At 38.9% G+C, this 144,179-nt stretch overlaps 1 protein-coding gene across 1 annotated transcript; it reads right to left on the bottom strand.

Moving 5' to 3' along the window:
* Positions 1 to 79,137: 79,137 nt before the first annotated feature.
* stpg2 (sperm-tail PG-rich repeat containing 2) lies at positions 79,138 to 143,835 on the bottom strand. The gene is made up of 14 exons (XM_063490490.1): positions 143,730 to 143,835; positions 143,301 to 143,404; positions 142,990 to 143,157; positions 141,828 to 141,986; positions 140,953 to 140,955; positions 137,834 to 137,946; positions 136,406 to 136,517; positions 131,128 to 131,232; positions 123,757 to 123,916; positions 122,172 to 122,335; positions 121,859 to 121,951; positions 92,429 to 92,594; positions 90,265 to 90,380; positions 79,138 to 79,868 (listed from the first exon to the last, which is right to left on the bottom strand). The coding sequence occupies exons 1-14, from the start codon at positions 143,833 to 143,835 to the stop codon at positions 79,701 to 79,703; spliced, it is 1,737 nt and encodes a 578-aa protein (XP_063346560.1). The 3' UTR covers positions 79,138 to 79,700.
* Positions 143,836 to 144,179: the final 344 nt, after the last annotated feature.

Here is a 144,179-nt window from a genome sequence, read left to right as displayed (position 1 = left end):
CAGTATCTGTAGCCAGTCTTGTTAATGATCTGGCTGAGGGGGTTCAGGTGTATGCAGAACAGCAGCGGGGACAGAACATCTCCTTGGTAAATCCCACCCTTGATGGCAACTTGTGCTATTGGCTTGGAGCGTGTTGTCCACGGCGTTCAATCAAATTCCTGTCAACTGGGCGACAAGAGACAGGTGAAAACAATCAGGGATAAAACGACAGGGGAAGTTAAACTCTAAAAAATGCACAGAAGAAACAGAGCTGCCAAAATGAAACAGTAAAGCACTCACTACACACAAAGACAAGACCCTAATAAGCTTGACACAGAGGGACATAAGATGGAAGGCTACGAAAAATAACAAGCAACTATAAAAAATAAACCCTACATCAACAGGAACTGAACCAAAGAACTAAAGTGAAAATCAAATGTAAACAAACAAACCATCAAATAAGAACTAAAAGTCCTAAAACTCTGGGTTTAGGGGCCAGGACCACAAGAGCAATTGCTCCTCTAAGATCATTGCTGATGCTTTTCTTCATTAGGAATGTTTTAACACACATCTGAGTGCACCAGACCAACAAATTTGTAAGACCTGATGACATAATTTAAAAACCTGCGGACAGATGATTTTTTTAATACATCCTGACATGTAAAACTTTAAAACCGGGTGTACCTTCCTTCTCATATGACTGTATCTCCACAAAAGTTCACATGATAATGTGACCTCACTAGTGATCCTGAGTGAGTCCCTTAGTTCTTAGAAGCTTTGCACACACAGACCCAGATTTTCTGTGCTGCCTAAATCCTGCCTAGGCTCTCAGTCTGTAGGTCTTAGCATTTCAAGGATCTGGCTGTGAAGCTCAAAAGCTGAGCTTACTGATGTGAATCAGCACCATCTGGATAATGTGGGTCACAGCATTTTCAGGAGACACAATGTTTCTCTAGTCGGTAATGTAGTCAGGTCAAATCTGACTGTGTCAAGTGTCAGTGTCTATGTAAATAAAACATTTACTTATGCATTTATGCTGCATGCACAAAAATTCCCTGAGCTACTTCCCATAATGTAGAGCAGAACATTTCCAAAAAAAATTACTTTCCACATTCACACTCTCCATCAAACACACACATACATTACTTAGGTTGCAATTTGCCCATACTGCTACTACCATTTTCAAGATAGTCATGGTTTTTATTCACAAGCTTTTTCAGGAGAGCGCAAAAATGATATAGTTGGGTTATTGACAGAAAGAGCTGAGAGGTCATTTAACCTCAGCGGATTTTCCCTCATTCTCAGCAACAATGACAGTTAGCAATGAGAGAAGGAAAAAAATGTCACCGCTACAACTAGAACCTGAAAAAAAGGAAAAGAGGTAAAAACATAGGGGTATATGCACAGCAGCAGAAAAATGAGCATTTGTATCATTGTTTGTGTCCTTTCTGCATTGGTCAACCTCCAGTCTTGAAGTCAGCTTAGTTTTGTTCAAAGAATAAAGACTCAAACTGTCAATCACTGGCCCACAGACTGAATAATATTACAGGTTCATAAAAGATGCAATAACTATTAGAAACACAGAATAATTAGAGGAGCAATTGTGTCAATCATTCAGCGAACTCTGTCTTGCGCCATCTCAAAGCTGTAAATGGCGCCATTTTCTTGATAACACCACTTAAAATGAAAGGGAACAGAAAGGTCAGCGTCATTTTCTGTGTCTTTCATCCATCCATCCTTCTTTTCTCTTCTTGCTGCCTCATAAACAGAAAACGAGTCTAACACTTAAGTCTGAGATAAAAAAGGAGCTGAATAGAATACCAGTAAGTTTCTAAATACCACAAAGACAACTGATATGAGTAATGAGTGTGTTTTGTTTTGGGGTTTTTTAAGGGACAGTTTGCTCCAAAATCAAATTCTTTTTTTATTCTCCTGGTTTGTAGTTCTATTTATCAATTTGTGGTAACCTGACATGTCTGACTGATTTGGACTCAAAGGAATCAAAGTAACTAAAAACTACTGAGAAACAATCAGTGTCTTTTTCTAAAACTATGGCATGTGGTTACTCAAAAAAAAGAAAACACAGAAATACTGAATATCAGAAGCACATAATGTGGCGATTTTTACCCCAAATAAGGTAAAGTTGTTTCTGTTGACAAACAGATTTACGGCATCTCTCACTATTGTCTATATTTGAGGCACAGTTGATTACTTTTGCAATGGTCTGCTTGATTTTCTAAAGAATTATTTTCTGGTTTGTTTTGAAATCTCAACCACATCATATTCCCTTTGTTTTATTGAGACTTCCATTCGGAGGTCTGCTTCCTTACAAAACCCACTTTCAGAAGAAATAGTGGGTAAACACAGGTTATATGGATCACCATAATTAAGGCTCCCCATATAAATTCGAGCAGAAGCTTCCTTCATGTTGTTAGAAGACCAGGACATATGTCAGAATAGGCATTTGAGTCAGCTTTTGTTCAAGTTGCATGTTTTAGGATTAAGTGATGGTAAATGCAGTTATGAGAACAGGAAGTGTTTAAGTTTATAGACTTTGTAAACTGATTTGAAAAAAACCTGCACATAGGCATCATTTTCTTTTCTTCAGATCACTTCCTAACTGCAAAAATATGTCACCTGACATCAGTTCAGTGGTGTTTTTCAAAAGAAAAATTTAGTAAATGTTCTGTTTACACTGCAAATTAAAATTTTCACACATTAAAACTTTATTTCAAATCATTCTTAAATAAGCATTCCTGAAAATGCCATTTTTAGATTTTTAACACAGACTGTTGTGTTTAAAAAAACTATTATTCTATGTTATATTTATATTACATATCATGTCAAAGTATAACTCGGTTTAGACTTATTACAGGTTATGTGAGTGTGTGTTTTGTCCTCCAGAAAACTGTGATGTCAATGTGACGTCTCTTTTTAAACATTCGACACTGATGCTGAAATATATTAATCAATCATTTTAAATATACTCAATATATTAACTGATAATGAGATCATTATAGGCGTAGTTACTGCAAAAGTAGTTCAACTACTCCTCCACAATTTCGTTCATGTACTCTCAGTGTGCTAGTCTCCACTTTCAGGCCCAAAAGGGTTTCTCTCTCACACTTTTTTCCCTCTCTCATAGCTACTGTATAGATCACAATAATGTTAGTGGTGACACTCCCTTCCATGGTCATTCATCTGAAACAGAATTACATAAGCCATTTACCACCCGGTCTCCATGATGGATGGCAGGGCCTCCAGCCAAAGCACCCAGGCCTGATCGCTCCGCTTTTCTCAGTGACAAATGTCACGAAAAAGACATATGACACCTCTCGATTTCCTGCAGTTTTAAATGAGAATATGTTTGTGATAGGAAAAAGGATTTAAAAAAAAACAAACAAACAAAAAAAAGAACGCATGGGGTTTTGTCATACAAAGAATTGCAAGAAGCAATATAGCAGTATCTTTTGTTTTTTAGTTCCTATCTTATTCGTGGTCTGTGTTGAAGTAATTTTGCCAGTCCTCCAGAGATCTGTGCAATTATCACATTTTGATTGATTTATCATAGAGAGGCAGAGAGAGAGAGAATAAAGGCGAGTGCACAAATTGCATGAATCAAGTGCTTCTCGTATTTCAGCTTTTGCACACCCAGAAAAAAGTCAGCATGATGTCAATACAGTTGGTTTGTACAATACAGCTGCAAAGAGGACAAGCAGTTCAGCAGGTTCTCAGTCATCATGGCAGCTTAACCTGGCCGTTTTAAAAGCAAGTCCATAAGCATGCAATGTCTCTCCGTGGTCAAATGATTGTTTCTGTTTTTGCTTGTTTGTTTTTTTATAACCTCAGTGCCGATACACCAAGTTGCTAAGATTTTTTGAATATATGTCACAGTTTATGTATATGTGGAAATATTAAACATCCAGAGAAATATCATGTTGTATCAATTATTTTGTCATGACACACTTACATTTTCTGACATCCTCTCCCACAGTACTACCCAACCCGATATCACGGCCAAGTGTGTAATAGACACACTGGTCCACTGTGACCACTGGAAATGGACACACATGCAGAAATTGTATTATCAGAAAGGGGACATAATATAGTTAAAGCCAAGAAGTCAGTAGTTAGCAAAAAAGGTATGAATTACATCGCCAGAAACACTTAAGTTAATCTGCACATGTAATTGTGGTAAAAATGTCTGTTTAAACATTTTCCCATGATTACTTTCACATTGTATTGAACTAAAATATTATCGTCTGCTGTTACTGCAGCTTACTGCAACTTCTGCATGTGTGTCCATTTCACGCTCTGGAGAGGCAAAGCGTGAAATGGACACTGTGGATGGGCGTGTCTATTACACGTTTTACCGTGATAGTGGGTTGCATTACCATTTACACTGTAGGGTTGTAGCTACTGGAGGATTCAGTGACAGGAAAACATGAAGACCATAGAAGAAAATGTAGCTTGTAATATAAAATGGTTTGTTTGGATCAATATGACAAGGATGCAGAGACAAAAGGTACTTTTTCTTTTCTTATATAGCACTCACAAATTTTAACTATGATCAGCAAGAAATCAAGCTCATAGGGTGCTTTAATTCAGTGTCATGTCAGGAATCCATTGATAACTTGTCATAAAAAAAAGTTTACGTGGTGCAGCACATGTTCCAAAAGCCGCTTGCCTAAAAACGTGTTGACATTACATGAAAACTGATGAGAAGAATATTAGACTGTCTCCAATCAAAGCACCCAGTTTAGGTCTATAGGAGAATAAAACGCAATAAAAGAAACTGTAAAGCTGTGGGTGTACACAGTTTTTGTGCTGGGCACTACTGATTTACTATTTACTGCAGTGTTCTCTATTATGCACGTCACAACAACCCTCACCCCTCATAAAATCATAGAACAATGTAATAATTAAAACTCTCCTCCAAGACAAAGGAATGAGTAAACAAAAAAAAACAAAATAAAAAAGAATCCACACAATAGGCTATTGCTCATCTACAGATATTGATCACTGACAGACACCTCAAATCTTTATTTTCACTTTTGTTATTTTCTTACCAGATCCCTATTTTTGGCAAAATAACTATGATATTTGACAAACAGCAATGACTGTGTGCTATGTGTCACTTTTTTTGTGCAGTCACAAGTCAGCCTCTATCACAATTAAAATGTTATGCTTGGGGTGTTAAACAGATGATTGGTCAGAAGTGGTCCGGAGGGGTTTCAAGAGGAGAGAGAAGTTTTAATTATGTTCTGACATTTCATCAAACTCAGTGAAATATTTGTCCAAAGTGTCCTCAGGACAATCCCGAAGTTTTCAACATCCATGATGATTTTTAACTCCACAGTTGAAGACTGTGTAGAATACCAAGTTTCATCCCAGTAGTCTGTCCATAACATCCTAAACATTTATTTTGGTTGCTTTTATGGCATCCTGCGAAAGATTTAATGTCTACATCAATGTAACTGATGTTTGGGCTTTAATTAGTTAAAAAGAAGGGCCTCTGTGCCTCTACTGTTGGTGCTTAGAGTAAAAATACAATCTTCACTTCAATCATTAAGTCTGTTGGTTTCTTGTCAGTTAGATGTGTCTACTAGCTGAAGAATATGTACTTTTTAAACCCAAAACTACTGTTGAGTCTTATTTTTTGGTGCTACATGAAAGTAACAACAAAAAGAAGAATGAATATATTGCTGCTTCCCAGTACAATGGAAATCAAAAAAAAATACAGCAGTGTATGCCTCCAATGCCTCCAAGCACAACAGAAGAAAATGGTTAAGTCAAGTCATAAAAGGGAAATGAATGTGTGGCACGTTTTTGACCTGGTCAGGACAAGGCCCCATCATATAAAAATCTGTGAATCTTGTTATACCCCCTACTGTGCCAAATGCTTAACAGCCACTATTCTGCAGCTTTGTGCCTGCTTGAAAATGGAGCCCACAGTTTATGTGTTTATGAGAGGGAATTTGTCAGGTTAGTAGTTGCAGTATTGTAGGCAGATCCATCCATATATATAAATATATAAATATATATATATATATGCGAGTGTGTGTGTGTGTGTGTGGCTTTGGGGACAAATTTGAGTGCATGTATGGATGGCAGATAGAATTTAGACCAGTCTGACACATGATTTATAGGAGCAATTTTACCCAGCTGTCATTGCACTTTATTCAGTTTGACATGATGTTTGTGCAGTGTGTGTGTGCATGTGTGTGTGTGTGTGTGTGTTTGTGTGCACGAGCATGCGACCGTGCCAGAGTGCATGCGTGGACGCGCTTCCGTGCATGCATGTCACCTAAGCGAGCTAGCAGAAAACTGATATGAGCAGAAGAACATTTACTAAACTGATCACTGCTTTATTTTAATAGACAGAAACGACTTGTGTCACGTAGAGCAGATCTCTATTAAATCATACATCACACTTTATCCATTTTTCTTCCACACTGTGTAACCATTCTTGTCATGAAAATCTCATTCACCTCACTTAATGTGGTGCTGTTACGTACAATTTCAATTCTCATCACCCGTTTTTGCTTTCTCGCTAACTGTTAATGACCGTGAATAGACAGAGCCTGGAGACAGCAAAGTAAATTAGTAGGATAAATTAAATAAGGTCATTTATTAAATCATAAATCCTTGCTGGTTACGCATGTTTCCATAAAAATATACAGTTGCAACTGTTTTGTAAATATATTTGGAAAAATAAAAATGTAGTTATCCTAATGTAGAAATGTAAGTGCAACAAAGCTTCTGAAAAAGAGATGTCAAAGTAATGGAAAAATAACAAGAATAAAATAAAAGACACATTTCCTTATTTTAAAAGACAAAGAGATTAATGAGGTGCTGCCTCACTTTCACCATTTTAACATGAGAACCTTTTAGTGAAGGTGAAGCATTACTGCATGTTGTGATTCACCAACCAACAATACCACAATGCTCTCCTTCTTTACTGAACTGATCATGTCTTAAGCTTACTCTCAAACAAGAACCAGATACTAATGCTTTTGCTGAATATTTAAATACCTTTGAATTATTGAATCATATATTGCTGTTGGCATATACTCAACTGTTTCTCATCTTATTTTGTATTCACGTTACATATGTAGGCGGTATTTAACTATAATACACCAACTCTAGGTCTGTCTGTTTGTTTCTTTCTGTGCAAACTCTTCCTGCACAATCAAGAGTTGTGCAACCAAATGGCACAGGCAGACATCTTATCCGGTTGTTAAGAGATGGCTTATGAACCCTGCTTCCAGGTCCAAACTACTCTGCGTTTATTAAGGCTGCTTTGTTTTTAACATGTTTTAATGCTTTGTATCTTGTTCTATTTAATCTGAACAAGCCCCTAAAAACAGTCAGTGATCACTATCAGCCTCTATTGGTTTTTATTACCGCTATTCATCAGCAGCACGTTTTAAAGCTCAGTTTTAAAACCTTACGATGTAACTACAGCCCAGACCGTGCAGCAGTAAATTAATGACTAACCTCTTATTTTGAATGGATTATCTCAGTTGTTCTCCTGACTGAAGTTTGGTCCGTTTACAGCATCCTGCCATGCAATTGCATTTGTCCCCAACCATCGGGAACCCTCGTGTTAACTTTTATTGAATGGAAAAACGTTAGCATTCCTCTTCCAGCTTCACTGTGCTAACGTGTTTATATTATGCTAACCATAGCTGTGTAGCTAGCCACGACGTAGCACATCGTTATATACTAGCTAGTCCAACTTCAGTGACCCTACAAACATTACTACTGATTAGTTTTCTGTCTTCATTTATGTAGGAAGTGATGGAAGAGCTGTACGTTAAACTTAATTGTTACCCCTGGTAGAGCAGCCACACTGATCATTTTTTTAAAGATGAAAGAATTTAGACAGTTTGTAACTCTCAGTAATGCCACAGTGTTTGTTTGACTCTGGGACCTGAAGCGGAGTTTGGACATGGAATTAAATGACGTCAGACTTATAGACCGGATACCCCCTAAAGGTTTATATCTATATTAGATATTGTGTTGTCATCATGTTGCCTAGCAACCACCAAGGGCTAAAATGATACGTTTTAAACATTTATGCACCTATATCACCTTAACAAAAAAACATTATATAATGTTCAATACATGACAATAACATCTAATTTATGCTGATACAACTTTGGTAATAAAAGATATATTATAACATCATCAGGTTGCCTGGCAACCACCTAACAATGGGCTGAAATGACATGTTTTTTACCTTCACGGACCTAAACCACCTAATGTACCTACCGTTTCAATTTCACGACAGCAACATCTCATTTATATCCAAAAATGCTGAATTATATATGATATATTATGACATTATCATGTTGCCTAGCAACCACCTACCAAAAGACAAACAAGAGACGTTTTTGGCAATTATGAACCTACAACAATATATGAAAGCCATGTATCATTTTCATCCCTTGGCAACAATACTGTAAAATGCACACATATTAGTATGTAGAAATGTCACAGCACTCTTAGTGTTACACAGCAGTGCTGTGAGACTCCTGACTGTCACAGCACTCAAGAAATTGTGCAGTCGCCATCACTTACATAAAAAGCAAAGATTTATTAGTGCAAAATATGTGTTGTTTCACAGAATAACTGAGTTGTTCCACCTCACCATTTTCCACTGTAACCTAAAATTTACAGTTTATAACAAACTAAATTAATCCTGTTAATAAAGTACTCTGATTCTGATTATTCCAGTACTGACTAAGTAGATTATCTAAATAATAAGAATAAACTTTTTTTTCCTGTTAAGACTTATGTACACTGCATTTTGACCTGCACTTTCTGGTTTGTACACAGATGCTCTTACATCCACTCTGCACAATATTCACAGTTTTTCTGAAGTTACTCCTTCTTTTTCTTGGTAGTTTGCTTTGAACGTTGTCATGGTGAAATATAAACCTTCACCTCAGATGCTCCACAGGGAAGTATTCACCACAATAGGAGTATTCACTTCTATTGTACTTCTAGGTGCTGACTAATATTAGCCTTGTTCACTTCTTTAAGACAATGACTGTATGAGGTGGCAGCAGTGCTCGATCATCGAGTTGTGTAAGATTGTATTTTGCACTGTCTAAATCTTTAAAGACCGAGTGATGAAGAATAATCTACAGTTCTTTTCCTGGACAGAAAAGAGAAATAAAACAATAAACAACATAAAATAATAAATAAAAAACATCAGCATCAGCTATCAGCCAGACTCTTCTATTACACAGTAGTGGCTCAGAATATCAAGACACTGAAAATTCAACCCTATAGGTGCAACCTTTATCCAATAAAACTGAATACACGTGTCACCGGTGCAACAAAAGTCTGAACCTGAACAACTAAAAACTAGACACCATAAAGATCAAAGGGTACAAGAGTCTTAGTGAGCTTTCGAACATAAGCTGAAACATTTGGAGCAGTGTTGAGGATGCTCCAATGAGATACAATGCTAACAATTTAAATAAATAAATGGAACTAGAGATGTGGAGCTTGTTCATTTTGTATGTAAGAATGGGCAAATAAATGTCATCTTATTTTCTTTCAACCACTGGAGATTGTCATGGTTGCCTAGTTTGAACATTCCTTTGTACTAATCCCCATGGCCTTGTCATAACAGTCTTTTAATTTACAGAGAAACCCAAACACATCCAGTGAGCAGCAGTTCCTTAGACTGAATATCTTATTGGTGTGGAAGGTCAGGTGAGAAGGTTCAGGCTGGTTTAGAATGACTTCAATAGCCATTCTTTATAACTGTGTCGACCAGAAGAGCATCTCAGACTGAACAAAGTGCTGAATCAAAATTTGAGCTGAGGCATTCAGATGGCAGGCTCATTTGGTGTCAGGAGCATAAATAATAATAATAATGATAAGTCTAGGCTGGTGGTAGTGCAGTGTCACTAAGAATGTTTTCTTAGTGAACACTGGGCCATTTTTCAGTAACAATCGGAACAATACAGCCTAGATGACACCTTTCTTCTATCTTCTATTGGCTACGTCAAGCATAAGGACACACAATGTCTCAAAGCAAAAGTTATTCAATACAGTTTAAACTTCACGAGCAGAACTGCTGTATATTTGTCATATGTATATTATGTTTCAAGTCACTGCGGCTGCACATAAAATCAGAATTGTGGCAGATTTTCACAAGTTATTTTTGTTCTGTGTCTACAGTACCGGATGGTCAGTCTTTATCCTAAAGTACAGTGAAGCTTTGACAAAGCTTTGGCAAGAGCAAGGGCAACAATCCTCACAAGAGGTTTGAAAGCCTTGAAAAAAGGTCTTTGTTTACTTGAGTGTTTCTTGGTTTCTGCCTCTTTCTACAGGCAGACAGACCCGACCAACACCCCACACATACAAACACACAAATGTGCACTGCTATAGGACAGTAATCTCTGTGAAGCTCAGCTGGTGAAACTGATGTGGCTGTAGGCAAGGACATAAACACAAGGCTAGCAAATGGTGATGGGCAAGATCCCTTGTCGTGTGTGTGTGTGTGTGTGTGTGTGTGTGTGTGTGTGTGTGTGTGTGTGTGTGTGTGTGTGTGTGTGTGTGTGTGTGTGTGTGTGTGTAATCTACACTTGTAAGTTTGTGTATGTAAATGTAAATATTTATGGATCTCTCTCACAACATTAGCCTCTATTTAAAGCTAACAGTGTGCCTCATGTTATGATCATGTTACAGATTTTTTTTTGACTTGGGGTGTGTATGTCATGTGGTATACATTGCAGTTCTTTTTTTTCTTTTTTTTTTTGCAATTTATTTGAATTATTTGTTCAGTTTTACATTTGAAAAAGAACACGATGTCTCTCTAAACGAGATTGATAGATAGATAGATAGATAGATAGAGACCACCCTGAGAGTCATTCCACCTTCATTCACTGTTTCTTTACAGCAATGATCATGGAGCATCATACAATATAATATCAGCACACATGAATTAAATTCATTTGTGCATTAAAACATGTTTGTGAATACTCCACCAATGAAAATCATAATTGCACATGAATCAGCAAAACAGCTACATATATTTTTTTATACAGGGCTATAAATAGAGTCACAACATATTTGAGAAGTCCTAAAATAATTTTTAGGGCCTTGTGGTCCTTTTGACTGTTACTATCCATCTCTCTCTCAGCACAGGAAGATTCATCCTGAAGACTCACTGCATTGACCTCAAGATGTATCCACCTGAGTTTTTCAAGATGTGCCCACTTTCTTTATTTAATGATCAAAACATTTTTATCCATTGGTCTGGTCTTTTTTGTAAGAAGAAAAATTTGGTGCAAATTTTGGTGGAAATTTGGTGCATTTATTTGACTCCTTTGCATATTTATTGTTGTTTTTTAATCCATAGCTAAGATTTTTTTTCTTAAGCTCTCTGTACATGTACACTCCTTTTCTCTGTGTGATTGGAGCATCCCCATGCAGCACAGCACACAACAGAAGAGCCTGTGTACAAGAATAATAGTGAGGAAAGTACACAAACTGTGTGACATGTTATTGATTGTATTTGATTTTTCTGTCTTGACGTGTCATTTCACAACACATGATACACAGTAAGATGAGCTTTACTGCAACCTGCTAATGTGTTCTAAAGCCAGATTTCTCTAAATGCATGTAACACAGAAAGTGGACAATGGTAACATATTTATGTATTGAGCAATACATTTCCTAAGCAGGACACTCAACTCATGCTAATATGCTGTTAGCTGACAGCTTCACTATATTGTTAGTAACCCCACAGTCTCCTTCTGTCCTATCTGAAAGACTTCAAAATAATTTGTCATTAAGATTAGTGTCGGGTATCTTGGATTACTGAAATCACAATGAAGAAAAACAAGCTGAAATTAAATATTTACTCTATTTCTTCAAAATATACAAAGCAATTATTAAATAAGCATACAATTTTAAAAAACAAATTAGCCGCAGCAGCATGCTCTGACTTTGTAATATAAGGTTACAATGCGTCACGAAAGCAGGTAAGGCTTGCTAACATTTGCGGTTAACACAAATCCTTGAATGTTTTACTTATGAATATATATATATATATATATATATATATATATATATATATATATATATATATATATATATATATATATATATATATACAAAGATTAAACTACATACACTTCACTGTGGTTTAAATGCTTTTGTACATCAATGTAAATATTGAATATTAATTAGTTAAAACTAAAACAGAGCTCTGTCTGTCTATAGACACAATTACCCACTAAACACTTCTGGGAACAAGCTGAAGTATATATGAGCCAGGTGATGATGTCATATCCTGGACCGGTTGAGGGCTCTGGCCACTGCATACCTGTGTTACATTTGAGTGGGGTTATTTTGTTTGTTTGTTTTGTTTTTTTCTAAACATGCACAGTCTTTTCTGTCTTGACGTGTCATTTCACAATGGTGCGCTTTGCCTGAATCAGCAGCAAACCATTCATGCGCATTTCAGAGCACAGCAGTACCATTGTTCCATTCACTGTGAAGGGCCCTTCTGGTAGAATTCAAACAGTGTCTTGAGTGCAGTCAATCAACTCTAGCAGTTGTGTTGGAGTCACAAAACGATGTAGACGAACTGTATCTATTTAAGCCCTTAGAATTTCACTCTATTCTACTCCGGGTATCTGAACATATTGCTGTCTAGAATAAGATATTAAAAGTTTACATTCCAGCATGCCTTGTCTAGAGCGGTACAATGTACTTTATCGTAGCTGAAAACAAAATATTTAAGTTTAATGTCAGCTGCATAGGGATCTTCAACTTTACCTTTACTTGATTAACTCTGAAAACTATTACACCCACAAAGAAGAGTCGTGGCGATGATGCATCAGTTATTTATTTGAATGATACTTAAAGTTCACCAGCAGCTGCTGTTTTCTGTAAGAATGTTTTGGTGAAATGCCTCAAGCCCTTAAATAATTCTCCGTTTTCAGACAGCTTCAAAGAAACAAATTAGTTAACAGAATGAGTCTTTCGATTTGGGGTCTTGCAGGCAAAATTAGGGAGCCGAACCAATATGTCTTTACTTCTGCCTCTGTGTGTGGGGGGGTGTGTGTGTGTGTGGGTGTGTGTATGTGTGTGCATGCACATGTCTGAGAATGGATGTGCCCTTTGAGCTCGGCTCTGCTGGTTGAGTGGACATTGTCCAGGATGATGAATTGAAAGTTCAGAAAAATATCTGTTAGAATTTAAAAGCCATCAAAGTAGAAAATTGGCAATATTGTCTACGGCAGAATCCTCCACGCCCTCCATTTATCATTTAGAGATAAAAGGTTAGCTCGGTAGCTATGGCCTGTTTGTGTGTGCATGTGTGAGGCGGGTTACATTGGACGTGGACAGACATTTGCTCATATCAGGTTATTCTAGGGTAATTTTTATGCTTTGGCGGTGTGTGTGCATATACAGCCTACAGTGTGTTTGTGTGCTTCTAAATCAAAATGAAATGCACTGATGTGTCAGTCGGCACCAAAAACAGAAACATTGTGTTATTACCGATCACAGCGGGGACACTGAAAAGCGTTTGTTCTCCCGTTAGCCTTAGTTTATTTTGGGGGAAATTTGTGTTCAGCCTACTCTGCATGCATGTCAGGCTGTTTATGCAGACTGGGGTTTTCTATAGTGCGGAGGTCTTAAAATTCTCGCTGAGTATGAGTGTAATTTGTAGGGAGTGGGATTTGTGTGTGAGTGGGGAGACTGTTTGTACGTGTACAATATGAGTACACAGCATTTCTGGCCCACTTCATTCAGCGACATAGTCTCACAGCAGGTGGTTCATTACACGGCCTGTAATTAGGTGGACTTGACTTTCTTCTGCTCCTGATTACAGATACATATTGGTTCCAGTGGAGCATGGAAACACGACTTTTTAATTATTTTTATTTCAGTAAATTATTTGTTGCTTTAGTCTACTGGGGTGCGTTTGTGAGTTGAGTCTGCAGTGTTGTGTTTTGTATTAGTCTGCTGTGGTTATTGTTCACTGAGCCAGAGGTGTGTCAAAATATTATTTTAAAGTTTTTCTGAAATTTGTATGCTAATGCAGATATATGCAGAGTGCGCCTTTCTGTTCTGCTCCTTTTGTATTAAAGAAAAAAGTATATGCTTCCGAATGCCCCTTTTTTATTATGTGGTTTATGATTAGATCATTTAGAAACTGATTTAAGACAAATATCCCTGCTTCTCACTGCTGGACTGTAAAGTGTTCTCCTGTGTGTGTGTGTGTGTTAGCTTGCCACAAACAACAATATTAATTCTGTGTCAACTGTTATTAGCCTTAACAAGCTGTATATACTGTATTATTAAAGGCTCTGAAGAGTTTCTAAGTCTTATGTGGATTAACATTAGCCAGGAAATGTTGACATGATAAATGTGTCTTGCAACAGCCAAAGTAAAGAAAAAAGAGGGGTTTCCTTTCAGTTCGTCCATGATTCAGATTTTTATTTGCCTTTTGCGCATAGGACCAGCAGTCCATGCACATTGGAATTTCAGGTCAAGTTACATTTTTGAGAGGTAGAAAGACAAAGAAAAGTAAAGCAGAGAATGGAGCAATCTACTAATAATATTTACTATATGAAAACACTGTCCGGAGAGAGTTATATTACACTCTGGCAAGAATCTAAATGACATTCCAGGTATTGCACACATAGTATTGCACATTTCGACATTTAGAATATTGTACCTAATGTCTGCTTCGCAAATCTGTTTCAGTAAGCATATTGGACATTAAACAGACAGTGATCCACATATATGCTTTTCCATGTTTCTCAGTGAAAAGCCATGAAGAGTGAATTTAAATCATAACAGTTGATATAAAATTACTAAAATATTATGCATGCAGTAATGAACTAGTACATTTAAATGTGGCTTCTAACTGAAACTCCATCTGGCTCCTGAGTTTTCCAAATAAGTTAATATTTCTCTTGAGCATGACTTTCTCCCATCAGCTCTGATTTTTCCATGTGATGGGTTGAGGGGAATGAGGATGGTGATCAGGTAACCTTTCTCCTCTGGCAATCACAGTCACGAGGTGACTCACTAAGTGCCGCCTGACCTAGATACAGTTATAGGCAAGAGCAGCTGGAGACAGAACAGTGAAGCGGATTAAGGGTATTTTGTGGAGAAGCTACACAAACTAATTTAGTAATGTGTGTGTTTTACTAGTAGAAAACAGTATTGGATATACTCGTGCAAATTTCAAAAATACAAATAAAAATAGTTGAACCCACACTTTTGATTTGTGGCTGGAATTCATTTAAATCAATCAGCAGTGAAACTGGAAGCGTTCAGCACCTTGGACAGCGACATCACCCACCAACACCCACACGCTCAGACTGTTTCTCTCTAAGGACAGATAGAGTCCCTGGGACAATTGTACTCTCTGCCATTATCCTAGACTAGATCACTCGCCAAATATATGATTACACAACAGTTCTCTTTCACCCCATCACACCCCAAAATTTAAATTACCCAAACTTTAGTTCTATTACATTACATGCATCTATTACATTACATGTATCTCAGCTTTTGACTTAAACTGAGTGGTGTTTCAGGATTTGGTTGCTGAGTACAAGATGAAGAAACTGAGCTCTGAAGGAATCACACAGGGTTGTGCAAAACTCTTGAGCCACCCCTCACTTTTTAAAATATATTTTCTAGAAAAAGGAGTAATACATGATCTATTGAAATGTGCAAATATACATGGAAATACTTTATATAAGCTAAAAACAGTGTACAGTTCTAACAAGCTTTAAAGTCCATATTTAGTATGACCACCTTTAGTCTTCAACACAGTCTGAACTCTCTTAGACGAGCTTTCTTGTCATTTCTTTAAGTAGTCTCCAGGAATAGTTCTTCAGGCTTCTTGAAGGAAATTCAAAGGTCTTCTTTGGATATTGGCTGCCTTTTGTTCCATTCTCTGTCAAGATGATCCTACACTGATACAAGAATGTTGGGGTCTGGTCTCTGGGGAGGCCAATCTGACTGATAATTCTGTTCAGGTATGCTTTTATTGCATTTGCAGTGTGCTGTGTTTGAAGCTGTAGCCAATCAGACACTTTCCAGATGGTATTGCATGGTGGATTACCTTCCTGCATTTATAATTCCATCAATTTTGACAAGACCTGTGTCATGGTTTGAGGCTGTTGAAATAACCGGCACCATGTTTTTGGCTGAAGACACTCACTGTGTCACATGATCATATTTTTTAACTTCGATTTGAAGCAAAAATGCTAAATTTAGATCCATCACTCCATAAGACTTGTTGCCACTTTCAATGCAGTTCTTGTGTAATTTTACATACCCGAGCCTTCTCTTGGTGATTGTCTTCCTTAAAATGGGTTGATAGCCATTCTTCCACTGAGACCATTTCTGAGATCTGTGCCGGATCCTTGACAAATCTTTTCCAATTTCTTAAGGACATAATGTTCAGATACTGTTCATCTGCTGTAAATTGTTTTTCTAGACTTGCCTCTTCTTTTGTCCTCAGCTTGCCAGTTTCCCCAAATTAAAAACACTATGCTGGTCACTATGCGGAAATGCACATATTTTCAGCTAAAAGCTTTTTGGGAATCACCTTTTTAGTTCAGCATTACTATTTTAGCCTGTCACACTGTGTTATCTTTGGTATGTGTTGTAACTAAAGAAATGGGAACAAATGAAGTGTGTTAATAAAAAAAAGTGCCAAACATACGATTTAAAGTCATTTCTAAAGATCACTTTATCAGTTTAAAACATTACAACAAAATCTGACTCTTGGAAACAAAATATAAAGAACTGCGAGGAGGTTCAATACTTCTGCACAGTACAGTATCATTTTGATATCTAGTAGCTGTCTAATCCAAAAGAGTTTCAAGTCTCCAATCAGTTTTACCAAGCAAATGCTCAAGGTTTTGGAACAACAGAGACTAAGCTAAGGAGAAACATTGTTAAAATTCCATTTTAATTAAAAATAGTTTTGCTTTTTCATGTTTGAACCTTGCTACACAGAGAGATGTATGTGTGAAGTGTTACATTAGAATTGTTTTTGCAGTTGATGAAATGTGGAAAGTTGCTCTGCTCACCCAAAAAACAGAGCTTAAGTTTTTTCTGTGGGTAGGATTTATTTACATCCAGCTATAATTTGGAAGCCAGTCCTGATTTTATACATAAACTTTCTAAATGTGGAAACTTTAAGCAATCAAGAATGGTATTTTCAGCAAGAGTCATCTTTTGTTGAGTGGTAGAATTTTCAAAATTAAAGATTTTTGTATATTCAGAGTCTCGATTTTAAAGGTCACTTTAGGAATTTCAACAAGGTTTCAGAAACACATTGTTTCTGACTGTTTTATATGTTTTATACATTCTCTAATAGTGATGGTAAATTCGATTCTTTTTACTGAATCGAGTTTTAATGAGTCACTCACCAAAGTGAATCGGGTTTCTTCAGTCATTTGAGTCACTGAGTCAGTTGACCAGAGAGTGCAAAATATTTACATTTTCACTCAAACTTAATTTGTTTCTCTTTTCATGTAAATCCTACTGCTAAGATGAGTGATTGAAAAAGAAAAACAACTATTTTTATAGAGCAAAAAAAAAGATTTCTAAAGGGAACATTTATTTTATTTATTTTTATTTTATTTTATTAGTATTTTCCTCAAATGTGTCAAATATATATTTTCTCATCTAAATGTCCACTGAGCTGTGAGCCAGGGGGCAGTAATGCTCCTTAACATTGGTTGCCAGCCAAGAAGCAGAAGCTGTGAGCCAGGAGGGAGGGGGTGAGTGAGTGAGTGAGTGAGTGATTCGTTTATGCTACGATTCAGCACAGGAAGGTATGGTGTTATTTTTGTGCCACTATTCTGAGCGCACGTAAAAAAAATTTGAGCGCACCTAAAACAGATTTGCAGGTGCAAGTGTTGCATTTTGAGGAGAAATTTATTTTGAGCGAAGAAAAGCTAAATTTCAGTGAACAAAATTCATTGCTGCGTGCAAAAAATGTATTTCAGTGTTTGCTATTATCCATACACACTTGCGCTCTCAACATTTCTGCCCGTGCGTGTTCAACTCTTTCTGTACACCGTTAGATTTGTGCCACAAAACCAGCCAATCACAGACTTGGATGCAAAAAAATCTGATTGGCTGTTTTGGTCTCCAATCAGCTCGAAATGACGAAATGCAATATCCCAGAATCCATTTCGTCCAAAACTCAAACGAGACAGTGGCAGAGGTGCTGTGTAAACTTCAAATATCTGCTCGATTTATCAAGACATCACATATTTGCAAAAGTGCTCTAACGTTTTCGGAGATGCCTGTTACCCACCAGCTGACCGGGTGGTCACTCGGGTTAAACATAATATATAAGGCTGAACTGACAAAAAATCGGCCGACTACACCACCAGGTATTATAGGAAAAACCATAAAGCCTTTGAACTAAAACAAACGCTGATGTGACAGTGACGTACACTGTCTTGTTGGTATATATGCATGATTTGTATCACCTTCATGTTTCCCTCTCACCACATATCCAAACCGATATCATGAGCAGCAGCTTTTACAGCTGTGGCTCCAGCAAACAGCTGATACTAGAAAGTAATATTAAATAAATTCTAACAGCTTATCAAGCTTGAACGTGCTGCTGTTGTTTAGCGCGACATCCACTGGTTTCCTCTTTCTGGCGCAAAGTGGGCGATAAACAAACAAGAGAGACGGAACTTGTGGCAGAAAAGCCGATCAGCTGATCATTGATCAGTTTCATGATTGAAGTAGCAACAGGAGAGGGAGGGGAGAGAATGAGAGAAGAAGAGGCAGCTGACAGCATAAAGACAGAGAATAACTCCAGCTTTGTGTCTTTTTCATTCTAGCTGAAGTCCGGGACGAATCACGTTCCTTTTCCCCTCAATACGGATGTATTGTAATTGGTCCAGCCCAGAGTTGATCATGACCAATTGGCTAATCCACCACCTTTCATTGTTTATAACGTTACAAAAACAAACAGACAAACATAAAAATGAAAAATCACCATCGGCCCACCGGGCAAATGCCCAGTATGCCCAATGGCCAGTCCAGCTATGTGGTCAGCTGGTGGGTAACAGGCATCTCCGAAAATGTTAGAGCACTTTTGCAAATATGTGATGTCTTGATAAATCGAGCAGATAGTTGAAGTTTACACAGCACCATTCTCGCATGAAAAGATCTTAAAAGTTTATTTTGTGACCCAGAAAGAATAATATTTCAAACTCCGCCACTCTGTGTTCCTCTGCCACTGCCTCGTTTGAGTTTTGGACGAAATGGATTCTGGGATATTGCATTTCGTCATTTCGAGCTGATTGGAGACCAAAACAGCCAATCAGATTTTTTTGCATCCAAGTCTGTGATTGGCTGGTTTTGTGGCACAAATATAATGGTGTACAGAAAGAGTTGAACGCGCACGGGCAGAAATGTTGAGAGCGCAAGTGTGTATGGATAATAGCAAACACTGAAATACATTTTTTGCACGCAGCAATGAATTTTGTTCACTGAAATTTAGCTTTTCTTCGCTCAAAATAAATTTCTCCTCAAAATGCAACACTTGCGCCTGCAAATCTTTTTTACGTGCGCTCAAATTTTTTTTACGTGCGCTCAGAATAGTGGCACAAAAATAACACCATAGGAAGGGAGGGGGTGAGTGAGTCCTGAGTGATTCGTTCATGCTATGTTTCAGCACAGGAAGGGAGGGGGTGAGTAACTCAAATGCGCTGTTAGCATGTTAGCAGAGCGATGCTGCTGTGAACCGAGGAGCTATTGTCTTGATGTGAGCTTCTACTCAGGGTTTTTTCTTCCAGTGCAGAGCAGAAATGTTTTTGTTAAGAAACTGGCTGTTGTTTTTTTCTCCACAATTTTAATTATAAGCTAGATATATTTCTACTAATGAAATTAGTTTGCTAACAGCAACAGGGATGAGTCAGTGAGTCAGTTGGGCTTGTGAATCATGATTCACGAGTCAGTAAAGTGATTCTCGAGTATTGAACGATTCGTTCATGATTCGCACATCACTATCCTCTAACATACCAGGAGGGAATCTTAAAGTGGAAAGTGAGTTTTTATAACTTTATATAAAGGTATACTTGACACCAAGAATCTTACATGTTATTTCAAAAGAGAGTGGAAGGGTTTAGAAGAAAAATGCCACTGAAATTGTTAAAGCTGAATGACTGAGAAAACAGTGATGAAACAAGGCATAGCAGCATGGCAATATATTATATATATTTTTCTTTAGGGCTGATGTTACCTCTTGCTTGCTTTGGAGATTACTTCATTCAATTACGTGTAACTGATCAATTAACTGCTGCTGCTGTAAATATTTACATGACATACAAATATAAATACAAATGCAAATATAAAAATGAAAATCAATATGAATCCAGTTATTTAAAAGTTATTTAATATGGTATTTTGAAAAGTACTGAACAATTTTCACACTGATTTTAAAACATTATAGGTTACGCTTACTCCTATATGCACCAAAACAGCACCCTGTTCTCTTGAGGTTGCTGTTTTTCTGTGTGCCCATTTACTCTCACTGCAGTTTTTCCACAGTCTTGACATTTAAGGCATTAGGCACATAAGGCACATAAGGCTGATTATGTACTTGCAGCATTTTGCTTAAACCGTGGCCTTTAATGATTTTGTTTCCTCTTACCGGTCGATGAAGCTCAGAAAAAAGCAGGCATATTGTGGATTAGTGGCTAGACAGACAGACAGAGAGAGAGAGAGAGAGAGAGAGAGAGAGAGAGAGAGAGAGAGAGAGAGAAAAGGAGACAGTGGGTGAAATTGAGAAAATACGAGAGAGAGAGAGAGAGAGAGAGAGAGAGAGAGAGAGAGAGAATAAGGCAGACCAAAAAAAGATTGAGTGACAGAGAAAGGAGTGTGAGTCAGAAGCAGTGAATCAGGAATTTAATGATACCAGATAATGCTGGGATGAGATATTCTGGGAACCGTAGCATAGATACCCACGAGAAACATCCACATTATAACAGTGAGAAGGGAGAAAGTCTGATTTGGCCAAAAATATGCTCTAACAGAATGATAAAAACTTGTGATCTTTGTATGCAGTGAGTAAACTAGAATTAACTTGAATGAATTAAAAAAAAAAAAAACCTTTTCCTAATCTGTCGATCTATGTTTTTCCTCATTTACAAGGTGTAAGAACTAACTTTGTTACCATTTCTCAGAAAGACATCTAAACTGCTTTTTCTCCAAGTGTAACAAAAAGACGGCATTTCTGGATATTAGATTATATGCTTAATATGCAGTCTGGATAGTATTCAAAGTTCTTTTGTATTAAATTTTTAAAAATTTACAACCATTGCTCCCTACTTTGTTGAAGATCTTTTGGCAGCAATTACAGTCTCAAGTCTTTTGGAGTATGATGGTTTAAGCTTGGTACACCTATTTTCGGGCAGTTTCTCCCATTGTGTCTTGTGCTTTGTAACTTCTCAAGCCCCATCAAGTTGGATGGGAAGCGTCGGTACACGGTACAGATCTCTGCAGAGGTGTTCAGTTGGATTCAAGTCCGCACTATTGCTGGGCCACTTGAAGACAAATCAAATTCAGTCCTTCTTAATTTTGGCTGTGTGTTTAGGGTCATTGTCCTGTTGGAAGATGAACCTCTACCCCAGTCTAAGGTCCAGAGTGCTCTTGAGGAGGTTATCATCAAGGTACATTATGGATTTCATCTTTCCCTCAACCCTGACTACTCTCCCAGGTCCTGCTACTAAAAAACGTCCTCACAGCATGATACTACCACCATCATGGCACCCCTCGTTGCGGGCATTTCACATCGGGGACAAATGGTTAACTTAATTTTCAGTGAAAGCCTAACGAAAGCCTGTCAGGATTTCTCTTTACAGCCAAACTTATAATTCACGACGCTGGAATTTTAAACTATGAGTTACTCAGTGTGTCTGCTTCTCTTTCGGTCTCTTCTTCAAAAGCCTCCTGTCCCCTGAAAAGACACCAGCACTTACAAAAGGAAACACCTACGGACATGAAAAATGTTCCCCCTGAAAGTGAGAAACATAAAACCTGAATTTAAAGAAAAGGGAAGGAGATGAGGCCAGAGGAGGCATGTGAACACAAACACATGCACACATAAACATGCACGCAGGGGGGAGAAAGCAGAGATAGTGTTGCATGATATCACAGAGAATCATCCACTCGTATGCGTCTTTCCTATCTTCACTCTGACTATGCCACAACTCAAGCTGATTTTCATGGTGGACAGGATTTGATTTTCCCTAACCAATCACTGGAGACCAAAGTGTGTGCCTGAATCTAAATTACTTTTCAGATCAACACTGATGCTTAGCCATGCAAACATGATGGTTTTGCTGGGGATTTAGGAGCAGAGTAAAGTCAAAACAAGCTACAAGTTCAGGATACATAGTCAGGATACATCCCTACGCTAGGGTGACCATATTTTGATTTCCAAAGAAGAGGACTCTTGGCCCAGTCATGAAGAACTTTAATAATACTGTTTGCTTAAAGAAAATGTTAACATATTTAAACGATGCCTTCTCTGTGCGGTTAATTAATGGTGAAATAAAAAAATGTAATATAGGCTTTTACAAGTCAACAAGGCAAAAAAATAACTTAAAAACCTCTGGAATTAAATAATGGTACAGAAATAAGGCTTCATCTGTATAAGAAAAATTACCAGTACCAGGACGATACGAGGGACATTTTGTTTGCAGTTTGTCTGAAAAGCTGCAGTTGCGCTTTGGCATCTTTTAAACATCACTAGGCGCTGCTGCGCGCTGTCTGTCCCGTCTGTGAGCGCAGAACAGTCACTCACAAAGCAGCTGCTCGGGGATGAAGTCACACATATGGGTCCTCTGTAGGAAAATCCGGACATTTTCATTAATCTCGAAAATCCCCCCGGACGCCCCGGACAGAACGTGAAAAGTGGACATGTGTGGGGAAAAGAGGATGGTTGGTCACCCTACCCTACGCATATACTGTAGTCCACATTGTTTTTGCTCTTTTTTGATACCAACAAACAGCTTAACAACACTTGGAAACAGCTTGAAAGTGCTGTTAGTCCCACCCATCCTGCTCATTTGCTAATTATTAGGCCTCCTGTGGAGCTTATTGGACAGATTTCCAACAAAGACAGTGCTAGTTTATGTTTAGATGCCCCACAAATCAGTCACTGGATGGAGGGAATTGATTCAAAGGTCTGGCCCCGTGGCATGAGATGGTGGCTGTAAATGTGTCTTCCAGCATAAAATGCCACCAAATACAATGCTCTCTCTCTAGATGAGCAGTGTCAAAGGTTCCACTCCACTGAAGAAATGTACAATGCATTCAAAGCTTAGAACAGTATTCAACCTTTATCAAGACCCACAGCACAATATGAAGTCCGTATATCAGCACACCTCGTTAAGCTGTCATAAGCATGAGTTATAGCAGTGCAGCAGACATGACAGAGGTCGTAAAGCTGTCTGCTAGTATAACTAGTATGTCATAAACTGTACTAGCCACTTAAGCTTGGCCGCTTCAATAGTAACATACGTCAGGGTAGCTGTACCACAAAATGTCAAGTGTGGGTAATGACCTCCCTCACAGTATAAAACAGGATTTAGCCTTTAAAATTGGAAGAATCAGTCAGCAGTTTTCTGATTTGTTCTCTGTAGCAGCTAATATTAGATCCAAGATCCAAAATCACAATGCTTCATTTATATTTGTGTATAATTTGAACGATATTTGAATTTAAAAACTGAGGTTCTGTTTGTTTGTATAGATGCTGCGCCACGATTTGTTGAAAAGATCAGTGTAACAGTCTACGGATATCACACCAGACTAGCACACAGCAGAAATGTGTTGTTGGTTTTAATTGAATTTGCCTTCATTTTAATGACTCAGCAGATGTTTCACTGCAGGTGAAATAGACTGTGTTATGTTGATTTAGAGACACACTGTGACAGGCTAACCTGACAAGAGAATGCAATACACAGGGGAAAAAAACATGGCTTTTTCACAAAACATTGATTTTTTTTTTTTTCATTTTTTACATTCCAATGTCCTTGGAAAAGAATCAGTGTTAGTTTAAACTTTTTTTTTAAAGAGGTATAAAAAGTAATACCACAGATTTTTGGGAGGATTACCTGAAGTGATTTTGTCTTGTTCTTTAATTTTGCTGTTTGAAATTTGAAGTTTCTGACTGAGCTGATGTACTGAAAAACTTCAAAATTCATTCACTTTTTGAACTTCAAAATCTCAGTGTGAGTCCAGGGTACAATTACAGGTGATCAAATATCATTTTAATAATTAGCTTTAGTCAATACCTTTTTGATTGTTCATGCTCAAATGGCTTTTTTCTGGTTAAAGGTTAAGAGTGCACCAGTTTGACTTTGTATTGATATGCATGAGCTACTTAATGATAACAGTCCAGTTCAAACATGAGAGCCTACTTCTGCTCATTGAGACACCGTAGCAAAGTATGTGTTGTTCCTTGCTGCAGTCTTTTTCTAGTCTGCTTGAACTGCACCCGAATCTAGCCAGAGGTAGGCTAATGCATAATGTTTAAAAATGTCCAATTATTTTTGTCTGACTGTCACTGCATCAGCAACACTTCTCTGAGCAGAAAGACCCCCTCTAACAGCCAGCAGGAGGGTGTAAGTGACATACAGCAGCGTAGGGGGTCCAGTATCACTCATGGCCAAGATCATGATTTTTGCATTGAATCACAACATGAACACAACTGTTCAGAATGGCCTGTGTGTGAAGCATCTCATCATGTTCGCCTGCTATTGCTGGACTTGTGTGTAGAGTGACTTTCTACAGAGTAAAAACCTCCCAGTTGAAACTGTGAAAAGTTGTCTGTAATTGTGTTTCTGTAGTGATGGCTGGAAATATCACTCTTGGGCTTCTATTAAAAAACTGACACCGGCTGGTCATTTGGCAAGAGCTTCTGTTATTTTTACAGACCATGAGATGTCTCTGGATGTTTTCTAGCTCTGCTCTAATGCTAGTGCTGTTAAGTTGTTTGTTCAGTTTCCCCCTGCTTGCATTTGCAAACTCCTTGAAATCCCCTGCTGTGCCACTTTTTAAGATGTTTTATCAAACTGCTTGTTTTAACAGAGAGGGGTTTTTTTCTAATCCTCTTCACAACAATTAGCAGAGAAAGTTGATGAAATGGCAATTTCATAGTAACTTAACATATTTCTAAGCTGCTCTCATTGCTTCTCCCTCACATATGTGCTTAATTAATGAGGTCAGTGGTATGTTGGCTTGAGGTGGTATCTGTTGCAGAAGTATGTGAGTTAATTATTTATTTATCATAATTATATGCTCTGATATTTACCATAGCTTATCAGCATTCTATGTCTAAAAAAAATCTTTTTTCACAAATTAAAGTCCAGTAAGCTATAAGACAACAGACTTTTATTTCTGTTGATTTTCATAACAAATTCAAGTAGCAGTTCTAACAATTGATGCAATTCTGCTTTTGCTGATAGCAGAAACCCTAAGACTGTAAGACTAGTTTGGATATGAATCATTACATCATTTTATCATGTCTTACTTCATTAAGTAACAGTCACGTTTCAAAACAATTGGTGTTTATTGGATTCCAGCTGTTGCTAAGACACATCGAATGCAGAATTATGGTCTGTCTCCTCACCATTAACAGAGATTTCCATATGCTTGCTCCAGATGCCCAGTGTCTCTACTTCTCGCTCATTATCTGCTCTCTGTTTACAAGCTGGCAGAGAGGAAATCATATCTCATTCCAAGTGCAGCTGGAAACATTTTGATATTCAGCTGTCCATTTATTTTAAGTGTATGCTTTGCTCATTACAAACACCTCTTATTCTTTCATTATAGGTAATAAGATGTTATCAGATATTATCTGTGCAGAATACCAATGTACTCAATAAATGGATATCTGTTTCTCAGAGTACTTTAAAAATATTTCCACGTCAAACAGCAGCAATAATGAATAGGAAACAGGAATAATTTACACTTAAATCACACATCGGATCGGCTCGAACAAAATATTCAAGTTGTAAATCTTTACAGATATACACTGTGTAATTTATTGAAAGCAAAATGGCATAACAATAGTCACTGGAAACCAAAATCACCAAGCCTTTGAAGGCCGGATTGAAAAACACACCAAAAATCAAAGCTGAAAACAGAATACATTTCATAGTGTGGCTCAGTAATGTGTATGGCCTCCACTTGCACTTCCGACAGCATTTGGGCTTGCTCCTAATGTGATGGTGTCATGGAGGATCTCCTAGGCCCGGGTCAGTGCTAGGGATATTTCAATCTGATATTTGGATCAGCCATCAGTCAGATACTGACTCAAAAAGCTGCATTAAAGATAAATATGACAACAAGCCAATCCACAGTCTGACACGTTCTCTTTGGTTCTGTATACCTCTCGGTTTACTTTGAGCTGCACCAGCATCAACTGGCAGATGATCAGCTGATGCTAACAGCATGAAGCTAACAGCAATAATACAGCAGGGTGGGGGTATTTCAAACTGCTATATAAACAGCTTCTATTTGTATGTTTTTGTGCAGATTTTTTACTTAACTGCAACTTGTGGTCAAAGTGAGCCAACCAGAGTGAAAAGAACTGACGACAATGATGCTTTCTCTCACTCACCACCTTGCATTAGCACATTACTACAAACAAGTTTGATGAACAACACCAGTACATGTTTTATTTTTTAACTGCATTAATTCTTCCCGTTTTTCATATATTATTTAACAAATACATCTGAAAAAATTCATTAAATATAATCAATATATTTATTTGTTACATTTTATTTTGTAAGTTAGAAAAGTCATTTTAGGTGGAGTGTTAAGTTTCCTTACACATAAAATTATTAAATTAATAAATATAAAATTATTATTACTTGCGGCAACTAGTAAAAATTGGAATGGGATGTCCCTCGTTGGTGCTTCAGTGAGCTCCTGGACAGTCTGAACAATCAGCAGATGCACAAATCCATAACACAGCCGAGGTTATCAGGGTGGGTGAGTGCCATCAATATCTTTGTCATCTGGAAACTGCCAACAGACTTTGGCAACCCAGAACCCACTGCACCAGCAAGGTATGACAGTGGGTCTGAAGATTTCATCCCTATACCTAAAAGCATTCATGGTTTTACTAGCTAGCACATGGAGATCTGTGTGGCCTTGAAGGATATGCCCCCAAGGCCTTTGCTGACCCACTGCCAAACTGGCAATGTTGGTTGCTACAGTGTCTCAAGAGTCTTTCAGGACTGCATGCGTTCGGTCTGAACCTGCATTTATCTGTGGAAAGAACATGGGGCCAGTGGTAGACATGCCAGTTCTATGTTCTTGGACGAACACTGATCAAGCCATTCCTGGTGCTAGGCTGTGAGCACAGATTCCAATAAATGATCGGTTACTCACACCATACTCATGAAATCGATTTCTGATAGTCTGGTCAGAAACAGATACCATAAGTACTCTGCTTGAGGTCCTTTTGTAGGGTTCTGGTTGTGGCTGTTCTCCCTTGCACAAAGGAGCAGATAGTGTTCGTGTTGCAGGGTTCATGCCCTTCTGCTGGCCTGTATGTGTTGGCTAGTCATGTGATGACAGATAACTGCCTGCCAGTATTGACAAAGACCCCAACAAAAACCAAAACTAGAGAAAAATAAACTACTACCTCTTTTACACTATGTCCACACCTACATGGGTATTTTTGAAAACGCAGCTTTTTCTATAGGTTTGGACATTTCGTTCACACGTAAATGGCGTTTTGAATCACCGAAAACAGAGATTTTTTTTTAAACTCCTGTCAGGTTGGAGATTTTCGAAAACTCAGTTTACATGTGAACGAGGAATACAGTGTTCGTCACGCAACGTCAAAGGTATTTGCCTTTTTTCACGTCACACACATTATTGTTTACATGAGATGAATTGCAGAATGGGAGATAGAGACAAAATACTGTTAATCTTACTATCTGCAGTTTTTACACGCTTACATATACACACGCAGTTACTGTCCCTCCATTTAGAAAGGCAGAGGCGTCATGGTGTAATTATTTTACGTGTAGTTGTTTTTTCCTGTGTAATAATATTCAACAATGCTATCAATACATTTTTCAAAAAATGTCTCTCTGTGCAAAATGGGTTCAAAAACATAAACAAGTGTGGGATAATGTTTGTCCGTGACTTGGACAGGGGGAACAAAATGAGGCAGGATCAGCCTGATATTATTTGTATCCCACTGTAACTTTACTGTATAAAGAGCTTAACATCTCTAAAATGTCAGGAGTAGTTAGTCATTGTAAGAAGTGTTTGTGAACTAAAGATTAAGAATGTGGGCTACTGTTTGTCCGTGATTTTTTATTTATTTTTTTATTCCTACCACGCCCCGCTGCCGCCGCTAAAATTATGTGGTGTGAAATTTGCTGAAAATTTGTAGTTGGAGGAAAAGGCCTATCAAACCTGCGAGAACTGGAGCTGAAGTTTGGTCAAGAGCAGTAAGAATACCTGCAGAGGTGCAGCCATCCAATTTATACGTACCAAATGTGATAACAGTGGATTATGATTATTCCGATAACTACCTAGATTTAACTTATTCAAGAGACCTATTTTTCTGTCATGACAAACCTGTTGGTTCAGCCAACAAAGGTGTTGATTTATTGTGCATAGTGAAAAGAACATGGTTTACTGAGGAAGGCTAGTGCGTGCACACACACACGCACATGCAAAGGCAATTTTATCAATTCATTTGCAAGTTGAGGGGACTCTGACTAAAACATTTCATCAGATAATGATGGAACAACAATTAATATCTGCTGAATGTTTTTATTCTTTTCCCAAATTATTTTTTCCAATTACAGCCTGGAAACAGATTGGCATCTTTATCTACTTTAAAAAGTAACTGCGGAAAGTAAATTTATTAAAAGTTATGTTGTTGCTGAAGTTTAGATTTGTGATGAACAAATACAAATAAAATTAAAAAAATCAGCGGGCAATTTCAAAGGCTATCAAATTCTGGAGCTTCTCAGTTTTTTACCCTAAATAACCATGGACACAAAGCAACATTTATCAAACTGTTATTTTACAGTGACCTGCAATTTAATACATTTAAACCAAAGACAAAATATAATCATTGTGTTTTAAAATAAATTCATGACATTTCTACATGAATATTTTACAAATTTGTCATATTTGAAGCAATTGGACCTGTTTTTCATAATGGCTCCATTCTTCTTCTTTCTTGTAAAAAGCCTGCAAAGCCCATCATCAGTCCATTGCTTTTAAAGAGCATGTGACCAATAACAGGACTGTGCTCAATTAGAAGAGCTCTTTCTCCAAGCGAGGCGGATAAGTTTGACCCTGCTGTGAGAGAAATTAAAGGCCAGAGCTGTTAGTTTCCACTGCCTTCGCTTCTTCCTTGTATCCTTTGTTCGTGCATCCTTTTCTGCAGTAAAGAAAAGGATGCAGTATGCATTGCCTCGTTTCCCTCTATTTTTTATGCCTTCATCATTACTTTTTCCGCTCTTGTGCTTTATTTCATACTCTTCCATCCCTCCATCTCCCCTCCTCTTGCTTTTTTACCACTGCCTTTGTTTTGTTTTGCCTTTGAAATTTGCGCCTTACAGTGTGATAATAAGCTGTCTGTCTAGGGGTGCAATGGCACCCAAGAGTCACTTTCGGTGGTTGTGCGTCTGTATGTGTGAGCTTGGGTATGTGTGACAAAAAAAGACAGCTGAGTATTTGTACGAAAGTGCCACAGTCCCTTTCTGTATGTGTGTGTGTTTGTGTGAATGCAGACATATAATTGTCTGCAAATGTGTGTTGTGTGTGGACGTGAAGGAAAGTGACAGTGACAATCAGCAAGTGTGAGTGTGTGTTTGCGTGGCATCTGTCAGTTTCCCTCAGACTGTGAAGGCAACCCACAGAGCAGGAAGCAGGGAAAGGCGCCACACCCCCCGCTGGAGAAATAGAGAATGAGCAGGGCAGATAATGCCCTCTTATCTTCCCCACCAACCCCCTCACCTCCCTTTTCTCACTCTAACCCGCCTCCCCTGACTCCCCAATACAGACACACACAAACTCCCCCTTCCTCTCCCAGCACACTCTCAGCAGGGGGGGAAAGCTTTAAGTTGGATTTGGTAGTGGCAGCGGGGAGAGGAGGGGTACTCACGTTGCAAAGATGGCAACCTCATAACTCACACAAACAAGCATTCACTTTTTAGCCAATTTGCACAAAAAATAAACCCGAGTGTACAGAAACATGCACACTATCTCACTTTTTCACTTGTGATAAAAGTGCCTGTAGGAATCTTTATGTTTAATTTAAGCAAGCAACTTAATTAAGTGTAAAGACTGTGTTTGTGTGTGCGTTCAGTTTGCATTCACTCAGCATTCATTTGTGTCAGTCAGGATTGACAGAATCTGAGGAATGTGCAGAAATTTGTCAGGATGATAGCAGATGTGGCATGAGGATTCATTCACAGAATCTACGCGGGCAACACAAAAATCTGTAGGGATCTCGGTTGCATCTTCCACTAAATGAGCAACTTGTTACAGATTTGAGAATGTGTTTGTGCTCTTTAGAAAGTTTTTTGTTTTCTGCATCTGTGGTTGTCATGGTAACAGTATGTACATGGTAATAGCGCTAACCATGCCCAAATGATCAAACTTGAGTCTTATGCAACTGTAAGCAATCACTGACATTGGTTATATCAGATTTAAAGCCTGGGGTTGAAATTTTTTGTGTGTTTTAATTTTTTAAAAATTGATTAGATGATTGTTAGTGTCACAAAAGTTTATTTTCCTTTTGTGATACTCCTCCTTTCTTTTTATGTCACCCACACTGGCTGATGCACTCACGCTTGCCTTCTTTTACTTTGGGTTTCTATCTTAGACCTCCACTGGCTTTCAGATACCTAGACCCAGACCAAGTCATGTGGGATTCCACAATCCCCCATCTGCCCAACTACCAAAGCGTACCCTGGACTCTTGGCTGTACATCCAACGAAACCCACCCGTGAAGCATACCTTTACTCCCTCTCAGTCCAGGCAGTTATTATCGTGTCAACTTGCAACCACTTTCAAGTTTGTAGTGAAATCTTACATCTTTTCTCTGAGTTACACTGTAGGCTCTGTGGTTAAAAGCTACCCTGGTGATACATTTCTCTTCTTTAAAAAAAAATCTTTACCTTTACCTTCACTTTCAGATGATTTGTGACAGAAGTGTAGCAGCAAGAGTGAAAGGTAAAGGTGATAAGATGGTAGTTAGACCTGCTATGATGTATGGTTTGGAGATGGTTGCACTGACAAAAAGACAGGAGGTAGAGCTGGAGGAGATGGAGCTGAAGATGCTAAGACTTTCACTGAGAGTGATGAGGATGGACAAGATTTGAAATGAGTACATTAGAGGGACAGCTCAGGCTGGGCTGTTTGGAGACAGAGTTAGGTTGAGAAGATTTAGGCATGTGCGGAGGGCAGTGGATGTAGTGGACCAATGATATGAAAGCTGGAGTTACCAGGCAGGAGGAAAAGAGGAAGAGCACAGAGAAGGTTCATGGATGTAGTGAAGGAGGACATGTAGCTGGTGTGACAGAGGACAGGGTAAGGTGGAGGCATTTGATTTTCTATGGCGACCCCAAAAGGGAGCAGCCAAAAGAAACAGAAGAAGAATTGTTGGGTTGTATACATCTAGTATAATAGTTTCAATTTCCTGAATGATATGAATTATTCATATACAACCATACCTGTGCACAAGAAACGGATTCCTCCTCAATAGGCAGAGAGTGCCACGTCGAGACAGCACCCATTATACTTGTGTTACAGCAATAAACTTCTGCACAACAATTGATAAGACACAACCAACTGTGCTTCACAATGCAAACTCCATAGCATGCAAGCAGGAATAAATACATTTAGACAGTTAAATTGCAAAAGCCCATAGTGGGGACCACTAGTTAGCCAGTTAGCACAACAATCTGGGAGTAGACAGGAAAGGCTCTGCCACTACAGTATAGTTAACAATAGAAATGACGGAGGAGAAAAAAGAGAGGTCAAAGACACATCTAAAGAACCTGTGCAGGTCCTCCACACCCAGACAGGGGAGCACGCCATATTTAAGGCTAATAAGTGTTTTCCTTAGGGCTGCATATTTTCTGCCATGGGAACATTTTGAGTTTAACCCTGGAGTTTAACCATGAGGTCAAATTTGACCCCATGGTTTCCCTAGAAAACCAATGGGGTCGGCTCTAACCCCATGGGTTCTCCAGGGTTAAGCTGAGTGACATAAGATCCCATCAAGAGAATGAGCCACTAAGGTGACTTGGTTTAAAAACAGTGGCAATTTTTGCCATTTCAGTCAGAGTCTGGCAAAGTCAATAATTTTCCACTAAAATTTCTCCAGAAATGTCACTAGTTTATATAATTTAAGTACAGTTTGCTCTATTACTAAAGTCAGAGAACCCATTTTATTTAATGTTTTGGATATGTGGTTCTATTTTATCTCTGTTTTGTTTATTTCATTAAGAGGGAATCTGTATTTCATGTATTCCCATGCACCCAAGTAGAAAAGCCACCAGAATGTTTAAAAATATCACTGTTCAAATTTGTGGTGATGCCACCCAGCGCTAATAGATACTGAACACCTTATCTTATTGTGTGCACTCTCTAATCTTTGGTAAATCCTTTATTGTTCTAATTTAGCTTGAGAAAGTCACAGATGATATGATTCTGATTCAGTTTTTGTTCCTGGAGCTACTGGCCATGAAACGTACCACAGACTGGTTTATAGTTCATCTAAGGTGATTGTCATCCTTAGATGCAGACAAAAAGGCAAAGGCTTTTGATAATGTATCAAACTAATATCAGGCTTAATACAATCTCTCAGACATCAGTCACATACAATGGAACTGCACGGTATCAAATCAGGCAATCTGTGGATAAAATTAATAGCTTCAAGTCTGCTGATGATTGTAATCTTCTGATTGTATTATCTTCACAAGCCCCCAGTGGGAATCTACGTGTATTATAACAGTCATTATTATGTTTATAACTGTAGTTGGGGGAGAGGTGTGTGTGTGTGTGTGTGTGTGTGTGTGTGTGTGTGTGTGTGTGTGTGTGTGTGTGTGTGTGTGTGTGTGTGTGTGTGTGTGTGTGTGTGTATCTGCGTTTTTGCGTCTGTATCCCATTATCTCTGTCGTTAAGCACAATAATGGCACTCACTGTGGGCACCTCAGGCTATGTTTTGAAGATCTCTTGTGCACACACACCGAAGCTGTCTTCAGGCCTGCATCTCTGCCTAATTGGAAAGGGAATAGTTGCGGTGTGGGCGATCACACCAAAGCCCCTAGCTCATTGACACAAGGTTAAAGACCCATTAACTTGACCAGTAGAAAAATTGAGGAGAGGACAAAAGGGAGACCGGGCAGAAGAGAGATAGCAAAAAGGAGAAAGAAACACGCAGAGAATCTCCAAGGCGGGCCACTGCAAGCTCATTAATGTGAGCACCTGCAAGCCCGCCCAAAGCTTTGAAAACACCATCATGCCGCATGGAAGCCAGAGTAATGCTGTTTACAGGCCTGCTCATATTTGAGGTCTTTTCATAAAAGATCATGTTCAAGTTTTTGTCACAACACAATGCAGAACCGGGCCTGTGAAGAGGCAGTCTCCTAGTGTTTGTAATTACTATTAAAGAGGTTAGGTGCTACAGTTGCTAGAGTTTGGACGATTGCATTCATTATGTAACTAATAAGTAGTTTCCTTTAAAGAGAATCTGCAAAAGTCAAAAATACATATCACCTGGTTGCCAGAGCACTTTATTTGCAAAGGCAAAGAAGAAGCAGTAACCACATAATAAGTTCACCACACATCATTTATTGAGTAAAATGGGGACTGCAGTGATCTGTTGAGGTTTTTCACTTTGTGTGTGTCTTTGTTTTCATGTGCGTTTGTAAATCAGTGGGCACATAGGTGTGTGTGTGTGTGTGTGTGTGTGTGTGTGTGTGTGTGTGTGTGTGTGTGTGTGTGTGTGTGTGTGTGTGTGTGTGTGTGTGTGTGTGTGTGTGTGTTTGTGTGTTATCATTCAGAGCACCACATCAATCTAAAATCTACTCTACTCAGTCCACACCACACAAACTGGGCACACATTCTGCTCCCTGAGTGTCGAGAATGGAACATCCTCTTTCCTGTTTTTGATTTTCTGAGAAGCACCGTGCTGAAAGTAGTGAAGTCCAGAGGGTGAAGGGCTGGGCAAATCAATTCTTTTTGAGCTGAGCTTTTGTCTGAACTCTAACGCGTGTTTTGCTTCTGAAATCGAATGAGAAGGCTTGTAAAAGGAATATTCATGTAAAGAGAATAATTAAGAAGGAAAAACAGTTTCTGGAATCTTAATATGGCCTTGCCAGCGTGGTGCCTTGACTTGATACATGTAGAGGTCGGCTGATGTTGAGTCAGTTTGATTATTATCACAAAATATTTGCACACATTTTTACTGAAATCACATGCCCTGCAACCTAGCAAGTGGATAGAAAATCTAGGGGGCAAGTTAAACTTGCCCACTCAATTTCTGTTTTTCCTTTGTACTTCTCACCTCACAGGTCCTATTTTTCACGTTTGAATCTGCTATCTTTTATTCTTTTTGATAATCCTCCTCCTCGCTCATTTGTTTCTCTACTTTTTTCTTTCACTTTTTTCTTTGAAACTATTTTACTGTGCGCATCTCATTACAGTGTACTTTTTTTTAACCAAAAGCTTTTTTCATGTCTTGTGCATGTTGATGGAGCCTCATTACTTCTTCCCAGCCCCACCTACCCTAACCTAAAGCAAAGACTTGTCCTGATAATGAAAAAATTAGCAGTAAAACAGCACAGACAACACAGGAATAACACCTGTCCTGATCGTTTAGTCCTTATGTTGTCCTTGTAGAAAGTGGCATGTGTTGGTGTTTTGTCCCTGCACTCAGCACCGAGGTGCTAAACTCCCACTTAGCTCTCAAACACACAAGTCTTCCCTTCAGCTCATTTACATCATTTGAAGTGACAACATCCCATTGCAGCCATGCATACGGGCCAAAGTCTGTTGACCCAGCACACACCCTAATGTATGCAATCACAGATACACACACAAAACAATGAGTGCCAAGATACAGCAAGTGTATCTGACATAAATGTTCATAGTCTCTCGCCTCTTTCACAGGAAACAACTGTACCGCAACAGAGCGGTGACTCATAATACAAATAGCCTTCATGTATTGTAAAGCCTCAAAAAGACTATGACAGAAATAAAGAAAGAAATCAAGAACCTAAAAAAGGGAGAGGAAATGAGAACACGAAAGGAGATGAAGAGATTGACAATGAGTCTATGACTCTCTGCTCTGACACTTACTGCACACAGCATGTTGCACTGCCAAGCATTCTTTTATATGTAATGTGATTTTTCTTAGCCTGCTCTTCAGAAAAAAATTACCCGAGGTTGAAAAAAAAAAACCACAAAATTATTTCAGCTCAGTTTCATGGCACTGTGATAGTGTATACATACCAGGTGTGAATGTTTTGTCACAGTCAGAGTGACTTTAAAAGTAACATATTTTAGCTGAAAGCTGTTTAATTCCATCCATTCATTCATTAATTTCCAGCTGCTTACCTGAGTGTGTGTTGGGGGAGGAGCAGTCTAAGCAGAGACACCCAGACCTGCTTGTCATCAGCCTTGTCCTCCAGCACTTCCAGGCAGATACTGAAGCATTTCCAAGCCAGTCAAAGGATGCAATCTTTCCAGCCTGTCCTGGGTCTGCCCTGAGGCCTCCTTCCAGTAGACCATGCTTGAAACCCCTCACTTAGGAGGTGCCCAGGAGGCATCCTGGTCAGTTGCCCGAACCACCTTAACTGACACAGAGTTATGGTTCTACTCTGAGACCTTCCAAAATGGCCAAGGACCTTATCTTATCTGTATGGAAGAGTCCAGTCACAGTCAGGCTCATTTCCATCACTTGTATCCACAGTTTCATTCTTTTGGTTCCTATCCAGAGCTTGTGGCCATAGATGAGGGCAGGAATGTAGATTGACTGGTTAATCTGTCTTCACCACAACAGACCTGTACTGTATCCACATTACTGCAGGCGTTACATCAGTCTGTCTTTTAATCTCACTCTACCCTTAATACTTAAACATGCAACAACAACTTATCCCCAACCTGGAGTTCATATCACCTTGGACCCATGTCCTCAGATTTAGAGGCGCTAATTATCATTCCTCCTGCTTGACACTTGCCTATGAACTGCTCCAGTCCAAGATGGAGGCTGTGGACTGATGAAGCAAAAAGAACCGCATCATCTGCCAAAAAAAAAAAAAAAGCAGAAAGGTGATCCTGGAGTCACCAAACCAGAGACACTCTGCCACTTGAGAAATTTTGTCCAGAAAACTCATGAACAGAGTGGGTGACAAATGCTACACTACATATTTTTTGAGACTATATGTCAGAACTTGGTATCAAGGAAAACTAGAAATTTGATCAAATGTGATAAAAGACTGGAACTATGACTTTGTAAACCTTGCCATGTAGTTTTGTTGCACATACCTAAAAGAAGTGTAAAAAATAATACGAAGGAAAATAAAATAAAAGTGTTATTTCTAATGCTTCATTCAAAATCCAGTCTCCTCTGAAAGTCCACTGACTTATGCTCTGCCACTGCCTCCTTCCCTTTAAAGTGGATTTCGCAGCTTATTCAACCTGAAAGCTGCCAATTCATTCACGAACATGAATTGGAAGAAAGAAGTTTTCCATTAACTGCTAAAACGAACTAACTCATAATACATCATAGGAGAAAAACTAAAAGAGAGGTAGAGGGTGCCTAGCAGAACACAGAGTCTGCGTGTTAATGAAACACTCACAAAATTTCATCTACCATTCCTGGATGCAAATTTCATTTTCATTTTCATGAACATTTTTTTAATAGAAGGACTCACATGCATTGATTTTGTCCATATTTTAAAGGGACAAAAAAGTAAGAATTTGGATGTTGGAGAAGTCATTTCACCTTTTGTATCAGATACCACATTTTTCTTTTACTGTCATTTTCTCTCATTATCCAGTAAAGTTTAGAGCCAAAACTACTTGGTAATAGTCAGAAGAAGATGAAACTGAAACGACATAACAATCCTTTTCTTTATATTCTTTAAAAGATATTTTCTAAGGGTGTTACTAGTCACAAGGGGATGCCCATAATCAAAACGCAGAAGATAAGGCAAGCAGAAGAGCACAGCGAAAATAAGAGAGATATAATACTGTAAGATGTTAGGCAGAGTAAGAAATGCACTGAGCAGATGGTGGTGTGCTCTCAGGTGTATGAAGACCTGCAGAGAAAGATCTGTTGCACAGAGGGAAGGCGGTAGAGATGCAGAGATAGGTGAATAATGGGAGGTGCTGAACAGGAACGGAAGGTTGTGCGAAAGCTACAGAACATGGAAGTAAACTGAAAAAAATAGCTTAGAGGAACTGGATAACGGAGGCTGGCGTTCAAGATCGGAAGAGAGGATGAAGAGAACAGAAGCTGGGTGCAGTAAAGGCACGGATGGAGGCATGGTGAGCAGGTTAGAAGTTGAGGTGAGAGCCAGCAGGATATGAGGTGACCAAAGAGATGAAAGACAGGGTTAGAGGCAGTGAAAGTTAGAACAACTCAGATATGCTTCATAGGTGGAAAGAAGGGTGGATGAAGAGGAAGGAGAGTAATAAAGGATCAAAGAAAGATGTTTTACAGAGCAAATAGATGAAACAGGGCAAAGATGGAGGGATGGAGAGACAGACCAATAAAAGGAAGAACGTATGGATGAAAGGGAAATAGGTCACTTACAAAGTATATAATGGAGAGAAATGAAAAGGAGGGGCAGGCAGATAAACGGAGAGAAAAAAATCTGCAGATATAGACAGATCACTTATGGAAAAGATAACAAAAGGCAAAATTTGGCTGTAAGGATGGAGAAACAGCATTCAGAAAATGCCAAGATATCAAGCCCTTCCTACTCGATCTTACATATATTGTTTTCTAATGTTTTTAAGCTTAGGAGACGTTTTATTTTTGACTTCTTCCTCCCTCATCTCTTTAACTCAGCGCCCACTTTTCTTCTCATACTTTTCTTATTTCTGTCTCAACATGTTAACATCAAGGTTGACCCTTTTAATTAATGAGCTCTTGAGCTGCTGGAGAGGTTACCTTAGGACCGAGTAGGGCTTGATGTTCCCTTCTGCTCCCAGTCATTAAGGTTAAGTTAACTTAACCAGCTCTACTTCACACTTGCAATAAAGATATGTGAGTGGTTTAATTCCTCTCATTTGGCTTTTGGCAGGATAGCAATAAGAGTATGTTAAAGTATCCATCAAGCATGAGCTTTCCTTATCTTTAGCCAAGTGCTTTTCCTTGCCTTAAAGGAATAGCTAATAGTAGAAATATGCTTGCTTGCTTGCTTTTTGCCAAGATTGATTTCACATCTTCGTGTAAAAGATGAAGCCTAGCTGCCTGTAGCCTTAACAATCTGTCTGGAGGCAACACAATGCTGCTACCTTTGTTTCTTAGTAAACCACAGTGATTTTATGAGGTCGCTTTTTTTGTATTCTCAATTTCTTGGTGAAAACAAGACATCAGCGTTGCTCAACCTAACCAAAACTTCCATTTTACATGCCCTTGGTAATATATGCAAGAAATCTAGACTAATAATCTCCTCAAATGCCCAGAAAAATGCAAACCAAAACGTCTGACACACACACAAACACACCAGTTGCAGCTTGTACATCACGTCTCCACCTTTTGTTTCCTCTTCCTCATCTACTCTCTTTTTCCCCCTCTCTTTTCGTTTTATACACATGATGACCTTATCAATGCAGCTGTCATAAATCCCTTCTACATGCTTGTTTTGTGTGTCATCGAGATGAGGAAGAGTATGAGAGAGAAGGTTAGAGACGGACTGACAGAGAAATCCCATTCTGTGTTCAGCGTGAGTGCGCCTTTTATCTTGTTCCCTCTCATTTGTGAGGGTTTGATCAAAACATTTACCGACGTGGCGATTGGTACAAAGACTAATCAAATTCGCACATAAACATGTGTCATAAAACTGGACTTCACAGACTGATAAACGCACACTCAAACACCAAGCCTGTCCCGCATGAAGTCTGTCTTTGAGCGTGAGGACATGCTGATTGATTGGTGCCTTGGGGGAGCTGTCCCTTCCCATTAACATCTATGTGACTGTGGGATTGTGTGGATAGATAATTTTCTGCTAGCAGGGTCTGCGTGAGCATTTTTCTTTTGTGTTAGATGTTAGAATTTTAAAGGTTTTCCATTAACAGAAATATAAATCAAAGCAATGTCACCCCAAGATCCATTTAGTAGCTGTTCTGGAAATTTTAATCAGATAACATGATGATGATGTTTGCTGAGAAATTAATAGATCTGTAAACAGATATATAGTACTATATTTGCCTATCAAATACAATATACATTATATTAGTACATGTACGGTCTTTGTACACCCTCTTTCAGTTTTAAAATTTTATGTATCAGGAAAAAAAACATCCCTAGCTGGTTTTAAAATGAGGTAAATACAACCTCAGATGAACAATGTTACATGACATAATACATCGTCTCATTATATTTTTAACAAAAATTAAGCCAAAACACAGAAGTGGTATGCAGGAAAACTAAGTACAGCTTACTGCTTGCATTGGAATGAAGAGTGTAAGTAGAAGCCAGGTGCTGCTAATCAAATGCACTTGATTAAATGATCATCAGCAAGTGTGAGCACCTCTATTAAGGTGGCAGTGTTGGCAGTTTGCTGGTCTGGAGCATTTAGGTGAGGAGAGACATCAGTAATGATCTCAGAGAAAGAACTGTTGCTGCCCATCAGTCTGGGGAGGGTCATAAGGGCATTTCCAAATAATTTAAAGTCCATCATTCTACAGTAAAAAGGATTATTTACAAGTTGGAAACATTCAACAGTCGCCAGTCTTCCCGGGACTAGATGTTCCAACAAATTCACCCCAATGTCAGGCCATGCACTGCTCAGAGAAACTGCAAAAAAACCCAAGAGCTACATTTGAGATTCTACAGGCCTCAGCTGGCATGATAAATTTTAAGGTTCGTGACAGTACGTTTAGAAAAAGACTGAACAAGTATGGCTTGTTTGGAAGGTCTAGCACAGTGGTGCAGGGGTGATGATTTAGGCTTTTTTTCTTTTGTTTGAACAACCATTCTACAGAATGGCTAAAAAGAAAAGAATCCAGGTGTTGAACACTTTAACCTGACTAAAAGGCTCTGGTGGTAACTCAGCTGTGCATAAACATATGTCCACCAACCTCAGTGACCGAAAACAATGTTGTGAAAACAAATCTCTCTCTGATGAAAGCCATCTAGACAGACAGGCAGACAGACCAGGCTTTTTTTAGGCATTAATATTTGACCTTGGAAACAGTACTGTGCTTGATGAACAATTTCACTGAAAGGCTTCAGAACACCTCCTCCTACGTCAACTTTTTGGTTAAGTTGTTATGTCAACTTTTGTATCCGAGGTCAAGAATGAACTGAAATCATAATCGTGTACTGAGCCAGTTAGATAAATCATCCTCCACTAAAGTACACTTTTGGCTTGAGTTCAAATTTGGTGCCTTTCACCCATAAACAAACAAACAAAAAATCTGCCATGCTCTAAAAGTATTTTTAGCATACTCCTACAATCGTAAATTTATTACACATTTGACATGTGGAATTATTTTGAGCCTGATAGTTAATGATAAATGACTTGTGCTCATATATAAGCAGTTTATATCTAAGCAATTTGTCCTCAAAGCATTAGCTGCAGTTGCATTTTAGCATAGCGCTGCTTTCTTATTATAAATGGATCCCTTAGATATAATAAGATTACCTCATTCATTACTTTTGTTCTTCTCACCTCATCTTTCCTTTTCAGAGTTTGTATGCTACGTTGAATGCTAATTAAGTCTTCTGTGCTTACCTTTGTTTACAAATGAAATAATTACAGGGTATGGATTACAAATTCATGCAATCAAATTGCTAATTACTTTGTTCTATATTTAAGAACTAATATTTAGTAACAAACAGCATGTCTTCTACTTCTTCTTCTCTAAACATGCTATGATCAAAATAACTTTCCCCAGAAAGCAAGGCTCCATTACTTTCTAAGTAACATCCACCAAACTATACCAAATGTATATAGCTTGCTTTCACTATATGACAGAAAATACTGCACACAACACTCTGCCCTGTGTAATGTGCAGAACTGTAGGAAAGAACACCCACACCCCCAGAAGCTAAACAAGCCCTTCCAATCTACTTGTCAAAATTATATTGCTTTGACCTTTTCCCTTAGGTCTACCTATTTCCCAGCAGCTATATGCAGAGATTCACTGAACTGCTGATGTCTGCACCACCTTCCCTCTTTCTACACATTTGGATAAAAAGGTGATCTGGGGGGAGAAAATATCTACACCTGCAATTTCAGCTCTTAATTTATACAGACAGGACACACGAATGGCAAACTGAACTCCCTGGAGCGTTTTTCTTTACCACTCAACTGTTCCAGTAAACAAATGGAAAAATATATGTGCTTTGAAAATCGACTCGCTGGTTTTCTACGTGTGTGTGCTTACCATGTGGCTTTCCCCACATCAAGTAAATTTGTGTGAAGGACTTCAAAAAGGGCAGCTACAGAGAGCAGATACTTGTTTACCCTCTGTTATTATTTGTGAGGATGATGTTGTTGGTAGCAGGTCAAAGAAAATTACAGTTATCTAGCCGTGACCTTAAACAACATTGTACCAACGGTTCAAAGGTACCTTGTAAACAAGGTCAACAGATTTTAAGCTAAGTTGGTCATAACTTGTTTTTCAAAATGCAGTGTAATAATTGCACCGGTTTTACCATCTACACTTTGCCTTGCTGTTCATGATTGACATAACTCTTTTTACTGAAAAGCTGTGATTGGGTTTGCAGTACATAGTCAGCTGCTCAGTACCAGCACTTTCCACACAGACCAAACCAAAGCAGACGAATCTGCTTGTAAAACATCAATAATTACATGTATGCACTCTATATAATCTATATGTACCTTTCAAAATTATGCAAGCTGCCAATTCCATTTCTATGCACCCCTATACCATCAGAGTCCAGAAGATGCAGGGTCATTGTTTTTCAAAAATGTCAACTTGTCTGACCACGGATCAGTTTGGCCCAGAGAAAACAGATAAATTTCTCGATCATGTTCACATATATCTTCTTATTTGCATGACGGCGCTTTAGCCTGTATTTGAGGATAGCACCACAAACTGTGTTTACAGACAACGATTTCTAGAAGTGTTCCTGAGCTCATGCTGTGACTTTCACAATAGATTAATGCCTGTTTTTAATGCAGTGCTCCCTGAGGCCCTGAAGATGACGGGCATCTAATACTGATTTTTGCGTACAGAGATTTCACCAGATCTGATGTTTTGATGATATTATGCACTGTAGATGATAAGATATTCAAAGTCTTTGCAATTATCAATTAAGAATCATTATTCTGAAATTGTTATACAATTTATAGACACATTTGTCTGCTGATTAATTGCTGTGCCCATTGTTACTTCTGAGATGCTCTGCCACTCCTAGAAACTCTTTTTATTTGCAGAAGCGTTATTGACCTGCCACCAAATAATCTAATTAGTTTCACAATGTTCCAGCTGTTTCTTTTTAGTACCATGTACTTTCGCAGCCTTTTGTTGCCCTCATTCCAACTTTTTTGAGACAGGACCGCTGCCATGAAATTTAAAATGAGCAAATAATTTCTTTATGAAATTGAAAAATGTTGCAGGTTTTCTGTGTTCTGTTGTGAAGATAATATGGGTTTATGAGGTTTGCAAATCATTGTATTCTGTTTGGATTTACATTGTATACTTCATGATTGTAGCTCAGGGGTGGGCAACTCCAGGCCTTGAGGGCCGGTGTCCTGCTGGTTTTAGACGTGTCCTTGATCCAACACAACTGATTCAAATGGTTAAATTACCTCCTCAATGTGTCCTGAAGTTCTCCAGAGGCTTGGTAACGAACTAATCATGTGATTCAGGTGTGTTGACCCAGGGTAATACCTAAAACCTGCAGGACAGCGGCCCTCGAGGCCGGGAGTTGCCCACCCCTGTTGTAGTTGTATATTTTGTCCCTCCTGACGATGGGTTGTCACTACTTTACATTAGCCTTGCCAGTTGTGACCCAAGCAAATTTTTTTTCACCAGCAAGTTTTTTTTCACACTCTGAGCACTGTTAAAAGATCATCAGATACTTCAACTGTGAGCAGTGTAATGTTTGTGTATATGCGGCCTAAAATCCGAAGCAGTGTAACACAAAGGTTATCCATTGTGTCACTAATTCATTTAAAATGAAGAGGATGGAGAGCAGGGTTGTCTGAGTCAATCTATGTCATAGATGACTGTTTCCAGTGTCCTTTGATTCACTGTCCTCTTGTCACACCCTAAGGAACAAGTTAGCACTTTTATGTGTATGCATTTGTGTGTGCTTGAGTGTAACCCGAGGCAAGTGCCAGCTTCTACGACCAGATTCCCCCACCTCCAAGCGTGACACATTAGCTAGTGGCAGCTGAGGGCAAGGACATGATGTGAGGGTTAGATAAAGGTCTGAGTGTGTGTGTGTGTGTGTGTGTGTGTGTGTGTGTGTGTGTGTGTGTGTGTGTGTGTGTGTGTGTGTGTGTGTGTGTGTGTGTGTGTGTGTGTGTGTGTGTGTGTGTGTGTGTGTGTGTGTGCGCTCTTATTCCCTTGCACTACTGCATATGCACTTTTACCTCTGTGTGCAAACAGTATACATCAGTAGTACATGACATAAAATCATTGACCATGATTTTTAAAACTTCCCTCATGCTGGAGTGATCACTCAGGCTCTTGGGCAAACAGTCATATAGTATGATTGACTTCCACCAATGAAGCTTTTATTTAAATGTGAAAAATTTCAAGAAAATGTATAGCACGCCCCAGACTTGTTAGCCTTGATGATATCAAGTTGACATCACGTTACACAGGAATTTAGCACTCATGTTTACTGTAATAATTTAGTGTATTGACAAGAAAGTATTTTAATAACTTAGTGCTTGCCCAAATGTGTTCAAAAGCATGTCTTTCTTCTAGTCATAAAAAAAGTCTTTCTTCAAATCAGTGCATAAAAAGTCAGCATTATAAAGGTACAGTCTTCAGCTGACAGGTATTTATCATATTGGCATGTTTCAGCAAGATATAGATTCAGATAATATAAATCCATATCTTAGAACAACTTAAACATGGAAGGAAGACATTAACATATTTTTGAAGAAGCATTTAATAATACATAAAAGCTACACAAGTATTTTTTTTTACTCCAAGCCTTTCATGATGATACATGTGATTCACTAAACATGAGGAAATTTTTAGCCAAGCTAAATCTGTGCTGAACAGGGATCGCTTAAGCTGAAAAGGGGTCATTTGTTTGCCCTCTTTGGAGTACACTAAAGCCCACTCCACTTTACATTAATAATCCTCATTCCACCTGTTAAAAACTGCCGATCTGAATTTAAAGAGAGTGTTGGCTGACATTGACCACTGAGGACAAATACAGCCACTTTACCGGCTTTATTCACCTTCAAATAAGAGACCCCTGTGCTGCAAACACTTCAAGTTTGCCATTGGGCACAAAACACCAGAATAAAGACCGATCCCAGAGCAACACAATAAACACAGTCGGTTGTAGACAACCACTTAGATTTTAACCAGCCGATAACTCAGCGCCTATAAACACACAAGCACTAAGCTAAGGACACACTCAGATGTACACATGTTGGTTGTGTGTGAGTGTGAATCTTCCCTAGTATACTATAACCTTACCCTTCACAACTAAGTGCTGAAAGCTAGCCTAGTTCTAAATTATCGAACAACAAATGTCCTCACTGCGTGGGAAACAATTGATTTTATAAATCCACATAAACATAGAAAAAACAGGTGTGCATGAACACACACACACACACTCAAAGGTATAACAGTATATGTATTCCTGCCAGGTTTGACTCGTGCTTATATAGAAACTGCAATAGCTGCGAGTGTAAGTAGCATAAATGCTTGCTTGAAATGAAGAGATCAAAGTAAGTCGGTCTCAGCGATACCTATTCTGATCTATTGTTGTAATGAAACAACTTGCGAATACACGTTGAGGGCTGCTCAAAGACAAGCAAAGAGGAAACCGAAAAAATATCCACAGAAAAGCTGCTGGAAAAAAAGGAGTGAGGAGCGGAGAGAAGAGGATAAGGAAAGGGATATGCTGGGCAGGTTAAATGTGGTGTGGGGATACGGCGTAATAAAGACATCTTGCCTCGGAAGCTTTAGTGTTCTTGTGAGAGCTGCAGACACAAACAGCAGAGGGATTAAATACAGACCTTAGACCCTTCTTCTCCTCTCTGTTGTTGGTTTTATCACTTTACGGCTCTTTTCTTCAAATCCCTTGACACACACTTGATACATGCTGTTTTTAAACGCCTTCTTCAAAATACAACTAAGCTGTTATTTTTTGCCTCTAATTTGTGTTCTGGTATTATTTTTATTTATTTTTTTCATTTTTCTTTTTCCTTTAGTATCCTTATACAGCCATACTCACTCCACTGAAGTTGAAGAAATGGCCATAAACATGAATGATCTACAGTCATTACAAAGTTTTCATCATTCTAAAAATGAATTTAGCCTCACAGACCTTAACAGTCATGTGATTACGTACACAAGCATCAAGGTGCACTGGTCACTTGGTCCAGACCAAAACAACTACTGGGAGGAGCATTTACATTAGATTTATGATCTCTTACTCCTGAACCGCTCTGATGTTTGCAGATAAAGAGTTGATATGAAATTTAAGAAACTTCCCCTTCTGATGACTTGCAGTAAATGTCACACCATGTCACTCCTAAGACTACAGAGACTACAAAGTCGTGAATCTTTGTAGAGCTTACAACATTGTTTTGTTTTTGTTGTTGTCTTTTTCCTGTGTTTTACCACTTTTTTGTACTTTCCCTCACATCCACTCTGAGAGATTTTGCAGTCTCCCTACGGGAATTTGCCAACATGTGTCCTTATATTCTCAGTGATTATTATTCTCTCAAGTGAGTTTATCCTGAGTTTATCCAAGCACTTGATGTTGTCAAGTGCTTGCTCGTGGGAGTGGTTTAATTGTTGGAGTTTTCTCTGTATTATTGTAGGGTCTTTGCCTTACAATATAAAGCATGACACAAGGTAACTGTTGTTATGATTTGGCTGTATATAAATAAAACTGAATTGAATCGAACTGATAAATTCAAAACCTTTGATGACAAACTAGCCAGAAATGCACAGAAGGAATCAAGGGTACTGAACAGGCCAATCACAATAGTTGTGGGCTGCATCAATGCAACAAGTATTATATTATGATTCAGGGTTTAGGAGGGGTTCATACTTACAGCATAGATTTAACATAGAAGTATTAAGTCTGTGCTCAGTTAGTCTCAGTTATGTTTTGCTTGAGTAAAATTAGCAGTTGTTTCATTGTTTCATGCTAACGATAATATGATGAGAATCATAAAAGGTCCATTATACAACATAAAAAAACAGAAGTACAGAGTCTCATTATTAGCTGAAATATAACATGCACATAAATGTTTTTATTTCTTTGGATTTTTAATGGCACCAGCTCTAGACTGCTTCTCACCTTTTCAATGCAGTGTTAGATGTTGCTCTTTTGGTCTATTTATAAACATGGGGAGCTCTGTTTTGTTTCAAAGGTAGGGAAATACACAGTCTGAATGCACAGTCAGTGTGGCTTGAATAGAGAACCTTGGATTACCGCACATGCAGACACACACACACACACACACACACACAGGGATGAGCAAAGGACAATGTTACAACACAGTATCTGTACATGGCAAACTGATTTTTGCTCTAATCTTCATGATTATAGGAGATTTAAAAAGAAAGTTATGCAACTCTGCACATAAAAAAGTCAAGGCCACGGCTGATTTAAATTTGAACGCTTTCTTCTTTAAAGTAGTCTCCTTGTGCATCTCTGGACTGCTTCCAAAGTTGCTGTTGTGTGTATATCGATGGCATCAGCAAACTTAACTATAAAGGAAACATCAGTTTTGTGTCAAACTGACCCAGCCTTGACGTATAGGATCTTCACAGAAGCAAGCTAGCTCCAACCACAAACAGGTTTTCGGTGGAAGAAGAGTGACCAGGAGCTTACTCGACAATATTATTTCATTGAACAGAATGAATTTGTACCCCAGGATGAGTCTGACAAAACTGAATTCTACTAGAACATCCTGAGATGTCTGTAGCGCATACCATTTTGTGATCCAATTTTCACTCTACCCCAGCTCTGCTTGTCAGATCTGACTCCCTGCAGCAGCTTTGTCCTCTTCCCCAAAATGAAATCTAGCATGCATGGCAGCTGCAAGTTCAACTGGTCAGAACAACACTCTGGGGAGCAGTCTGAAAATAATAGAGGGACTGGAAGTGGTACAGTGGCACACAAGGAAATATAGCGAGCCAATTTAAATAAGGTGAGGATGGCTTTTAATGAGAAGAGTATCAGACAACAGCCTGTATATAGGTTGTGATCATCATGTAACTATTATGAGTACTAGAGGCCACGGTCATTTAATATGGTCAGCTTGTTAACAGTACAATGCAAAAATTGCAATTTCATTTCATTTTTAGGAAGCACTCATTTAAGAACACATTTAAGAACACATGCTTAGATGTAAAACTAACTGTAAGATATAGAGCATGCCAGCTTAATAATCAAAATGCCTCATTTTCCACTCATGTTGGTGTGCACTGCAAATCTGTCTCCCTCATTATATGTGGTGACAGCTGATAAAGATGACAGATACACTGTTCATATTACAGAAAGCTTTTGCTTTCTTTGTTAATCTAGTAATTCAATAAAAACTAGTCTTTTTTTCCCCCAGTCCCTGCCTAAAACATGAATTCATGAACCGCAAGAGACATAAATCATAACAAATTAGCAATCAAAATCAGTTTATTATACCTTACTCCAGGAAACCCCCTTAATTATCCACACTGTCCCATCATCCTCACACCTCAGCACCTGGATTCTGGAAGAAAAGAGGAAGCACGACTGCACAGCAGACAGGCATTAAGAGGAACTCCCAAAGTTAGCAAAGAAAGTTACTCCACTTTTCAACCAGATGGTTGATTAACAGGCTTACCTCAACCTGGAGTAGGCTTAATGTTCTGGTTTGAATTAGACAAGTATGATGTGTGTAATATGAGCAGCTCCATCATGCCCTGAAAAAAAAACGAACACAAAAATGCTTTAATATTGTCTCCACATGCCAGAAAGTCCAGCTTGATCATAAGACAGATCAAAACCATATCACATAACCTAGTCAGCACCGACACTTGAGCAGTTGTGACAGCTCTGTTGGCCAACATGTCACTATAGGGCAAATTTACTCATGAGTAACTTTCACCGATGGAAATGTCTGTCATTAGGAGTTTCTGCTCACTTACCAGGAAAAAAAAAAAGTAAAATGTAAACAATAAATAAAAAATAAACCTTGGACAAAAATGGTTCCACATGTCGCTCCTCCCTTATCTCAGACGGAGTAAAAATAAGACAGAGAAGCTACAACCTCTGAACCTTAGACTCTAATTTCGCTGGGACGTAGCAGGAGGGAAGTCACCTTCAGCACAACTCTTAGCGTGCGTCTTAGGACATGTTGGACACGCCTGTGGTCGCTTGGCTGCATTGCTGTCCCAGCATCACAGTGACTCCAGGAGGGGTTGGTTCATCAGATCAAACTTTATTGCCAGCCACATCATTACCCGAGGTTACAGATACCCTTAAACAGGGAGTGGAGGACACACCTCACACATCTTCAGTAATACTTTTTATGTGTCAAAACATAATCATCGGCTAAAGCTGCTGTTTCCAGAATGCCTGTAATTTTACGCTCACTCACATAAGTGGCAACCTGATGGTTCCCGCTTCTCTAGGCTTGACGCATAATGGGCATTTGGCCAGTGAGACACAGAAAACGAAGCGATTCGTGTGATAACACTCACACACACACACACACACACACACACACACACACACACACACACACACACACACACACACACTTTTTTTTTTTTTTTTTGATCAGAACAGCTTGTCTTAGTGACTAATACACAAGTCTTCACGGACCATTAACTTGCTCCAATTAAAACATGAAGCAATATGTTGTTTTCCTAGCGAGAGTTTTTAGATACTCCTTCATCAGCCCTCGGGGATGACACCTTGAGTCTATTTCTGCGTCTTATCCCTGTGGTCATTCACATATGGTTGTTTGAGGCTTCTGGGTACTTACAATATGGTCAAGGAAAAAGTGGTTACTTTGAAACATTTTTTTCTAGTGAGATACTTGTAGATACATAATACTAACTTGAGAAAGAACACTTTCTCCCAAATTTCTTTGCAGTGTCTAAGGATGAAAAAGGAACTTACCATATAGCTAACTGTGACAAAATAAGTCATTGCTGTTGGTTCAAATTCCTTTGGAAATCTCTTTTAGATCTTTTGTCAGGGGCTGGGTTTGTGACCCAACATTTTGAGTTCACTTTGTATTTTTTGATTTCTTATATGATATTGAATATATGCTTAGTTCTGGTGTTGCGATTATTAGTTAGGATTTAATTCAGTTTTATTCTACTTTAGGTTTCCATCTATGTGAGTCTGTTCTTGTCTTCTGTGCTAGTTGTCATGTCTATGTCTCTCAGTGTTTCCTGTTTTATTTTGAAAGTCTTGTTTCTATGTTCATTGTGCTTAATGTACCTTTCCCTGTGATGTCATGATGTTCATTTGTGTCAGCTGTTTTCCCCATAGTTTCCACTTCCCCTAATCACCTCTGTGTGTATTTAGTCTGTGTTTTCTTTTAGTCACCGTCAGGTCGTCAAGTTTCATGTATTCTGCTCAGGTTGTGTTCAGGTTTCATGTTCTTGTACATCATAGTTTCTCGCACGTCCCTGGTCAGGATAATGCTCATGTCGGTTATCATAGTTATCACAGTGTGGTCAACAACAAAGTAACAACTGGAACTTTAAGAGAAAGGAAAAACTACATTTATTTCTGTACCTACAGGGTACAGTAATGGTAAACACAGCTAAACTCCTACAATATTTTGCACTACCTCCTACGTAAATATGGTAGCATATAACATATTTCTCACACAGCATATAAAAAATAAAGTGCAAGTACAACTGCTTTAGCCTTGGCAGTTGTGACAGCCACTTTTACAGCTTTTGATTCAACTCAAATGTTCATTTTAGGTTCTAGTTTATGTTGCTGTATTAGAGTGAAAACTTATTTTTTTTCCCACTGCAACTTAGGTGTTTTTCCCCTGCAGACATAGCAGCTTTGATAACTATTACTATTTTAATTCTTTTGCAATATGAAATAACATGTGCATGGCAATAACGACAGTGCCCTACACCAGTACCTACCTCTTTATCGGAAATATTCATCTAGAAAATATAAATACTTAATCAGCCTTGGTGCATATTTGTGTGAACAAACAATCCTATAGCTATTTAACACAATGGATTCAAATTAAATTTCTCAAGCTGATTTGAGATAAATTTGGGAAATAAATTACAGCATGACCTCTTTGTATGTCAACTTTAAAATGACTAAAGCTGATCTAAAAGAGGTATTGGGGGAAAATAACAAATTAAACATTTTTAAACAATATAAATTAACTGAAATGTGAAACTTCACTCTTGTAACAAACTGACACTATACTGAACTTAAAATTTAAAAAAAAAAAAAATATATATATATATATATATATATATATATATATATATATATATATTATATATACACGAAACTATCATAACACTGACATCCTTGTGGGTAATTCTAGACTCAAAGCACAGGGTAGTTTCCATCTTTTCTATGTTGGGTGAAGTTTTATATTGTTTAAACTTATAACTGTTTATTTGAAAAACAAGTTTAATTTATTAATGACAGTTAATTCAGCAAAAGAAATTCATCTAAAATGTACAATTGTGTATAAGTGGTGATGCATTAAAACCTAGTCTACTTTGTTTTTTATTGCTTTTCTGTATGGCTGTTTGTTGCATTTTACAGCTCATTAGTCATTATTGAGGCAACATTAAATCCCTTAGCCAACGACTGACTTGGGAACAATGCGTGGGTGTGTGAGCGTGGCTCCTTAGCCACATTAGTCTGCTGTCTATCAGTGTGGGAATGCAGACAAGCTGAAGAGATTTAATGCATATACAGGAAACTCACTGCTGTCAGTGTGCATTAATTACTGTAATATTGAAGTTATGAGACAGATGAAGCCACCTAGGTACAGTTGTGTACTTATTAGATATGTTGCTAACTTTCAACTAGCACTTCTTCTTTCAGCTGCTTACTTTTAATTGGTTGTACCAGTGGATAACCTGCTTCCACCTCACCCACTCCCTTGCATGCTCCTCGGTCATCAACCCTCTACCTCTCCTCCTTCACTACATCCATAATTCTTCTCTATAGTCTTCCTCTTTTCCTCCTGCTTGCCTGCTCCATAATCAACATTTTTTTTTGTCCACCATATCCTCTATCCCTCCTCTGCATATGTCCAAAAAATTTCAGTCTTTGCTGTCCCATGATATAGTCACCTCTTACTGGACATCATTATAGGGTGACCACACAAAGCCCAGCTGGAATGAGGAGACATTCCTCATTTCATTTTATTTAATTACATATTTAAATGTTGATTTCAGTTCTGCTTGTTTAGGAAAAAATAGTTATAATTATTATTAATTTTTTTACAGCTCATTATATTTTAATAGCTGTATTACTTCAATGCAAAACTGTACATGCCATGGCCAGAAAAATAATTTTGTCTTATCAAATCAAATCTGAGATCTTTGTGACTCACCCAGGATGCCCCCTACCACGAAGTAAGCAAATGGCACACATTTAGTTCATTCTTCCTGCTCTCTTAGCTACAAGCCAGGTTAGCTTATCTCAGCTCTCTTCCATTTTTATTAACATCAGCTTTAACACTTTATGGCTGACTCAAGTAAGGTGACTACTGTTACTTTTCTGTCGTACTGGCAGCGCTGGTAGCTACTTCTCACACACCGGGGGAGACTCGCTGCCTACAACAAACCTGTTAAATTTGACTGAGTCATGCACACAGGTGCAGTTAAACAGTTGTTAGGCCGCTGAGTGAAGCACGGAAGATGAGGACTTAATTTAGCAACCTATTTGTTGTCTGCTCTCTGCTGCTCTGGGCACTGTGAACTCCTGCTGGAGTTCCCCGTTAAACTGCTCCACTGTACACTGTGCTGTGATTCTCAAATTTTTCTATAGTTTCTGCATAGCCTGTAAAACTGAGTCACTGCATCTTGGCTCTCTAATTTAGCTTTGTGAACGAGCTGAGTACCGCATGTATGACGTCTGTGGATGTGGTGTATTCTGGTTTAGCCGAGACATTTTTTTCCCCACTGAGCTGCTTTATTGGAAACACTGATGGAATAACAAGATATGCCTCTTTGGATGCACTCATTTCATTACATGGGTTTGTTTCATGTCTTGGGACTGAGTTTTGTCAGATGACAGTGCCTAAATGTTGCATAAATTTAAAAAAAAAAAAGGCGGTTTTCAGTTGTTCAAATAAAGAAACAATGAGCGATATGATGGCTATGACCTAAAAACATTGTTTTTGTTTGTACAATAAATGAATTGTCTCCCCAGCTCATCTGCATATGCAATGGGAATCATATGCATGGGCATTAAATGGCATGAATCTGCAAGGATGTTTAAAGAATATGGAACAGAGCACAGCATGTAGTCCAAAGCTGTGTGAGAGAGATCGAGAGAGAGAGAGATCGAGAGAGAGAGAGAGAGAGAGAGAGAGATCATGTGTAGCATAATCTGTTTGAGAGAGCCAGGTCTGGGGATTTATTCCACACGAAACTTAGCCCTGCAGGGGTTTAGAGGGTGTATAGACACACTCCCTGCAGCATCACTGGTCATGATGAAGGAGGCAATTTGAAGTTATGCTCTTATTTTCCTGTATAATAGCTCAATATACAGAGCAAAACTGGACAGTCTAAAATATGCATAAATTGGGGTGTTATAGAGGTGGAAAGAAAAATGGGAATAGCAAAGGAGAGATATAAATCTTACTTAAAATGTTTTTCTTTTTAAAAAAAAATGTCTCCTTCACCTCTCACACTTTAGTGGTTCACACAAAACTACTTCAAGACATTAAGCTCCACAAATTGTAAAATATTTCTCTCTGTAACTTCATCAAGCTACTTAATCATGGTAACCTTGCGTGGATGTTTTACTTCACATTACATTTTCAGAACAGCAGTGAACTGAAGTGACACTATTAGAGTCTTTGAGTGTCCTTATAGTGATATATATGGAAAAAAAGAGGAGCATAAAAGCCTCCCAGCCATTTCACAGTCGCATAATCTCCGGTAAAACAAATATAATATCACAGTCTTGCATATAGACAAACAAGCCAATGGGCAGGGAGCACATAGAGTAAGATACAGCTATATTAATATGGAGCTTATGTGACAGAGATTTATTTTTGTCCATCTTTAAGCCTGTGTTCACAAAGTGATCATAATTAGCAGAGCGGTTATTAGCTGAAGAAATGTAATGTAAATTTGAGGCACACCAAAAGGCATCCAGCATGAATAGCAGTGACGGTTGTAATTGTATATTGCCTTTAATTTCACAAAGCTGTAGGTTTGTTTATACTTACAGGTGTAAATGTAATAGGCTAAGGCAGGAAATGAAATTTTGAAACAGTACTGATAAGAGCAAAATTGGCTGCAGCTTTAGTAACGGAAAAAAACGTAGAGGTCACTGCACCAAACTATATCTGAAACAAAATATCGTTATATTAGGTCCATTTATCAAATGTCAGCTAAAGCCAACACTGCTCGTTATCGCTGTTTCGAAATGGTCTTATGTATCCGCCTCTGTCAGACCTAAGGAATGTGGTTTGTATGTGGTGTATGGTTTACAATGCCTCTCGTACCACAATCTGTGACACAGTAGTGTTGAAATAGTCATATGTCGAAGTGTCAAAGGGTCGCTTCCCCGGTCAGATCATTAAATTTCCAGGTGCCCGAAAACACCTGGCTGGGGTTGAACAATGGGTGGCCCCACATCAGCTATTATTATTGCAAATGCTGTGTTACAGCTGGTTGGTGTAGTAAAGGGCAGATCCCATATCAGATCATTAATGCCTCCTGCAGAGCTGAAACTGAGAGAGGAGGGAGAGGCTGAGGAAGAGAAACAGAAAGAGTTAGTGAGGCAGATAGATAAGATGATGCCTCATGAAAAGTATTATCTCTAATCTAATTTTTTCTCCTCAACTCCACAACATAGCTGCAAAAAACTTGTTACCTGTGTAGACATCAGACTAATTAAGAAGGACCACCATTCTGAGATCCTACACAAAGATGGACCCACTGCATAAAATTAGAGTCACAGTTGACAAGAAGACTGGAAAGAATATGTGAACCCAGCTTGTGAACAACCAGGTGGTATCCTTTGTGGTGTCCTCCTATTAAAACATTCTTATCAAGTGTTTATCTGTTTATTGACCGTACACAGCAGTGTCCAAATGAGAGTCCATTTACGATGGCATCTTTATGTTATCTAAAACTTGTGTTTCCACCGGTAAGAAACCTAATTTACATGCAAGACTGAAAACTGTTCAGCTGTACATCGTAGCTACATAATTTACATGCCTGCCTTCCTACCTGACTTGCGCTCAAGTGCAACTACAAAAAGCCCTTCCAGTGATCACTTGGGGTCAATGAGTGTCTGCGTGTGGAAGTGTGAAAGATGAAAATGCAGAGGGAAAATGAGAGAAAGAAAAGGGAGTTGTGAAAGAGAGAGACATCAATCTTCCCTGTGCCCCCTGTGGTCCAAGGTACCTGTCCTGTTTCTGACATCAACAAAGCCAAGCCTTCTGGGTAGTAATCAATCAGTCACACTCCGACAAGCTGGCGGAACTGAATGGTCTGTTAGTGCGAACGTGTGTGTGCGCGCGTGTGTGTTTGTGTGAGTATTCAAGTGTATGAATGAGTGAAGGGAGCACATTAGCCAGGCTAAAGATGTGTAGAAGGAGAGAGATAATGGAGTGTGGACGGTGTGGAGAGAGAAAAAACACAAGTGAGACCTGTGTGTGAAGGAAGAGCAATGAGGAAAAATTACAGTACAGAAAGCATGAATTTAACAAAATTATACAGAGAGTAAATGGCTGAGAAATGGAAAGGAATAAAGGGGGCTGGGCAGAACAAAAAGACTGAGACAAGCTATTTTTCATAAAATCACACAACCTTTCCTGTCTCTCACTATATGTAACTGGCCCACAAAATGATAATGGCTGCATAAGCATGCAACTGTCTCTAACACTATGTAACAAAAATAAAAAGTCCTCTGTGAGAAGTCTCTATTTCTGTTGCCACATATGGATGCTAGGGTCAAAATTTTGCAAAAACAACATGAAAGCATGGATCCATCCTTCCTTGTATCGATAATTTAGGCCCATGCGAGGTGATGTAACGGCATGGACATTAGTTTCTTGGTGTACTTTGGGCCCTTTAGTACCAACCAATGGTTGATTCCAGCAGTATAACACCATGTCACAAAGCTCACAGCATCTGTGTTTGTGAGCATGTGTGTGTAAGAAATAAAGGTAAGAAAACAGTGACTGCTGTTGGCTCTGATATGCTTGTGTTCCAATCAACCATGGCCAAGCATGCAAAATACCAGGATTCTGACACCAAAGCATCATCATTAATTTTATGATTTAAACCGTTTTCATGCTGTGATATGTCAAAATGTCTCCCATGGACCATGGTGGACTTGCAATTCCAAGCATGACTCCACTACAAAAGTAATAAACACCTGCTGACCACAAGAAATTCTCAGAATCTCAGTTTTAAGTTGAGAAGCATGGGCTTATCTTACCAGTGTTTTTTAAGACAGTATTTATAAATCTCTTATAGGTTTGTGAATAAAAAACATCCTTCACCTCTCACAAGACTAGTTCAAAACAATAAGCTCCATGCATTGTAAAATATTTATCTCTGTGACTTCATCAAGATGCTTAATCATGGTAACCTTCACATTATTTACTTCACAGAATTTAATTTAAATATATTTCTATTTGAAATTATTATTATGAAGTATCAGGTGATATATGATGCTAACTATATTCCATAATATTTCTTTTACTTTACAGCCAAAAGTATCCTTTGAAAAAAATGTCAATATAATTTCTAACACTGGCTTTCTTACTTATTCCAGTACCATTGGGAGAGTTGCACATGGCCATTGCTCACGGTCATTTGGTGGAAAACTAATTACAATGTACTGTACTAATCAACTCTACTGGAAAAAGAATAGAAAAGCATTTTTATTAGACAATAATTTTATTTTATTTGGGGTTTTTTTTCTTTCCTACAACCTTGTCCTTTTTACAGAATGTCTTCTGAATGTGATCAATGAGTCCCTGCTTTAAAAGTCCAATAAAAGAAAACTATAAATGTCACTGTAAAAGTTTGTTTAAAGTTAAAAAGATTTTTGAAGGTTGTCAGGGGATTTTTAAAGCCCCATTCTGCTGAAAGATGTCAGTTTACATGTTTTCTGAGATCTCCTTAATGCCCCTTAGTCATCTCGCAATGGGATGTCAGACCACCAATCCGGCACTACAATAAACTGGCCCTCGTAAATCACTAAGGATCTCTATTGAATTAGCCCTACAGCCAGATCAAATCTAGCATAATTGGTTAAATGCATTATGCTGATTAATTGGTTCTGCAAGCTGTAATAAAGTCACAAGCAGCTCATGGAGAGCAGATCTTTGTTTTGTCTTTTTTTTTTTTTTTCATCTTTTTTTCCTTCACTAAGAAATCTTTACGAATGACTAGGCAAATGAAAGTAAGTATCCTCCTCCTTTTTACTGTCAGTCTCCCACTCAATTCTCCTTTTTGATTGTTCTTCCATTCTGTATCTTAGGCTTCCAGTAAAAGCTCTTTTTGCCGCCACCCCCCTTCTATCTCGTTATCTTCCTCCCTATCTTCTGATGCATAGGCTTTTAGGAATGAAAAACTTTGCAAAGCAACAAAACTGCCCATTCTAACAAAGAAAATCCCATTCTTCTTCTCTCTAATCACAGCCCCTTCATCAGTAAAAGCCCGAAACATGCTGCCTGTATTTAAAGGACTGCTTTTGTGCTCTGAATAATGCTATAATTGCTGCACACATTTTGGAGAAAGAGCCACAAATCCAATAGATGTTCCAAGAGGAGAACTATTTACACTTATCAAGTACTTCTCCAGCAAAATCCAACTTCTCAGAAATTGACAAAACCCTGTCTTCTTTGCACTCATTAGGTGCTGAGCATAATCATCTGCATATTAAACCTATGTTTCATACAGAAATCCTCAAAACCTCTGCTAAGCTGCTGTGTTTTTGTAGTAAAGTGACTCAGTGTGCAATTATGGGGTGTAAAAGAGTAAAGTAGTAAAGGGAACCGCCTGATTTGCTCTATAATGTTATGCTGTTCATGCAAACCAAAATTTTCCTATTCTTGTTTCATATTAAAAGATTTCCACCTTTAATCTTCTGGAAGCCTTTGCCTGTGAAACACATGCAAAAACTCCTAATTGCTTCTTATAAAACTGAATCTCTAATACTTGGATAGCTTGGACTTTTAAGCCTAATCTGACTTTTATATATTGGAATAAATGAACACCAGCTTGAATTTTTAAACATCTCTCTTTTGGGTGTTTCCCCGGTAAAAATGATGGGAGTTAAGGATATTGAGTCCAGACCGGATAAGCTAATAGATGCAGGAACCATTACCAATGTGAATAGTCTAAGTTTAAGTCTAAGGTTCAGTCTTACAGCTTGAGATTGTTAAACAAAACTGGATAGATGGTTAGTCATGAGACAATCTGGGAGCCCATCTGTTACCCTGCTGTCTTAGTCTTTGGTATAAACAGCCAATATTTCAGGCTTTCTGCTAAAGCCAAGCTGAGGCATAAAATAAGGAGGCAAAAAAATTGATACATGACTATAGCTAGTGGATGGCATATGAGCACATGTGTTCCCTCCTTAGCTACCTGCTTATAATTTTACCAACAGCCAAAACCTGCTAAAATATAGCTGTTCATTGTAACTGCAAGTGGACTACAAATATAAACCAGAAGTCTTGTAGGACTAAAAATATTGGTTCTTGGCCTTTGTATTCTGTATATTTAGAAGCAAATATTGGTTTATCTAGATTAACTATATGAAAGCACATTCTGCCATGGTGAAACCATAAAACTGAGTATGCAGAGAAGCACAATGTTACCGACAGGTTTGTGTCTCTTTTTGAAGTTATGAGATAAGCATTTGTGATTTTGCCATCTTCGCGTTTTAAAACCAGATGTCATGATAAGGCGCAGATGTGACTGTGAAGCCACACGCTTATTGGCTTACAGCTTGTCTATCACAAGCAGAGGTGGAAAGTAACGAATTACATTTACTTGCGTTACTGTAATTGAGTAGTTTTTTTGTGTATTTGTACTTTTTAAAGTCATTTTTCAAGTCTGTAATTTTACTTTTACTTAAGTATATTTTTTAAAAAGTATTGTAGTTCGCTACGTTTTCAATCACACCCGTTACTGAGTAAATTAAAAAAAACAAAAACAAAAAAACATTGAGCTTCGGAAATACTGCAGGGAATGGTGGGTAGTAGAACAAATTGGCGCTAAGGTCACGTTAAAGATGGAGTCTGACATCGGTGTTACGGATCCAGTGAAAAAAGAAGCCCCGTCGAATTCTGCTGACCCTGAACTCGAAGAAACGGATGTGAACCCCTGGCCGTATTTAAGGGACCATTTCGGCTTCAAGTGCAAGAAAGGCAACAGCTTTATTATGCAGTGTAAGCTGTGTTTGCCCAGAGAGACCGAGTTAGCAGCTTTTAAAAATTCCACATCAAACCTGCGCAAGCATGTAGAGGTAAGTTAAATACAACTCGTACCGTTATGGTAGCAAAAAGGCTGTGCTCAAATTAATCACATTAAGTTAAGACATCTGTGAAGAACACAGCTAACGTTGGTTGGTACTAGCAACTTGCTGTAATCGGGCACGTTGTTGTCCACGCAACTTACATTTTTTTTACTGGGTTGGTAAATTGCCAAAAGAAAATGTGTTTACCTACGTTTTTCCTGTTTGTTAATAATAATAATTTATTTTAAAAAATAGTTAAATTAAAGACAGAAGCGGCTACTTTCTTACTTAACCCACATATGTTCACACTGCAGGCAAAAGAATAACAGAGCGCTCACTTACCTTAGATTAGTCAGACAGCTGACTTCTGTTACTTGTTAATTAGCACTTGCAACCTCCCATTAACTAGCCTGTTACTGTCCAATAAAAAACAAAACAAAACACGAGGTATAATGGTATAATTTACCAGCGGTAGCTATGTAATGCATTGTCGTCTTATTAGGGACGTCAAAAAACTTTCTCTCAAAATTAACACTGGCCTGCCTGCCTCAGCTGCCTTCGAGCGTCTCTTTAGCTGTGCTGGACTACTGTTCACTGCAAAGCGAGCAAGGATGAACTCTACTAACTTTGAAAATCAACTGCTCCTCAGAATTGACAGGAAGTTCAGAGAGTAACACTCTAGGATGGACACAAAGGAACTTTAATCTAGAGGTACAGTAGGGCAGGGCCAAGTTTAAAAAATCAAAAAACATTTTTAAAGCAGCTGCCGTTCAGTTCAGTACTTGTTCTCTTATTTGACAGTTTAGAACACATTCTCATGTGAAAGAATGATATGGTTTTGTATTGAAAACACTGTGATACCTGACAGTTTGGTTGATTGGTTTGGTGACCATTATCCATTTTCATGTATAGACTTGCAGTTTAACTGCCACTGCACTTTAATTTGTAAAGTTTTTCTTTTCACTAATAAAGAACTACTTTATATCCCACTGTCTTTTTTTGCACTACTCAGAAGTGGCTGTCCTCCTGATGACAGAAAAGTAACTATGTAACTTTTACTCTGAGTACATTTTAAATGAGCTACTTTTTACTTTTACTTGAGTAAATTTTTAGGCAGGTAATTTTACTTGTACTTGAGTAAAATTTCAGCAAAGTAATAGTACTTTTACTCGAGTAAAATATTTTAGTACTCTTTCCACCTCTGATCACAAGTCATTATCCAGTGACAACATCCTGGATAACTCTCCTTTCTGACACTTGTGTTTAATTTAGTGTCACCCAAAATGAGCGGCTGACATCATAAATGCAGCAGAAAAATGTTTAGCCCCCAGCAGAGGGCTGTTCTTGCAACAGACTTCTATCGAACTAGAACTCTTTTTGCAACCACAGGTATCGCCCCCTGGTGCCCTTTAAAAAGAATGCAGAAGTTTGAGTTGCGGAAACATTTGTAAAATATCTTTTGGGGTGTGGTTTCAATTTTTTTTGATATATGTACAATCACCATTTAGCGTGGTTAAGCGTATAAATGTTCATTAGGTTTTATTTACTGAAGCTACAGTGGCTTGCAAAAGTATTCGGCCCCCTTGAACTTTTCCAAATTTGTCACATTACAGCCACAAACATGAAGCAATTTTATTGGAATTCCACGTGAAAGACCAATACAAAGTGGTGTACACGTGAGAAGTGGAACGAAAATCATACATGATTCCAAACATTTTTTTAAAAATAAATAACTGAAAAGTGGGGTGTGCGTAATTATTCAGCCCCCTGAGTCAATACTTTGTAGAACCACCTTTTGCTGCAATTACAGCTGCCAGTCTTTTAGGGTATGTCTCTACCAGCTTTGCACATCTAGAGACTGAAATCCTTGCCCATTCTTCTTTGCAAAACAGCTCCAGCTCAGTCAGATTAGATGGACAGCGTTTGTGAACAGCAGTTTTCAGATCTTGCCACAGATTCTCGATTGGATTTAGATCTGGACTTTGACTGGGCCATTCTAACACATGGATATGTTTTGTTTTAAACCATTCCATTGTTGCCCTGGCTTTATGTTTAGGGTCGTTGTCCTGCTGGAAGGTGAACCTCCGCCCCAGTCTCAAGTCTTTTGGAGACTCCAAGAGGTTTTCTTCCAAGATTGCCCTGTATTTGGCTCCATCCATATTCCCATCAACTCTGACCAGCTTCCCTGTCCCTGCTGAAGAGAAGCACCCCCAGAGCATGATGCTGCCACCACCATATTTGACAGTGGGGATGGTGTGTTCAGAGTGATGGGCAGTGTTAGTTTTCCGCCACACATAGCGTTTTGCATTTTGGCTAAAAAGTTCCTATGGACAGATTCCCCCACCTGAGCTGTAGATCTCTGCAGCTCGTCCAGAGTCACCATGGGCCCCTTGGCTGCATTTCTGATCAGCGCTCTCCTTGTTCGGCCTGTGAGTTTAGGTGGACGGCCTTGTCTTGGTAGGTTTACAGTTGTGCCATACTCATTCCATTTCTGAATGATCGCTTGAACAGTGCTCCGTGGGATGTTCAAGGTTTGGGAAATCTTTTTGTAGCCTAAGCCCGCTTTAAATTTCTCAATAACTTTATCCCTGACCTGTCTGGTGTCTAAATCCAATCGAGAATCTGTGGCAAGATCTGAAAACTGCTGTTCACAAACACTGTCCATCTAATCTGACTGAGCTGGAGCTGTTTTGCAAAGAAGAATGGGCAAGGATTTCAGTCGCAAGATGTGCAAAGCTGGTAGAGATATACCCTAAAAGACTGGCAGCTGTAATTGCAGCAAAAGGTGGTTCTACAAAGTATTGACTCAGGGGGCTGAATAATTACGCACACCCCACTTTTCAGTTATTTATTTGTAAAAAATGTTTGGAATCATGTATGATTTTCGTTCCACTTCTCACGTGTACACCACTTTGTATTGGTCTTTCACGTGGAATTCCAATAAAATTGCTTCATGTTTGTGGCTGTAATGTGACAAAATGTGGAAAAGTTCAAGGGGGCCGAATACTTTTGCAAGCCACTGTATATTTACCCTATAACAATAACAGGCTACAGCTAATGTGACCTGATCTGTTGCCTCAAAAGTTTGCTGTACCATTCATATCATGAGAAATTAGAATAAATATTTATCACGTATGTGGAACATGTCCCTCGTCAACAGAGATATTACACAGTCTGTTCCTACAGCAATCTGGCCGCCAAGCATCAAGGCTATCATCCAACATCCATCCAAAATATCAATCTCTCAACTGACCCAGAGCTACAGCGTTATTCTAACGAGCATGTCATGCTTTGACACAACTATAAGAAGAAGGCCCTTCTCCGTCCACATCATCGCCCGGCAGTGATCCTGTTTGACAGATTAAGCTTTTACCAGAGTTCTCTGGCAAGATACCAGGAAGGATCTTTTCTGTGAATGAAAGCTTCTCATGTGTCCTTCTTCACTTGAGACCATATGCTGCTACTGAGTAAGGCTACATCCATTCTGTTCTCTTTGCTGCTTTTTGCTTTTCATTTTGCAAGAGAGTACAAAATGGGCTATTTTAATTAGTTGAGATGGAACATATTTGGGCCTCATGTGTTCTTAGTATAAAAGGTTTATCCCATTGTGTAGAAAAGAGTCTCTCTACACTATGTTTTTTTTTTTTTTTTTTAAATGTGCATCATACAAGGTTGAGAACTAAGGGAGACAGAGCTGTTGCAACAGTGGCCCCCAGACTCTGGAAGTGTCTCCCTCTGAGCCGGAGATCTGTGGACTCAGTGATCTCTTTTAGAAAACAGCTTAAAACTCATCCTTTAAAACTTGCTTTTGAGAAACTTTTGTTTTGATGTTCTAGCATTTTTTTGTGACGCATTTTGTGATATTTATCTCAAAAGGTACTATATAAAAATTTTCCTTCTTTACTTACTCATCTTAGATTGCTTCAGCAGTCAGAAAACGATTACAACATGAATGTCACTATCATGCGACGGTGCTGGTGCTCAACTGTAGATAGGAAAAGCTTTTCCACTGCATCACTCTATGAATGCAAGACTAATTACTGGTCATTTTTGATCGTTATTTGTGTTTTAAAATGTATTTGCTTTAAATCCTTCCTTTTTCCACTTGAAATATAAGAGAATTTATAGATTTTAACAGCTAAGGCATATCTATTTTCAGAGACTTTTTGCAAGTCTCTGAAAATAGATATGCCTAGAAACAATACAGATTCTTCTGTTAATACAACAACAACTAACGTGTTATGAGATTCCAAAAACTATCATCCTGAAAAATGTGTTTCATACAGGAAAAGAGTAATGCTTTTCACAGATTACAGTATGTGTGTGATTTATTAGCAATAAAAGCCACCATGGGGTTATATTCCTGCACCCACTGTCATTCTAAAGTTAAACAGGAGATTAGACAAAAGTTAGAGTTGTGTGCTCATCGGCCCTGGGTAAAAGTAATTTGCAAAGTAATTATCCACAACTGGAGTCTCTATTACCCAGGGACAGCATTAGTCGATGGAAACTGCACACAGTGTATCTTGTCATTTTACGCAGTTCTTTCATTCTTGCATGATCTTGTTGCTCCTCTGTCATAACACACACTGGATGCAAAGATAGCTACAGCGTACATTGCAAAACATAGTGCCTAGATAGTTATGCAATTATTCCTGTAAAAATTGTGTTTATATGGAAATCTCTTGGTGGGTTATGTTTGCACCTGTACACACTGTTTTTCAGGAGTGTTTAGTTTAATAAATCTCTACAGTGGAGATGGAAAATAGAAAATTCAGAGAGCTCGCACACCCACAGTAGCCAAGTGTGCACAGTGCACATTTTGCATTTTGGCATGTCTCCTTTTTCTAAGAATACAGCAGGACAGTGCACACCCCCACACACACATATACACACGCCTTGTGCCTGTCCACGATCCTAAGTCTTAAGGATTATATATGAGCTGTCAATACTCGATCAATACCTTGTCTTGTTAGCTAAATGAATGTTGTAGTCAGCCAAAACGGTGACTGCAGTTGTAATAAAAGCTGATCATTTCTAATCCATAAAGTCAAAAACAAGTTGTCTTTTAATTAAACCCTATTTAGTCATTACTCATAAAAAAAAACAAAAAAAACATTGCTTCTGTGTTTGTCTCAGCAGACAAACACTAGTGTGCCAAAATTTTAATTGACATCTGTTGTTTGTTTCTCTTTTAGGTTTATTCTCTCTTTTTTTGTGCGTCATTTCCCTTGATTATTCCTCTTCTTTTTTTATTTTATTTTAAACTGCTGTTTTTCTGCTAGATCAACTGATTACAACAGCAGCACAAACATTTAAACCAAAAACAAACTTTATAGTTTTAGTTTCAAGGCATCATTATTCAGTGTACTGGCTGATTTTACAAATTAAGCTAAAGTTAATTAAGTTGTATCTTGTGCGATCGCTAAACTGCAGAGCAGGTTTGTTTTACAGCCGCTGGAGCAGTGATCCTTTTCCTTGTGTGTCCCTCTTTAGAAGTGAGAAAAGTTAAAGCACTGCACCTCACAATTTTTATCAATGATTGACAAGAAAAAAAGGATCCGTGTTTGATTTTGGTTAAATGAAGGTCAGCATGATAGCTTCAGAAAACCCTTTTATGTTTTTCACAACAAAGTCATACTCATTCACTTTTATTTGCACCTCAACGAGTATTTCATATTATCACGTATCTTTATGTTATACCTTTGGATAATTAAAAACAAAACAAAACAATGCCGCTGTCAAGTAATATTGACACTGTTGTCTGTCACAGGGCAGTGTCACACACATGGACCGGGCTTGTTTATACTGTAATTGGTCTTTGCCAGATGTGGAGAAGACTGAATTAATAACATACAGAGAGCCGAATTGAAACCGATTATTAAAAACAATGAAAAGTGTCCACAGCTGCATTTCACCCATTTGTGGTGAAGGTCGTTGTCACTCCCTTTCCCGTTGTTTTTCAACCAGTTAGCATTAGACCTACGCTTTCATCATTCGGGTTGTGTAACATGCTGTAGGGTTTTTGGAGGACTGCAATGCAAGCATATTTGCATACGTTGGATACCCCTCTCCATAGCCTCTGCACAGACAAACAATTACCCAAACAGCAGAAGTGCTATGCCATAAATTAAACATCAAAGTTTGTTTGTTTGTTTGTTTTTACCAAAAAATGAGTTTAAGTCACAATTATCAGGTGACCACAAATCTTAAAAAATTGCTAACCTGTGTGAGCTGAATGCATTTCTGGGTTGAGCAGTCTAAGCAGACAAGTCCAGACCAACCTCTCTCTGGCTACTTCTTGCAGCTCATCCAGCAAGACACAGTGGTTTTTCCAATATGTCACAAAACTCTTCCCCCAGGAGGCATCCAGGAGAGATCCTGATCAGAAGGCAAGACCACTTGAACTTGTGCCAAGACCAATGTTAAGAAGAAGCAGCTCTACAATAGCCTCTTCTGAATGACTGAGCTCCTCACGATCTCTAAAGGATTGCCTTGCCACCTGTCGGGGGAAGCTCATTTCTTCCACTCCTATCTATAATCTCATTGTTTCGGTCACTATTCACCGAGCCGGTGGGATGAGGGTTAAAAGGTGACGTAAGTCTTCTCACAGTTTTCAGATTTGCCACATTGCTGCACTGCATAAAGCATATGCATGGCCTCTTTGTTATTAATGGAGCTTGCATACAGGTTCACTGAAAATATTAAGTTTCTGTCATGTTAACAAATGATGCAGCATGCTCATAATCAGGCAATCTAAAGAAGTGTGTATCTTTTTCTAAAGTGTAGCTGTGTTGCCATTAACAGAGAGAAAGGAGAAGTATGAATACACAAGCAAAGGTGGTAGCTCAGACAGCCCTGGTAGCTGGTCTGTTTTGCTGGGCCATCAGGTGGGCAAGCATGACTAAAAAACTCTAGTAATGTCCACAGGTCTTACAAAGACACAAATATATTACAAAAAATAGAGTTATAGGAATTCAACAAGAGGTTGGATCACAAAATCTGCATGAAACTTTGTCCCTGTTATTATTTAATGCTTTCATTATTTTATTTTGTTCAGTTCTATTCATTTATTTATTGGTTTAAGATGAAAGCCAACATTCATCTCATCCCCGGCACAACAGCGGCAGCCAAGAATCACTGGGTGGTGGAATATCAATTTTGGATACAGAGTGGAGGAAATGAAAAACATTTCAAACAGAAACACCATCTGCCAAAATTCAAGGTTTGGAGAGTGCATTGTTGTGACACTGATGTAAATTATGTAGCAGTTCATGTCAGTACTTCTGGCTTGATAATTACGGCCGCAAAGGCAGTGTTTATTTACTGTTAATCCTGAAATCAATGTCACATGATTGCACAAGCACATTCACAGATAAAATATAAGTGCAGCTGGGAGAGGGGGGGCTGATTGCTGACAGAAAAATTAAATAATCAGAAAGGTTGAAATGAAAATCACATCTTCCACATTGCTTGGATGTGAAATAACAAAATCCACTTGATGTTCAATCTGTTTGGTGCCTTCCAGCCCTTCATGCCATCTTTGTCCATCAATCTCACATGAGGAGAAAGATTGGATTAACTTCTTTTTTTTTTTCCAAGTAGTGTTGCTTTGCTTTTCTTTTTAAATTTAAAATTATTTGGCAATCTGCCTCCAGCTTCAGAAAATAGCAGTAACCTCGCTTTGGATGCAATATCACAACTAGATGAATATGCAGCTGGCAGTGGAATCATCCCTCCAAATAATGTCTTTCAAACCAGAAAGGCACTTTGAAATGCCATCCTCTGCAGATGTCACTGACCTACTTCATAGTTTAAAAGAAAGTGATTCTAACATATACTGAAAAATCCTTTCCTGGCCCGTGCACCACTTCTCCAAGTTTTATGAAATTCAGCTTGCGAGTTGCATGATCCTGCTGACAGACATCTAAACAGATAAGACAGCTAGTAATGATCGCATACCTCCACCTCGGCACACGCTCTGGCAAAGGAATAAATCTACGAGTTTTCTCTGCTGAATGTTTTCCTTTTGTCTTCACAGTTCACGCCTACAAAGCACACTTTTATTCACTGGCTCAATCCCATTATCTCAGAGGCTAAAAGAGTTGCTTTTCTTCCTATCCATCTACAGATTCAACTGACCTGACTTTGCAAATATTTCATGTTTTTTGTAATCCTTTGCCCTTGTGCATTTGCCCTCGATGTTCCTGCTAACGCCTACTCGCATTCATTTCCTTTCCATAAAAGTCTTCCTTGCCCTATGATCTGAAATCAAACAATGATTCAGATCCTTTTACTGATGAATACAGGCTATGCTGACACATGCTCACCTCTCTGCTGTTTATCATTAATTAATATGATTTGTTCTCCCACCATCGTTTTTATTATTCAGATACTTCTGAGCATCCTTCGGCGAACTTGCATGCCTGTTGTCTGTTCTTTTTACTCCAACTGTGAACTAAAATGAACTTTGATTCTCACTGAAGACTCCCATCTGTCATCAAAGCTGAAAGTCTAAAATGAGCTTTTTATCTGGATGGAGGATGGGAGTTGTCCTGAAAGGGAAATCAATATACCTTTAAAACATCAAAATGCACAGACATGTTTAAAAATGACTTCTCCCAGCATGTCCTAAAATAAAAGGCATGCTTACACAGGACAGGAGGGTGCAGCAAAACCGAAGGTATAGTGACAGCTCTTGTTTTTGTGGAGATTCTGGTACCAGTTTTTTTTTTTTTTAACACATTCAAAGCAACTGCTGATTGGGATATGCTAATCAGGATACTGTTTTTGCTCATCTTTGTGGCAACGCAACCCTGGTAAAAATCTGTTTGAAAAGGCGCTTTGATAATGATACTGAAATGAACACAGATGACTGTGCAAATGAAATCGGACCCCTATTCTTTAACCGGAGTCTCCTGATGAAGAAGGAGAGTGGAAAAACAAAAAAGCTCACATTGGAAAGCTAAGCAGCAACAAACATTGATTGAAATTAAAGTTAATCCCCAAGCGTAATATAAATGGGAGTGGAAAAAAAATGTCCGGCTCCAACATAAACAAAAAAGTCAGCTGAGACTGAAGAAGTCACTTGGATGAGTGACGAAACATTTCTCCCACTGAAAACGCTACATCCAGATGAACAGAATCAACTTTTGGAGATTTACTTACCTGGATGATTGAGAACGCATCAATACGAGATATCTTAAAGCACTTAAGGCACCTACTCTAGACTAAATCTAGGGTGGAAAAGGTTAAGAACACACATGTATCCTGTTTCAAAGTCAAATGACAACAACCCAAGAGTCCTTAATTTATTGCATTGGTCTTCGGTTGTTCATTTATCCATTAATCGTTTTTCGTTTGGTTAATTTTCTATGTCTTCTCTTTCTTTTTTTTAAACTATTTTAAAGGAGCCTATTGGTCTTTAGCAATAGTTCTGTAGACTTTCTGTAGGTCTTTCCATGTTTTTCCTTTGACATTGGTTGCTTTTTCAGTCCAGTCCTGCGTCTTTTCGGATGAATTTTTGTTTTTGTTTAAGTCACTATGAATCATTCAGTGCAAGCATAAAAAGGCATCTCTGTTGCTAGCAGCTAGTTGAAAAAAGAGAAAATTTATTTCCATTTCTTTACCAGAATCTATGAAAAATATTAAAAATAACACATTTTGATGGACATAAGACACCTTCGAGGTGTTTACAAAGACCTGGTAGCCAAGACCTTCCATCCTTGGCCACGGTGTGCCGTGTGTACTTAAGTAATAGGAAAAAAACAGTGACCTGACACAGGACCTGAGAGATCCATGTGGCCTTTCAGCTAATCTAGCTGTTATTTGCTGAGGCTTCATCAGTGTCTATGGAAGGGTGGCTGTGAACGAGCCATTTTTAAGGAAGAAAACCAACAAGGAAAGGGTGAGATATGCTAAATTTCACAAGGACTGAACTCAGAATTAGTCACAAGAGGTCTTATCCAATCCAACTTTTACATTTGTGTTCAAATTGTTATACGTGTGGAGGAAAGGGGTAAAATAGTGAATGTCAGCAACCATCACTAAATTATGGTGGAGGCTACATCATGGTTTGGGCCTGTATTTTAGCCAGTGGTGTTGGGGATTTTTCCATTGGTCCTGAATGCTGGTCACATCTTGACATTGGTCCCAAGTACAAAAGTTAGTGTTGCCCAAGAAACCATTTCCTAGTTTTCAACTCAGCTCCAGTGCAAACCATCTGGTGACACTGCTTATGTGTATCTTTCAATCCAGTCAATGTGAGTAGCATATGCAAGAAAAAGTTCACTGCACAAGAAACTACAAACAGATAAAATACAGATACTAAGCAAATTATTATAGTGAGAATAACTGCAAAAAACAACCGGGCGAAAGAACCGCCTCTTACAAATTGTATAAGAAACAAACTAGGGGTTAAGTAGTTAATTGGAGAACTAGAAAATATATACAAAGAATATTTTTCTGTCTCAATGCAGGTTGTCAAATGTAAGGATTTGCAGCTTTTCTTCATTTACATCTTTTGAAAGTGAGCCACTTTGGGTTACTACTGACGACGACTGGAAAGGAAAACTAAAGCAATCAAAGGCGCAACTGGAGATTAGAGAAGCTTTTTTCCCCCCACACTATAGACGATCATCCAACTCATAGAAATTTAATGAAGGGATTAATGAAAATGATCATTAGTTGCAGCATTAAAATGAAATATTATGTGAGACGTATATAATTAAAAGCAAAGTTTAACCTGCTTTTGGCACAGCAAACAGTTCTGGTAATCGGTTGGTATTTTTCAGGCATAAAAAATGTTCACCGGTTTCATCTTCTGTATTTTGGACTTGTCAGCACAACAAGTTAATTAAAGTTGTAAACTAAACCCTGGTAAGCAGCTTTTCTGTGTGTGTTTTCTTTCCACTTTCAGACAAAGAATTGGTTATTTTTAATGATAAAATCAATTGTAAAAATACTTGCAGCCCTGCTCAATTACGCTTTTCCTGTGCTTGCTTGCTTTCAGTTTCACTCAGTCTTTGCAAAAATTACTTGATCACTTACTTTTAACCAGGCTGTTAGGCACCATTTAACCAGTAAATAGCTTGTTTCTAATGAGACTGCATTTAGAAGATGCATGTCAAAGTCTACAGCACAGTCAGTTCAACAGACAAATGACAATGCAAAGGGAGTGAAATACTTGACAACATAGAACAGCTTATTGTATCATATATTCTAAAAAATAATACATAATGATGAGAAGAGCCGCGGTTTTAATAATCACGCAGATTTGTTTGTGTGCTGTTATATTTATGATTCTCTACTTTGCATGATTTGCCATGAGACAACGTTCCAAACAAATCTGTTCAAGAATGAGCCTTGATAATGGCACTGAGATGAACGCAGGAAAATGTGGAAATGAAATCAGACATCTATTCTTGAACTACAATGCCCTGATGGGGAGAGACAAAGGAGGAGGAGGGAAGGGCGTACAGGTAAATTAGATTGAAAAGGAGAGAGAAGGACCAGTCAGCCGAATGTCGAGGAAATGGAAATAAATCAAAAAGTCTGAAAAAGAAATGATATACTGTGGTAAGATGGAAAAGAAGAGAGTAGCAGGAGGGAGGAAAGAGAGAGCAATGTCAGTGAGGAACGCTGAGGAGGAAATCAGCTGCTTTCTAATGGGCGCTGATTGCATCTCCTCCTAAATGTCAAGTACATTTCCATTTAAAGTGCCCCGCTACTTAAAAAGGCATGATGAGAGGCACACCCAGACCACACACACACCCACACACACACACACATACGTACATGGGCTAATACACGCAGTCACACAGTTCACAGATTCACAAACACAAACAGGAAGGTAAACACATGTAAGCAAATGGCACAAAAATGCACACAAGAACATTTGTCATTTCTTCAAACATCTCTAAGTTCATGAATCATGCCAAAGTGACACATCAGCCAGAATACACTTCAGTCTCATCAATAAAATCCTCACACACTCACACACTTCTTTAGCCTTCATTTTCAACCCACCCTCAAATCTGCTCTGAACCAATGAGGCGTGTGCTCCCACCGGGGTTTGGTAATGAGTGCCAATCAGGATCACCGTAGCCAACAGCGAAGACCAGGAAGATAGATGAGTGGCCAACAGGCCCCACTGCGCTGGAGTGAACAGAGCTCAGGGATACATTCAATATGTCACAATAACACACACATGGTCTACCACCCCAACAGCCCCATACACACACACACACACACTGAAAAAGCTTGGTGCGTGACAAGAACACATTTTCCCAGCATCTGCCAACACGCAGAAACGGAGGCAGCCGTTCTTTATTATCTTCTCTGTCACATATGCACAACAAAGGAAGCTCACAGGCATTCATGAAGTAGTCACAAAAAGCTTGCACAAACACAATATGTGCGCATGCAATTTCACACTCTCGGTTTCTTTATTTTCAATCAGCTCAGCGACCGCAATTCTCACACCCAAGTGTTCTAATGCAAACAAAGCACTTACATATAACAACATCTCAGCATTACTTTCACAACTTCATGAAATGAACTAATGTAATAGGAAACTAAAGTCCACCTTGTAATAGTCTCACACTATCCACAACACCACTAAGTTTCTGAACCACACCAATATTCAAACTCACTGTGATGTTAAACACAGAGCGGAAAAGTGTTATGACTGAAAAAAACCCTGTCCGTAGACACATAAATGCCTGCCAAAACCTTCTGTGTGGTAGTCTCATCTACAGTCGATGACTTCTACTGCATTGTGCATTAATATGCTGGGCATAGCAGTAGGAGGTTACAGGAGATGGGGTACACCTGGGGTTCAGCTCAGGATGTGGCAAGGGTTAAATGGAGGGAACTTGTTGTGACCTTATATTCCACTCCAGGATGAAGAGGATAAGAAGAATAATAAACAACATGATTTTTATTTGTATGCTGTTCCTAGTAAGGTGCTCTGAGTTTTCCGTGCATCAAGAATGCTAAAAGCTTCTTTTTTAAGTGTATTGCAAGAGAGGACATAAGGTGTGACTTTTTGTACTTACACATCCTTATCCTATACTACACGAGTTTGTGTGGTGAATATTACACCATAGCGTGCGTGCACGTGTGTGTGTGTGTGTGTGTGTGTGTATGTGTGTGTGTGTGTGTGTGTGTGTGTGTGTGTGTGTGTGTGTGTGTGTGTGTGTGTGTGTGTGTGTGTGTGTGTGTGTGCGTCGACTCATCCAGATGTGGCAGAATTGGATATTAGCAGCATCAGTGCGCAGCTAACATGCACCGATCAGGTATAATATTATGACCACTTGTGTGATATTGTGTTGGTCCCCTTTTGCTGCCAAAACAGCCCTTACCCGTTGAGGCATGGACTATCTTAGACCCCTGAAGGTTTTCTGTAGTTTCTGGATCTCCATGGATCAGGCTTGTTTGTCCAGCAAATCCCACAGATGCTTGATTTGATTGAAATCTGGGAATTTGGAGGTCAAATCAACACCACAAACTCGTTGTTGTGCTAATCAAACCATTCTTGAACCATTTTTGCTTTGTGGCAGGGTGCATTGTCCTGCTGAAAGAGGCCACAGCCATCAGGGAATACCGTTTCCATGAAAGAGTGTACGTAGTCTGTAACAATGCTTGGGTAGGCGGTACCTGTCAAAGTAATATCCACATGGATGGCAGGACCCAAGGTTTCCCAGCAGAACGCTGGGTTACCACTGTTCCTTCCTTAGACCACTTTTGATAGATACTGACCACCACACCTTAATATACCACCACTAACAGGTGCCATGATAAAGAGATTATAAGTGTTATTCACTTCACCTGTCAGTGATCATAATGTTCTACCAGTTTGCTGTATCTGTAATCTGTAATTATGTATCCCTGAGAAGAGAAAGTGAGGCTGTTTGAGAGTCCTACCCAGTATTTAGCATGGTTTTATATAATGAGCAGTAAGTTAAATCAATATCTCTCTGACAGTCTCAGTAAAGACTGAAAGTTATCTTTGTAAAGATATAAATTATGAACAAGCTATTGCACTGATTGCATTAGAATTGCTATACACTTCATATATTCATTGCAAACATTCATACAAAAATATACTCTGCTACACAGCTCAGACTCTTAGGGTATGAATCAGTGCTCAAAGGCAAATCATACATCTAAATGCGAACATTAGAAAAATATCCACAAGTGTATTAAGAACATGCTAGCACACGCAGCCATATAATATACTCTTCAAACACAGATAACCTTTAAAGCCCACATACTGCACAGCTTGGAATCTTTCACAAGCAGCAAGTGGACCTGTGTAGTAACAGTGTTAACATACGTAGTCAATAACAGCTCAGCGACATGTGCTGTACAGAATATCAATAAGAATACTCTGAATTCATAGAAATTATCAGTCTTCAGAGATGTCTCACAGAACTAATCTGAACTGCATTATACCACTTACTCTCAGTCAAATGTTAACTAATGCTCCATACACATGCTAATGTGGCCAGAGAACTTAAAAGCTGTGCAACAGTGAATCAGTGCATGAGGAGAAGCAACCTAATGTAATACTGTTTTGATAATGATTAAAATAATTACACAGCTGGAGAAAAGGCTTAATGTAGTGTCACATCAACATAAGCTAATCTGACCCAACCTGCATATTGCAAAAAGAAATGGCTAACACTTTGATGTTATTCAAAAAAACAAAAATAAGGAAAATAACAGGAGAAGAAATAGCCATGCATTTAAATCCCACTTATTTTGTCATTAAATAAAATGATCTGTTGCATTTATGCCAACACCATAAATAGCCCAAATAATATTGTAGCATCAACATATACTAGTTTAACCCGCTGCTAGGTGGTTGCCAGGTGTCCAATGGTATCATAATACATTAAGTATAAATGAAGTTTTGTGGAGCTAAATTAGATTTTACTGCGGTGAAATAAAGCTGATATAATGCTTTTATAAGCTGTTATAGTTACATAAATGTTAAAAACTGGTCGTGTTAGCCCGTTGCTACAGGGTGATGATGATGACATCTTAATATCTGCTGTAGATAAGAATCTTCAGTCTCTTATGATGAACTTGTGTGTCAAGTTTGGCTGCTTAGCTCCTGATTATGTAGTTGGCATACAAATAAACAAAAAAGGCAGTTTTCAAGTATTACAGTTATTAAATAACTTCTGGAATCATCATTACAACAAAACTATGTAAACTATGTAAGGCTAGTTTCCTCTATTGTTTTTAAAAGCCTAAACATGTAAATAAGTGAAATAACCTTCGTCATGCAATCAACTAAAGCTAAGATTCTGAGTGTTTAGCAGCTGAGTTTAAATATGTTGTGTGTAAAGTGTACAGTTCTTTACATCAGTGAAGGAGTGGCCATATGTAAAGTCTCCTGAAGAAAACGTGCTAATGAAAAAGTACTGCTAATACACCAGGAACAAGCAGTCACTGATGCTGAGTGTATCAGTGTCAGTGGTGTAGATACAGTATAATAGTGTTAAAGTATGAGCAGCCAAGTGTTAAAAAAACAGAGTTGACAACTTCAGCAAATAAGGGAGACAGTTCTCAGACACAAATGTATTAATTAGTGATTTGCAAGTGATGAGACAGAGTGAGAGGCGCTGGAGAAGTTGATGGCATGACTCAGAAATTACGTCAGCATGAAGTACTGAGGAAAGGAGCTGCAGAGATTTGGGAAATATATTTTGATTGAAGCTGTTGATGTTTGGAGGGGTGGGGGGGCAGCTAGTTTTTAGTACTGTGTGAATCACATTTGCATGTTTTATTAATCTGAAGGAAGCTCCACGCACCTGCAAAAACACTGGGAGATCATGAGATTTTTTTATATTCAGTGGATGATGGCAAAGACAGAAAGAAACGCTAAAGGCATTAAAAAGCTTTACGGAGGCTAGTGTACCAGAATACTTATAGCCACAGAAGCGTAGTCAAGACCAAGACAGTATTTTCCATGTAATCCAAGTACAATAAGCAAGTTTTTACTCTTGAGAGAATTTAATTGTTTGGTAAACTTAATTTCTCAAGAAGCAGCATCAGCATCAAGCAGCTGCTTGACAGCTCATAAAAAATTAAAGAATAAAAAAATCAAATATCCATCATTTGCCAATTTGTGCTACTTTAAGGCAAGAATCACCCACAGCAGGTAGGTAGAAGGAAAGAGAGAGGGGTTCAGAAGTGATGACCACAGAACGTAACCCTGGCTCGTTCTTCTCACTGTATCTTAATAAAGCCTCACAGTCTATTCTGCCCTTGTCAGCGCTCGTTAACCTGCAGATTGATTCTTCTGGACTACTGTACATCTTCTTTAATTAAAGTCACCGGCTAATCTGGCTTTCCACCAAGCTGTGTAGCTGTCATTACACAACAGTTGCAGTTGAATATATCCCATTAGATTTGCATGCATTGAAAAAAGGAGAGGTAAAGTGATCTGATAATTGATAAAACCAGTTTAACTTCTGGCAAGTTTTTGTGACCTTAAAAAAATATTTTAACGTGCATCAAAAAGCATCAAAACAGAATGTAACCCTGTCTAGTTCTTCTCACTGTTCTTCTCACTGTATCACAATGGAGCCAGTACACTATACTTTCAATATAATTCAATATATAATTGTGTTAAAACCAGGTGACACATGTGGATGTGATGGAAAGCCCCTAAGATCATAAAAAATGTGTGTTTACATCAAAGCAATAAAATTTATAAGGATTTGTTAATTAACCTAAATGGCATTTAATGATATACAAAAGCTTACAAGCACTTAAACACATTGAAATAAACATTTTGTAAGTTACAATTAATAATATGGTGAATGCTAGTTTCACTATGAATAATCCAGTGAAATCCTTTTACTGGGAAAAACTTTATTTTCACCGTTACCCTGTGAAGAGAAAGAGAAAAACATATACTCAAACCATCACGATGATAGACTTATTTAGTAATTTGTGCAGTTTTGTCTTTTTTGAAACGTTGATATGCCTTCACTAAATAACAGTGTTTATCACACAATATGAATGTTAATTTTATGCTTGGTTTGGCCAAAAAATTATACATTTGCTAACATATTTGGACAACATATGCCCAAACAATTATTTCCCTGAAGCAGTTATTTTTGGGAAAGAAAGCTTTAGCAGCTGTTAGTTTTTTTGTGTCTTTTTTTCCACCCATGCATTTCATGTACAAAAGTAACCAGTAAAAGCACCCATTAACTTACCCCCATTTTACAATTATCAAGAGATCTGTCAGGGACAGTTTCAAGGTTTGGCAGAGTTAATTATATTTAATAAGGGCTCACAAGGAGAGACGGTGCTTTAGTAAATGAGGTAGTAAAAATGCATTTATCTCCCAAAGACAATAAATAGCCACCATCAGGACACAGCATAAGGACACAATACAATATTTCTTCATCCCACACAAGACATGTGTAAGTGACAGTGCTTGGTGCTGTGTGAGAGATGAGAACTGAAGAGAAAAAAGAACCCATTTGTGCATCGATCACTTTTATGCCCCTGGTCTGTTTGCATATTTTAGACCTATAAACAACATGAATGATGTGCCGTGTAATGCACCATAATCGAGATTTATTCGGAGGGTGTATGGGAAGGAGATGTTCATGATCTGAGAATCAGGAGGGGCAGTTGCAGCTGTGTGTGCGTGATTGTGTATGTGTGTGTGTGCGCGCGTGTGCTGTGATTTATTTGATTTAATTAGATCGCCGATGTAAAACAGCTCGCAGGGGGGAAAAAGGTAAAAACGAGTGCCGAGGGAGGCATAAATAACACCACGCTCTTTCCCCTTCCTCTCCGGCTTTTTTCTTCCTCTGGCGCTCCTTTTCTCTCTGATCTTCCCTCTGCCTGTATACAATCTCTCTTTTTTTCCCTTTTTTTTTTCCATGTTCCACTGGACTCCTTTTCTTCAACCCTATCCTCTTTTATGCTTCCCTCTGTCTTGGTTTTACTTTACATCTCACCTCCCTCTCTCTACCTTCTCCTCTCCCTCCCATTTCCTCCCCCACCTCCCTCTGCTCCGCTCCCAGCTGAATAATGATAGGGGGTAAACACCTCATTAGGCTAAAAGGCCCACAGGAACAATCAGAGACATGGTACTCAGTCCAACCTGTTACTCTGAATGTTCAGAGAAACATTTTGAACACAGCAGGGCAAAGAGACATCCCACACAGTAAAGGGGGAGTGGGTGGTTTGAGTCATTTGATGGAACGGTTTTTATTTTTGTTTTAAATAGATGGCCAAACTGCATCCTGGCAACAAGATGTGCACGCAAAGTGTCACCTGTGCTTCTACTGCAGGTTATTAAAACGCTTGTTGTTGTTAACTTTGTCTGAAAGTGAGGAAGAACTCACACAACCATGAGTAGCTGATTTATGCCGAGCAATCAGCGGAGGTAAGAGACATAAATCTACACTCTCCGGTAGTAACTGCCAGTAAAAGTAGTTCATCCAGCATCACAAACTTCTATCACCTCATCACATCCACCCATCTTACCTACACAAGGTCAGGAACTTTTGAGCAGGCTTGAATTTCCTAACACGTCGAGTGAAAAAACATCCTTGATTTGAGAAAGTATTTTCAGACTGCTGCTGAAGATTTCAGCAGTCTGAATCAGAAGACACTCCCAGCAGAGTGAAAAGTGGCCGGTCAGCTGAAGCCCCATATTTCACAGACATATGAAAGTCGTTCCATTCCCTCTGCAAACGCACAACGGCAAATAAGTGCTCTCCAGCAACATCAAACTATTTCTTTAAGGTTAACTATTTCTTTCTCTTTTTTTTCCCATCACGGTGCCACATAGCTTTACTATAAAACCTCGTCTCGACTCTTCAGCCCGTCTCCGCTTTTAGGTATATCAAAGCCCAACAGCGAGTACACTTAATATTTCATACCGCAGTCAAACCTCAGCTCTGTGCATGATTAGTAAAACTGAGTGTACAGCACCAGGTAATTCCACAGTAGATAAGCTGTAGCGTTGTTTTTACAAGGAGAATATAGTTCTACAGGCAGCTGCTGTTGGTTTAGATGTATATGTTGTGCAGCATGTCTATGTGTGCATCAATGCGAGGACATACAACACGTCTATGTGACTTCCACACTTGTTTCTTTGGCAGTCATTGCAAATATACATAATACTTGCTTCATGACTTATGCATGTTAAGCACTACTGTATGGCAACAAATTTATATGAATTCTAAAAATGTGCTGGTTTACTGGCATTAACTAAGGAGTAGCTTCTCATGACCTTAAGATGCATCATGTGTGAGTTCAAAGATTAATCATATATGAAGCAGTTTGCTCGCCAAGCACTTTAACTGTGGGTCAGCTTCTGGTTTAGTAGGCAACTCTCTTGTGTATTTCCCACACCATCGTACATCAGTCAGCAGTATCCTCCACTCCCATTGATTGCTACAATCACTCGCCTCAAAGTCCAGATTAGTTTTACTCAGGACCCGCCCACTTAGGGTCACCAACAGTTGCATTGACTGTCATCTACACAAGTCATTAGATTTTATTGGCGTTTCTCTAGCTGCTACATCGCCATTTGTCTCTTCCTGTGTGTACGCCCCATCAGGGGTGTGATCTGTGCTAGCATTCATCCAGCTTTACTGTTATTAACTATAACAAGAAAAAAAGTAAAGTAGCAAAACCTTCACAACATTTTTAATATTTGAGTCATTTATGCCAGATTGGATCTTTCGATGCTTGACTTAAGACAACATGCCCTATGGAATAATAACAAGTTAACAAATCATTTCAAGCATTATTCATATGAATGCCTTTATCAATGTTACTGATATACAAAGTGGTTTATACAGGGGGAAATAATCCACAACAGCCAACTTCAGATGAAATGTTCTTAGTAGGTATACAGTATCACTCTGTGACAATAATGCAAAGTCATCTTCTTCCAAAGTGCTGCCTAAAACATTAAGGAAAAACAAATATGTTAATCAGTCAGCATTATGCACTGTAAATTTGATGTTTAAAAAGATACTGGCTGTTATAATTAGCTTAAATGAACTGTAATTTACTCTGAGGGCAATTTCTAGCACTTGAAAAACTGAAACCTATTACCAGAACAACAGCTCTAGGGAACTTCTCTGTTATTTGATAGCCCATTCTGGGCTTAGACACACACTCAAACACAAATATCACACACAGTAAAACAAACAGCTTGGACAGATTGCAGACATAAGCTTTCAAAAAGTGGCTGGGAGTAAAAACTATGCCAAATGCATAATGAAATGCACTCATACAACATATAAAAATGTTACTGTCATTCTCACAATTAGTCTAAAAACCTCCTGAAGCCTGATATTGAATTACAATACATATTGTAATTGCACATTTCTGTTATTACATGAACAAACTTACCTTGTTTTCAGTTATTAAACTGTAACTTTACTCACTTGTTATCTGCTATATATTCAAACAGAATGAACATAACATCAATATTCATGAAAACTCAACTTTTCTCAGAATATGAATTTAAATGTAATGACCTGAGAACTGACCTTTTCCCCCCACTAACCTTTCATCTTTAAACTCTGACCCACAAAGAACTCTATGAACTGATGGTGGCGATAAAGGTGTTGGGTGTGCTTGCTTTAATGGCATTGTGGGCTGTTAAAGGCCCATCAGCCACACGGGGGGAGCAGCTGGGACTCAGAGGGTTGTTGAGCGTCACGTTGAAGGTGCCCTTCAGTAGTGTGTTCATAATACTTGGACTCAACTGCAGAGACATAAACAAAACAGAGATGAGGGACAATGAAGGATGATGAAAAGTTAAATGGGTGTTCTCAGCCACCCCTCATTTCTTCACATTTTGCTTGGAGCGTAGAAAATTTATTGAAACATATGCAAGCATACCTGGAAATACAGGTTATAAAGCAAAACGTTTGTATAATTCTAATGAGCTTGATGAAAGTCAATATTTGGTATGGCCACCATTATTCTCATAGCCTGATCTATCTATTACTTTTGCAAAAAAAGTAATTAGATTACTGTTACTTTCCCGTAAGCAGGTTCGTTCCTGCGTTACTAAACCGTGATTTTGTTTGTAAGAGTGTCTCATGAAAATGAGCAGTAACAGATGTGTGTAGATCAACAATGAATAATAGTGCGGGAGAGAGTACGACCATGTAGCGTTTAAAGGTTGGAAGTACTTACATTACTTTAAGTTGGATTCTGTAAAAAGTGACAAAAACATTAGCGTCCGCTGTACACTCTGCGTGGGAAGAAAACTTCTTTCTACAGTGAAAAATTAAAGTTCAAATCTTAGCAAGCAGCGAGCACGCTGCCACAGGAATGTGAAATTCAGAGAGAAAACCCCGGATCCCCCCACTGACATGAGCGCTGTGGCTACCACATCCAATTCCACTGGGCAAACTTCCACCGGCCCCACTCCTGCTAAACAGGTGAAAATAGACTTGAGAGCGACAGGACTCAGTGCTGCTGAACCTTTGTTTTTATTTATTTTTTGCTGTGTTTTACTTGCATCTATTTGAAAGAGTGAGTGTAAACACAAAAAATAATTTTATTTTATATGCTGGAATATGCAGAAAATAGGTTTAAATGTTAAACAAATTTCTTTATGTCAAAGACTGTTGCATATAATTTAATTTCTGCTTGATGCAATGTGCATAAAGTTAAAAGATTAAAACTAATAAAAAAATTTAAAAGGACACTTTTTCATTTAATTAAATTTTATATGATGGATTATGCATAAAAAATAGAATTGGGCTGAAAGGTCTATTGCTTTATTACGTATTCAGGTTGTGTATCATGTTTTTTTAAAAAGAAACTAAGTAATAAGGTAACTAATTACTTTTGAAAATAAGTAATCAGTAAAGTAACTGGATTACTTTCTTGGAGAAGTAATCAGTAATTAGTAACTAATTACTATTTTCAACTAACTTGACTAACACTGGTGGTGAAGATGCATGTCTCAGGTCCTGTGTCAGGTCTTTGTTGGATTCTTTTCAGATTCTTTCAGGCAATTTTCGTCTGCTATATATAGTTTTTTAGGTCTGTCACTTTTCACACTGACACCATTTTCAGATATGTCCTTTTATCCATTTGGCTAATGCCTCTTTAGGTAGAAATGGGAACTAACTATGTGTTTTTGCAAAAGGCTGCTATTAACAAAGTACCAAAAGATATAAATTAACATTGGTTCTTTGCTACATTTGTCTGTTATGTGTAGACACACCACTGGTTCACTTAAGTTAGGTGCCTTTTTATGCTTGAATGATTCATAGGTCAGTGTTAAGTGGCTTAACAAAGGAAAAAAAACATTCTTCCCAAAAGACACAGAACTGAACTAACATTGAGTGAAAACACAGCCAATGTGCAGTCTTGGTCGTTGTGTCCTTGGGCAAGACACTTCACCCGTTGCCTACTGGTGGTGGTCAGAGGGCCTGGTGGCGCCAGTGTCCGGCAGCCTCGCCTCTGTCAGTGCGCCCCAGGGTGGCTGTGGCTACAATGTAGCTTGCCATCACCAGTGTGTGAATGTGTGTATGAGTGGGTGGATGACAGGTTGTGTAAAGCGCTTTGGGGTCCTTAGGGACTAGTAAAGCGCTATACAAATACAGGCCATTTACCATTTACCAATGTCAAAAAATCTTTAAAAAGACCTTCAAGCCTAGGTTATTGCTGAAGATCACTTTAAAGTCTGGCTCTTTCCAAAAAAAATCGTAAAGAATGATATGTGGCTCAAGACTTTTGCACATTACTGTATATTTTTAAAAAGGGAAAGAGAAGAAATAGAAAATTAACAAAAAAAAAAACAAAACAATTAATGCATAAATGAATAACTGGAGGCCAATGCAGTAAATTCAGGACTCATGGGTGGTTGTCATTTGACTTTAAAACAGGAGTAATGAAGTGTTCTTAACATTTTCCACCAGGGATTTAATCTAGATAAACTTCAGTGAATTCACTCACAGTGTATGATCCTGCTGACAAAGGTTTTGTATTGTCTTTTAACACACATGGTCTGCACACTTACTAATTTCTTGACGAAGTTTAAGGAGTGTTTGAAGAAAATTTATACTAAATAACATATATTATATTATGGTCAAACATTTTGTTCAGTCCTACCATGGACTGGTAACAGATCCAATGATATAAGGCCCAAATAATTTACAATTAAATAATTATCTGAAGGGCTTAATTATTTCCAATATGCTTTTAGAGCGAGGGGTCATTAAGGTTAAAATCACAAACATGACTCAAAAAACCCTCACAAATACTGAGTCTGTTAGTCCCTGAGTCTTACAGAAGAAAAAACTAAACAAAACACCACGTTCACTTTAAAGTCTGCCCTTAAAATCACCTCCCAAAAAACCCACAGACATACACACATATATATGCTCTATGTACTCACACACTTCATCAACTGTCCTACTCAGGTACTGCCGAGCCTTTTCTGCAAAGCTCTATCTCCCTCTCTCTCACTCGCTCTCTCTCTCACCCCCCACTACCTCCATATAACCTCTGAGCACGTACGTGCACACACGGACACGCACACATCAGTATGCCAGAGGCGCTGCAGCAGGATTTGAGAACACTGGCGGCACGGCTCAGATCTCAGTATTGATCCTAATGGGAAAAGGGTTGCAGGTTCAACTCCAGGTCACCCTCGGGGTTACTGGGTAGGTCGAGGAGATAGGGGAAGAGCCTTTGGAAGTGACGACACCATTGGAATGGCAATGATGAGGGAGATTATGGGATGCTTCAGTAGGTCAAAGAGGGGAGAAGGTAAAGGGGAAAATTGCAGGTTGGTAATTGGTGGTGGTGATTATGTTACTTGGTATGTATGAAGACATATTCAACCGCGCCCATGAGCACAGACGAAGGAGTGCAGGATGCACAGTCGTTCCTATAACACACACACACACACAGCACCTGCCACACACAGTGAGGGAACGCAAGCATTTACTACCCACAATCCAGCAAAACAAGAGACGCAAGAGAATCAAATTACTTTTCATGAGCAGCTCGTATTTACCAGTACTTCAGTCGGCCAAAGAACAGATTATACACCTTTTGAGTCCGTCCGTCAGTTTGACACAAAGTGTAAATGGAACATCCACAAGGTCTGTGCATAACAACCCTGCGAGATCTATTCAGGAAAACTTTACAAGACTGAGAACAAAATGAATGCCAGGTACCAAAATAGATTCTGATCCAGCCAAAGAGTGAGACAAATATGGAGACAAGGACCCAAGACCATAATCAGGCTTTAGAAGTTTGTGAGCTCAACACTTTTTCTCTATTTAAGGCATAGCACTTGTGCTCCACTGACCAGTAGAAAAGGCTAGAGAAGGTCCTAGAGGTGCATGCCACCAAAACCAGGGATTTTGAAAACTATGAAGGACTTTATTTTGTACAGCTTGCTTCTTTTTTGCAGGAGCAACACTATATATAAAATATGGAAGATGAATGCTGTGTGTATAAACCACAACTTCACAGAATCCCTTTAGTCTTAAATAAATAAATAAATGAATAAAAACAAAATAAAACAACAAAGATCTAGTGTGTCACACACTGATTCATGCCATTTTTCTTGCCAAAACTCCAGACTTCATAGCTGGTTACAGCCATGCAAGGACCTTCCTTTTTAAATGTATTTGTAACTCCCACAGTGAAGTATATTCAACGGATTAACAGTCAATTAAACTGTACTGTAGTTTCCAGCTCTTTTAAAACATACATTTTCCAAAGTCAACAAGAATTAAAAGTAGGAACATGAAAACTCACACACAGTGAGAGCCCTTACAAGCCACAGGCATCACACTGAGAAGCATACCATAATATGTCAACTGTGTCAAGAAAACCTTATGTTCTAAATCATAATGACTAGGAGCCTGAGTAATAGTAGATTTTTATGAAGGGTGCCAATAAATACATACAGTATATATACTTGTACAGCAGAGTGATATTGAAATTTCAAATTTAAAGGGTTACCACTGTCTGGTGAGCTTTACTCGACTTCATGTGCTGCACAAAGTGCTGAGAGTATTGTCAAAAATATACTCTTTAATTATTAAACTACCACTTAAGTTTTTTCATTTGAAATAAAAAAGAAATAAGTTTCTTCTTTTCTTGCCTCAGTATGTGTTTTGTACTCATCTAGCATATAAATACCATTAAAGAGTACAGAATTTAATTAATATTTGTTTCTGCTCGACATCCGTTCCCCGAGTCTTTTTACATTTCCATATTCCATCCACACTTTTCTCTCTGTTAAATGAAGCTCAGCCACTAAGAACAGTGTTACTGTATGAGTGAGAAAGGTAATCAAGCCTACTCAAGCAGGTACCTCACATAGTGCATTTAATGGAAACTCTAAATGAACCTTCACAGTGGACAAATGCTGCTCAAGTAGATAGCTTTGTGACATTATGCACACGTATGGATGAATGATCATGCGCACACTTATGCTGAAATAGCTACTGTTCCATTACATGAAAAGTCTGCTTCAGATTTCAGACGCTCAGAACACATTTCCAGCTGTTGAATTTAACTACCCTCTTCAGCAGCTCAATTTTCTGCTTTCTGTCTCTCTGCTCCTCTTCCTCCACGCTTTTTCACCACCTTTTCAGCACCAACTCACCTCTACCGCCGTTTCCCCTTCTCTCTCACCCCTCCCTGCCTCCTTCTCATTACTACCATGCTACACTCTGCCTGCTCATCTTCTACAAGCACTTATTTATCTCCCTCTCTGCTCCACTTCATACTATATTTAACGCTGCATGGCCCGTGGTGTCATATAGAATCACAGTCACACAGCTAATTACTGAGCAGCGAGCTTAAACTTGCATTTCGCTATTAAAAAGGAACTTGACTTCCTCCAGCTAAATGGAGCCATATGATTATGTACAATGCAATAGAATAAGTCTATAACCCATGAGTGAAATCTTTTTTTTATGTTCTTGTATGGGGCCTTTACTTCATTATACATATGTATGAATACCAGATGGACATCTAAAATTATTTAGATCACAGGAAGGTTGAAAATAAAAAAGTATATGCAAAACAGTGTGCAGTGCTTCTGGTAAGAGGCATCATGAGTAATCTGAAATGCCAAATCTAGTTTACCAAATTGTATTAGCTCATCTTAGAAGTGACTGGCAGGTTTGCAACATATGTTCTTCTGCTGCTTAAGGTGGGATTGAGCCTCTAACACATTGCAAGAGAAAGCCATTTACACCTACAAAAAAAATTCCAACTGACCTATCATGCCTCCGCCAGAGGCATGCATGAGAAACTGGTGCACCCAAATGAAGTATATACTTGGACAGAAGAAAGATACAAATTATGCTGTAGGAGCTCTTGGGCAGCCAGTGGAGCAGAACTTAGGGCCTAATTTACTCATCTGCAGCTCACTTCTACAGAGAGCATTATTAGCTGATATTGAAGATCTAATCATGTAACTACACTGCTACAAAGTTTAGCAAAACCAATTTACTCTTACTTTGAGACAATTATCTACCATCTTTAAAGCTCTCTGTGATGGTTAAAGTAGCTGCAGACAAACACTCGATGTGGATCTCAGTTCAATACAACTTTTACCACCCAACCCCTTGGGGGAGAAAGGATGAAGATAGGACGGGTTGAGGTGGGAGCAGGATCATATCAGATTTTTCAACAGTTTTACTAGCTACAGTAGAAATTCCCACAGCTACACCTCCCTCTTATAAGAGAAAGAAATAAAGCAAAGAGAACGATTGTCATCGAGAGAGCAATGACAAAAACTCATCCAAAAAGATTACGATAGACCGACTTGAATGTCAAGGAAGGTGGTAGGTAGGCAGACTAACCAAACATTTTGAGCTCCCAGAGGAGAGAGGTGTATTTACAGCGTCCTCCATCTTGTGTGATACTTACAAATAAATTTAGAAAATGTATCAGCTCATAACAACCAAAAAGAAAAGGCACATAATCTTAACAATGCAACATCTAAATGACTATATAGTATGAATTTACACCCAGTTAGTGTAGCTAGTGCCAACAACTAGGGCTGGGTATCGTCACTGATTTCTAGAATCGATTCGATTTCGATTCACAAGGTCCTGAATCGATTTGATCCACGATTCGATTCAATCTGATTCGATTCGATTTGAATCGGGTAAATTTTGCCTCAGACAGTCAGAAATATTATAATTCTGATCACGTATCAGTACATTTCCATATTTTTATTTCTATAAAAGGAAAGCTGACACTTGCGAGACTTTATCAAAGGTGTAAGCATCACAGCAGATGCCTTTATGTCAAAGTAACTGAGGATAAAACAGAAAAACATGAAGGCGACTTTCCTGGCCTGGGATTTTATAGCAGATGACCTTAAAAATATTCTGCAGTAGATCAAAAACAAAAGAAAACCATTAATCAACACATGAACATTACCTGATGCTGCTGAAGTGAAGCAGAGCAAAGTTACAGAGGTTTTATTAGAGACACAGCTAAGCCTTTTGCAATTTTGCATAATTTTAAAAAGTTTACATTTGTTCAGTAGCCTATTGAACAGCAGAAATGAGGCTTTCTTTTCGGAAGTAAGTAAAAGGAAAAAAAACAGCGGCCGACAGCGCTGTAAACACTTGAGCAAGCGAATAATGCAGAAAACAGATTTTTAGATGGGAAACTGTTCTTGAAGTACAGAGAGAGAGAGAGAGAGAGAGAGAGAGCTGTGCATGAAGTGTGATTTTATCGTGGTGGAAGCAAAACAGCAAAAGTAAGAGGGAATTCATGACGATGTTTACGTGAAGCGAAGTTTGGATCTTCTCTTGCATCTGGTTCAGTCAATATTGTTTGGAGAGAGATAAAAACCTGCAGCTTCAGAATCTAGCGCAAAAAGGGCATAAACACAACGCGCGGACCCGAAACATCAGAATCAGCAAGCTTTCAGCCCCGACCGTGTCCGTGCCGTCAGGTGAGAAAGGCGACATCTCACTGATTCTGATCCGTCGGCGGGTCCACGCTGTGTTTACGTCTTTGTGCAGAATCCGTGTACCTGCTCTCATTTACTGTTTTAGCTGTTTGGTGGTTGTTGAAATTTTGTGAGGTTTAACCTGAGATTCTGGCATTTCGGGCAAAGTACATTTATATTTAAAAATCGATATCACGTTATCCAAGCCAGAATCGATTTTAATCGATAAATCGATAATCAAAACCCACCCCTACCAACAACCCAAGGCAGTAAAGTTACAGATGCGGACAAATTTGTTGGTACCATCCCACAAAAAATAAAAAATAAAAACTTTGTGGAATGGTACAACAATACAACCAGTTAGCAGTCAGTTGAGTCGAGTACTCTACTGCAAAGAAATGCATCGCCAACAAGTTGCACTCATCAGGGCAGACTGATTCAGTCTGAACATTCAGACTGAAAATAGAAGGCGATTATTTAACAACTTTTGCCCATCTCAGAGCAACCAAAGTCAATTTGAATTGGGCTAAAATTGTTTGGAGACTGGCCACTTTCTACCAGGCAGCCAGTGCAATTTCCTTGCAGTCAAAAGCGGCCACCACAACTACTTGTAATCGGTTGTCAAACGCAAAAAAAAACACAAACCCAAAACTTAGTCATAATGAGGTTGCCATCCTATTTTAACCCTAATATGACTGATCTATTATCAAGGCTTCTGACTCTGACCTAATTCTTCAGGAAAAAAATATTTTTTTAAAAAAAAGCACATTAATACATATCAAACCTTTGTACAACGTGCATGTTTAGAAATCCTGTGAGGAAACAGATTCTCACATGCCAAGACTGACTTACAAAAAGACACTTTGCTGAACTTGTGATGTAAACTGCACAGAGGAGGGGAGAAACTCTAATTATGCTGGAGACAAAGGAAAAACAGACTGAAGACTCTAGAGATACATCTGGTATATTAGAATACATAAGTAGAGTTGAGCCTCTATTGGTTATCTCTCTGTGCTGAACCCTGACTGAGCCCTGTGGTGTTATATCATAAACAAACTAAAGGTATGACTACAATAAGTATTGTTTATCAAATGCACTGTGACTACCCTGAGGTCTGACAAACATGGAATGATCGTCGTTTTTCATCAAGCATGTGCAAAGTATATTCTTTTGAAGTTTACACTCGCTTTGTTATCCATTGTTTACTTGGAACAAGTCTTCCCCTTGCTATTGCCGTTTCTGCTCTTCTGGCACATTACACAGTGTGCATTTACCAGTTACTTTTAATTTGTGTTTGTGTGTGCTGCCTGATTGGCATTATCAGTCAGGTGGATAAATTCACCAGTGCCAGTCATATTCAATTAGGCCTGCAATGCTGCTTTAATTATCTGAGACATCTCACCACTACTGTGCTGATACATTTATCACATTTTACTAATGTGCTAAAATTTGATGGTGTTAATTGAACTAAAATTGTGTCCGTGTCAGTGTCTCGAAACACCTTTTGAGGCAAATTTCCTATATGCTTTTGAAGGGCAAAGCTTCTGGAGAAAAAGTCTTCATATTACAGATACAGGTAAAACTAGAAAACAGGTAAAGCAGGGAGAGAAGAGACACAGACTGTAGACTACAGAAGAGAAGACAGTAGAAAGCTGAGAGATAAAACTACACAGAGGCAGCAGGCAGACTGGGACACAGGCAGACGGAGAAAAAAAAGAGCTCTGTGATAACATCGCACCCATGGACATGAACATGATGATGAACTGTGTAGTGAGATTTGAATCAAACCTCGGGTTTTGTCTTTGATGTTCGCCAGTCAAAATCAGCGGGGACTGGAAACAACATTAGCACTTTCTTCTCACTCACACACATTCACCATCAGTGGAAACCCGAAGCTGTAATCTCTATTAAAATGCACTAAAACAAAGCAGAGAAAGATTATGCTCTGGTTAAGTTTCATTACAGCTACATTATGCTTCAGCCATGAAGTGCATTTGTCTCTGTCAGTCCTCTGTGGTGGCTGCATTAAACGACATTACACTTAATAAAAGGCATCTATTTTTACCCAGTTTAATTCAACCAGGTAGGTCAATTAAGAATAAAGTGAAAACCTGCCTTGTGCAGAAAAGCACATCAGCCCAGGAAAGATATTGAAGTTTGGATTTGTTTTTCTTTTTTCTGTTAAGCAATCAATTTCTTCCGCACAGCTCAAGGTCACTGGGAGAAATGTGATAGATTCTCCGGGGATTACAACTCAAGTAGTGTCAGACGTTCTGGGTATTACATCTCAGGTGTACACGACACACACAAAGAGCAACCTCTGTGTCCATATATGCTAAAAACTCAGCGTGCATCTGCACACTTAAACTTAGGTCTGTAATGTGTCAGAAAAAAGAATCAGTTTTTGTTTGGTTGCTTCTGTACAAAACCATAGTGGATTTCAATATGTGATTCAGCTTTAATTCAAGGGCTTTTACAAAAATGTAGCATTTACTGTTTAGGACTTTAGACATTATTTAACACAGTCCCCCATTTTCAGAGGCTTAAAGTTATTTTAACAATTGACTGACAAGAAGTTTCACGGCTAGGTGAGCCTGGTTAACTTATGATTTCATGACAAATGAAGCAGATAGATAGATATTTGAAATTGATTCAACTGTGGAATTTGTATTTCAAAGATATGCTAGTGAGAGATGCCATTGTTAGGCTGAAAAACCAAAATAAATCAGAGAGAGCAAAATCTTTAGTCGTGGCTAAATTACCAGTCTGGTACAAAAGGAGTGCACCAACCAGCTCAGCAACACCAAAAGACCCAAAATACCACACAAATAAAGTGTATGAAGACAGAGTTATTTCCGGGGTTAAGAAAAACAACTTTACAACAAGTCAAGAACACTCTTAAGGAGGTAAGAGTATCACTGTCAAAGTCTACAATCAAGAGATGCCTTCATGGATTCATAAAATGTATAATGTGTATAAAATGTCTGTAATGTAACTTTGTTAAACCCTTGAACGTCAGTCATATAATTGTTTGATTGTAAATCCACTGTGGGGGTATACAGAGGCAAAACTATACAAACTGCATCAAATTGTAGACATAAATGTACTTTAGTTCAGTCAAGCGCACTGGGAGTATGGTACAAAGTGAGGATGTTTTACAAGGCTGAAACATTAATAGATCTTTTTGTACTGTTACCCAATAAGTGTCAGGTCCTGGGATGATGTTCTTGGGAACTTTGAATCGATCTTCTTTGGAGGACATCAGTGCCAACTTTGGAGCAGATTTTACATTTGGGTTGTACTGGCCGGGGCCTGATGAACAGAAACACACTTAAAATCCAGTAAACATACAAAGAACACTCTTTTTACCTTACCGGACTTAGTATAGTTTTGTATTTCCTGATTAGTTTTTATTTTTATTTAGTTTTTACGGTTTGGTTTTAATTTGATTGTAGTTATAGTTAGTTTCCTTTTCATTGTTTGAAAATGTTTATTTTTAGTCTAGTTTCTATTAGTTTTCATCTTAGTTCTAATCTTTATTAATTATTATTGTATGGCAGGCATGTGTCAGAGGCAACATTTAGCAAAATCACTACAAGTATTACAATAAAAACACAGAACTTTTTAAAAACAGCTGACTCACAGTCTTGTGGAAATCTAAAGTCTCAATAAATATTTCTATGAAAGCAAATTGTGATAACATTTTTTCCAAACTAACAAATACAATATTTTTATTTTATTTTCATTAGTGTTCCAAGTTCAAAAAATCATTTCAGTTAGTTTCAATTCTTTCTAAAAGTCTAGATTTAAATTTTATTTTACTTAACTAAAATCTTTTTTCACCTTTAGTTTTTCATTTAGTTTTAGTTAACTATAATAACCCGGCCACATACTATCACCTTCAGGCTAAGCAATCATAAGATCTGAGCCAAAAAAATCCCATCATAATCTTAAATTGTTAGTACAAATCTATATTTCTGTTGATTATCAAATTCTATATAAGTTTTAGCACAATTAAAACTAAAAGAAGTAACTGCCATGTGACTCTCTGGATAAAAGGTCTACAGCAAAGCTGTGGCAGATAAGAATTGTAATTGTTTTTTGTAATCTCTGGAAAATGATAGACCTGCATAATACTGATGTGAATCAGAGGATGGACAGAGGATGGACACAATCCAATAAAACTTCAAAGCTAAGGTTACAAGAATAATGCTAACACCCAACTTTTAAGGAGTTATGATAAGAACTTTTACAATTGATTTTTTAAATGGTTTACTGGACCCCCGGGCAAGATATTATATTCACTGCATTTAGAATTGTGATAAGGGGACAAAAAATATATAAAGAATTCATCATTGGTCTAACAGCTTTAAAGTAAGACAACAGTAGGTGCTATTCAGCCCCAGTGGCTAAATGCAATCAACTTATGACTACACACATGGTTAAAAACACCTTGAGCAACTGCTAATGTCACAGATCATTATGAGCACCACAGTCATTAATTTTTGCTCAGAAATAATGAATAGTTAAACGCTCGGTCCTACCATTATCAGAAATATGATCACGTTAGACCCAGCATGATAAGTAATATAATGTTCCATATATTATAGACCTATTCATAAATGCAAATTCAACTATGGAGGGAAAAAAGCATGCGCATATCAGTGTGCTTATTGTGTGTCTCTAAGTTCACGTTAAGTGTCCATATACGCGTGTCCACATAAGTGCTTCAGGGTGGAGATGTATAAGTGTGTGCGTGTTTGCGTTTTAAGCAGAAACAATTCTGCAAACAGTTCAAATCTATTTATATGCAAATTGGATTTTGGTTAAACGGTTTGAGGTTTCTCCTGGGTTGAGTCCCTTGGTGAAAGGGGGCTAGTCATAAATTATCCAAGTAAGTCATGAATCTATCAATTTTCTAACAACATTTTTCAATGGGGGTGTAACTCAGGTAAATATTAGGTTTGAGGCCCATAGAGATGAAGCTAATTGGACTGTATGATAGCAAAGGGAGGCACAGTACAGTTTGTGAATATTTAGCACTGAAAAGAAAGGAAGGACCGACCCACACATAGACCAAGCCGTTTCTCTTTACATAATGTCCTTGTGGGTCTTTATTATAATGTATTTTGAGGGGGCCCACTGAACCTGTGGAGCCCAACAACATAGAAGACCAAAATGCTGGATGCAACAAAGCTAACACTTGAAATTGGGTTTAACGCTTTGTTTAGTGTTTGATAGATTTAGGTCAGGGTTAGGTATTCAGTTAGGCATTCAGCTGTGGAAGTAAGGGTTATGGTATGGGGCAGGGAAATGCATTATTTTGATTGACAGACCAAACAAAAAATCGAGTGCTAGACCTGGCACGCTGGAGTTACTGTGTAGGAAGAAATCATTTCTCGGTGCAGCAGACAGGAAGCAGCTTTGCCGTTTCTTAGCGTCTTCACTTCGGGGTTCTAAGTAAGAGTGGCCATTAACCTTCTCAAATGTCTGACTCACATTGTATCTGCTGGGTGCAGGGGAATCCTACAAGAAGAGAAAAGCAGAGCATAGGAGAGTAATGATATATTAGAAAAAACTGACACCAACATTTATGCAACAAAATGAAATGCACAAATGTGCAGTTTCCACTTTTAACATTTCACAGCTGCAAGGTCAGCCATCTGTTATTAGAACACACTCACATGGTCCCATTTATTATAGTGTTACTCATGTATGCATGAATATTGGCGTGCAAATGCAAGGACATCCAAACAGTGTCAAATCATCTTCATCAGGGCTATTGTTTTTATCTAGAAATAAAACAAGCAGTGAAAAACTACTTTAGTTCATTGATGTCAAAATGCAAACTAGAATTTAAAAAACTGAACAATTTAACAAACTCAAACAATATTGTGAACTTACAAAACTAAAAACAAGTTGCTTAAAAGAAAAATGCACCAATAATGGTAAACACATGCACAGTGTCTTCAGTTGTAGTGTTCGTCATTTTGGTCAAATTGTCAACACATGTTTGTGAAGAATGAAATATCTGCATGACATTTACAGTTATGTTTAATATGGCTACTGGTTTTTAGGCGGATAGTGTGCAGTTTGAACTGCGATACCTGTGTGACCGCACATATTCCCCCCAGGGAGGCGTCTGGGGACATCACCTTGGGAAAAGGCACCCACCCTGTTGAGGGGCCCTAGTGTAGCACGCAACTCAGGCTCTCTTCAAGTACCTAACGGTTATCGCAAGTCTACTTCGGAAGTGACGTGATGCACACAGACATCATCTTTAAAAGCCTGAATGGCACAATGGCAATCATAAATGCCATCATGTCCAGTAATTGTAAAACGGTGTGAAAATGGAGTTGGCGTACAAAGTGAAATTCAGCAAAGCCACCCTGTGCTCTGACAGACATGCACAGCTGGAAACTGAGAATATTTCGAGCCTGAAAAATAAGATCTGCTGATTCAGAGTTCGCGTGCTTTTTTGTAAAAAAAAAAGTTTAGAGAGAAACTCAGAGTTTGAATGTGTGACAGAATGACCAGCAGCTAAATTGCCAACTGCTTTCTGCAGCCCAATCAACCAGGCAGGCTAAGATGCCCCGATATGTTTGGAGTTCATGGTGACAGAGTTCGCGGCATGGGCAGTACCTGCCTGAGCCAGTAAATTTGGTCCAGCTGAGAAGGAGAAAATTAGAAAATTTGTAGAAAATTTGCAGAGGTTAGACAGAAGAGCTGCGAGGGCAACCCACACCATGGTTGCCGGACAAGACTAGATAAGACATTGACATTGACGGCTCCACAGGTGGTGGATTAAGCAAGCCGGTATTTCCCGCCTTGTTCAGATCCAAATATAATTCATAGCTGTGCACGGTGATGCAAATAGACAGGGGTTGGCTCCATGTCGAGGTTAACTCGGATATCTGAAAACAGGGACAGGTGTTTCTTTTTTTTACCCTTGTCACCTCTGAGTGTATTAGGAACTGCACAGCTTTAAAGAACTTTCTCCTCAAACGTTAGCTCCGGGATACCTTTCAGGAACTTTGTTGTGCAAAAAAAGCTGCACCCCTGAGAAATTAAATTAGTTAAATTAGCACACCCCAGGCAATCTGCTCACCAAAGGGAGCACTACTAGCACCAACAGGAGGAGTTAAACTAATGTGAAACTGGCAGCTGACAACAAAGCCAACTAGTAATAGGTAACTGTGATGACAGAGCATTGTATGTACAGGAAGCGCCTCATATGTGATCACATCTATCTTCAAAACTGTGACTACAAGTGTCTTTAACCAGGACATGAAACTGCATGAAATCTATCTGTTGTACCAGCCAAATCAACTTAAACATGCACATACACTTAAAGTTTGTAGGTACTACACTCCTACAAAAAACAATGTCAGAAACATATGGCATCTCCAACATGTCACAAGTAATTTCTTGCACATAGACTACATATCAGATTATTATAACCTTAGACTTTATAATAAATATTAATACAGAGCTAATTCACAGAGGTACCCTTGGTGATACCAGTCATAGAATTTTAAATCTGAAATGGAGAATGGGTGAATCGTGGGTGAAACTCGCACTTCGACTGCTGCAGAGGAACCTCAGTTACTGGGGATTTGTCAGTGGGTCTCTGAATAATTGATGCTGAAGGCTGAATATAGCGGCACGATCCATTTATCCTAAACATAGGAAGGCTGTCATTTACCTCACGCTGTCATTTCCCAACTGCTGCTTTCTCCCTCCCCTCCTAGGTAGTCGTCCATCTTTAATCACTTCTAACCGCGGCCATTTAGCTTTTCATTATAGACACAGCAGGGGGACAAGGTGGCAAGCACAACATGTGTACGACAATATAACCGTACACAAAACATGGAAACATTCAATTTGAAGATGCACAATGTAAAAATGAAATTGAAAGAAGGTGAAGAAAACGGTGACACGGTCTCCTGTAGTTTGGCTGGTTTGGTTGGTGTCATGGTTGATTTAATACAACTGACACCTGTAGGCACATCTGTGGAGCCCTATGGTCTATAATTATACCGGAATATGGAACAAACCATGTTCCCAGTAGTAGTCATCAACTATTGACAGCACTCAGGTTGACTTTAATTACACACCCTTGACATTTAGACAGCTCAATACTTGCCTTCTACACACACACACACACACACACACACACACACACAGACACACACACACACACAAACATTTCTTAATGATTCTGTCACATTGCCCTTGTCTGTCTGAACGTGACTGAGTGAATATATACAGTAGATGCTAGATACATATTTGTGGCAGCCAATGGTACAGAACAACATAAATTAAATATTTTTATGTTGGTATTTTTATAATGCAAGTCTATCAGAAATTAACAAAATATAACTATAAGTATTAATAAGATATTAATTAAGTAATGGTATTTTTCTAATGCATGCTCTCACTGAAGAATTAAAAAATAACTACAAAAACTGAATATGTGTGCATCTCCACATCAGTTGTTAGACCTCACATTGCTGTGTCAAGAGGTTGGTGCTATTTGAAGAAAGAAAATCTCTTCTCAAGAGGGCTGCTGCACAATTTCACATTATAGTGAGGGTCTCTGTGGAGCATTCGGTTTATTCATGAAAAATGTTTGGAGCACACCTCTCAGAACTGTTACCTTGATCAAGAAAAATGAAGTTGTGGGAACAATTTTTCCTTGTACAAAATTTTATGTTTATTGCGGTTATTTCTAACTATTTCATTCAAAGTTTTACAATTTCAGCCATCATATACAGGTATATGTATAAATATTGGTTATTTTTTACTTTTTCATGCACATACGTAAAGTATCATTTCTACAAGAACAGCCAGAATACTATCCTTTAGCATTCTCACACATCCTCACTCACAGCTTTAGAAGAGTTTCACCATGGCTAAATCCAAACACAAAGTGAGATATTTCATATTATCTTTTTACAGTATAGCCTTTCTTCCGCACCATGTCCTCTCATACTAATGACTCAAGCACACTTGACAGTGGCTGTATTAATGATCTGGCAGTACGCGTAGTGACAGCTTTGACTAATGGTCAGGCATAACATATGAGGTGTATGTGTGTCTCTGTCCATGTGCACATCCACGTGTGTGTGTGTGTGTGTGTGTGTGTGTGTGTGTGTGTGTGTGAGAGAGAGAGAGAGAGAGAGAGAGAGAGCAAGGACTACATCCCATTCTTCATCATCTCATTACTCTTAAAGCCTTTCACTCTTCTTTCAGAGTGGAATGCTATTTTCAGACTTTCAGACTGTACTTCCATGCTGGATATAATATATTTTGACTTTCTCCTTCTTTCTTGCATATATGTGTGTGTATATATATATATATATATATATATATATATATATATATATATATACACACACACATCCAACTACCGACCAATAACCTGCCTCACATGGAAGCTCCTGTCAGGCATCATATCGGCTAAGATGAACAGGCACATGGATCAATACATGAGCGGGGCACAGAAAGGGATTGGCAAGAATACCAGAGGCGCAAAACACCAGCTACTGGTAGACAGAACAGTCAGCCGAGACTGCAAGACCAGACTGACCAACCTGTGCACAGCCTGGATTGATTACAAGAAGGCCTATGACTCAATTCCCCACAGCTGGATACTGGAATGCCTAGAATTGTACAAGATCAACAGGACCCTAAGAGCCTTCATCAGGAACTCAATGGGGGATGTGGCGTACAACACTAGAGGCCAACTCCAAGCCCATAGCACAAGTCACCATCAAGTGCGGGATCTACCAAGGAGATGCTCTGTCCCCACTGCTGTTCTGCATAGGCCTGAACCCCCTCAGTGAGATCATTAACAAGACTGGCTACGGATACCGACTACGAAACGGAGCGGTTGTCAGCCACCTCCTGTACATGGATGACATCAAGCTGTATGCCAAGAGTGAACGAGACATCGATTCACTGATCCACACTACCAGGCTATACAGCAATGACATTGGAATGTCGTTCGGACTGGAGAAGTGTAGTCGGATGGTAACAAAGAGAGGGAAGGTAGTCAGAACTGAGGGGATTGAACTACCAGAAGGCAACATTGCAGACATAGAGGACAGTTACAAGTACCTGGGGATCCCGCAGGCGAATGGGAACCATGAAGAGGCCGCTTGGAAAGCTGCAACCACCAAGTACCTGCAGAGGGTCAGGCAAGTCCTGCGGAGTCAGCTGAACGGTAAGAACAAGATCCGGGCCATCAACACCTATGCCCTGCCCGTGATCAGGTACCCTGCTGGGGTAATAGGCTGGCCAAAGGAGGAGATAGAAGCCACTGACATAGAGACAAGAAAGCTCCTGACCATGCATGGAGGGTTTCACCCCAAGTCCAGCACCCTGAGGCTGTACGCTAAGCGGAAGGAAGGAGGCCGGGGACTGGTGAGTGTCAGCACCACAGTCCAGGATGAGACAAGAAACATCCACGAATACATCACGAAGATGGCCCCAACTGACAGTGTGCTCAGTGAATACCACAGGCAGCAGAAACCCAAGAAAGAGGAGGAAGGCGAGGAACCATCATGGAAGGACAGGCCCCTGCACGGTATGTACCACCGGCAGATAGAGGAGGTGGCTGATATCCAGAAATCCTACCAGTGGCTGGACAAAGCTGGACTGAAAGACAGCACGGAGGCACGGAGGCACTAATCATGGCAGCACAGGAACAAGCACTGAGCACAAGATCCATAGAGGCTGGGGTCTATCACACCAGGCAAGACCCCAGGTGCAGGCTGGATGCCCCTGAGACAATCCAGCACATAACAGCAGGGTGCAAGATGCTAGCAGGCAGGGCATACATGGAACGCCATAACCAAGTGGCCGGCATAGTATACAGAAACATCTGTGCCGAGTATGGCCTGGAAGTTCCGAGGTCAAAATGGGAGACGCCCCCAAGGGTGGTGGAGAATGACCGGGCTAAGATCCTGTGGGACTTCCAGATACAGACGAACAAAATGGTGGTGACTAACCAACCGGACATAGTGGTGGTGGACAAACAGGAGAAGACAGCCGTAGTGATTGATGTAGCGGTTCCGAATGACAGCAACATCAGAAAGAAGGAACACGAGAAGCTGGAGAAATACCAAGGGCTCAGAGAAGAGCTCGAGAGGATGTGGAGGATGAAGGTAACGGTGGTCCCCGTGGTAATCGGAGCACTAGGTGCGGTGACTCCCAAGCTAGGCGAGTGGCTCCAGCAGATCCCGGGAACAACATCGGAGATCTCTGTCCAGAAGAGCGCAGTCCTGGGAACAGCTAAGACTGCGCAGGACCCTCAAGCTCCCAGGCCTCTGGTAGAGGACCCAAGCTTGAAGGATAAACCGCCCGCAGGGGCGAGATGGGTGTTTTTTTTGGTTATATATATATATATATATATATATATATATATATATATATATATATATATATATATATATATATATATATATATACACACAGTCTGTATGTGTCTTCGAAATAATATAACCTGTTTCCAGTGCAAAGACTTTCGAATATTTATATTCTCTGTTTAATTTGCTCTCAAGTGTAGGCAATTAAGACAGTTAAGACCATGCAACACTCTACTTACTTTTCAAAAGTGCTTAGACATCTGGGGCTGTGATCAACACCCAACAAGAGTACTGTTGGCCTAAATACTAAATAATTCTAGCAAAGAATTTTCCTTCAGCAAAGAAAGAACAGTGGGAGATTGTGTAGTTCACCCAGCTGCTATATAAAGGGTGTTACTGGTTGATTTAGAAGAAAAATAAATTAATGGATTGTAAATCTATAGACACAATAATATAATTTGTTTATATGACAAGCACTGCACCATTTTTTTTTTGTTTAATCAGCAGCATTTGTTTTATTTTCTTTTGTGTGTGTTGTTTTGCTTTGTGTAACAAAATGGAGTGATGACATTTAAATGAAAGGAGAACACCCAGAAAACACTGTCTATCAGTGTGTCATAGGCACAGCTGGTGTCTCATCACAGAGCCTGATAACCATCTGTCTGATTTTAGTAGTGGAGGTATGGTTGGTGTCGTAAGGCCTTAATGAGGTTTTAGACAGGTCTTCAATATAGATGCAATGACAGAAGGAAACCATATGGGTCCCATTTGCTTCCTACTCACACTTTATGGGCAGCAGTTATTCTAACAATTTGCTGACAGCTACAGTTTTCTGCTGTGTTTTGTAGTCTTGTAATCTTGCTTTCTCCTTAATTTATTTTTATCCTTGTCTTTCCTTGCATATTTACTATTATCTTATTGCCTTGCCTTTCTCTTTCTTACTTGAGTTTCTTTTTGTGCTGATTTTTGCTAGCTAGGTCTCCATCACTCATTCTTTTGCCAAAGTCCTCAACTCCCTGCTTTAACAAACTTAAATGTACACATCCATAGCTGGCTGGATTCTGAGGAACAATTGTATGGAAGTTTTAAATTTCTGTCTTGATGAACCACAGTGAACCGAGACCTAACGCGTTTTTCTTTTTTTCAGTCACATTTAGTGTTATAATCAGGGATGCTCATATTAAATATTGCCTGTAATCCTTGTAGGCCAAAGTTCAGGCTTCAGACAGCTTCCGACAGTGTTTTATAATGTCATTTGGAAGAAATATAGTCACCTCATTGATAAAAAGAATGCTTTTATGAATGGAGGGAGGAATTGGCTTCAGTAACTTCAGGGGCAGAACGGTGGTACAGTGGTTAGAACTGTATTGTTGCCTCAGAGCGAAAAAGTCCTGGGTTTGAATCCACCAACCACCCAGGGCTGAAGCAAATTAATGGATGTAACTTGTTTCAGACATGAACTGAGGCTCTGCACCAAGGCTGAGTAAAACCCAACAAAGTTCTTCTAGTGGAGTCCAAGAATACAAATCTGAAGCTCAAAATGTGAGCATAATAAGTTCCCTTTAAGTGACTCCTTCTGACTGATTTATGTAGCAATCACAGACCAATCTATAGAGTGGGGCAGGTTAATAATCCTGTATAAAGTCTGACACCCACAGCTGGGGCCTTGATGATCTATGATAGCTCCAGCAGTGTTCCAGAAGTGCCCAATTGAGTATAACACCCACGCCAGGCCTTACACCTTACTGGGCTTTACTTTTCCTGCTGTCCCCTGGCCGCCTGCCTAGATGACTGTGCACTTGGCTCCTAAAATCATCACCTCCTACTAAACAGCTGTCCATAGCCAAATACACACAAAACACACAGCTGCTGCATAAAACGGATACATGCCCACACCTACATATGGCAGCACACACACGCACTCAAAAAAAGGCACTAAACACACAGCTGCTGGCCACAGCTGGTGCCCATACTTTGGACAGAGAAATACACGTGTACATAGGCATGCACATACACAGAGTGGACACAGCTGCTTAACACATGCGTCTCCTTCATCAACTCGAAGAGTGAGACAAAGAGAGAGGAACATCGAGAAACCGATTAACCGTCAGAGAAAAAGGTAATGCGAGGGGAGAAAAATATCTAGAGATGGTCAAACCAAAAAATAAATGGTATACAAGCAAAAAGAAATCTGTAAAGATTAGAACAAACAACTGAAGCTGAGAAAACTGGCAGCATAAGTGAAATGCAGTCCTCTTAATAGACAAAGACAGGATCAAATTAAAGAACCAGGCCTGCTACATCTCACTTCTCCTAATCCAATCTACACGTGGAAAATAAGTTTTTAATTTGTTTAAATACTGATCTCTATTCTGGGCAGTGTCACAGGTCTGCAGGTATCTGCTGACGATTCCATTATTCTCAAATAAATAAATACAAATGGGACCCAATCTCTCGCTACTTTCAAAAGCAGGTCGATACAAATAAGATTTGACAGACAGAGCATCATCCTTACGCTAGACAGAAAAGATGCATCTGAAAGGCTTCATTTATCAAAATCGCAGCATTTTACATCTGGCTTTGTATTAATGCTGCTAGCTGACAATATTTCTTATTTGACTCACTCTAAGCAACTGATTTGAAAGAAACAGTGGACACATGAAAGGAATCATTATCTACTTTATTAAAGACTTTCCTCACCAGAAAGCAGACGGCAGACTGGTGGATGTTAAACTGAAATGTTGTTTCAGTGCTTGGCACCAAACTTTTCTTTTAATCCTAGAAAAGCAAGCTGACCAGAGAAACTTTTAATTACGTTTCTGAATATGCTTCTAAATGATGCTTAGATATTTTCTTTGCCAGGCAACATATTTTGGCATAGTACATGTTACAGTAATGGGTAAACTTTAACAAGTCAAGCAGATGACAGACAACTGTTTACTTTATTTAATTGGTAAAATAAACAGTGTCCTTTTAAGTAGCATTTTAGTGTAAGAAAGGTTGTTTACATTGATGATTCTGATCAAAATGCAATCGGTTTGTTATATGTCTTATAACACAGTGTAAAGATGTGAAATCAATGGAAAATATCTGCTAATTAATTAAGAAAATGTAAAACAAATGATTTTTTTTGTCTGTGCATGATACAGATATGAGTATTTAATGACAACAGCCCAAACACCATACCAGCAATGCATATGATGGGTGTGGCCTCTGCAAACGCTTGTTGTACTTTTATGAATTTGCCAGAAGTCATGTTGTGTTTATCCACCTTCTTTCGTAAAATGTCTTTTATTCCGAGTCACAGACTGAGGAGGGGCTGTTTTTCAGTTGACTTGTTTTATAACAGCGAGACAGCAGGGAGGTAACAATAACCAGGACTTCACAGCAAGAGGGGAAGAGAAGGGGGGAAACACCAGAAAAAGAATTCCACCAAGCGTATGTGATCTTTTTTCTTCAAGCAATAACTTAGATAGCATCCACACATCATCAAATCTGAAAGTGCAACACAGACAAGTTCCCCATCTGTGCCCTATCACACATTTTAAGACGTACTTGTGTTTCTCTCTCATCTCTTTGTCTTTCCTCTGTTGCTCGTGCATCCAGCCGCATTTCCCACATTTATTCCTGTGCCTCTGACGCATTCCTTTTACTGTCTCTGTGGTCTCCATTATCTCTAATCTTTTACGTCTCCCCACCCCCTCTACAACCCACAATACGCTGTCTTTGTACACTGAGAAAGATTTGCAACAATGTGTTATAGTGTTACTAACCATGTACATTTTCATCAGTTATGAATCAATGAATATGTAGCTGTCTCACTCAAGGGAAATTAAGCTTACCACGCCTTAATTAGAGGACAGGTGGGATCAGAAAAAGACATTTTTGCATTACGCAAGTAGCTATTAAAAAAAGTACCCTTCAACAAGTACCCTTTGTTCACTCTTAACCAATATTGACATTTTACAATAACATGTTTCAGTGAAGCTTGGAACTATAATGTTGTCAAGTTTATTTATATAGAACATTTCGGCACAGCAGACATGTAGACCTGTGCTGCACAACAATCAATAAAACAATGGCGAAAACCAAAAAAGCAAGAGAACATAATTACAGGCATAATTAAAACATTAAAACTATGAGTCTGAGAGCTTCAATCAATTCTCTCTAGAAGCCAATCTAGTGCTTAGAACTAGTAAGAGCTATCAGTCAGCTGAAATAAGAATTTAACAAGGAGTATAAAACTAATTTCTGTGACTGATATTTTGGGACAACCCATGTAAGAATTTATAAGTGAAGAAAAGGGTTTTAAAAATGAATCCTAAACTCCACAGGTGGTTAAATATGTTCATGTTTCCATTTACCAGCCAGGAATCTAGCAGCAGCATTTTGTCTTAACTGCCTTTGTGATAACAGCGCCTTGCCTACTCTAAATAAAGAATATCAGTCTGGATGTGATAATCACCCTCTCATGGTTTTTAAAAGAAAGCAAAGGTTTGACTTCAGCTAAAAGTCTTAATTGAAATAAGCTTTGATGACAGGTTTAATCTGCAACTCTAATTTCAGGGTGGAAAAAGATTAAAAATTATACAGAAATTGACATGATATATGATTCTTTATATGAAGGTTACAGAATGAAGTGATATTTGTGAACTGAGCTTTCTGGCAGCGAGCGAGATTAAAAACCAGGATTTCATTTTTATTCTCATTGAGGGCGAGGACGTTCAGCAAAAGCCAAATTTTAACCACAGCTAAACATAATTTTCTTTATCGCATCTTCTATGGCACCTTCATCAGTCAAAGTATCTGTCAATAGGCTCTAAATATTAATCTTTTATGCAAGGACTGACAGGAGCCTAACTGAGAACATGTATGTTCTCCTGAAGATAATCACTCTTTATTTTGGACACTACGAGCTTTTGGCACATGAGGTACAGGATGTTGTGATGCAACAGACAAAATGTGACTGATTTAAATGAGAGCGCATCCTTTGCCCTCTCAAGCAACACAAAGAAATGTTCCCTAATCTGACACCTCCAACAGCAGCATGACATTATCTATAGTAGCTCCCCAAACTGCCAACCTTTCATATCGTATCAGTGCTACTGTTAAAGTTTGTTAGGGTTAGGTAAGGTAGCAAAGTTCCTTGATGCAACTTAAGACAACATAGTTTAGTTTAAGGCATTATTAAGGTTCTAAGGACCTCAGTAATTTTGGTTATTGTCACAACCAGTGGTGATAATGGTCAAAAGAAATCAGCATTTCTAGCACAAAAGTTCAACACAGTCAGACTTTCTTCAACGTTTGCACTTCATTCAGTGGCTTTAGTGAGATACGACTTAACAAGCTGCACATATAATACGTATTCCCCCAGCAGAGACTATATATTGTGCCTACACATGCTGTACATAAAAGAATTGTTGGAAAACAGGCACTTCCAGCTATTTTAAACCAAAATTCAGAATATAATTCCATCCGTTTTGTTTTTGATTCTCTCAGCTGTAGACTCAGCTCCTGTTTAAGGCTTTGAGAGTAAGGATTAAATATAAAATAAAAATAGAATTCAAACATAGGCTCACTCTCTGGACAAATGTCATCTGCAACAGTGCAGATGTCCAGTTTTAGGATCACATATTAATGCTATGTTATAGAAAAATAAAACTGTTATAAATTGTTTGATGTCAATAGATAAAAAGAAAACCAATGAATAAAGTTCCATCTAAGAATCTGTATGTCTTACTGATCCTCATCAGGGAATTATGAAGACTAGATGCTAATGAAAAACTTTAGATCCACCAACTGTCTGTGCACAGAGGTCCGATGGGTGTTCCAGGAAAAGTGACACTATTTTATGGAAAATCAATTGGTCCGTAGGCAATGGTTTCCTGCTTGCTGATCTCTAATCTGGGACATAAATTGTCCCGGAGCAGGTTAGGATTACAGCATAAGTTACCATGGCGATTTACTCCAGTGAGAAGTGAAAAACCCTTAACACTTAAATTACCTGGATAAGACAAGACCTCAGGACAAAAAACTGTGGTTAAAGTGGTGCTAAAGTCTGCTAAAGTCGTTCCTGTGCTAAAGGATTTTATCACAGGAACGTAAACATATGTTGTTTTTGGACATTATACTCACTTGGGAGACTCTCTCCAAAATGCTGTGTAATTTTTGGTGCATATTCATGGTCTGAATAATCTAATCTGGTTTTAATGAAGCCCAGGCACTGCCTTTAATAGCAATCTCACCACAAAGAGCAGTGAAAGTTTTGTTGTTTACTACAGTTAATTAATATTGTAAGAGGTCATGGAAATCGCAACCTCTAGAAGTCACCAGCAGAACTTTTAGCTTTGTCATTATATGCATTTATAAAGCAGCTTTACCTTCTCCTCTCCCTCTCTCTCCCTCTCTCTCTCACATACACACACACACACACACAAACACACACACACACACACACACACACACACGCATACACACATACACACATACACTCAAAACATGTCACAACATCAGACCTGCATGAGTACATATAGTCCCATTCATCTTTATCCAACATCTGGCTCAAGTCAGTGAAGTGTCACTACTGTTTTGGTCAAACAGGCAAAAGAACACATTTATTTTTTTCTAAATAAATTTCTAGGCAACACTCAATCTGACGGTTCAAACAGTTTCTGACATGATAACTATAAAATACCTACTTGTTGTATTATATGTGGCTACCTTGTTGTGGCACCTAATAAGCCTTAAAACTTGTGGATCCACTAACAAATCAGTCTTTGCCCCACTCCAATGAAAACCCTTGTGGAATTTCAAGTTATCACTTTGTTGCACTTTATTGCTTTTACTTTTAAATGTGGGAATCCCACTGTATCTGGTTTAAATGTTATCCTAAATAGTGTATATATCTTTATAATGATTCACCGTCAATGTTTGAGGTATGATTAGATTTGTCTCCCTAGGATCGTATGAATTGTTTTAAAATTTTCAAGGGAGGTGATGCTGAAAAAGGCTATTTTACTAGCAGTATTAAATACAGGACAATATACTGTAACCTGTACATTCATTTTGAAAGTCTTATTCTATTGCAAACCTTAACTAAATATAAACATATAGCTGACAAGTATTCATTATGTATTATACAGACAGTTTCTATCCATATATTTTCTTAAGCACCTATCAAATTCAGAGTCACAGGTGAGAGGTGGAGTACACCCTGTCTATTACACTCACACCTAAAATGAATTTAAAATACAACATGCATCCATGTCTGTAGACTGTTAGAGGAAGATTACGTGGACAGAAAAAACATAGCCACAGGGAGAACAAGCAAACTACATGTGGATTTGAGTGACAAAGTTTTTTGCTGTGAGATAGTCAGCGCTGACCACTGTGCCGCCCACATTTGTACTTCAATCTTAGTAGAATGTACTGTATTTCTATAAAATAAAATTTATTCCTATAAAGTTTGAGCAAGCAACCTGTTGATTCCTGTTTCTTTAACAGTAGCCAGTACATTTTCAGAGGCTGCATTCATAGCTATGGCTAAATAAGCATTTGCATGCAGAGTTCGCATATAGTGATCAATTTTAGCCAGTGGATCCACACAGAGCAGCAACAATCACATGATACCTGGGAAACAAACGGGGTACACTTCACTGAGCACAGAAAGTTTTTGTATGCATCAGGTATTAGTATCCATGTGGACTGGTATTCAATATATGCCAGCCGGGGTTTGACTTTGTGTCGGATCTGAAAAGAAATAAGTGGTATCACACATCACAAGGAGGAGGGTAAATCAGCTCGCACAACGGCACATAGCCGTAGGTCATTTCCTTTCTTATTTTGTTTATTGCTGCAAGCAAACAGAGGAGAGTGAGCAAGTATAGAAAACACAAAAAGAAAGAAAAAGGGAGTCAAATCTCTCATCTGAAAAAAATTGTCAATACCGCTACGAAATGCAACAGCAGGAGTCGATCCACCCCCTGTTTCCTCTTCACTTTTTACTTTTCTATCTATCACATTTATGAAATGTTCTCAAGATATTCAAAGCATGATGGGAGTGTTACTGTCTGATGCTTCAGGGTAGAAGTGTCACTAAGCGCTCATTCAATCACTTAATTGTGCGTGTGTGTGTTGATCTCCCGTGTGTGCACCACTACAAATTGTGTGTGCATTAATAAGAGTTTGCAAATGGACCTATCTAGACATGTTTCTACATTCTAGGTGATATCGGATTAATATGTATGTATTTATGTGTTTATGGGCGCATTTCAAATGAGTCGCGTTCACAGTAACAGCACTGTGTGTCAGTGTGTGTGAGCTTGCTGGAATTCTCACAGGGATTCCCATCATCATCATTACCCAGACAGCTGACAGTAAAATCCATATCAAATCTATAAGTCTATTTTCCTGTTTTTGTTCCTTTCTTTCATCACCCGACTCCCTTGTCTCCCATAAATAGAGGCTGCACCATGACATGCCATTAGCTGTCCATGGATATATCATAAAAATGCAATGAAACACAGAGACAAAAAGTCAATAAGTGACAAACCCTGGCCCACTGCATATTTTGCAACTCAACCATATCTCGCCCATGGCATATGCAACTGTCACACTCTCTGACTGACTCCCGCGGCTTTTATTTATCATCTTTAATTTTTCACCACTTGTCCTCCCATCTTTCTCCCTTCATTTGAACTCTTTTTCTTCCTCTTCCATCAAACCCCACCACCAACTTTCTACTCAGTTCCTTAATCTCACCCCCCTTCATTCTCTGTATAATTTCGCCACATGGTTTCCACATTTCGGTTCATTCTGCAGCGCAGAGCAAGCGTTGATGCTCTTCAGCTGGATAAATGTATGTTTAGCAAACACTCTAATTATCTCAACCAGAGCTAATAGGATAGATAATTACACAATATACACAGAGGCTCTCTTTCGCGTTCTCTTTGTCTCTCCTTCAATCCCTCCTACTGTTTCTTCCATTCAGTTTCATCTCTCCTTTAATTTTTCTGTCTCTCTCAAATCCATTATGTGTGGTATCTTTTTCTGAGAGCAGTATATTGTTTTTGCACTTGTCATCCACATTAATGAGGTCTTTCTTCACTGTGTCAGCCCTTGTCAATGATGTCTCTCTGTGTCACTACACACAGCATCGACTGAATAAGAATTTTATGCTGTATATGGCCAACAAAAGGGATAGGAGGGAAGCACAGAAATTTAGAATCCACATACCTCCCCTTGACAATACATTTTTGACGTGGTGTGCATCAATACTGGCAGGACACTCTGGGGCTGCCTCACACACGGTAGGTACAGTAACACCTAGCACAGTTACATATTTTAGCATTCAGCGTTAACTATGTTTTATGAGTGAATTAACTTAATTTCAGTACATGGCCCTTATTACCCATCATTCACAGAAACAAAAGCAAAACTATAATATATGAGTAAGTGTACAATGCACACAGCCTGTGTATTATCTTAACAAACAACAGAAGGAGCTGCCAAGCGGAGGATGGAAATGTCTCCAGCTGAGAAGTGCTCCCTTTTTTCTATTTGTTTTCATTATTATTTTGGCACCATTGATATATTATGAATCTTGCTTCCAATCAATGTCACTGGTACATGTAATAAAAAACATGTTTAATATCGTGTCTCACTGATTCAGTTTCTCTGAGAGAGAATTATGAAGTCTTCTTCATTGTCAGTAAAAGATATTAGTACAGATAAAGTGAAGTGTGTTTGACTGGCAGAGACATTATTGCTTGGTTACAGTTTCTTCCACAAGGCAAAAAAAATTGCAACAAAAATCTTCATATTGTTGAATATTTCAATCGGGGGGGGGGGACTGGCCAGCTGGGGCCCTGCATGTGTTCTCTCTGATACCAGGACTGTGGGGTTCCTCCCATAATCCAAAGATATTTTTGTTTAAGATATTGGTGATGTACCTGTGTCAGAGCTCAAATTTATATGAGAGTTCCCTGTGTTAGGCTTGTGTTAGACTGGTGACCTGTCCAAGGTGTACAAAACCTGCTCTAGTTAATAACTTATTGTGCTCACTGAGTTTTGAGCTTCTAGAAGGTAGGGGAGGCCAGTGAGGATACCAAAGCTATGCTATGTTTATGCTGTCTTTTCATCTTGGTGTTACAATTAAACAATTTTCATATAATAGTAGATGTCGATATGACCATAGCTGAGGGTAGGGACGTAGATCAACCGGTATATCGAACTCTTCACTTTTACACTCAGCTGTCTTTTCAACACACCAAACCACTACAATCAACCATCTATTGATCTCCCACTTCCCTCTCCCCTCACTCGTAAACAAGACCCTGAGATACTTAAACTCGTCCCTGACCCATAGTGGGCATTCCACCCTTTTCCAGTTTGTCAAATGTCTGAGTTAGATGTTTTCCTTTCATTGTACTAAAATACATATATCTTGAGGACTATTTTTAAATGAGGCAAAACATCTGAAGATCTCAACTTGGACCACTTTTACATGTTGTCATATCGTAAGTCACAAATGCCCGCAAACTGCACAGATGAACAGATTTTAATCACATTACATTTATTGAGTTTCCATGGAGCGTTCCTTTTTCTTATGTTTTTGAAATAGTTTTTGTATTAACTTGTGTATATCTGCCATAATTCACACCTGTCCATTAACAACAATAGCATACAGTCTGGGAGTTTTAGAGTTGTTACAGATCAGACATTAAATGAGGAAAAACCTCTTATTTTCTGTTGTGCTATAAACATAAGAGAGGGCAAATTTCTCACACAAATCTGTGCGTAAATCATGCATACAAACATTTCGCACAAATCAGTGATTCATCAATATTTTCATACCTGGATTTGTTTGTACTCTACGGTCATTATGGTCATTATTTGGAATTTTCCAAAACACTTTAAGCTAAAAAATATTCACAATTACAATTAAATAATTAAATAAAAGATTAAATTGTATGTAAAGAAAACAAAATGCTAAATGTAAGGGTATAGGATTTCATCTTTTAATTTACAAATTTTTCTAATATTCTTGATCTCATTTTATTTTACCTTAAGTTATGTCATCTTTCGTTAAGAATGACTTCTGTTATTGTTGGATGTCATCATACACAGTCTCATTTCTTGGCATTTAATGGCACTGCTGATGCTGAAGAATATTGATTTTTTTCACTGCAGTGAGTTTCTCATCTCAGACTGACAGATCAGCTGCTCACTGATCTCAACCTGTTTTCTTCTCTTGCTTAGTCTCGTAGTCCTATAAACTTTGATGTCCAAACCTTTGTTAGTTTTGTTTTGTTTGTCTTTTTAATTTGACCCATAGTGAGTGTCTTGGAGGAAATGATAATAACAACCTCCGTTAAATCAGTCTGAGACTCTCTCTCTCTCTCTTTTTAACCATTGGCTTTTAACCGCTGTCACTCCCATGGAAACACTTTGGAAAGCTGCACATTTTCTGGCTTCCTCCTCAGACAGTACTGTTTCAGTTTCTTGAGTATGACTTTCTAATCTTCATCACTGCTCAAGCCTGTTGGTTTAAGGCCAGTGCGCATATTTCATGAATCCAATCCAAGGGTGTCTGAACAACATGAGTCAAATGTGTTATTTTTATTTATTTTTAATTCTACCTACTTTAGGATTTAAACTTCAGTACTGGCAAAATTGATCATTTATACTAACTGAGAATATAGTAATGAGATAAATGAAAAATTGCAGGACTGTTGTTAATGCTGGAAATAAACTAAAGCGGAGAAAGTTGCAACATTTCACTTGCTGAAAATACAGAATAATGAGGCTCTGCTTCTTCGGTGAGTTTCTGCCTTAGTGGTGTAACGGTGGTTAATCTAAGGTGTTGGCTGAACTTTTCACTTTTACCTCATGGATGTTTTTTATATCAAATAATACTCGATTTACTCACAGTCATTGCATTGTGTATCTCATTGGATTAACCAATAAGTTTAACCCGCTGTCCACAATTCAATGACATCACAGGTTAAAATGTACCCCTTATTAAAGGAATAGCTAACACCTCACGATAAACCAATACCCTTATCACTGACAATTCCTCACTCTCACTAAATAAAAAAAGAGTGAAAATCCACTAGAAACTTTATTAATCTTATCACTGGTAACAGAGATGATGTAAAGCAGAGATGTATTTGAAGAACTTGACAGACAAAATGCCAAGTCAAACTTCTCTCCTGTCACTTCAAGGGACAAGGCAATACTTCACTGACTTATAGAAAAGGGAGGAATTCCACTGCCTCGGGTTGAAACATAGGTCCAAATTAAATTCTACCCTTATTCTCTGCCAGCACTGCCTAAGGGTATCCCATGACCTTTGCGGGAGAAAGGCCAGTGTCAGGAAGGGTTGGACAGGAGGAGGAGAGAATGTGAAAAGCGGTATATGAGGTGAAAGAAAACAGTGATGAAAAAGGGGGAAAAAGAAAGATGTAGGGAGACCAGTCCAGAAGTGAAGAAAGAAGGTTTGGGGATCAAGGGAAATAATACTGGAAAATGCTCTGGATTAAAGTGGGAGAGAAAAGCAAACACTCATTTAAGCTGTGCTCTATACTCATAATCATCTCTCCTTTCATATCTGCCATTTCCCAACAAGATGTGAGTCTTTCTTCTCCCCAGACAGGTAATCAGCCCATATCAGATCCAGACCTGTGGGTAAAGTGCAGATCTGACATAGCTTCAAGTATTTGAACAAGTCATGTTGTGTTTGATTTAAATTGTCAGAAATTTAAGAACTCCACCACCAGATAAGACTCCACAAAATCTTCCTATTAAATTATGCAGTACTTGTTACTCAGTATACACTTATCAGCCACTTTGTTAGGTACACCTTGCTAGTCCCAGGTTGGATCCACTTCTCTCTTGAAAACTTTATTTTTTTTCTGGCATAAATTCACTAAGATGCTGGAAACATTCCTCTGTGCTTTTGCTTCAGATTGACATGATAACATCACACAGTCGCTGCAGATTTGTCAGCTGCACATCCATGATGCGAATTTCCTGTACCACCACAACCCAATCTCTGTTGGATCAAAATCTGGTGACTGGTGAGGCCATTTGAGCACAGTTAACTCACTGTCATGTTCAAGAAACCAGTTTGAGATGATTTGAGCTTTGTGACATGGAAGTAGCCATCAGAAAATAGGTACACTGTGATAAAGTGATGGACATGTCTAGGGTGTAAAAGTAAACCCTAGACATGGTTGTCTGGGAAAATCCCAGCAGATCAACAGTTTCTGAAATACTCAGACCAAGTCTTCTGAAACCAACAACAATGCCATGTTCAAACTCACTTAAATCAATTTTTCTTCCTCATTCTGATTCCTCAGCAGGTTGTCTCAGCCAAGCAGTTGTACAGATGACCTAACAAAGTGGCAAGTGAGTGGCTATTTAGGAACTGTTTAGTCATTAAATCTTTAGAAAACTAATTTGAAATTCACTGAGAGGAGACTTAATAATAAACTCCTCCCAAATAATGTGGAACTCGCCAGTAAACAAAACAACCTCTTTAAAACAAATGATCAGAAAAATAAAAGTCACACAGTAATAGCAAAGACAAGTTAGATAACAGGTCTCCTGGATGTGTGTTTAACACACTGCACAAAAACAGCTTCTATCATTTCAACTGACATGGTGTATCTTTTATATTTCTGATTTCAAAAGCCATGAAATGTGAATAAATTCTCCAGCAAATGTTGACCTTTAATACTAATTGAAGCTTTTAAGTCAAAGTACAGAAGACATAAACTCCCACACATAAAAGAGATAATAAAGACACACTTTTTGCCTTTATTCTTTTTTTTCTGCTTTTTTGCCTTCTCATGTTCGTGATTGCTTTCTGATTAGACTCTTTTAATATCCATCCCAGTGGGGGACCGTTACCAGGGATACAGCCTAGGCTGAAGCACAGCATGTGGCTAACTGTTACAGCTAAGATGTCCCCAGGTGATTTTTCATTAACTGGTCATAAAGGGGGCTCTGTGTGCAGCAACTACACTTAGCCTCAGATCGTCCCCACCACGGACAATTTGAAGGTGCTATTCCCCTATACAAAAAAACACACACAGGTGTAAGCGAGGAAAACAGGGTGGTGATATTGTAAATGAAAGTTGCTTTTTTCTGCTATTTTGGGAATGATGTTTTGATTTTTTTGTTTGTGTTTTTCCCCTAGCCCAATTTGGAATGTACAAAGCCCTCTACACTGCAGTCCTCGTCTCTGTTAATGCTGTTTGCCTGAGGAGAGATGCAGACGGGCATGTGCTACCTCTGAGACATGTGCCACCAGCTGCTTCTTTTCACCTCGACTTCAACAGCCTCCCACCTGCAAACATGACCAATTATGTTTGCGTGAACACACAACCAAGCTGGAGGTACTGCGACTGGGAACTGAACCAAGTTAAAGCCGTTGTTAAATATTTAATCAGCTCGTGTCTCCAGCATGTAATGAAAGCCTCCTGCTGATCATTTCAACTTGCAGACATCCAATCCTGATCAAAAACTATTAGCGCATGACAATGTCAAAATCTGAACATTATGCAGATTCTGTGTAGTATGCTGTCAAGTTTTCTACTGCATTAGAATTTAGCAAACTAAGAATTCTAAGTGAGTCAGATCATCCATCAGCACAATATACTGCAGCTTGACAGAAAACTCAACTGAGCCATTGTCATGAAAAATGGCAAACGCTGCAGACAGATATATGAGGTAGAGACTAATAAAGAGGTGATCAGCACCACAATTCTTGATGGATCGCTCGCAGTTTTCTAATTAGTCCCAACACTCTCACTTGAGCTCATTTGTGATATGCAATAAAATCTGACAGATCTGCATTATCTGAATGCATAAACAATGTAAAAATGTATAAATATATACAGCGTGCTTACTGCATTTTTTGTCAAACTGCCATAAAAAATACAATGAGAATAAAAGCTTTAACAAATGCCCTGTTTTGCATTTTAGTTGCAGGCACACAGTACAACTCATGAGGCCAGCAAAAATAATGTTTTGTACTACGCAGATAGTTTTATGATATTATTTTTCTGCTGTGCAGCTCACAGCACCATGAAACACAATTAAGATAACATCTTTTGCCCAAATGACAATGATCTCTGATCTCACTACATGGCAGAGCAAGAGAATTTTTCCACTGGAGATTGCCGATGTGTAACATTAGTATGCTAAGTCGCAAATGGAGACGCATTTGATAATATTTTCATTTCTCGCACATGTCAATTTCTAAAGTTGAGCTGCTTATGCAATATCGCGGTCCCTAAGCCCTGCTCCTTTGTCCCCAGAGTCCTGCTGGTTTAATGTCCTAACAGGTAGTTAATGGCATCCAGCTGGTGTCCACGGTGTAAATCCCTCTCTGAACATACAGCAAGAACAAAACCCATTAAGGTTATGTCTGTGAAGGTTCTCAGTCATCCAGGTCATTGTAGTCAAAGGAGTTAGCAAAGAAAAGCGTCTGGACTTCTTAAGGTTGCTTGAAGACGTTTCACCTCTCATCCGAGAAGCTTCTTCAGTTCTAAGGTCAAATGGCCGAGAGTCCCAGATTTAAATCCAGTGGGAGTATCCCCCCAAAGAGGGACAAAGGACCCCCTGGTGATCCTCTAATCACATGAGCCAAGGTGTGAAAGCGGGTGTGGGACCTAATCAGCCAGGGTTTCGGGTATGCTCATTGTGAAACCTGGCCCCACCTTGTCGTGTGAATTCCTGAGGTCAGATGGCCCAGGATGTGAGTGGGTATTAAGGCGTCTGGGGAGGGAACTCAAAACTGGATTATAGATGGCAGACAGTTGGTGTCGTAAACCACCGCCTCTGTTCAAAGATGGTCGCTCACAGTGGACATAGATGGCCTCTTTCACTCCTCTTTCAAACCATCTGTCCTCTCTGTCCAAAATGTGAACATTGGCATCCTCGAAAGAGTGACCTTTGTCCTTAAGATGCAGATGGACTGCTGAGTCTTGTCCTGTGGAGGTGGCTCTTCTATGTTGTGCCATGCGCTTGTGAAGTGGCTGTTTGGTCTCTCCAATGTAGAGGTCTGGGCATTCCTCGCTGCACTGTACAGCATACACCACGTTGTTAAGTCTGTGTTTTGGAGTTTTGTCTTTCGGGTGAACCAGTTTCTGTCTGAGTGTGTTGCTGGGTCTGAAGTACACTGGGATGTCGTGCTTGGAGAAAACTCTCCTGAGTTTCTCTGATACACCGGCTACATAGGGGATAACAACGTTGTTGCGTCTGTCTTTCTTATCCTCCCTCGCTGGTGTCTGATCTTCTTTTCTGTGCCTCTTTGCTGACTTTATGAACGCCCAGTTAGGATAACCGCACGTTTTGAGTGCTTCCTTTACGTGTGTGTGTTCCTTCTTTTTTCCCTCAGACTTAGAGGGAACATGTTCTGCCCGGTGGTGTAGGGTCCTGATTACTCCAAGTTTGTGTTCCAGAGGGTGATGGGAGTCAAAGAGGAGGTACTGGTCCGTGTGTGTGGGCTTCCGGTAAACTTCGATGTTGAGGTTGCCATTCTCTTCAATGTGCACAGCGCAGTCCAGGAAAGGCAAACAGTTATCCTTTGTGTCTTCCCTGGTGAACTTGATGTTTTTATCCACGGCGTTAATGTGCGCAGTGAAGGATTCCACTTCTTGTGTCTTGATTTTGACCCAGGTGTCATCTACATATCTGTACTAGTGGCTGGGTACTCTTCTTTTGAAAGAGCCAAGAGCCTTCCTTTCCACTTCCTCCATGTAAAGGTTGGCTACAATAGGTGACACGGGGGAGCCCATGGCACAGCCATGTTTTTGTCTGTAGAAGCCTTCATTGTATTTGAAGTATGTTGTGGTAAGGCAGAGGTCTAACAGTGTGCAGATCTGATCGGGTGTGAAGTTGGTCCTGTCTTCCAAGGAGCTGTCTTCTTGTAGTCGTTTTCTGACAGTCTCCACTGCTTCCGTGGTGGAAGAGAGAGAGAGACTACATCAAAGGACACCATGGTTTCATCTGGATCCAGGGTAAGTTTCTGGACCTTGTCGGTGAAGTCGGTGGAGTTCTTGATGTGGTGTGGGGTGTTCCCCACGAGAGGTGCAAGGATGGTAGCAAGGTGTTTCGCAATGTTATAAGTGGCTGAGTTTATGCTACTGACTATGGGTCTGAGTGGGACCCCTTCCTTGTGGATTTTAGGAAGTCCATAAATGCAGGGTATGGCATCCCCTGGATAAAGGCGGTGATATGTGAGGCGGTCAATGATTTTGTCCTTTTCAAGGTCTTGAAGGCAAGCTATAACTTTCTTTTTGTAGCTGCTTGTGGGGTCTCGCTTTAAAGCTTCGTAGGTGTTGTTGTCACTGAGGAGAGTAGTGATCTTTGTGTGGTAATCTGTTGTGTTTAGGACCACGGTGCACCTTCCCTTATCCGCTGGTAATATAGTGATGTTGTGGTCTTTGCTCAGGGAAGCGACGGCCTTCTTTTCTTGTAATGTAAGGTTAGACGGAGGGACTTTCGCACTGGAGAGGGTGGCTGAGACTTTCATCCTGATTTGCTCTGCTTCTGTCTGTGACAATTTATTAATCCGTATGGCGGTTTCTGTGGCTGTGATGAGGTCCACTATGGGCAACTGTTGCGGAGAAATGGCGAAATTGAGTCCTTTGGCTAAAACCCTCTTTTCAGGTTCAGTGAGATGCCGGTCTGAAAAGTTCTTTACCCATTTCTCCCGACTGTCTTCAGGTGTGTTTTCTTCTCTGAGTTGTGTGGGTTCAGACTGAGGAGTGTGGGTTTTTGAAAGCAAGGTGTGAAATTTCCTGCATTGTCTTTCTTTTCCTTTAGAGTGTTGGGCCCGCTGAGCCTTGTCCACAAACTTGTAAACCTCTTCTAGGATTGGAGAGGGTAGAAGGGTTTCCAGTTCCTGCAGAGTCTGGCTGATCTTGATCTGGAGGGCATCTATAGTGAAATGGACCTGTCTTATCCTTTCACTTAGAAGGTGATTTTGTGCTCTCTGTAGAATCAAGTCTGCTCTGTGTCCCCTGACAGTGGATCCAAGGCGCAAGCTCTTAGGAACAACTCTGCTTTGTCTGCATCTTAGGTTGAAACGAAGGTGGTTCCTATAATCCGCCAGTTTCCTTGATTCCCTTTCATACTCCCGTACCAGTTGAAGGGTGTTCCTCCCAAAGTGTACGGCAATATGTCTGTGAAGGTTCTCAGTCATCCAGGTCATCGTAGTCAAAGGAGTTAGCAAAGAAAAGCGTCTGGACTTCTTAAGGTTGCTTGAAGACGTTTCACCTCTCATCCGAGAAGCTTCTTCAGTTCTAAGGTCAAATGGCCGAGAGTCCCAGATTTAAACCCAGTGGGAGTATCCCCCCAAAGAGGGACAAAGGACCCCCTGGGTCGGTGGTTTACGACACCAACTGTCTGCCATCTATAATCCAGTTTTGAGTTCCCTCCCGACACCTTAATGCCCACTCACATCCTGGGCCATCTGACCTCAGGAATTCACACGACAAGGTGGGGCCAGGTTTCACAATGAGCATACCCGAAACCCTGGCTGATTAGGTCCCACACCCGTGTCGTAAACCACCGACCCAGGGGGTCCTTTGTCCCTCTTTGGGGGGACACTCCCACTGGGTTTAAATCTGGGACTCTCGGCCATTTGACCTTAGAACTGAAGAAGCTTCTCGGATGAGAGGTGAAACGTCTTCAAGCAACCTTAAGAAGTCCAGACGCTTTTCTTTGCTAACTCCTTTGACCCATTAAGGTTATGTGTCACAACCAAAAATGCTTTACAGTCATTTCTGGTTTCTGCAGAGGGGATGGAAAACCACTGGAATTTCAACGTCATCTAACTTGGGAAATATCATTATCATTATTTTTTAATATTTAACTTCAAAGGGACTTAAACTGTCCGAGTTTCCTATAGTTTTAACTATTGATATGGTATAGTATAGTAACCAAATGGGATATAATAAATAAACATCACAATAATGCAGCACATTAAAACTGAAAACAAAAAGTAGAAATTTCACTTGTCACCTATATACACACAAGCATAGAAAATTAATATGTATATAGGCAGAAAGCTTTTAATCAGCTTCTTTGATGTACATACAGTAAGTGCACAGCCATGATTTCGAATATGAAAAATCTGCGACAGCAGAGTGTGAAGTCAGATTGAACTGAAATATTACAAAGCAGCATCTTGAAGTCTAAATAAGTTCATTCTCACTCCTGAAAAACACTGAAAAATTCAGGCACATTCACACTGTGAGGAAAAGCTGTGCACTCTGCCAGTCAGTCTGTCACATCACTGTGCCATCACTCTCCTTCGCGCGCACGCGTACGCGCGCACACACACACACACACACACACACACACACACACACAATAGAAAAAAGTCATAAAGGAGCATACAGTTAAAATAAGAAAGAATTGTTGAGTGCCTGCATGTACACACGCACCCACATTGTGTAGTTTGTTGAGTGTCTATAAATAATAACACTGCTGATATCGCACCAATTTAATTAGAGTTGCTGAGAAGTGCAAACAAGTGCAAGTGGACATGTCAAGGCATGTTCAAGATTACTTGCCAGAAATTGTTTTTTCTTTGACTAAATGAGTGATATGCAGAGAGAGATGCACATGAATCTCACAAGATCAACTGAATCCAGTGATGCTAGAGTTACAGTATGTACCTACAGATCTTTGCCCACGATGCCAAGTGCAAAATTACCCTTTAAACGTTGTCTTTGTAGAGAGCACCACAGTTTGCAGTGTTAAAATCAGCTCTGGGGACCTTTGCCTCAAGATGAAGATAACACTTCTAACCTTCAGAGTTAATCAGAGTAAACAGCAGCTGGTACCCAGAAGGGTACTTGAAAGTACAAATTCTGCATCTTTAATATTCACTGTAGCTCAGGCAGAAATTCACATGTTCACAATTTTTCAGTGCTCGAGTTAGTAAAATTCAATCGCTACCCCTCACATCCAGCAACTTCACATTTGCATTATTTATATGCAAGTAAATATTGGCGTGTCTCATACAGGGCAAAGAAATACTGCTTCACAATCGAAACAGTCACTTTTTGCCAGTTGTCTGTTTGTTTAGATGAAAATCTGCAAAGACGTGGGATTTATTATAATTTTTTATCAAATGTAATATTAGATTTAAGCATGAAATATACCACCCAGGAATAAATAAGTCCTTCAATTTACAGTGTATGTGCGGTTTCCTTTGGCTGTGTAGTTATCATCTTGTGTTGAGCAGTAAATTGATTCACTCTTGCAGGACTTCACATCTGTGAATATTTATACACTGAGGACCCAGTATGAAAAAACTCCTGATCTCTCAACTTTAAAAACAAAAGAATATAAACCAACATTTGACACTGAAAACTTATCTCAACAGCAAAATGAAAGATTAAATCATGATGCCACCCTGTTACACGGACCTAGAAACTGGCCAGCGACCTCTCATACCCATCAGTTACCAGGGAAAAGTGTACAGGGTGGGCCATTTATATGGATACACCGTAATAACATGGGAATGGTCGGTGATATTAAAGTCCTGTTTGTGGCACATTAGTATATGTGAGGGGGCAAACTCCTCAAGATGGGTGGTGACCATGGTGGCCATTTAGAAGTCGGCCATCTTGGATACAACTTTTGTTTTTTCAATAGGAAGAGGGCCATGTGACACATCAAACTTATTGGTAATGTCACAAGAAAAACAATGGTGTGCTTGGTTTCAACGTAACTTTATTCTTTCATGAGTTATTTACAAGTTTCTCTTTGTTCACAGCCATTGACATGTCGAAGAGGGTTAACACGTGAGGAGCGGATCGAAATTGTGTTGATATCTGGTGAACGCAGTAACCGGGTCATTGCAGCAGATTTCAATGCAAGACACCCTACGAGACCACCCATCTCCCATGCTATAGTTAGCAAACTGCTTGCTAAGTTTCGTGAAACTGGTTCAGTGTTGGATTTGCCAAAATGTGGACGCAAGAAAACTGTCACTAATGAAGAAACATCAGTGGCTGTCCTAGCTTTATTCAGCAAGAGCCCACAGCGTAGCACTCGCCGCATGTCACTGGAGAGTGGCGTTAGTCGAACATCCCTTCGGCAGATATTAGCTACTCACAAATGGCACCCTTACAAACTCCAGCTACTGCAGTATCTTAACGAGGATGACCCAGATCGGCGCACAGAATTTGCAGAATGGGCAAAACAAAAATTGGAACAGGACCCTCAGTTCACGCAGAAGATTTTGTTCAGTGATGAGGCAAACTTTTATTTGAATGGTGAAGTTAACAAACAAAACCACCGCTATTGGTCTGACACTAACCCACATTGGATGGATCCCTCCAAGACTGTTGGAACAACAAAAGTGATGGTTTGGTGTGGTATATGGGGTACAACAATAGTGGGTCCATTCTTCATCAATGGTAACCTCAAGGCCACTGAATATTTGAAATTGCTACATGATGATGTGTTTCCCTCTTTATGCACTGAAGCTGGCACGTTCCCTGACTTTTTCCAGCAAGATGGTGCACCACCACATTATGGGTGCCAGGTCCGAGCATTCCTAGATGAACAGTTTCCTGGAAAGCGGATTGGTCGTCGTGGGCCAGTTGAATGGCCCCCAAGGTCTCCCGATCTGACCCCCTGAGACTTTTATCTTTGGGGTCATCTGAAGGCAATTGTCTATGGTGTGAAGATACGAGATGTGCAGCACCTGAAACTACGGATACTGGATGCCTGTGCTGGCATTTCTCCTGCGGTGTTGCTATCAGTGTGTGAAGAGTGGGAGAAGAGGGTTGCATTGACAATCCAACACAATGGGCAGCACATTCAACACATTTTATAAGTGGTCAGAAACTTGTAAATAACTCATGAAAGAATAAAGTTACGTTGAAACCAAGCACACCATTGTTTTTCTTGTGACATTACCAATAAGTTTGATGTGTCACATGGCCCTCTTCCTATTGAAAAAACAAAAGTTGTATCCAAGATGGCCGACTTCTAAATGGCCACCATGGTCACCACCCATCTTGAGGAGTTTGCCCCCTCACATATACTAATGTGCCACAAACAGGACTTTAATATCACCGACCATTCCCATGTTATTACGGTGTATCCATATAAATGGCCCACCCTGTATATTCGCCAACTGGTTGGTGAATATATGACAGTACCTTTATGCACACTACCTGTGCATAAAGGTCCAAACCAGAGAAACCAGAGAAAAACTAGAGAAAAATGCTCAGAATGAGATACACAAACTTACACCAAAACCTTCCTTGTGATTGTTTTGGAGTCTGGAAGGTTCCCATGATTACCTGCAATGTTTCTGTGCATGGACAATCTCAACTTGTCTGCAAATGCTCATGAACTACTCAGTGAGCAGCAGTAAAACTCTGAAAAGTGTAACGCAACTTTCACTTTGAAGACAAAGCCAAAATCTGTTTCCAATTTGCACCACACTTTTTCAAGTTGCCCTACCAGCACCTTCCAATAACAAGTAGGTTTTCTGATCGCATACTGCTCTGTCGCTGGTGGTTTGTTGCTAGCCTAGATTCCAGCCTCCAGTTGCCTAGGTAACTCTAATGTATGTTAGGGTATATCAATTAACAGTGTCCTGCGTTTTATTCGTAGGTGCTCTAATCGTTTGCCTTAAAGCTGAGAAAGGTTTAACTCAGGACCCGCAGAGTAAGAAAGCAAAAGTTAACATAAACACCAACATTTCTGGGGTTGAGATGAATTATTAAACACTTTAAGATAACCAGTTGCTGTAGAAATCTTTAAATTCAAGAATAATATCCTTATAATGACATCTAGAAAAACAACAGTTTGAAGACAATAACATCAAAGTATTTAATACTGAATCATACAATTAAGCCTAAAAGCATAGCTTCCTCTTGTTCTAATTTTGAGTCACACACAAAACAGTTTGAGCATAAATAAAATAAATAACTGCTTTGAAAAAGAATCAAAGTAACACTGTGGAAAGAGTTTGGTATGTAAATATATGACAGATTTTGTATTAAGCAAAGTGGAAGAGAGAGAAAGGAGGATGTTCACAGGAAAAGTGACATCACAGAGGAGAAGAGCAAGAAAATAATTATCACAGATGTGACCTGTTTTCTTCAGCTTAAATGAGCATTAGGAGGAAAAAGGAAAAGAAAAGAAGACACAGTCTGAGAAAATGAACTGCTGTGATGGCCCATTTATGAAACTAAAACCTTGGCACGCTCTACTGTTTTACTTCATTTCGGCTCTTCTGTTAAGTAGGTTTGAGAAGATTTGCAACATAAACTTGATCTCTGGATGGAAAATTGTCCAACAACAACAACAACAACTGTGGGAGAAACTGGGAGACAAACTCAGAGAAAGAGGAGAGAAAAAGAAACTTACTTTAGCCAGCAGTGGTAAAGCCAGACGCTCTGTGACCGATTTAAAAGCCGCTGTGTGCTGCTGTTTGTAGCTCTCCTCTGTCTTCTTTTCCTTCTATATGCAGAACATATGACAATGACATTAATGTGCCCATACACATGACAATATGAACATGCAACGTATATGCAAGACTCTAATCAAGCTTAAACTTTTTAGGAGATTTTTTTAAATCAAAAAATATTGATGAACATATCGACGAATCTGGGACTAATCTCTAATTGATGTGATGAATAACATTGTGAAAACTTCATGACTTACTACTAATCTATCCTACCTCATACTGTGCTGGACTTGGGGTCTCGACAGATTCCTTTTTGTAGAAAAGGGAGCTGCGTTGAGAAGAAGAGCCAAAGCCTCCCTTCTTGGTTTGAGAAAAAAAAGCCTTTTTAAAACTTTCCCGGGCTAAGCCATGCTCAAACACATTGTAGGAACCTGGACCTGGACAGACAGAGGTGTTCACTGTGCATTTTTACACACCTGACCTTAAATAAAGCAGTCCAGGACTACATTGTAATTGGTTGTTGTTCTACTTTCCCTCAAAACCAGCACTTGTTAGTTTTATCTGAAACCACTACGATGATGCAAATCTTGCAATTAAGGCACAGCTATTAGACACATGTTGCAGAGGTGTAACTTTGGCTTAGTGGCACATTTGGCAGGGTGTGTAGTATTCATGTCGTGCTGACTGGGAAGTGACATCTGTGCTACACCTGTGCTACAATAACTTTCATATGGAGACAGTTTACTGCTTTTCTAACATCTGTCTCCTCTGCAATATGTTGTGTTTACAGATGTACTTCAAAAAAAAAACAAAAAAAAAACTGAAGAACGAACAAATGGTCCTTTGCACTTTAACCTAAGAAAATACATATTTGTTATGCAGAATCTGTCAACAGACCCACACGACAAAATGCAGCAATATTCAAATATTCAAGGTAACACAAGTGAAAAACATTTGCATTTTCTCCTCAAGCTAAAATAAAACTAAGACTTTACCAAAAACTAAAAAAAGCAATAAAATATAACTAAACCATCTGTATAAAGTGAATCATCAGAACCATAAAAAAATTAAGTCAGCTTCTTAAAATCAATCATGTGATGCATCACATCTGTCAGTTCTGCTCCACAGACTGCAGAGAGATGTTTGGAAAAGAAAATACAGAAATAGATTTAATGTTGGTGTGCTCGTAAAGTCTAAGGGTTGTTTTTACATAAATGACTGCTGTTCAAAGTAATATAGGTAGCAATGCCGAAATAGATGAGGCACTAGTTTTATTATTCCTTGTGTTGTATTTCAAAGGCTTAATGCAAGCAGACATCAGAAATTAATCATACCTCTATAAATAAGGGTTCACTCATGGGACAACACAGCGTGCTCTCTCTCTCACCCACACACACACACACACACACACACACACACACGCACAGACACACAAGTCACGTCACTTTCATTTCTTTTCAAAATGTTAACACAAGCTGCAAAGTAGTACTTATTCTTAATTATTACTTGTTAAATTGAGTATAATGGCCATGTCAGGTTAAACTCTGATCTTTCAGAGAACATGACTTGTTTAAAAAAGCGTCAAAGGCTAATAAATACTGTCCTCTAACATTAAAAGGCAGCAATCAAGTGCAAGTCATGTTTGACATGGTATGAATATTAACTGAAAAGCCTCAGCTATTAACTAAGAGAAAGATCTATGTTTCAAAATCTGTGCAAAGCAAGAAACCCACAGTTTGGAGCAACAATTGATTACTAGATATCTACTAAACTATATTCTACTGGTCAGAGGAAAATCACTGCCTGTCCATTCAAGTACACACAGACATACGCACACACAACAAAAACACATACTGACCTGGTGTGGTGCCTTTTCTGTGGTTAGAAGAGAAGCGAGGTGCAGTGACACCAAATGGACTTTTCTTTATTCCTGAGGTCCTCTTCAGCAGCTCCAGGGCACAGCGCGGGTCATTATATGTACCAACAGGGGGCGACACTTCTTTCACAGGGCCAAACCTCTAATGGAAAGAGAATAAAGAGAATGACACAGATGAACGAGTGAAGGAAGAAACACAAAGTGAGGCGTCTTAAGTCAAGTATCCAGCACACACTGAAATTTCACAATTCAATGTTTAACAGTCCTCTTCTATCGATCAAATAGAGACCAACACAGTTTCATCTCCTCGGTGTCCATCTGGAACACAGTAACAAATCCAGCTGCAAATATCCACAGACTCCGCTTCAATCAGTCAAAGCTTTACTTTACCAGAGTCAGCTGGGCCCTCATCTCTGTCCAGGTCATTTGGGATGAAAAGCAGTGGTGGAGGAAGTTCCCATGGTGATATGGGTTTGTTTTTATATCAACAGTCTTTGTTCCTAATAAAGACGTTTTTTGGCAGAAGTATGAGCAAACACACAGCTGCAAAAAATCAAGAGAGTTGGGGAAAATCGTGTAATGATTGAACTGGGGTTAACATACAGTAGATATTTTGTTGGGGCACAGCAGGGCTTTGAGATGCTAATCTGCAAGCACTAGTTTGATTGGTTTAATCGACTACTGTATCACATTTGATAAATTTAAGTCATCAGCGTCATTAAGTTTTTCCCCTTAAAACCTAAATAAACTGAACAATACATTTTTAAAAATTCCAGATGTAGCAAATACTGTAAGATACAAATTAAAACTAAATTAAGATTTAATTATTATTTTTTAATTTGTCAGAAGATTCAATAAACACTCCATTTAAAAAATAATTTTCTGGCAATTATTTAATAGTTCAGGCTTTAAAGGGTTAACAAAAAAAACACAGGTGGGGCAGATGACATATCAATAGCATAAGCAGAGTAATAAATGAAAGTAAAGTTATTGCATTTCATCATGAGAAGGACACAAATTTCATGACAATTCATTCAAATACTCATTGAGATATTTCAATCAGGAACAAAGTCAGACAACAACACAAATTACTATCCATAAAGCCATAGTGCTTTTCTGCCTTTTTGCCTCAAATCTCAAATCCCAATTACATGTGGAAAAGCTCTTCTGACAAAACTAAAAACACTAAAGGCAAAACAGAAAGAGCAAGAGTGATAATGAAATCAATGACACAAAAAATGAGAGCAGAATGCATATAGAGAGAACTAAGTGGCAGGATAGAAAATGAGATGGAGAAACAGCATCTTCAATGCAAAGATAATGATTCACACAATCAGGTATGTAATGTTCTTTGAACATTTTGCTGATGGCAGCCTCACTTCCAGGGTGTTTCTCTAATAGTCTATTATAACAACACAGGAAACCAAAGAACCAAAACAGATAAGTTGCCTTTTTTAGTCAAGATTACTGAAGGTGAACTATGCTTCAGTTTAACTCACAACGGAACCATTCAGCAGAGGAATACAAATCACTTGATACCTTCAAATGGCAGCGAGGCTATATTAACAATGCCTACCCCCACACAAACCACAGCCAATTCCTCAAATGACTGATGTTCAACTACAGAATGGTCTTAAATATAATGTATTTGGAGGCATGCCAATTATTGATTTACAGTTTGCATTTAAACAAGATGCAGCCTATGGAAAATTAGTTGTGGGGTAATGAAAATTGTGTTAGTAATGCACAGCTGAATTATTGAGCTTTTTTAAGGTAAAAAAAAACATGAAGGGAAAATAAAGGAAGAAAATATGTTTAGATGGAGGAAAAAAACTGAGCGAAAGTAGAAAATGACACAGTGGGGAAGTTTTTTGGGTTCGAGATTGAAAAGAGAAGAACAAGAATGACAAGAAGAGCTGTCCCAGGGCCAAACCACACTATTTTTTCAAACGCAGTTATAGAGCGGGGGTTTGTGACCATCTGTCAATCTGATTCTGGCTTACTGGCTCTGAGTAAAGTCCTGTTAACAGGCACATTTTCCCTCTTTAACTGACATGCTGAGCTTTGTTACCACTTCACATGGATGGTGGATTTTTTTTCTGCTTCCTGTTGTTCCATTTTTAAGCACATATGATGAAAAATGCCAGAGCAACTCTTTTGAAATTCAAACTCAAAGCCAAAATGTTCATTGGCACTGTTGAGTATTTCAGTGACAGAATGTTATAATAAATGTTAAAGTGAAAAATGAAGACACAGAGAGAAGCGAGACTATAGCGCAAGCACAAAAGCTCTCATTGGTGCCATCTGGCAACAAACAGCTATAAGTTACACTGTTAATGTCAGTTTATACTAAGCAGAAAGAAGGTGGACTACAACAAGTGAATCCTATGGCGGCACAAAAAGGCCAAGATGTATAACCTTAACCAAAACGTCTACGCATACACAGGGTGGGTGACGTGAGTGTTTTTTACATGGTGTGTTAGTCCACTGAGCATTCAATGTCAGTTCTGAAGAACGTAACGTGTATGTGGGTTTGTGCAGGTCGGAAGAAAAAGGACAAAAACTAGGAGAACAACTAAAATTTCTGATAAATTTTGAGATTAGTTTGAGTCTGAGCTGTTTCACAAATTCAGACTGGAAACACTCAGCACACATGCTGCCAGTGTGTAAATTGCTAACAGGCTAGAGCTTGAGTCAGCACTCTGCGGTAAATCAGCAGAGACAGTCAAATTTACATGAATAAAGTGAGATAAAAATTTCTTAATGATAAAGTCTGAAAGCAAAGTTTGATCTAGTGATTTTTATTTATATTTTTTTCTCAATAATATTCTTTTGGCAAACTCATGTACAGTTGCGGTGCTAAGTTTACATATACTCATCATGGGCATGAATGTCATAGTAACCATTGGCTTTTAATGAGTTCTTTGAACAGAAATAATTGTATAGCATTAATGACATTCTTTCTTGACTTTAAAGAACTAGAATTGGGTGCACAAGTGATGCTGTATTTTACCTTGACAAGCCCGAGGCTTATTAACTACTCTTTGTGAGCATGACTACATCTGGTAGTTTGTCTTTGCCAGCATAAAAAGGATTTGTTCTACAGCACTCTTGGACTGACCAATACTCAGAGCAATGGAAAAGTTCATGGAAATCAGTGAAGATCTAAGAAGCAGAACTGTAGATTTAACTACGATCATTAGTCCTAACAACTGTATGTAAGTAGAAGTTGTTCGAATGTGTCACCATTTGTGGTGGTGACACACCTTGGGTCTGGAAGAATACCCAAGGTGTCACCCACAGACAAAAAGAAATTGGTGCAGATTTCAGAAACCAATATGGCTCAACTTGGTCATTAACTGTTCGAACTCCAGTGTCACTGTTCACAGTGAAGTGAGTTTTTGATTGCCGTGGACCAAGATGGTGCCAACCAAGAAAGAAAGAAAAATCAAAACCTCAGCTGAAAGCTGCAGCTGCACATGTGGACGAGCCAAATGGACAAAGGTTTTATCGTCAGACAAGACAGATTGAGCCATTTGGCCTCAATGACAAGAGTAATGTTTGAAGGGGTAAAGGTAAGTCTTTCAGTCCTAAGAATACTGTACCAAATGTCAAGCATGGTGGTGATAGCATCATGCTTTGGGGCTCTTTTGCTGCAGTGGTACTAGTAATGGGCAAAGTAAATTTCCCAAAACCCTGGGCTCAACCCTATTGAAAATTTGTGCACTATGCTTAAAAGCCAACTGTGTGCCAGGCAACCAACCAATTTAAATCAACTCTACTACGCTGCCAAGAAGAGAGGTCAAATATCCAGCCAGAGTAAGATAAATAAAGATGTATACTGTACAATTACACTGGAAAAACAACAGTTCAAAGAAATCATTAAAAGCCAGAAATTACCATGATATTCATGCCCATGATGAGTGTATGTAAATTTCTGACCACAACTTTAAATACTATCAGTGTGCTGCACATTAAACTCAAGGCTTTGTTTTTAGGCCACATCAACAGTAAGGAACATCATGGTTTGTACTAAATCACATCTAGATCACAAACAATAGCATCTGCTAGATAATGTTATTGTCATTATCTTCATTGTTTAGCTACCATTTTCCATTTGTATTCAAATATCAGATGACAAACGTGATGTCTTCTTAAACACTCTATACTGACGCATACATGAAATTCATTTTTTATGTTCTCGGGTTGTCTCTGCACAGCATCAGCTGCAGAAACATTTCTAAGCTCCTTTTAGGATTTTGTGAGAGCTTCACGGCTCTATGCTTATTCAAGCATTATCATCTATAAATAAAAAAAAAAAAATCACGCAATCCACAGACCGTGATTTTTATTAAAATGTGTGGATTATATGAGGAGCGATCAAAAAGTTTTGTGGCTCAACCAATAAAAGGCACCTGATTTAAATTTAGCTGTTGTACCCTTCAAGGTTGTCACTTACACATCTGAATTCACATGAATTCATGGAGCAAAACCTCATAAATGTCGAAAAATGACAGGCAATCTCCTGACTGCATTCCTGATCTCATGAGGCACTTAAGGCTTAAAGATTGTGAACTCCTTCGCTGAAGACTGCTGTTTGCTGTCTGTGTCATAACCACTGATCATACTTATCATAAACGTTGGATCACGGGAAGTCGTCCAGAGGTATGTATGCAGAGACGACCTTGAAGGGGATGGTGGATGAATTTAATTTACATATTTTCTTCATCTACCTTTTGGTTTATTGTGTACAGAGTCCCAAAACTTTTCCTTTTCACATCTTAGTGGTTATTTACCATCAAATTCCAAACTCAGGTTGTATTTTTTTTTTTTTAATGAGGGTATGAATGGGTAGAAGCAGAAAAAACAACCAAACAAAAACATGGTGACAAATACAGAAATGCATTAAGTATAGCACACAGAAAGGTCTTACAAGCGATCAGACAACGAGTAAACAAATAAAGGGACTGGACGACTGGAAGAGTGAGACCAAATAAAATCCATGTTTTCACAATGTGTCAGATTGATGCTTTGATATTGGAAAATTGGGAAGTCAAAGGGAGGAGAGATGAGAACTGGAGGATTCCAACTGTTCCTCTTTTATCCTTGCCTCTCTTGCTTCTTTCACCCCTCCTTCCTTTCCTCGTTTCCTTTCCATCCCTCCACAGGATAACAGTGTCAGATGGAACCGGACTCACAGTGAGACGAAGATCTAAGAAAACTGTCGCTCTCAGTACTTCACTGAAGATGACTTGTGACACATGCACGCACGCACACACACGCTTCTTGGTGGGTGTCAGTGACGACATCACAGGGTCGACGCACCAACACAGCATGTGGCCGAGGAAATTAGGTCATAGCAAACTGTGACACACACACACCCATGCATGCACACACATGCATAAAATACATCCAAGAATCTAGCATTGACCGTTTTCACCAGTAAAACCTTTATGTTTTAGAACTAATAAAGGTAGTTTTTGGAATGTGTGTATGCACGTGTGTGTATATCTGTATTGTGCTTGCATATCAGCAGCAACTTGAATCTGAATCTGTCTGCACCTAATATACACACAATCTAAATTCGTAATTATGTGTGAGAACATGCACTATCACGTGTGTCAGAGCGTTAATGAAATCAGTCTGAGAATTTCACAGGACTAGATCTGTAGGCCAGTGCCACGAAGGAGGAGAAGACAGCTATTCCTGAAACGTGAAACTACACATTTTCACGTCCTTCATCTTCGCTCCTCTGAGCCTCTTAATAAACTCATCTTCACCCCTATCTGAAGAATCCCTCCAATCCCAGCACATCAATTAAACAAGCCAAGAAGGGCTCAGTGTTGTGGATCTGTAACTGATCTGAAAGTATTCCATATTAAAAAGCAATCTCCTTTGAGATATTGTACAGTAAATTGAATATATTTGATTCCTATAGATTATGTCCAAGCCATCATATATTTCAGCCTATCATCAGACTCAGAGCTATGAGACCACTGGTTTGAGAAAAGAAGAAACACTTTAGGATTATACCTGGTGTAGTACTGTCTAGTGCTATATATAGCTTATAATGGGACTGACTACATGAAAAGAATTCAGATTAGGAGGGAGTTGTCTCAGACAGTGGATGAACTGAGAGGTTGTACTATGGCGCAGTATAAAATAGATAAAGATTTGGAGTCTAAGAATAAATTTATGGATTTGCAAAATGACCGTAACAGTTCCTCTTTGAAAATGATAAAATATAAAGGTGTGTCACCAACCCTTTTATTCATATTCTATCTTACAATCAATATCATGTCAACTAGACACTTGCTACAGTTGCTAGGAGACAGCTAACTACTACATAAATACCTAACTGTAGTACAGTAGCTACTGGGGGTTATAACTCTGATACAAACAGAGGTTTAATTAATAGATGTTAACTGGATTTATTTTCACATAAAATTAAAAGTAGAGAAATTATAGAAGCATTCTTACATTTAATCTAAATCTGTCAGATCGTGCAGAGCAGAGGAGAGGACCCAAATGCAGTTGCATGGACACAGGGGCTAAGTAAGGGCAAGCCGTTTATTTAGGCTGATAGACAAAAAATAATACAAACGTGAGAAAACCAAACAAATTACTAAACTAGAAAGCTAAACTGGGAAATTAAACACTAGAAACCTGGAACACTTGGAACATAGAAACACATGGGAGGTAAACAGATGCTCTCACAAAGGACCAAGGAAAACAGAGACAATATACACAATGAGGGATGATCAGGGAAGTGGAAATACATGGGAACACAGCAGGAAGAAATTTGCACATAACGAGACAATGGAAGCAAAACTAAAAATGATGAACATCAGATGAGGGACTGACAAAATAAAACAGGAAGTAGCATGCACAGCAAGACTCAGACAAGGACACGCAAGCTTGACACTAGGACAGGGATAAACAAACACGAGAGCACACAACAGGCAGGAAGACAAGAACGAAACACAAGATGAACATGGGAACAGGTAAGGGAGACAGAACCCCAAGACATAACTGGGATAAGAGAGAGAGAGAGCAGGAGACACAGAGCATGAAAACAAACAAACAAACATGGAACCATGGCAGACCTAACATGGAAGATGCTAAGGGCAGAACATAAAGGTGAGTGTAAGAAGACAGGAGGAGAACACTAAAGAAACACAGAGACAAGACTGAGGGATTACAAAGATATTGCAATACTGCCCAGTAAGATACAAATAAATGAACTGACATAAAATCAATGCAACAGCAACACGAAAACCAATACATAAAACTGAAATATACCATATTATCCTGAAGCCAACATGGGTTACCACAGACCTGTCTGGACTGTACCTCAGTCTTTGAGAGGAAGGTACAAGAGAATTTCGGCAGGCCGCCAGGCTCAACAGGTTTCTCAAACTGACTTCTGATGTGGTACTGGCCTGGACCAGGAACTCCCTGTTGGGAAACAGAAAGTGAAATTTACAGTACATCAAAGGTGAAATTTATTGGGATGCATTTAAATGATTTGCTAATATCACCTTTCGTGTAGCTGTGTCAATAAGAAGAAAAGGAGAAAAGCTAAGGAAGTGAAAGAAACAGAGGATAGGATGCAAGGACAGAGTTTCTGAGATTTCTCTTTCCTGTATCTCTTATGAATGATGAGCACTCACTGGCAAGGAGATGAGGCTGAAATATTAAGAAGATCGAACGGAAAAAGAGCAGAGAAAAAAAATGCAGCAAATGATGAGTAACCTGTGAATACATACAGGAAAAAGCCCTTTTCTTTCACTGCTCTCCAATTAAGTCATTTATGTAAAGAAACAGAGCAGAAAAAACAATCAGCATTAAGTGTGCACAGTGTTTGTGCTTTTGTGTGACCGAGCTGTAATAGTCATGTCATACGCCAACTTAAGAAGACTACGTAATTTTGAGGCAGCAATCATTGCATCTGGCAAAGCAGCAAACAGCACTCACAGAGAGGCTGACAGTGAGAGGCTAAGAAAACCTGGACACTTTCTTACAATCACACCTACGCACATTTCCACGCTGCCTGATACAGAGCTGGGCATTTTTCTGTCTGTTGGAAAACAACAAGGTTTCTCTGCTGCAGGTGGCTTAACTAGTTCTGCAGTAAAACATCACAGAATTCTTTGGCCATTGTTAGCACTGTGAGGGGGAAGCTCAGTGAACCTCTGGACCTTCCCCATGCCATAGGACAGCTCAGAGTCTATTAATGAACAATGACTATATTGCCCTCTTATTTCCTTTCCTCGTAATCAAATTTGCCACAGTGTGCTGACGTACAGTAAGACTGCCACGATTTTCTTAGGAAACCTGTTTTACTGATTTGCAGCACATACCTATAAAGTTTTTTCCACATTTAATAATGATAAGAAGATATGTGCATGTTTTGTCATTCATAAGAATTTGGTTTGCAAAGACTTTCTGAAGAGATTTACCAGGCTTTTATTTCATCATTGCATATGCAAATACATTTGCATATGTGCTCAAAAAGAGTCTACAAAGCTGGCTGGTTAAAAACAAATCCAGTAAAATACATGTGTAACTTGAGAGAAATGAACTCTGTGTAAAGGTTTCTGCATGCAAGTTGTTGCCAAGTGTTCAAGAAAAACTGTATTCTACCTGAGCACTCAAAGCACTTTATATAACAGACCTCATTCTCCCATTCATACAAGCACTTTTTCCCCCCTAAGCTTAAATGCTTTCTGTCTAACTTTCACACACATTCACACTCCGATGGATGCATTAGAGAGCAACTTAAGGGTTGCCCAAAGATATCTGCCATGCTGTCTTGAGTAGCCAGGGATAAAACCATCAACCTTCCGATTAGTAGATGACCTGCTCTACAGCCACGCCAACTTTTTACAACTTCTCTATTATTTTAGGGTCTTTGCCTTACAGTATAAAGTACTTTGAGGAGACTGTGGTTGTGATTTGGCCGTATTTACATAAAATTGAATTAAACAGAACTTTAAGCTTTTGTGTAGTGTCTTTGTTGATACAGTTTTAAATCAAACCTTATACAGACATTCTTAATTTTTTATACAAAGATAACATTGCCTTTCTGTCCCAACACACATATTATAATTAAAACGCATTTAAATGAACATATTGCATGCCCAATAGGCTCAATTTACAGTTTTAGAGGTAGGTAATCCTGTAAGTTAAACTTCCTGCCAAGAATTCTTCCTTCTTCCCCCCTGGGAGCTGTGCTGCTTCCCTGTTTCTAAATATATCACATGCTGCAAACATAATATCACCACCCGTGATAACATTAACATGATATTCGCAGCATTTTAAAGGTGAACTGACAGTGTAATTTGTATATCCAGGGTTATATCAGACACTGCACGGGTACAACTTTATCTGTTTTTCTTGTGTTTGCAGGGATGCACACTGTAATGGTATCTTAAAGTGGTTTGCTCAGATATTGCCCTAGCTATGTCAGAATGTCTATTTAATGGGTAAATCCTGCACACAGACTCTTAGAGTCTATAGGACACCAGGAGCCCCGAGCCATTAGAGGCAGACTGTCTGCTGATCTCCAGGAAGTAAAGGTGTTTGTCCTGAGCGTCCCCACTGTGGGAAATGACCCATCTGGTCAGTGTATGTATGTGTGGGAGTACATATGGGTTGACATGTGAGATACTAATGATGACGGATGGAGGTGCAACCAACATGGTTGGGGGTCCAAATACAGCATATAGAACACACAAAAAATACACAGACAGTAAAGTCAGAGAGAAATTTCAGGTAAATTGAAGGTACGTGTTTAAACAAACTGTTTAACAGTTAAATATAGATAAAGTAAAGTGAAGAGAAGTAAAACAGCAATAAGATGCTGTGAGAGACAAAAGGAAAACAAGTAATGGGAAAAGCATAAATGACTTAAAAAAAACTAAAAAAAACTAAACGGTGCATTTACCTTTTTTCATGAAATCCAGCCTTCACCTCGCCCTCTCTAACCCACCGATCGGTAAAATAAGGCATCACAGAGCATTACTCTGCCAGCACAGTCAAGTTCATATGCAGGTGAATAACTACCCTCTACTCAACCACTTCCAATATATTAGTCTGTAGTAAAAGCTTATGTTTTACTGCCCCCTATGAGATGAACTGGTGAACTGTCTTTCAGCTTAGAAAAATCCAATAGGAATCCAACATATTTACCCGGTTCTCCATGTAAAAATCACACGTTATTTACCTGTTAATCAAAGGCCTGTTGTTGAAAGATACTACCATATACATTGTATTTTAGTGTAATTAAATATTAACATGACATGCTCAAACAGAAGGTTAGAGGACTCATTAGGCAGGGTCAGAGGCAGTGCTCATTTTTCAATCATAATGTGATTATGATGGCTTTACATTAAATGGTACTTACAAAAGGACCATAACACAGAGATCATTTTTATAATTAAGTGTGATTAGATTTATTTGTGGTCAGCATGCAGCATTCTCAGGGAGAAAAAAAGACATAGTGTGACAGTGCTGTTAATAAGTTTCCTGCCTCAGCTTGTAGCACAGCTCATTTTGTGTGCTCAAGCTTGTTTTTCCTCAGTCTTTTTAGTTCCAAGGTTGGTTAGTGCCTTAAAAATAGCAGGTTCTGCTGTCTTGTTATTTTGTCTGATTTTAGAATAAGACTACTGAAACAAATATGAGAAAATATTGTAAAATATATAAGTAACACAAATAAAATTAAGCCAATGACTTCAATGTCTATTAATGAGCATAACTGAGCAAGATTATTTAATAATTGAATGGACACATTCAAGTCTTTGTTTTACAAAAGCATAATTCAACATTATTCTTGTGCTGTATTGTACCGTCTTGGCTAATAATTCATACAGTAATAGCTCAAATAACTACAGTGCTGTGGAAAACCTACCTCACCCCATGTGAAAAACTAACTGCAAATGGAGAAAACTTTAAACCAAGGAGAAAACCACTGCTGACCAATAACAACACAAAGCCTCGTCTCACATTTGCCAAAAAACATCTTGATGATTGCAGAGACTATTGGGAAAATATTCTGTGGACTGATGAGACAAAAGCCAAACTCTCTGGAAGGTCTGAGTCCTGTTAAATCTGGTGTAAAACTAATGCAACATTTTACAAAAAGAACATCGTACCAACAGACAAACATGATGGTGGTTGCATCATGGTCTAGGACTGCTTTGCTGCTTCAGGACGACTTGCCATAGTTGATGGAGCCTTTCTGCTCTCTACAAGAAAATCCTGAAATCGAATGTCCGGTCATCAGTTTCTACCTTGAAGCTCAAGAGCACTTGAGATATGCAGCTGGACAATAAACCAAAACTCACGAGCAGGTCCACCCCTGAATGACTTTAAAAAAAAAAAAAGTCTGGACTTAAATTCAATTTGAGATGTTTTGGCATGACCTTAAACATGCCCTCCAAAAGTGATGAGAAATAAATCACTGTCAGTTACTGCAAATGCTTGACTGCAGATCTTGCTAGCAAAGATGACAGAACCAGTTATTAGGTTTAGGGGCAATTACTTTTTCACACAGGGCCAGGTAACATGTAAGTGGAACTGGACATGGAAGGGGAGAAATACTTGTTCATGATACTGCATAAGTTAGTTGCTGTCAGCTCTGTAGAGCATTTGTGTGTTAGTGTTTTGCCCACTGTTTCACAAGCCACAGCTTTATTTTTCAGGTTTACTTTGATCAGTCATTTTGTGGCAGCAACAAGAAACTTCTCTTAGCCAAAATAATCCTATAAACTAACTGACAGATACATGTCCAAAAACTAAAAGACTGAGGGACCAGTTCGTGAATATAGTGGAGTAGTCATCAGCTAAAGAGTCAGTTTAGCTGATGTCTTTACAAAAAACCTGTAAAGACCAAAAACAAAGATAAAAGGAGAGTGAATATCGCACTGACATTACTCGAGTAAATAGATACGTGACTCAGTAAACATTGTTCTGTGTCTGCTTGATGTCTGCTACTGCATTCACCACTAGGCTAACAGCGTGATAGCGCTGGAAGGTGCTGGATTTTGCTGACATAATAATCACTTGTGACCAGAGTGGCCACTCTTTAGGATAATCATTTGCGTTACTTAGAATGTAAATGTCCTGTCACTTAAAGTTGGCTCCAAAATCAAGTCAATCCCCAGATGCTCAGTTTAAAACTTTACTTGCTTGATGCAAAAAACTGTTTTGGATTCTATGGCTAATTTTCCTCTTTATTCCCACTTTCTTTTTTAATAACAAACTGGTTTAAACTGAACTAAGGAATAAAGTAATCAAGATCATGTGCATCAGCACTCTGTGTGACATATGGGTGTAAACCAGAGGGAGTCGTGTGTTTGCTAGGTGTCACCTCAGCTGATTCCAGTCATTGAACTAGACCTCTTGACTGTGTTGGCAGTGTTTGTGAGCATTTTAATGCATTTATTGGAAAAATTATATGCTTGTATTTACTGTAGTGATCAATGCCACCTTGGCTGCATCAGCCTTTTCCATACAGTTTGTGAGCTCAGAGTTTAACCTTGATTCATGCCCTCTAAAGCTTTTTTTTAATCATTGATTTAAACCTGTATATATAGAATCAAAGGGATACAAAGTCATGCCAACCCACCTTCTTTTCTGCCTGCATGGGCACAAGTTCATGGTAGCGAGGGATGACAAGCTCAACTCTGCCTCTCTGATCCTTTTGAAGGTTCACATTCTCGTACTGTGTTTCTGGGACCCTGCAGGAAAAAGAGGCAATGACAATGTCTTTCAAAATAGAAAACATAGGCAAACAAGTATAATATATACAAATAGAGAGGGGGGGGTGTTCAAACGCATACAAAATAGAACAGAAAAAATGAGAATTGGGGAAAAAATATACTGACTGAGTGGCAAAGACAAATGTGGAGTGGAAAAATAAATAGAAAGAGAACAGCAAAGCAAAGAAAGTGGGAAGCAGGGGAGAAGAGTGGAAAGTTATAATCCAGAGTAAAGGAGCTCATAAGGATGAAATGCCTGTAATAACTGTAACAGGAGCAAAGACTGAATATACTGTTATTTTTAAACATTTCCAGTAGTCACATGTGTGCCACAGACATGTGGCACACATGTGTGTGTGTGGATGTTTTAATGTCTACCTGCAACAGTAAACCACCTTCCTTTTTATTACTTCTGCTGCGAAGGGACAATGATGCTCAAATGGTTTGGGTTCTGTTTGATCAGAAGGTCAGAGTTTCAGCCCCAGCCACCACTAAAATTAACCTGCTGAACCCTTTAGCAAGGCTGCTAACCCTTTCTGATAAAGATGTACCATATCATCGCTGACACCAGCTGTCTAACAACGGTGATGCACAGTCAAAAGAATTACACTGTGCTGCAAAGGAAACGTGACAAATAAGGGCTTCTTCTTCTTCTTCTTTTTCTTCTAAGTCAATTCCTTTATGAATAGCTGAGCTGGGTGTGTGTCCACCCGTGTAGAAGTGCTTAGTAAGCCCCATCCTCTGTGGCCATCAATAGAAATGGTATTTGAAAAATGTCAACTGTAATGCTCCGGCTATAGGATCAAAGTAATATTTCACTTTGGAAGAGCAGCCTCTCTATTCAGCACACATCTTGGTAAGAGTTCAAGAGCAGTGAACTTCTGAGATCCCATGCAGGGTAGAGTCTTATCTAACCACCCCCTCAGCTCCTTGCTTCAAGATGTGAATTTGTGAAAATAAATTCCAAATTCATGCACCGGTGGTTAGCCATCAAATCGATTTAAATATCAATATTTCAGAACTGCACATGATGCTACATGGTTGTTTGGCAAGGCTCTCCATAGGTACTGCTAACTTTAGGAGTTCCTACAGAAAACTTAAATATCAACCATTTTATTTTTTAGGGAATTTACAATATTTTCCAACCTACATTACCCTGAAAAGAAGACCAAATAATCTTCATAGCAGTTTTATTTTTAAGGCAATCTTTCTTTTTAAGTGTCTTTTCAAGTTACATGCCTGGATTGTTAATTAGCCGTCCATGGGACTGTTTCTAGCAATGATGTGATACTCACAGTTCGGGGTCATATTGTCCTGGAGCTGGTCCCACATCCACCTTCTCCTCAGATCTCCTCCCTGTCATGTTGCCAAAGTGGATCCCTTTATATTTCTGTGTAGAACTCATCTCCTGGAAATAAGAGAAGAGAAGAGAAGAGAAGAGAAGAGAAGAGAAGAGAAGAGAAGAGAAGAGAAGAGAAGAGAAGAGAAGAGAAGAGAAGAGAAGAGAAGAGAAGAATATTTGTCTTCCAGCCCATATTCTTGGAGATTGAAGGAAATATGAAATTATGCCAGGTGTAGATCCTCTATATTTTATAGCTTGCACTTCCATTTTACAGCTTAACTATTAAGAAAGACTCCTCTAGTGGGTACTAGTCTGCAGTATTTGAGGTAACATTTGTGAATTTTTCTCAAAAACAGCCTTCCCTTTCCCTCTCTCTCTCTCTCCCTGCATTTTTACCTGCATTTACCCAGTCTGAGACTTGCTAATCAATATGCAGAATAAATAACTCAAAGCTGACAAAGCAACCCAATTTTAACTTACAGATGGCAAAAAAACCAAATAAATTTCAGCAGTGGAAACAAGTTTGCATAAAAGCCACAGAGGGAAGATTACACTTTGTTGAAAACAACAATGGTTGCACAACAACATCTGTATTTGAAACTAGTATGAAAGCAGTCCCCTTCACACCAACACTGAAACGATTAACACCTCACACAGCCACTCGATATTGGATTCTTTCTCTGATTGATATGACATTCTGTCAATGAGCTAAAAAAACAAACAAACAACTAAATAAATAAAAATTAATGCAACTAATAGCTTAATTATTGTTGGCACTCTTGTACCAGCAGTGAGTGTCTTCTACCTGAGAATGAGAAGGGAGTAAGACGGAGGAAAGAATGATGTTATTTGTTTAAATGGTGAAGGTTCATGACCGATATTAAGATATTCAAATGCTTTTTTGTGTCCTATATATGCACACACATGCCGATAAGCGCTGATATTATATTACATATTAATAAATACATGTATATATACTATTAATCTAAAAACTATGCATCTGTTTTCCTGTTTAGATTGGTGATAATGTATTGGTTACTGTATCATCAATCTCAAATTCAAACAATCATCTGCTGCTGCCTCATTCACAAGGAGTTGCCATAACAGAGCAGCTTATATGATTAAGCTGATTTTTTTATCCAGTGCCTTTCCTGACACAATACCCAATGGATGGACTGTAGCTCTACTAAATATAAGAAAGATTAAATGTTTTACAGCATTCTGTTCATAATATGTGATTCATATAAGTAGCCTTCTTCGCAGTTTGGTCTTCAATTCAAATAATTCATGTTTCTGACAATGGCATAAGTCTGCTGCTTGCAGCTCAGTTTCAAAACTGAACACAGAAAAAACAGAAATAATTTTGCTAGATTAAAAAAAAAAATCAAAGCTGCAAACATTTTTCCATTTCTCTTTTAACTTCTTCCTTGACTCAACTGTCTGTGTTTATTATGTGAGGCAGGTTATGGAGGTACTGCCAGGCAGTCTTAAAAAGTTTCGAACTCTGTGTGGTGCCTGTCTCCTTATTTCAACTTTAACAGTGACTGGAGGACAAGATCTGAGGTTAGGCCCCCTGTGATCCCACAATCAGGTTTCAAGGAAGGGAGATAGGAAACAAGGATGTTCAGATGCATAGTTAAAAAGAAAAAAAGCAACACTTCTCAGACACAAACTATGATGATTTCGCAGCTGGCACTGAACTCAGAGTCACAAATTGCCTATTTATGTCAAGGAAAGCTTTTAAAAGCAAAAACAACATTGCAAATAGAGGGCATAAAGATGTGCATTCAGATATGATGAAATGGAAAGGCAAGATATTTATTATTTAGATAAAAATTTGAAAAAGTGGACTAGAAAAAAGGGCTGGTAGGGCTGTTTTTGTGGCAGGTTCAACACATTGAAACTCCTAATTGTGTGTTACATAAACTTATCCACAATGTGCCAAATGCTGATTATGTGTAAAATGACTAATGCATGATGTTAGGGCCGTGATTGTATGGTGTATTATGGACAAACTATCATTCTCATAGGCTTTTTTTTTTAAAAAAAGAAATTAAAAAGCCTGCTGGTATAAAATAAAATAAGAGGTCTGACAAGTGATACAAATATCTGACATATTAAAAAGAACAACATAAATAAAGACGTTTCAAAGTGTGAAATCAACAGAAGGGTCTGATTTTTTTTATCTTTTTGGTGTATTTTGCACCACAAAGGATTGCGTTGCAAATGCTTAATAATAATTTACACCATGAGAGTTGTGATCAAAACTCTTAGTCTTAGTCATTGTCAGCTATAGGGTCTAACTGGTAAAGACATTAACAATGGTCTGCCATAGCACACTGAAGCATGTTTCCTGGTTAAATCAGAGAACCGTGCTGATATATTGCTTAGATTTTTGTAATAACAGCAAGAATGACTGACTAGAAAAACTGAGCCATTATGTTGAATGTGCACTTATTTTTCTGCTTTGTGAAATAATGGTGATATAACACCATGAAAAATAATGTATGTTTTCATATGTTTTTAGAAAATAACATAAAAGATATAAAATGTATTTTTATAGGTTCTTATGTAATGGCTTTACCTCTTTTACTTATCTGTCTCACTAGAGATCAGTTTTGGCTGTCAAGTAAAATAAATCTGACATCCCTGGTTCATAACACGACTTTTGCCCAGTAATTTGTCATCATATGTCCTGGCTATCATCAATAAGTGTTCACAGAGCATAACTTGACATGGTGACGATGCTGTGCACAGCTGAAAGCTGAAGAAACAAAGCAGATATTGTACAACAGATTTTGGGGTCTGCAGAGTCTGCATTCCACATAACCATCTGGATGGCTGTTAATCTGCTAAATTTAATACTGCACAATACTGTGAACTAACAAAATATTAAGTGGTTCTTACTGCATTATTCATGGATTTAACATATGAACCGTCGTATGTACTTTAACCAATATATCAGTGAGAAATCTGTATTATACAGCTTAGCAGTCTGACTCTGATCCTATGTACTATGTTGATTTGGCCAATTTAATACACAGCAGTCAGTCGATGTCGTTTCGTAAATACAGACTCCAATCATATCTGCAAATAAAAGTGATTAAACATGTTTTTGTGCTTCTCAATAACACAAAGATAAAAAAAAAAAAGTTTTGTTCTTCTGATGTCTTTCTAATGTCTTATCATTCAGAGATTGTCCCAGGCACTTTGAAGTTATGTCCTCAGACAACCACTTAATTCTTCCTCCACACACTTTTGAACTCAGTCAGAGCACGGGGTGGGGGAAGTGTTTGAGTTTAAAGAAATAAGTGTGTCAGACGGATGAACAGAGGGAAGGAGACAGACAGATACCGAGGTCGAACCTTCAAAGGGAGAGCAACAGAAGCTGAGTCAAAGGAGAAAAAAAAAGAAAAAGAGCCATGGATGGATGCACTGCTGATAGCCCTAAATCACAGCACGCCTCTGTGCCTGCGCCGGTGTGTTGACACAACCTCGGCCAACACTCAAGGACGCTGTTGACTTCCTCAGGTCATTAACAGATGAAAAATTACTTAATTGAGAGCCAGACCAGCAGGCGTGTGCATTATTTTAAGTGAATACAGTAATATAGCTTGAAGAATAATTACTAATGGCTCTCTTTGTTGGCATGTAAAATGGATGAGCATTGGTGCACTGTGGCTTTTTTAAAGTGGAGCTGCATTCATTAGCTATGGAAATGGTTTTTGGGCCAAGTGAATGAGGTGGGGTGGGGGTTCAGCGGTGCATTAGATCTACCTAACACTAATGGACGTCGCCTCGTGGAAGAGAAAGTACACTCAGACACATACTCGTGCTGATTAATGAAAGCATGCATGCATTCACAAATGAGGGTTTCACCTTTTCTGATGGATGAATGTTCAAACTTCAACAGGACTTCGAAACTGTCTGTGTGTATTTGTCCTTACCAGCAGTGGACTGTAGTAGGCTGGCCCCAGGGTTGTGTCCTTAGGAGGGGGCTGTTGCTTACGGAGGACACCCCGGGCATCCTCTTCATAGCCATAGGCCTGGCCCGGGGAGGGAATGGATGGAATGTCTGACTGAAGAGCTAGCCGGAGACCTTTAGCCTGCAGCCAATGCAAAGAGAAAAAAAGGCAGGAGAAAGGCAGGAGAAAGGCAGAAAGAGTAAAGCAAAAAGTCAGGGTTTCTGTTGGAAAAAAATGCCCTGGCTTACAAAGCAGCTGAGCACTGCCTGGGGCCAATAAAAGACGAGACTGAGAGAGGGACAGAGCGAGAGGGAGAACCATAAATGAGGGAGAGAAGATCAGCAAAAGATAGTGAGGGCACGATGAAGAGAAAAAGAAGTAAAAAAGTAGAACTGTACCAGTGTAATAGAAACAAGAGATACTGAGGGAACATAAACAAAGAATTCGAATGAAAAAAATGCCAGGAAGTTTTTCTACTAACTTTCTGGGATCTGGGAGTAATGTAAATGTACATTCGTGCTTTTTGGTTAATTACAACTAGCATAAAAAAATAATGCCTACTAAGACGCTCGCGTTCAGCTCTGGAGGAGCAAGTTTCAAACACACCAAGTTAGGTATCCACTAATATCCACAGATAACAGCTTGTAAAGCACTTACTTATAGCTGATTTTTGCATATATTCTTGAAAAAATTACAAAAGGGATAAACAAGATACTGTGTCATTCAATACCATTATTCCATAGTTCATATATGATATAGAATGCGAGTTTGTAAGTGCACTCAACACTCAAACCAGCACAAACAGGATGAAGAGTCTTCTGTACCAGCTTTGGATTGTGCAAGTCTCTTCTACTTGCTTTATTCTAAGAATAGCAGTATTAAAATGGGTATTACGCCTACCAATGGGATTTTGCCCAAACCTTCCTGTTTATGTACACCAAACACAAAGAGTTAGAAAAGTTTGAAAGGCCAAGAAATAACAGCACTAAAGTGGATATGCGGGCATATTCAGCATTATAAAGCCATTGCCATCTATGATAACTGAGTATTTCAGAAGAACAGATGTATGACATAATACAATAAAAGTAGCAAGTGTCAGTACTACTCATGTACTATGCCCTCCTATCTTCACCCATATGCTTACCACTTTGTTGCCAGGCCTTCCAGGGTGTCCTACATTAGCTGTCACAGCCCTGTGTGCCTTTTTTGAGGCAGGCGACACATTGTAGGCCCCAGGGCCTGGAACCTCTGACACCACATCCTCAAAACGCTTGGAGCGGTTCTGAAGACTGCTGCCACCATGGACATTTAACTGAAGAGACAAGGGTTCAACAGAAAGCCAAGCAAAGAGAGAATAAGGCTGGTATCAAAAAATATATTTCTTAAAATATTTGTTTTAAACCATGGACAAGCAACATCGTCACTGAGCTTTTGTAAATTAAATGGATCACTCACCTTGACAGGTGAGCAGTCATAGTGTCCAGGTCCTAGTAAGCTCTCACTGTCTTTGGAGAATATTGATTGCCTGGCACTCAAGGAAAGGAATGGTGCATAGCCATCTGCAACAGTGAAAATTTTCCCAAGGTGAGATATACAAATGACTGCAAGCTTCCAGGACGCTTTATTTTCTAATACACTAATGTAACTGTGAAACAACAAAGCAGCAGGAACATTTTTTGCTTACATATTGAGTTATACTCCCAAGACGTATTAATTTAACCTTTATCAATTGAAAGTGTATAAGCAGATTCAAATCTGTACGCCTAAATATTCGATGTTCTTTCTTTGCAAGCTAGCTAAATTTAATTTAACTTAAAGTTTTACAGTTTTCTGAAGAAGAAAAAAATTGATTTTGGAAGGACAGATATTTTTCCTTGTAAGTACCTGATATCTTGTAACTGGACTGGCTCACATTGTATGATCCGGGACCAACAGCAGACGATGCACCCCCTGCTGTCATGAAGGTCACTCTTGGAGCCCGTCCGTACATGTTAAACTCACAGAGTGGTAGTCTCGCTAAAATTTAATTACACAATAAATACTCCTTCTTTATTCTGCCATAGGGTGTAGCTGTACTTTCATTAAATTATGCTGCACCAAGGTTAAAAAATGCCTGCCCTGTGCTCCCCTTTGTCAGGACTGCGCTGGTTACTTCGCCTGCATAGTTGCTTGGTTACCACATATTGTTACATGGCAACTGCAGACCGAACACACGGAGGAGGAGAAGTAAGCAGAAGGACCACAGAGACAAGACAGGCGAGTGAGAGACGTGGCACTCTGAGAACTGAAGTTCATGGGAGAATTCAGAAGAAGAATACAAGCTCCTACATATTT

This window comes from Pelmatolapia mariae, linkage group LG12, assembly GCF_036321145.2.
Source record: "Pelmatolapia mariae isolate MD_Pm_ZW linkage group LG12, Pm_UMD_F_2, whole genome shotgun sequence".
Lineage (NCBI taxonomy): Eukaryota > Metazoa > Chordata > Actinopteri > Cichliformes > Cichlidae > Pelmatolapia > Pelmatolapia mariae.
The sequence above is the reverse complement of the archived record's forward strand: the minus strand, read 5'-3'. Positions and strand labels throughout refer to the sequence as shown.

Coding starts and splice junctions, on each gene's coding strand:
- stpg2 (XM_063490490.1), bottom strand. CDS start 143,835: ATGTACGGACGGGCTCCAAGAGTGACCTTCATGACAGCAGGGGGTGCA. Junction 131,233..136,405: donor CCATGCAGGCAGAAAAGAAG/GTGGGTTGGCAT, acceptor GTTTCCCAACAG/GGAGTTCCTGGTCCAGGCCA. Junction 123,917..131,127: donor CCTTCCTCTCAAAGACTGAG/GTACAGTCCAGA, acceptor TCTTTCCATTAG/AGGTTTGGCCCTGTGAAAGA.